Source organism: Nelumbo lutea, chromosome 4 (assembly GCF_056320005.1).
Source record: "Nelumbo lutea isolate HS-2025 chromosome 4, American lotus-T2T, whole genome shotgun sequence".
In the NCBI taxonomy this organism is placed as follows: Eukaryota; Viridiplantae; Streptophyta; class Magnoliopsida; order Proteales; family Nelumbonaceae; genus Nelumbo; species Nelumbo lutea.
The window spans coordinates 37795151-37929635 of NC_142687.1; the positions used below are offsets into that span (position 1 = coordinate 37795151).

The following is a 134485-nucleotide window of genomic DNA, read 5'->3' on the forward strand; positions in this document are numbered from 1 at the left end:
CTTATAGGAGGATGTGGAAATTCTAAAAGTGGTTGAGAAACAACTTCTGCAAATACCCTAAAATCATGGGCAGGTCCTTCCCAACCCACGTAAATGAAAGTAAATTTCATGTAAAACGAGTATATATCTAAAACATTTGTGGTGCAACACAACTTCCTCCCCTATATGGAATTTGCTCGTCCAAATGAACCTACATATTTATATGAGTACCAACAATTGCCCCAACATGGTCCTAAGTGGTGACATACGTGATCAGTATATAACTAATACATGCCATATATAGATATATAGGACACCAATGGAATATCTGAAACCACGGGTGATATTTCTCCAAATGTCTGATATGTGGTTGCACAACTTCAAATGATGGTGGTTGAATCAACTCTCTCCCAAGTCTACAAGTTGCTTTGCAAGTCTTCCTAAAGTGAGTACTAATAGTACTTTTGGAGTGTTGAAACCTACTTGCAATCAATCGATATCTTTCATTGTGGCCAACCGTCATAAGGAAAATAACAAGTGATTCCTCCATTGTGATATTTAGACTGTTGGATAAAAGGCTATGATCTCTCAAGAGATTAGCAAAATTTTTAAATACATGACAAATGTTCTAATCCGTCCAAACACTCAATGACAAATGCATGTCCACTCATTTTTTATGTGCAATGCGGTTGTTTAACAAAGTGTGTACTATAGTATCTTACCACTCCACTAACGAAGGTAAGTTCAAAGAACTCATCATCTTCATCCCATTCATTGAAAGAGATGTCGTCTATTTCATTGATATCTATAGAATTCCTATGAACATATACACATTGCTATATTAATTAAGATATGAAGTATGATGGAACATGATAAAACATAATGGACATAAAAATTGACATAAACTGTGTATAACAAAAATTAACATAACTAAAATGTCAAACATAATAAGAAAAGCTATGCTGATAAGATATCCAATCACTAAAAAAAGTCAAACATAAACAACAAACAAGTAACCCAAAGTTATTCATATCTAAAGATTCTTCAACCACTCAAATTGATATCCAGACGTAAACTTTATAAGCATTTCTCCTTAAATATCTCAATTGCTTTCAAAACTTATTAGACACTAATATCTCCGATCACCAAAAAGTCATTCACAACATCCATGCATTTTGTCGTAGGTACATATTTTTTACATTGTTCCTCCTTTTCTTTGTCCTCTTTATCTCTTTCTCTATTTGAACCTCTCTAGTAGTCTCAATCTAGCCTTATTGAACTCTGTCCATGCATCCATTGCAGGCAACAAATCAGTTCATTGTCTGATCCTCTTCCCTTTCCTAAGAGAGTTGGGGAGTGAACTAGTCCTTGTAAGTTTATCATTTTGTTGGCTAGTATCAATGTCAAGATCAATAGGGGTCTCAGGCGTTGATGCAACTGTTGTATGAACACCAATAGGAGAGAGGTTAACAAATGGATCTTGAGTCCATGGGATATAATCATTCTCTTCATTTGACATTGATTCAACATTGCCCATAGATGCATTTCCGGTAGCACTAGTTCCAGAGAAGACGATCTCCAACTCATCCACATAGGGGCAACCATTTTTTTTTATTTGCTTTGTCCACTTATACTTCTACATGAAGTATAATAGTTTTGTGTTAGCATCCTATTAATTAAAACCCCTCAAATAAACATAAATAAAAGGAATGTATAACATCCATATCCCAATCAAATAGTCCCAAACACTCTCGCTAGCAATTGTTTTTTTATTAGTGGATTAATTGTAACTCCTATATGGTTGCATATTTGCTTGTAATTGCTGAATTGCTTCTTTAAGTGATGGAATTTATTTTTGAACTGCTCATGGGTATATGCCTCGTTGTGCATGTTGAATTTCTCAACAATATATTTTCAACCATCATTGTTAAACATTGAGGTTGGTCTATTGTGAGCCTTCACCTGATCTACCATCAATTCAATGAAGGTCTGTTCTTCGACCTCACTCCATGTGGCAGACTTATTGGTCCTATCCTCATGAAATAATTTAGACTGAGAGGCCATATATGTCTATAGAAGAGGATATATATATATATATATATATATATATATATATATATATATGTGTGTGTGTGTGTGTGTGTGTGTGTGTGTGTTGATTGGTTCATGTAAGGATTTAAATGGGTGAGAGTTCATCATTTGATTTGATCCATGGTAATGGAATCAATTGTATAATCAATAAGAATCTTAATATAAAAAATAAAATAAGTAAAAACAAAACAAGTCAAACCAAATTAACTTGAGTTCAGAAACAAATCAACAAGTCAAGCAGTTTAGCTCATGAATTATTTCATTATTTTATCACTCAAATATTTCATTATTTCATTATTTTATCCATTAAAAAACAAATCAACAAGTCATGTAGTTCAGCCCCTTAAGCTGTTATCAAGCAGCCCCATAGTCTTGAGTTAAGACATTCACTAGTAAACAACACTCATTCCAAAATCCTTCTACCTTCAATAAAATCCATTGCAATTATCTTGTATAGGACCCACAGTTTTATGAAAAACATTCTTTAACCTCTTACAACACCTTTAAGGTTATCTTGAATGAACTAGAAATGAGATTTGTAGGTCTAAGTTTCTTTAACTCAACAACTCCCTTCTTTGGAATTAAGGATATGAAAGTTGAATTATCACTTATCTTCGCCACCTTTGCATTATAGGTTGCAGATCTCTTTAACAACTTTAATATTATCACTCTTCACAATTCACAAATAAAAGAAATATATCATGCTTCACAATATGCCAACAAGCCATGAGTAAGGCTATATTATAACCATCTAATGAACTACTAAGAACTATCTCTAGTGAACATTCTCCATTGAACAATATTGTAAAGTCTTAATAGGATTACACAATACTTTCTTTAATCTCATTTGGGATGTTTACCACCTCCCCCTTGATTTTGGTTTTAGAATAAAGTCCCCTCCTCACCCTTGCAAAAACATAAGAGAAAGCAGTATCTTCATTCTCCAAAATTGATTGCCATTTTCAAACTCCCATAAGGATTGATGTGGAGAAAATGAAAGAAGGTATGTGTTATTAATTTAAGAAAATAATATTTGTTCACATATTTAGAGGTATTCTTTTATAATGCATTATGAGAAATTATTGCCACTTCAAATAGAAAGTTTGTCTTGATATGAATCCTTTATCTCCATCTTGTTTTGTGTCCTACTTTTTCTTCTAGTTTCATTGTTTTGGTTTCCGTTCTACAAAATTGATGGTGTTGGGATTTATATCACTCCTAACGGCTACCTCAAGTATGATCTCAAATATTTGTATTCAATCAAAGTTCTATGACAGTAACTTCTCCCCATGCACCAGGTCTAAGGTTGAAAATATAGAAACTGAAAATAATTCTTCTAAAGACCATAAACTATTGATGAGTTATGTTCTTCATCGTTCATTTAGGAGGATATTGAGTGGTTTGAACCAGAGTACTTATAAAGAGGCATGCCACTAAATTCATCTAAAATATTACTCAAAGCACTTTGATAGTTGATATTTAACATATTAACACTCTTTGGATGCTTTCTTGTCTAATTCTGGATTTCATCTATTCTGCAAGGTCACGAGCCATTTGTTTCATATGACGGTTTGGAGCAGCTGCATCGTTTTACCTTTGTCATGGAAATAACACATGTATCTTACAATTGCTTAACAATGTTACTGGCAATTGTAAATAATTATAACTGGATTAATTATTTGTTTCAACTTACTGCTTAATAATTATAACTCGATCTATTTTCCTAAACAACTATACCTGACAACATGTCCACCACTAACTCACTAAGCCCAAATGACTATACATTCCAACTTGCAAATGATTGTGATGGAGGTTATACTTGCTTTTGATTATTGACTACCTTTAGCTCTGGTGATAAATTGGGGAGCTAAACAACCAATTTCCTAGCAAAGACAAGTTATTTTCCTTTTCTTTTAACTATGTAATAATATCCAAAAAGACATACATGGGAGTGGTATAGAGAGAAGATAATACCTGTAAAACCAAAATATAGAATAAGCAAAAGTAGAGACGATTTAAAGTTGAAAGAAACCAAAGTGTCGAGCTGCTGAAAAGAAACCAAAAGGTGAGGTTGAAAGGATCTCACATAAATCTACCAATGCATATGAAATAAATCAAAACAGAATGAATGATGCCATAGAGCCCCTTCAGTTAGATGAAAATGAGAAGAAATTTGGATCATTTGAAGAGGATGTTGGTCAAGATTAAACAAAGGACAACAAAAGTTTGGTGAAGCACAGTAAATGTTGGATGGCTTCGGTGAAGAGCAAAAAAGGAGGATGTTGGTCAAGATAAAAAAAGATGCAACCCGGAGTCTCACATCACCGACAACCTCTAACCACAGTCCACTGCCACTCACATAGCCACGCAACTTTAATGTTTCCCATCTCAGCTTCAAGAAACCAAACCAAGCAACTCTGCAATCAAATTAACAAAGTTGGAATATAACTGTTGAAGTATAACTAAGTATCTAGAGTAAGCAGATCAAAATTAAGGAAACACAGCAAGTTTCATGTGAAATCACATAAAAAAATAGTCGGCTATCTCTCAAAAACTTTTGAGCATATATATACATCTTTTCAGAATGTAAGAGATTATAGCGAAACGATAAGGTAAACCATGACACATGATAAATTGAACGAAGAAAGAACAAAGGAAAACACGATGAAAATGGGATTTACCTAATAGGAATGATGCCACAAAGGATCTTAGATTTTTTTTTCACACCTAATCTTCTTTCTTAGTCAACTAATGGTGACTATTGTTCGCAACTAGAAGCTTGGCAAATGGAAATGACTATGCCAAGCTTGGATGGCTTTGATAGAGTACAATAGAGTTTCGGTGGAGACTTGGAGCAATGAAGAACTTGGATGGAGGAGAGCTTCAATGGAAACCTTCGTAGAGCAAAACAGCTTGGAGACTTTTAGCGGAGATAACAGTAAAGGATGAAGGGTTATAGAGAGCATGCATGAAACATATTAGCATTTTCAACCCATGGACCGACCCCATCCACAAAAAAAATGCATTGCCAAGAAATTGGAGTGTGGATAGGACTGGTCCATGAGATAGTGTGGACCAGTCTCGTCCACTGCGAACTGAATGCACTGTTCATCCTATGGCATGGATCGAAATGGTCCATCCATGAAATGAACATTGTTCTGAATGCCACCTAAATGATATTTGATTCCTACACATTTTTGGGACAAATGCCACACCACCCAAAATGCAAATTGCTTCATTAAACATTTTGATTATCATTGTCCCAAAAACCTGTGATGTCACACTTAGATCCATCACCTAAGGAGACAACACCCATTTTCTTCTCTTGGAATGTAACAAAACATTCCTTTAAGGAGCAATATGCATAAAACATCTGGAATCTAAAACTCACTCATTTGGAGAAGAAATACACATACCTTTGGAGACTATGAGAATGTCTCCATCATCATTTAATGTAATTGCCATGCTTCTAAATTCATTCCCACCCCTTTTCCATGTAAGACAATTTCTCTTCATATGACCCAATTCCTTGTATCTATAACACTATACTTTTCCCTTTTCTCTAGCTTTGGATCTAAATATGCCATTCTCAGATCCCTTGTCAGACAACCTTCATTTCAAATATGTTCCCTACATAACCAATGTTGAATCCTGCCCATTTTCTTACTTGGTCTTCCTCCTAATTTCATTGAATAAAAGAGATGTGACTTCTTCCAACTTCATTGCATTCCTCCACCTTGAGATCAACTTTCCCTAGTTGATCCAAAACACTATTGAACACATTTAGGTGTTCTAGGAAATTCTCACCTTCTACCATGTTTAGCTTGTAAAATTGCCGCTTTAGATATAACTTAGTGGTTAAGTTTTTCCCCAAATAAAGTTTCTCCAGTTTGTCATACAACTCTATTGTAGAATCTTCCTCCATAACGTTATTAGCCAAGAGCAATCGAATCATACTAACAAACCTGGAATCGATGTCCTCCCAATCAACATCCTTCATGTCTTCTGGTTTTTCGTCTATTCCCTTCATTGCTCTAGCCAAACCTTATTGAACCAAGATGTCTTTTACCCTCTTTAGCATTAAGGTAAAGTTGCCTTTGCCATTAAACCTCTCAATCTGAAACTGAGAACTTGTGCCTTTTATTGCCATTATCTCTTGAGCAATTTCACAAACACTTTGTGAACACCAACCTTGAAGCTTTGATACCACTTTGTTGGGGCCTCTCAACAATCACCCATAGGATAAAACCACAAAGTATTTGAAATACTAATAAAAAAGAATTCAATAGCAACAAAAATAACAAAATCTAATCAAACACAAATATAAATAAGTACCACTAAGAGCACAAAAAATTTATTTACGTGGTCTAGCCTTACTACATACATTTACGAGAGAGACAAATACCTTGTGAGCACCAACCTTGGAGCTCTAATACCACTTTGTTGGGGCCTTGCAACAATCACCCATAGGATCATGAAGTATTTGAAATAACAATCAAGAAGAATCCGATAGCAACAAATAACGAAGTCCAAACAAAGACAAATAAAAATAAGTACCACTAAGAATACAAAGAATTTATTTACGTGGTTTGGCCTTACTATTTATGTCCATGAGAGAGACGAAAACTATTCTTCACTATGAAAAAAAATGAGAAACAATACAAGTATCTTATGGCTTGCAACCCAAACCAACCCTTAACACTTGTACACTTGTTCTCCCTTTTGTCTCTCAACCCAAAGAATAAAAACAAGAGAAAAACTCCACTCTACACCAAGAGCATCCTCTTTTTGTCTACCTCTCTTTTCCTTCTTTAACAAGAAAATGAGGAAAATTTCTCTCTTGAAAAAAAAAACCCTATATACAAAAGAAAGCTTTTATATGTAAAACTCTTTTTAACCTAATGAGGGACCACACCAACCATTAGATTAAAAATAATCTAGCAATTAAAGAATAAGACACAATCCCAACAAGTACATAGTGTGGCTATGTCAACCTTAGAATTGTTATGGCTTCCAAAACTAAGATAACAAGGAAATTTTTTCTTGTAGAGATAGGCAATTTGATCTGCTCTTGTTGGGATGCCATTAACCCGTCTTGCCACAATTATGGTGGCTTTTAATTTTTTTTACCATTGATAGGGTTTGGAGTAGGTTTCAGGGAACCTGAAACTCGATCTAGTTATTGAGGATAGAGTGGGGATGCATGGTATTTGTCTACCCTACCTTGAACCTACCCGTACCCCAACTAAATGTGTGTGTGTGTGTGTGTGTGTGTAGGGGTGGCAATTGTATGGGTTTGGATGGGTTGGGTTTGGGTTGAGCTTCAATCCAACCCATCTAACCCGTTAACCCATTAATAACCCATTTAGAGAAAAATAAATGGGTTGGGTTAAACCCAAACCTGCCTTGACCCAATTCAACCCACCCAACCCATTAATTTTTAATTCATTAAAACATAAAAGGATGCAAAAAATAGAAAATACAAGAAAAATAAAATGAAAATTACAAAAGGACATAAAAAATAAGAAAAAACCAACAAAATTACAAAAAACATAACAAAATATAGAAAAATACAAAAAGATAATAAAAATTGTGGGACAATATAATAGGAATTATGAAAAACACAAAATGAATATAAATAATAAAATTGCAAAAGAAAAATAGAAAAGCAAATCGTATAGCAGACAACGTATAGAATTCAGTTATTAATTCTATATTTGGGGATATTCATCAAACACTTTTTGGTCTCAATTTTTGAGAGAAACAAAAGATAACTTATGTCTATCCACAATCATGAAGTCAGAGAGTCCCCACTAATCATCGACAACGGGCCACTAAATTATCTAAGCTCTGGCTCATTGGGCCTTTACTTCCCCTAGTTCTTACTACAGATGAGGTTTGATTTGTAGTACTGTTATCAAAGTCTCAAAATCATCCAAATTTTAGCTCATCGATCCTATTACTCCAATTCTTGGTTGAAAATAAAGGTACTATAGCTGAATTGTTTATCTATGGTGGCAGAGCATTCATTGGCTCCTTCTCACATGCAAGATGTGGTAAATACATATCTTCTTCGTGTGAAATGACTCAAAATCACTGGTCAATACCTGAAATGGATAATGGAGAAGATCTCAATGGTACACATGATGGATGATATGCTGGTTGGGAAAATGTTGGATTTTAATCTCATTAGAGATTAAATCCAATGGGGTTTGATTGGTCAATTACATGAAAAACACACTTGCACATTTTTTTCTTACTAAAACCACTTTTTAACTTGAACTACATTGAAAAATTACAAGAATTGTTTTGGGTTTTTTAATAGGAGCTGATTTATACTCCTTAGATATAAAGAGTGTAAATCAGCACAATGAGGCGTTGTACGCGTGTGTGCAACACTTTACTCACACCCGCGTGGCTTGCAAAGGGTGGATTTGCCTTTTGGTGCGACGCTGACTGTTGATGTGATCAATGGCCATGATTCAATCAGGTGTGACCAAGAGGCACCATTCAAAGTTAGCAATCATTAATTGTTAACTACCTTTTAACAGTCACAATTTAAATAAGGAGCCTTTTCTGAACCAGCACCTTCCTCTGCTCCATGACTCTTTATAAATTATTTAAGGAGTGTGGATTAAGCATTTGCACACACAATTTTTAAAAATCATAATATCTCTCTTAGTCTGATCTACTACTATCTCATAGAAGGTTTCTTTGGAGACTCTTCAACTTTGCTGGTTCTAAATTCTCGCCAAAGGCTCTATTGTATCCTGGGAACGGATTTGCTTGTAACCCAATAGTAAACTAAGTGAAACTGAGTGGGGGCAAATAACATTCTAAAGACAATGTCTTCAGATCTTCTCCTCAAAGTTTTAGTGATCCCATTTCCCAACAAAAAATGCGAGGGATCTACTGATAAAATTATAGAGTGAGAGAGAAAGGTATAGCATGAGAAGAATTTAGGGTTTGGATTCAAAGAGTCAAAATATCATCAAAAGTAATGGGTTATTCATTGGGTAGCCATGACCCAACCTACCCAAACCATTAAGTCACCCTTTATTGGGTTACCCAACCCGTAAAGACCTAGAATTAAATGGATACAGCTCAATCCATTAATTGATGATAGGGTTGTGTAGGTTAGTGGGTTGGGTTGAAAAATTGCCACCCCAATGTGCGTGTATGTATGTGAATGTATGAATGATCAAGCTAGGGTGGGGCAAATTTGGGGATTCTTGTTTCCCGTGGGGATGGGGATGGGATTGGGATTTCTATCCCCACTGGGTATGGGAAAAGGTACTTGATTCAGGTTTGGGGATGGACATGCAAAACCTGGCCCTGCCCCCACCCTATTGCCATTTCTAATTTATTGGGACTGTTTTTATAACACTTACATTTTTTTTATCAAAAGAAAAAGAGAGTAGAAGAGAAAAGAAAAGAAAACAAGAGTAATTGAGTTAAACACCCCTATAATTCCACATAATTATTAAAACACCCCTTAAAATTTGTGTATTACTAAGGCCCCCTTCATAGTTTGCACTTACTTTACTTATTCCATCTCATTGTTAACGATAGTTTATATTTCTGTCTAAAAAGAGCATTGTCCATATATATATGGTGTTACCTAGCATAGCAATACAAAAATTAGCTATTTGTTATATAGTTTTGGTGTGATGTTGAGCTCAAAAATATTGGACAGAAAAAAGATCTCCTAAATAACTTTGTTTCCTAGGATCATGGCCGAGGATTTTATTTATTTATTTGAATTAAAATGAAAGCATTAAGCCATGGAGTTATAATGGCGTACAAAGGTTGTTCCTAAGGCTCAGTTTGAAAAGAGTGCAAATACAAATATGTACGATATAAATACATACAAAATAATACAAAATACAAGATTTTACACTCTTTATATTTGTATTGGTACTCCTTCCAAACCGAGCCTAAATAACCAGTCTCTTTCTCTCAATTGTGAGTAACATTAAGGTAGAATAGGTGCCACGAAGACAAACAATACATCCACCACATTTAGTAGCTATTCACACCATTCTACTTGGAAAACCAAAGAGTAGAGTAGAGCTAATCATGGAAGGTTCGTTGAGAAAATATCCATCTAAGAAATGGCTTATTGCTAATAATGCTGCAACAAACAGACCTAAACCTTGGTATATCATCCTACAAAGGTCTTTAGTCGTGTCTAGGGGTGGATTTGAGCCAAGCCGAGCTGAATAGTATATTCGAGCCAGCTTGTGAGCCTCATGAGCCGAGCTCTATTAGGCTCAAGCTCGGCTCGAAGTTTGGAGGAAATCGAGTAGAGTCGAGCTTTTCACGAGCCGAGCTCAAGTAACTCGTGAAGAGCTACTCGTTGCCACCCCTAGTCATGTCATCAGTGATCATGTGAGGTTAGGCCAAACCAACCCACCATGTGTCAGTTGTTAGATTATGGTTGCTTGGTTTTTATAATGGGCAAAGTTGATATTTTAGTTCTTCTTCTTTTTTGATTAAATTAGTCAAACAGATTAGGGTTAAAATGGCCATTTAATACTTTGTTTTTGACGGACCAAGCATTTAATAAAACAGAGGCAAATTGCCAAAGGTGCCTTAGTAATGCAGTAAAATACAAGGGGTGTCTTAATAAATGACCCAAAAGAAAAACTTGTTCTCTTTCTAAGAAGGGAAATTTTCTAAAACTCACCATTAGTTTTCAACATTTCTCTTAAATTCACCATAATTTTTCAAAATGTCTAAAACTCACCATATCGGTAAGTTTTTATTTTCCAAAACTCACCTTCCGTTAGTACACCGTTAATGCTTCTTAACAAAGGTGTCCATGTCAGCAAAATAACAACTTTCATGACCAAATTATCCTAAAATGGTGAGTTAGAGGAAAAATGGTCCTGTTCATTTTTAATGTTTTATTATAATTTTCAATGTTTTTTTTTTTAATAATTTTCTGTTTTTTTACATTTTCTATTTTCTACAATCTATAAATTTTTGGTGTTCTTTCTACAATTTTTATTTTCTGATTTTTTTTTTACAATTTCTATAGTTTCTATAATTTGAAAATACTTTTTTTTATTTTGTTTGTAATTTCTATAATTCTATATTTTTTGTAATTTCTATGTTTTTATGTATTTTATATTTGAAAGTATTTTTTTGAATTTTTTCCATTTTTCATGTCTAAATATTAAGATGGTAATATATTAACACCCGTTAGCTTATTTTGTATATATTTATATTTTCTATGAATGTTAAAATGGTAATATATTAACGTCTGTTAGTCTGCTTAACATCAAATTAGTGACATGGTGAGTTTTAGACATTTTGAAGAATTGTGATGAGTTTAAGAGAAATGCTAAAAACTCATAATGAGTTTTAGACAAATTTCCTTTTAAAAATATAGGATTGTGTTTGTTTTCAGTATAAATACAAATCGATGTAAAACTCCACTAACAGTTTGTATTTACATGCGTTTTGTTTTCAATGTAAATACCGACCGGCATAAAATTCCACACCTGGTCCGTATTTTCACGAGTTTGTTTACAATATAAAATTTATAACGTAATCGATTTAAACCATCTAATCGACTGAGTTTTCCATTTATAATGATATACATTTGTATCGGTTATACATCAAAAAACTCTAACGGTCCATTAAGATGTTAAACCCATCAATTGACTTTTCCATTATGATTTTTTCCACTAAAATCAAACGCAACCTAAGGAAATCCTTTGGACAAATCCATATTAGATTTAATATATCGATCGTCCAAAGGATGATTCCCTCATATACTTGTTTGTGAATAAAAAAAAGGATATGATTCCCTTTTTTTCTAAAGGATCTCAAAAGAAAAAGAGTAATGCTAGCTTCAATGAGGTTTCTCTTAGTTATAAATCATCTTTTCTTCAATCACTATGAACCCTACGTAGAACCCCATCTCCAATGGGTCTGACCTTAGAGGATCACCCATTAAAAAGTCGAAACTATTAGATAACTTTCAGTTTCAGCCATCTGAAATAAATACTACGTGTCATTTGATTGTATTTTTCAGAGGTTTCTATGTGAAAATATTATTTTTCAGATTTCTCATTTTCTTTGGTCTTGCCTTTTAAAATTCGTCTGAATCTTATTTTCTGAAAATAATAGATCTTAAAGAATGAATATCAAAGGCTTCAAACTATTATAACAGTCATTACAGTAGTCATTGTTGCACATTATCATGACCCATGCTTGTAATCATTAGGCTGGATTGACAGTTGTAACGGCTTCCCATATATATTCAATCAATACTGAAATAAAGGCATTGGACGATTAAACTCTTCTTCTTCTTCTTCGATGATGTTTGTGATTGCTAAAACCCTCTTTGAGCGGAGCTTCAGCACTACAGTTCGAGGGCAGATACAAATAATCCCAAACCCAAAAACCAAACATTCTACCTGTCTTTCTCTTTCGCTCTCTCTCTCCGCCCTCTTTCTGCCACCTCCGCTGCAACAGCGGCGGCTCTCTCTCTTTCTTCCCTTCTCTTCTCTCTCTCGCTCTCGCTCTCACTCTCACTCTCACTCTCTTCGCCCTGTCTTCCCGCCGCCGCTGTTGCAATTTACAGCGGCGGCTCTCGCTCCCCCCCTGTCTTTCTCTCGCTCTCGCTCGCTTCCTCTTTCTCTCAAACAAACTTATAAAACCGAAACCGAAACCGTCATCAATTACAGAAAGCCAGACGGGAAATGTTCATGTAAGGGTTGTAAATTAAACAGAAGAATCGTACGTACACATGAAACACAAAACAGAGGATGTCGATGAAATGACAGGAGAAACACACCGAAACCGATCAACTGCGGTCTGGGTTTTGTAGAGGAAAGGATTTTGGATATGGGTTTCCATTTGCGCAGGATTTGGTACGGGAGATTGGAATTTCGGAGCCTGTTGGATTTCAAAATTGACTCCATTCTCTTTCTCTCTCTCGGTCTCTCTCTCCGCCCTGTCTTCCTGCCACCTCCGCTGCAACAGCGGCGGCTCTCTCTCTCTCTCCCTATCTTTTCTCGCTCTCGCTCGCTTGCTCTCTCTCTCTCACAAACAAACATATGCAACCGAAATCGAAACCGTCATCAATTACAGAAAGCCAGACATGAAATTTTCATGTACGTGTTGGAAATCAAACAGAAGAATCGTACAGACACGTGAAACACAAAACAGAGGATGTCGATGAAATGACAAGAGAGACACACCGAAACCGACGAACTGCGGTCTGGGTTTTGTAGAGGAAAGGATTTTGGATATAGGTTTACATTTGCGCAGGCTTGGTACGGGAGATTGGAATTTTGGAGCCTGTTGGATTTCAGTCTCTCTCTCTCCCCTGTCTTCCCACCACCGCTATCGCTGCTGTAACAGCGGTGGTTGGATGAATAATAATAATATTTTTATTAATTATTAATTGTTAATTGTTTTTGTTAAACATTAATTTCTTTTATTAAATTTATTTGTGTTATTTATTAATTATTAATTATTTTAATATTTTTATAGTCATTATTTCTTTTTTTATTCGTTTCATTTATTAATTAATAATTAATAATTTATTATTTTTTATTTGTATTGTTTCAATATTATTTGAAGGTTGAAAATTATTTTTTATAAGATAATGCAAATTGAATTCAACATTTCTAAATAGTATGTTTTTGGGGTAAAATAATAAAATCAGTAAATTTCAGATGATAAAAGATTGATTCAACACAAACAAATTTATGAATTCAGATCCTCCAAAAAGAAAAAGTAAAAAAAGCATCTATGCCTCTTTTCAGATTTCAGACATATTTAATATCAACAATAAATCTGAAAATTTAAAAAGATATTAATATTTCAAATTTGCTGGTAGCCAAAGACAGCACCCTCCATTTTTTTCCCACTATTTTCCTACCAATTGAATCATGGTTAGGATGTGTATTGAGAGTTCTGGTCAATTAATGCTCGTATTATGAACAAAAACCAGCACTCTTCCTCCTGTAATTCTTGCAATGATAAGTCAGAATTGGGTTCATGATGGATGAAGCTCTTTTGCTCCAGGTAGTCACTATTGTTCTACTCCCTCTTTCTACTCACCACGAATTGAACACTCTATATTTCTGAGATCACAACTTATCGTGGTTACGGGTTCTAACATTGCTCTATTTAACCTTTCAATAATAGAATCCTCGAGCACAGACCAATGTATGCTCTTAATCAAAATGTTCTTTAACATATGGGTTCTGCCCCCTCCATCCCAGCAATTGCAATGATAGAAGGCTTCTCTTTGATTATAATCAAATAATTATTATACCTGCATTCTCTCTCCTACCAAAAGAATCAGAATAAAAAGATAAGCAGAGTGTAAACTAGAATAGAAAACAAGAGAATTAGTGAGAGGAAGCTGAATATAATTGTAGGTCTGTTGTATTACCGGATTCATTGATCAACAATGATTTATATAGATAACAAATACAGAGTTTGACTTGTACAAAGAGATTGGAGATAAAGCTGTGAGAGTTCTAGATTGACTAGAACATGAACTCTCATTCATAGTTCTGGAAGGACTCTTGTTGTTGTCCTCCTGACAAACTCCATGGTGACTGAGTTGTGTTGGCAGTGGACTCCTGTAATTTATCAAGAATTAATCAGCTAAAGAGCTATTATATGGTTTCATATCAACTAATGAAAAATTCTGCAGTTTCCATACTATTGTACTTTTCTTTCCTTGAGATCAACACCCCATCAAATAATGTGGTTCTTTTCAATTTCAGTTAGCTAGGTTTTCCTTAGTTTCAGTTGCGATGGGTGCACTCTCATGGTAAATTGCTCTATATTTAATGAAAAATGGCAGAGACAGAGATGCCTGACTCCTCTTTGTACTTTGGATTCTTTAAATACTCTCTTTGAGGGCTTCCATATATACATGTACTACTTGTCCACTGTGTCAACGATGTGAAATGGCACATACTGAAAATCCATGATGAGAATTCTCAACAGTGCATTATTTATACAACTAATTAATCTTCAATATTCCACAATGATCCGAAATTCTCTAGTGCAGAGGAGGCCAATTTGTCAAGCATGGCCTGCAGCAGTGAAGACACTGCAATATTGGCTACTTAATCTTCCATTTCTTCATACAAGGATGAAGAAGGATGCAGTCTTCAAACCTGTATTTTTTACTTTCTCTCCTCAAAAGGTGGAAGAAAAAGTAGAATCATTAATTACCAAGTTAACCTCCATTACTTCTACTCTCTACCAAACCCCTTTGCATCTTTTGTCATTTTGAAAAAAAGAACCGCCTAGTAGTGCTTGAAGGTCCCCACCATGGTGAGGTCTTCCATCAACTTGTACTGAAAATGTCTCTTATCTGAACCCATCTCTCACCTAAATTATTGGAGTACTGGAAAGTTCAACTTCAATGAGCCCAATCTAATACTATAGGAGGATTGAGGACAGGCCCTCACTCATGCCTGTCTAACTGTGGTACTATGGGTTTATTTCTAGGTACCTTTTTTACTTGGTAAGTAAGAAGAATAGAACTAAAGCTAGCACTGTAGTAACAAAAAAAAAATTGTTATAGAAAGATTAACGAGAACAATAGAACAAACAGTAGGCATTGGTATTATATATATACATTAAAGTACTCACAAGACATTATTAGTCAGACTCAACTCATCTGCTTTGTACTGGAGTCCTTTTGCTTTCTTTCTTCTTTCCTAGAGCCTTAAATTTATTCAAGGTGGAGGGATGGCCACCTTAAATTTTAATAAAAAATTCAGAAATACAGTTTACATTGGATGTCTCTATATTACTTCTGAGACAAGACCAATAAGGTTCTGTACTTCAACGGAAAGAAACTAGAATGCTACAAATATGAAGTTGCTTGTTGCGACGATATTCTGTTCGTGCTATGCCGACGTAACTTTCTGAATGTAAGATTCTGCTTGGGCTTTTGCAAGGTTGCTTGCCAAATTCAACATTCACTTGAAGCTGCTTGGGTTATAAATGGCTATGTTTCGAATGAATTCTCTGCAATCTGCTATTCGCCTCATAACATTCTTATCATTCTCCGTTCTTTCTCTGTTCATTCTTGTTAGAGACCTCCAAGCTTCTTTTTGTGGAACTCTTAACATTTCTGGTGAGATTGTGTCTTATACATATTGTTTTCTTGTTTCTGGTTTTCTATCATTCCATTCTTTCTTATAGCAGTTAAATAGATTGCCTATTTGGGACTGAGTTATTGTGTGGCTTTTGGTTGTTCTTTATAGACATTGATCAATGATCAGAACCTTCTGTGTTTCACTGTCATTCATTCTATGTTGATGTTGTGCACTTTAAATTAATAGAACTTCATGACTCATACCTATTCTTCAGCCCCTTCACAAGGCATTCTTGTTTAAGTACCCAATAAATGCTCATGAAGCAAGAGTTATTCCCCATATTTGATGATTTTGTCTATTTATTATTAATATTTCCCTGCTGTGTTTTACTTACTTAGACTAATCCATTTAAATAATCGGCAAAGAGAACTATTTCCATGAATAAATGAAGCCAATCTTCCTTTATGTAGAAACAAAGAGATGACTTGGAGATTCTTGATCACCTTTCAGTTTGTATTTGATTTAATTTTCTGGAAGTACCTGAATGGAACATCATTATGTTATCCTCTATTAGAATTTGGACTTCACATATTTTCTCTATCCCATAAGGAAAAATGGACAAGCACACATAATGTCTGCCTGCACTAAACAAGGCCTTTTCTTATAAATTCTCACAAGGGTAAACAGAGGAGGAGGCAATTATTTTGCCTTAAAGATGGTGTTTACTACCTCTGTTATTTGCTTTTATTTTTGCTACTCACAGCATGACTAAACACAGTGTCACTTTCATTATTTTAAGTTGAATGCTTAACTATTGATTAGTTTTTTTCCTTAAATTAAAACCAGGTGGGCAACCAAACATTAACATCTATACATTAATCAATTTAATTGATATTGTCCCCTTTAACTATTATATAATAGAAAAGCTATAAAATAAAGGTAAAGAAAAGTAGATGAGGAAAGAATATATCTTAGTCTAATGCTACTTTTGAGTCAGATAAAGGCAGTTACAACTTTCAACCTCAGCCGACAACATCGTTGAACCAGATCTTAACTTGATCAGAGATTCAGAGCCTTGCTTTTAAACATATATAGATATTTAGAAACCTAACTAATTAAGCATTATGATATTTTCTTATTCCAATCTTGGATTTATTTATAGACCCAGTTTTCATGAGGTTATGTTATTTATTTATTTTTAGTTTTTATTATAAACACCTCTTTCATTAGATTTTGTATATTAAATGGAGGTTAATTTCAAGCAAATTACTGAACAGTTATTGTATTTCTAGGAATTGCAGATAATGGGTAAAACACTTCAGATCTTTGGTTTTCCTTCTAATGTCACTGCAAAAGAGGTTAAGGAGTTCCTTGAGGAATATACAGGTACAGGAAGCATTTATGCATTAAAGATCAGGCAATCCAAGTTTGCAAGTGCAGGAGCATTTGCAATTGTTCAGTTCACAACTATTGAAAATACTAGGGCTCAACACTTACTAGCTAAACAACTACGCTATAAAAATTCCAAACTGAGGGCCCAAACCGTGATAAAGGATATTGTGCCCATCAGAATGGTGACAATATTTAACTTGGAAAATGTTGGCTTGTTCTTCGGCTGCCAAATTTCTGATGAGAAGTTTTCAGTTCTTTGGGAATGCAACAATCTTGACGTGAGCTGTCGATTTGGTCTACAGAAATTATTCTTCTTCCTATCCCATTGCGATGTGAGGTACAAACTAGAGCTATCTTCTCAGAACATTCGGAGAACTCAGCTACGTCATATACATGGTCAATTAAGGATGTTCCTTTTAATTCAGGTAACATTATTAATGTTAAGATACATGCATGCATGCATGCATACCATGTTTAATTCTAGCTTAATATCTTCCTACTCTTATATAAATATAAGGGTCATTAATTTACTAATTAAAACACTCATATAGTTTGCAATCGATTTATTTAATTTAATCAACCTTCTATTAGAATAAATTTAACCAAAGGAAAATAAAAATAAAAATAAAGATATTATTTTTGCTCCTAATAAGACACAAGCAACCCGGCTCTGTTTGGTCAATTTTAATTGTTTTCTATATGAATAAGAAGCATTAGGGGTAATTTAGGAATAAACAATCATGGATCTATGCCCTTTAACATTTTCCATCATTTTTGATGATCATGTTACTATTTTCATATATATGTTCTTCTTAGTGAAAGGTCAACTAAGTAAACTCGTTACAAACTATAGGGGGGGGTTGGGTTTAGTAAAATGAAGACTATAGGATATGTTTAAGTAAATCCATGAAACTATAGGGGTGTTCTAGTAAATGACACTTTTTTAATGTAGAATTTACATCAAACATGACTCTATCTTTTCAATGCACTCAATAAATTGTTATCCTAAATTAGGAGAACCATTTTCATCATGTTTTCTTATTTTAAAGGATAAAATACAAAAATCTCCCCTGAAGTTTTCTGACAATCATAAAACCCCCCTATAGTTTCATTTTAACAAATGCCTCCCTTAAACTTTTGAGAAATTCAACAAAAACCTCCCTTCTGTCATTGTTCCGGACGGAAAACATTAGATTGATGCACCAGTTTTTTCCAAATACCCATTCTAACCTTTTATAAGTTATTTTACATACAAAATTATTGAAATAACCCTATTTTAACTAAACAAAAAATGCATATTTCAGTAATTTTGTATGTAAAATTATTGAGATAATCGTTAACAGAGGTTTCTGTTGACATAAATTGGAGTTACTTCAGTGATTTTGTATATAAAATAATTTATAAAAGGCTAGAATGGGTATTTGGAAAAAACTGGTGCATCAATTTAACGTTTTCCGTGTGAGACAGTGACGGAAGGAAGGTTTTTGTTGAATTTCTCAAAAATTCAGGAGGCATTTGTCAAAATGAAACTGTAGGAGAGGTTTTTTTTGATTGCCAGAAACATCAGGGAGGTTTTTATATTTTACCCTATTGTTATTCTTGCCCACCACATACGTTTTTCTTTTCTTATTATTTTTTTTTTCTGCTTGCCGACCACACAAGTTATATATACTCCTTTATGATTAGATTGTTCAAAAAGGTACAATAAGTTAGTTTATACTCTCGTACTAGTAATAGGACATAAATAGTAATTAGCTTTTTTGTAATTTCAACCAGGTTCAAAGTATCAGTATACATAATGTGCAAAAATTGCATGTTGCACCAGATTTAATCCGATATAAATCCATGACAGATGGACCTGGTCCGGTCCAATCTAATAAATATTCTGGACTATTTTGAAGCGTTTTAATTTAATGTTTGGACCATCTAATATTCTATTAGTGGATGGAATATTGGTCCATCCAATTCAATCTAACATAATAGAAAATCTATTATGGATGGGCTAACTCCAATCCAATAAATACTTTGGACCATTACCTCTGAGCCGATCAAATTCAATATGAGTGCAAATTAATTTTGATTTGGACGGGTCCAACCCAATTCCCAAGTCTCCCAAGCAACCAAGCAGAGACCATAGCAGCGAGCTAGCTGACACTGATATCTATGGTGGTTGTTTAAGAGTCAACCTTTTTCCACTTGAGTAGGATGTGATATATATTGCTAGGTAGTGAATGTAGTTGGGTTATAGGAATTTGTTTCCTTCAATTTTGATTTGAGTTGTTACCAGTTGCCACGTAAAAATATTTCTCTGATATATTCTGCTGGAACCCTGAAACGTACAACAGAAAGTTTGTTCACATAAACCTTGTCTATTGCAATTGTAGGTGATCGGTGCACCTCGAATTTATGAGAAAATTTTACAGTCTTCAGAACCCACCATTCATGAAGAATCTGCGTCAGACTATTATAAATACAATATTCCTGATGATCAGTGGGTAAGAACAACGGATTTTACTCCATCATGTTCCATGGCACAATCTTCCTGCATCTGTTTGAAACTTCCACAGAATTGCGAGCTTCCAAACATTCGTGAACTGTTTTTCAACTATAAAGAAGATGAAGGCCGATTTGATTTAGAAAATGGTTCTTCCTTCTGTCGCAATCTGGATCTAGTCCCCATTGTTCAGCCTCCTGAAGGATTCGAGCTTCCGTTTGATATTCTCTACAAAGTTAGTTCCTTGGTTCAACATGGCTACTTATCAGGGCAAACACTGGATCGCCAGTTTTTCAGCTTGATAGATCCTCGATCAACACCCAGAGCTGATATAGAACAAGCCCTTAATGATTTGTACCGCGGAGACGAATGTTTCTATGAACCTGTGAAGTGGTTGGGAAATCAATACAGGACGTATCAAACATCGAAGAATGTTCCTAAGATGCCTCGGGTTTGGTTGGGCAATCGCGTGATTAATGTTCGCAGAGTTCAAGTTACCCCTTGTAAGGTTTACTTCTATGGTCCAGAACCCATTCTTTCCAATCGTGTTCTACGCCATTATCCTGAAGAGATTGATAACTTTATCCGTGTTTCATTCGTTGACGAAGAATTCGATAAAATCTCTCCAATGGACTTGTCACGTAAATCTTCTGCAAGTGATGATGATAGATACACGGGAATTTACAGAAGGATACTTTCTGTTTTGAAAAATGGTATAGTAATCGGTGAAAAGAAGTTTGAGTTTCTTGCCTTCTCATCAAGTCAGCTGCGAGAAAATTCTGTGTGGATGTTTGCTTCAAGGAATGAGCTTAGTGCAGATAGCATCAGAGAATGGATGGGCAATTTTCGTAATATAAGAAATGTGGCAAAATTTGCAGCAAGGTTGGGTCAGTCTTTCGGTTCATCCATTGGAACATTGACTGTGAATAGCGGTGAAATTGAAGTTATTTCTGATGTGAAAATTGAAGGAGAGGATGGAACCAAATACGTTTTCTCGGACGGAATTGGCAAGATTTCTGTTGAGTTTGCACGCAGAGTGGCAGCTGACTGTAATCTCAAGGATTATATTCCTTCTGCCTTCCAAATTCGGTATGCAGGTTATAAGGGTGTTGTAGCCTTGGACCCAACATCCACAGCGAAGCTATCGCTGAGGCCAAGCATGGCCAAATATGATTCAGAGACCACGAAACTAGACGTCCTGTCATGGAGCAAGTTTCACCCATGTTACCTCAATCGTCAAATAATTTTTCTGTTGTCCACCCTCGGAGTCGAAGATCATATATTTGAGACTAAGCAAAAAGAGGTTCTGGAGCAGCTGGACCTGATTCTAACAGATCCTTTCGTTGCACGAGAGGTGCTAGATATTATGTCTTTTGGAGAGAACACCAGAGTTCTCAAGGAAATGCTCAAATGTGGTTATAAACCTGATGTTGAACCATACCTTTCGAGGATGTTGCGAACTTTTCGTCTATCAAAGCTTTTGGATCTTCGGACTAGGTCAAGAATATTTGTTCCACAAGGGAGAGCAATGCTGGGTTGCCTTGATGAAACTGGAACCTTAGACTATGGGGAGGTATTCATTCAAGTTTCTTCAGTCGGATATAGACAATTTAGTGATAGTTCCATCTTTACATTTGGTGGAGTTGAGTTGAGCCAGCAAGCATGTATCGTAACGGGGACAGTAGTAGTGGCTAAAAACCCTTGCCTTCACCCTGGAGATGTGCGTGTTCTACGTGCTGTTCATGTCCCTGCTTTGCGTCATATGGTGGACTGTCTTGTTTTTCCACAGAAGGGAAAGAGGTCAGTAAAAATAACTCTTTGATTGCTAATGTTGGGCTGTTTTTTCACAAACAAACTCTTTCAATTTTTTTCCCACAGAAGGGAAAGAGGTCAGTAAAAATAACTCTTTGATTACTAATGTTGGGCTGTTTTTTCACAAACAAACTCTTTCAATTGTTTTCCCACAGAAGGGAAAGAGATCAGTAAAAATAACTCTTTGATTGCTAATGTTGGGCTGTTTTTTCACAAACTCTTTCAATTGTTTTGTTGGATGCAAACCTTGCATGTTGCATCTACCAAAACATAGAATGCACAACATAACAAAATTTCTCTCTGCAACTTGAATAGCTCAACAGTTATTTCTAGTACCAGTACTTTCAATACCATAGAATTTGTGATCAAATAAATGAGTCATTCATGCTCAAGTTGTAATATAAGTTGAATTTGTGATTTCTTTTCAAAATATCATATTCTTTTCTTTTCTTTTTTTTCTTTTGCTATTAATTTTAGTTGAATATTGATTCTAGACCACATCCAAATGAATGCTCTGGAAGCGACTTGGATGGTGATATATACTTTGTCAGCTGGGACCCTTTGCTCATCCCACCCCGTCAAGTGCAGCCCATGCATTACACTTCAGAACCAAATACCCAACTGGATCATGAGGTTACAATTGAGGTATTAATCATCCATATCATCATTTGTCTTCAAATTGTTTTCTGCATTAATTTAGGAAATATATATCATAGTTTAACTTTTCAAGATTAATTTATAATCACATACCTGCCATCCGGCTTACTAAATTCAGAAAATATGACTATATATAAATATTATTAATATTTTCCATCACATAATGTTGGAAATTAGGCCAGAACAGTGGTTGGTACTAATTGGTCTCTGTAGATTCTGTGAAAAAAGAAGATTATAGTGTGGTTTGAGAAGAGAATCTTACTTGAATAGAAATTAGTAATACCACATATGTTATGGTTTCAAAGCATAAATATCATGTCTAAATTGATATTTTTCATATTTGAGAACAATTTGAAAACCTGATCCCAAAATGTATATACATAACACATATTTATTTATTTGGCTTAGGAAGTTGAGGAGTACTTCGCAAAATATATGGTTAACGATTGCTTGGGAGTCATAGCAAACAACCACACTGTCTTCGCAGACAAGGAGATACGCAAGGCTGAGAGTGCTGCGTGCTTAGAGCTTGCTAAGCTATTTACTATTGCTGTTGACTTCAACAAGACTGGTATTCCAGCTCACATCCCCTCTTATCTACATGTCAAGGAATACCCAGACTTCATGGAAAGGCACAACAGAGACACCTATGAATCACGGTCTGTGATTGGAAAGCTCTACAGGGAGGTTAAAGATATTGCACCAAAAACATTCTCTCTAGAACCCTTCACTCAAGAGATGGCAAGGAAGTACTACGATTGTGACATGGAAGTTGATGGCTACAAGGATTATCTTGTTGATGCTTATGAGCGCAAAAAAGAGTATGATCACAAGCTGGGAGGCCTAATGGAGAAATATGGGATCAAAACTGAGACAGAACTAGTGAGTGGTAACATAATAAATGAATCCAAGTCTTTCCAAAAGCTCAATGATCCAGAGGAAATTGGATTGGCAGTGAGGTCCCTAAGAAGAGAAGCAAGGGCATGGTTTACTGAGGAGTCCACCAAGTCAGATTCTCAATCTGAAAATCTGGAAGCCAAGGCATCGGCTTGGTATCATGTTACATATCACCCGGATTACTGGGGTTGCTACAATGAAGGTAAGAGTTGGGATCATTTCCTTAGCTTTCCATGGTGTGTCTGTGATTCACTACTCAGGATAAAGAAGAAGAAAATGATCCCTCCAGGCAATCCGCTACAGCGACGCAGGCTTTTTATTTATTTTGTTTTTATTTTTATTTTCATTTTTATTTTTATTTTGGTAATGGGCTACACAAGAAAGAGTAAGAGTAACCCTCCCCCAAAACCCCTAGATCCCCTACCCAGGTGAAGGTAGGATTCAATCCTAGGTGTCTCCTATAACCAGCTAGAGACTTTACCAGCAGACATATCCAGGATATATCTTAATTATAATAAGTTCAACCATGAACATCTATTTCGTTATATATGTAAATGTCATAAAATTATTCATCAGCTGTATAATTATTTATGCTCCAAAATAAATAAATAAATAGATAAATTTAACTCCAGATGTTGATATTTGTAATTATATATTAAAATTGAACAATGTTTTTATGAACCCAACATTAACCGTGATTTTGCATATTGAATTGAGCATGCATGGATTGAACTGCCGGTAGTACTATTGAGAGAGCTGTATAATTTGTGTCTGCTGTTCATTCAAAGAATGATCCAACAACAATTTGTATTCATCTACCCAAAATATTTTAGATAGAACACAGTTGATAAAACATTGACAGATAACAACCCTTTGTTTAACCAATCAGTTGAACAGGGATTTTTTATATGGGCTTCACCATCTTGTTCTTTCACTATCCAATATTTTGTGAATTTCTGATCTCTTTGTATGGTTTATTTACTGCACCTCGGTTCATTATTTGAACCAAACCAATATGGATTTGGGTGTTTGATTTTGGTTCGATCCAATTCGCACTTGTGGTGAATTTGCGTTAGTAGCTTTTTTCTTTTATCTTTTTTTAAGCCGCTGCCTTAATTAGTTGCTTTAGTTCTCCGTGTCCGATCAACATTAGCTACTTAGTCCTAAGGTTTCGCTCTTCATGATTAATTTTCTATAAAGTTGTTTACGATGATTACAAAGTAACTGTTTGCCTCACTGTCAAGGGGAAAAATCTTTTTTTTTTTTTTTTTTTTTGTATGTTGTTTATATATATTCATTACAACAACAAACGCTAATTTTATTTAAATTAATTCTCCAAGCCATCCCTTTCTAAGAAATCTATTTATATCTATCTATATATATATACTAAATTTGAGCTTTCCACCTCAGATGGCTTCTCTTTGCCCCTTTATCCATACAGAGCAATTCTAGAGGGGGTGCAAGATTCCCTCTACAAGCCCATGGAGTTGCCATCTAGCATGGTTATCTCCCCCTTTTTGCTCAAAAATTATCACTCCCAAAACCATTCCTTATTTCTCTCCCCCTAAAAAACCACATTACCCCAATCCTAGCTTCTCATTCATTCACTTTCTCTTTCCTCAAAATGCCATCAGCTTGCCATCTCATCCAGGTTTTCCCTCTCCCAATTGACCACATCTTGTTAAACTATATTTAAATTATTTTAAACTATAATTAACATCCATTATCTTCAATTATATTTTAAATTCAAATGTTATCAATGGTTCAACTATAAGGTTTAATTACCAATGAATCAGAATTTTAAAAATAATTATAAAATGGCAAAAATAATTAGTATTTTGAATAAATTATATTTTTCCTGTTTAAATCTATATTATTTAAAATAAATTCTATTTAAACTATACTGATATTTAAAATACCATTAATTACATTTTAAACTATAATTAACAGTAAATATATTTTCAATTTAAATATCATCAATGCTTCAACTGTGAGGTTTAATTATCAATGAATTGCAATTTAAAAACAAACTATAATTAATTTGGTCCATTTATAAATCCATTTATCACTTTAAATTAGTTAATCTGAAATTCAATTTAGTTTCAATTAATTAAATAATCCACAAATTAATTGAGTTTTAAATGAAAAATATCATTTAATTGTTCAAAATTATTCTTTAATATCAATATTTATCGTCTTAGTAGTATTTTATTTAATTATTTCTCATAATTAAATAACTGACAAAAGAATAAACATCAATTATTGGTGAAATTTCTTAAATTAGTGGACAAGAAAGTGAGTTTCCTAATAAAAGGGAGTGGGTGGGTGGGTGTGTAGATGTGTGTATGTCTCTCTCTCTCTCTCTCTCTCTCTCTCTCTCTCTCTCTCTCTCTCTCTATATATATATATATATATATATAGTAAAAAATATTAAAAATTGTAATTTAAGGTCAAAAATTGTTTTTTTTTATAGATCTCAAAAAGTTACAAAAAATAAAAAAGATCACCTCAATTGGACATTAGAGTGCAAAGTTATGGTCTCCTAAAGTTTGCATAAACGGTTAGTGTGCAAATAGTGACATGGTCACCGAATCGAACGGCTCAACAGTTCAACCATTGAACAAGTCGGATGGTTTTTTACCAAGTCAATGGTTTTTAACCATCCACCGGGTTTATTAAAATCAGACCCAGAATCTTGATCGGTGATGGTACAAGTGGTTCAACCGGTCGAGTCAACGACAATGCTTACTTAGGGGGTGTTTCCTATAGTGGTGTTGTGTTTCTATTGCGCTTTAGTTCATCAATATAAATTTGTATGAGAGATTTTTCTATTTGAAACATTTTGTAAATATTTTATGATGATCAATTTAAATTTCTATTTAAATATTTTTACCTAAAACACCAAATTCATTATTTCTCATCCATGTGTATTTTTTTTAATTGAAAATGTGTGGCAACATTGCCACTACCAAACACCCCCAAGATTTCCAGTCCTGATCTTCTACGCACAAAAAACTTACCTATACTTACCCATGACATCACAATGGGGGCAAGTCTCCACTACAACCAAACCAGTAGGAGACCTTACTAACCAACCAGTTGGCACCTTACATTTGTATATTATCATGTATGGGAAGATGTTAGTAATGCATAGTTGTAGCATTTATGTGGGTAATTGTGAGGTATTTGGATCTCTGACCCACAAAACACTACAGCTGTATATTGGGAACATCTCTCCATAAACATTAACATGCAAATACAGGAGATGTTTTGGATGTATAGATATAATATATTGTGGATAGGATTATTATGGGCAGGAGATCCATCTATTAGGGTGGTTGTGGGTAAGGGATCCCGATTTTTAGATTTCATGTGTTAAAACGAGTTGGGATCTGCTGCAAACCTATTTGTAGAATGGTTTCAGGTCGGAGTGGGACCCATTGAAGGACCCACATATACAGAAATGAATCTTTTTTTCCTACTTTTTCTTTTAAATCAAACACAGCCTAATTGGTTATGGGAAACACCAATCCATAAAATGAGTTAAAATCAACTCCCCAACAACACTGCCTGCCCTCCACAACGTGCTTGTACTCTCCATAATAATATCAGGAATGATAATGTCATTATCAAGAGATATTTTCAATACATGGTGGGTATGTGCTGTGGGACGTTGTGGGGACACTCGTGCGGGGCTGATTCGATCTCCCGTAAAACCACGTTGGGTCCAATTGTATTAACCACTTGTTTTGTATTTAGAATATCATCCCCAGCAGGGAAATTCATTGGCCTCATAACAAGTACCCTATCGGTTACTGTGAATGACTGCCTGACTGGATGTATTTGGAAATTGGAACGGTGGCCCTAATTTAAAAGATAGCCCTAATTTGGAATTGAGACCCGCTGTTATGACCCACTGGTTGTGTGAGGTACGCGTCAAGTAATTAATAACTTCTCCAACCGTTGATTTGTGGGTTTTATTAGGCCATGAGCCACGTCCTCCTCTCTGTGTAACAGTAACAATCGGAGACGAAGAAAAGGGAAGTGGATAAAGTGGCTCCTTAACGACGATACTTCCCTTGTTCAAACAAAGATTTCAATCCAATCGGGTGATATGCTACATTTTATCTTTATATTGGCCTGTGCCCTCTGATATTCTAATAGAATGGATGCAATGTGATGTACTGGATTTATTAAGCAAAAGTTAAATAATAAAATAGTCATTTATTAAAATATTTTTTATATTTTTATAGATTTATTAAAATCTATCTTAGAATTAGTATTTTATTAAAATATCACTTATAATTTATAATAGATTTAATCAATCTTTTATTAGATGATAGTATAAAATTATAGTGTTGATCATAATATTTATTTAAATAAATATAATCAAAAGAAAGTATAAATAAAAATATTAATTTTTTCTTAATAAAAGATAGGTAATTATTCTATTAATTATATTTGGTTAATTTTATTTTTTAAAGAAAACATATCATGGGCAAAATATATCTGGAGAAAAAAACTGTCAAAGCCAGCGGTCTTTCTGACCGCCACTATAAGGACATCTGTCTATCCGCCGGATTATATAATAAATCGAAATCAAACAGGTATTAAACCGGTTTACTCTTGAGAAACGCGGTTACGCGGGGAGGGAAAAATCTTTTGTCCCAATTAATCTCCCGCGCGAAGACGAAGGCTATTAACAAGAACTCGACAGCCAATTTCTCATTTGGAAGAAGACTTGGAGATTATTGCAGATAAAAATCTGCTCTCCTGTGCGAATACAAAGTTCTGTCGACAAGAAATTTCTCTTTTGGAAGAAGACAAACTTGGGGAGTATTGCAGAGGATTGTAGAGAAAACTCTTTTCTCCCGCGCGAAAAGAGTTCTTCACGAGAAGACAAACTTGAAGAAGACAAGGTTTTGTCGACAAACTTGCATAGTTCTTCACGAGAAGGTTCTGTCGACAAGGTTCTTCACGAGAAAGAAAAGGTCCTGTCGACAAGGTTCTTCACGAGAAAGAAAAATGGTTAGGGTTCGTGCAAGGTAGCTAGCACAGCTTTTGTTCTTCTAAGAGAGGACAAGAAAGAAAAATTTCATAGTTAGGGTTCGTGCAAGGTAGCTAGCAGAGATTTTTTTCTTCGAAAAAAGGAAAATCCCTTTGTGTTTGAGGAGGAATTTCAAGCAAGCACTACTGATCTTTGTTCGTTCGAGCAAGAGAGGAGAAGGTAACATTACTTCTGTCGTTCTCTTCATTTTCCCTCCTATTTTTTTTTTTTTTCTCATTCGTTGGTAGTTAGTGAGTCCTTAATGCTATTAGATTTCCCCTTTGATCGTTTCATTACATTAGTACGATTATGTTTGTTCACAAGATATGCTATGCTTTCTTAGTTGATGTCTAGCATAAGAACTAACGTGGTAAGATTGATTTGTTGGACTGATTTAACTAAAATTAAAAAAAATAATAATATCATGAAAATAAATAAAAAAAGAGAAATGAAAAGAAAAGTAGAGAATGATGAAAAATACTTAGCAAAACAGAGATGATCTTTCCATTTGAGAAAATAATAGTACAGTATACAATACAAGTATGTGGGCTATATGACTAGTTAAGCTTTGATACTAGTTAGGTATGGACAATGTGCTTTGATACTAGTTAAGCTTACCTTCTCTGATAAGAATAGTACAATATACAATCCAGAAAGCTAGCTAGCTGGTTAACACTTGGAGTGCGCAGTAGATGAAATTTTAAGTTACAGAAGATGCAAGAGTCACAATAACATGACCAGCTAGTGCTCCTGCAATTAATCGTAGAGCTGAAAAAGCTGCAGCAAGTGTTGCACAACGAAAAAAAAAATAAATGAATCTAGAATAAGAGAAGAAATACTTGAATCAAGAATTAAAGGAGTAATACATCCTATATACACAGTTATAAATGGCAACATGGAACACATATACAGGGGATTTTGCCAGAGCAGTATTCTGCCCATCTTGAGATCATTTTGGCCAAAAGAGCAATACGTGGTTTAGGACCATTACCTAATGTTGGTCCCAGATATCTAGAGTCATGGGAGGGGTAGACTTGATATGGACCTTACCCACAACAATTTTCACACAAAGTGGCTTCTCTGAGAGCCTAAGGCCTAAGCTATGTTCTCGTGCTCGTGAATCAAGGATTCTCCCACTTACCCTTAAAAAAAAAGGTGATACAAGGTTTGATGATTAAAAAATAAAAATGCTGTTCAGCCTTCTAATGGACAATCAAGAAATCATGGTGGATCCTCCAGTAAGGAAATTTGGTTGGGTGGTCATTGTCATCCAAACAGGTCTGGTGATTAAAAAATAAAAATGTCATCCTACCACTATCAAGTGGTTAGGAGAAAAGAGGGAGGTCCCTCAAGATTACCAGGCTGAAGCTAGAGACTTTTTATCTTCTATGAATGCAAACCTGTGTTGGATTCCTAGGGAACTTAATTCTCTTGTTGATGGTCTAGCTAAATCTGGTGCTCATTTGGATTGCTTGTATAGTGAGAGTTCTCTGTCTGTATAGTTCTATGAGGCTTTTATTTTTTTCCTTTCTCAGCTGAACATCATCTTATGTACTTTCTTTTTTCTGAATGAAATATAAGTCATCCTTTCTCTCAAAAAATTGAAATCTAAATGGGTTAATTTTGGACCTATATTCCATACACTAACTGGTGAGTCTGGCATCTATGACATGTATGATTGTGTAGAGAAAAATTGGAAGTACAGATTTTGTCTGTCTTGTTATACGTCTTTAGGCCATAACTTCTGACCAAAATCTGTATTGAAGATTTATCTGTATGGAAGAGCTCTCAAAAACTCTGCAGGTATTTTGATCCGCTGAACTTTTGAAAGATCTATAATCTATTTAGAAAGACTTGCCAAACAGCATCTAAGTTAGTGAACAACGAGAAGCTGTAAGGCTTACCTACTGTAGATAAAATTAATTTGTCACTCCATTCAGCTATAAAAACAAGTTATAAAAGTTCTAATTACAGTATTAGTAGAAACTATACCAGCACCATTTCCTGAACTGCCAGTTATGATTGGTACATAAAATACAATCCTGTCAGTAATTAAATGTGCCAACTGATATACCATGACTCTGGCTTGGAGAGGATCAACTAGTGTATGGAGGTAACACAACTAAAGGGGGTTTGGATGTGTATAAAAGACCAACTATGGACTAATGTGAAGAAGTGATCTTATGCAAATTGAAGGATCAAGAAGAGCGATGGGGAGGCTAAAACGAACACAAATTGAGGTAGTAAAAAATGATTTATGATTCACAAGTTAACTATGGATATGGCAATAAATATCTGACCCTATATACCATATAGTTGGGTTAAGGCTTTGTTGAGTTGAGTATATGGCATTAAATGAAGTGGAAAGGCAAAACAGCATTTGTGCAGCCAACCCCATATACCATATAGTTGTTTGCATTGTGATTTTCCTTTGGTAGTCTCTGTTTTGATGAAATAGAACAATCGTGATGACTCCTTCTGTTATATGAGATGCTAATTGTGTTTAATCTTTTAAGAAAACTCAATCAGTACATCATGGTCTAACCATTTGACCCTTATCATATGTTCCTTGTTTTTGCAACTTGAGACTTGATGTTGATTGTTATTGCTTTGGAATCTTTCTATTATATGGTTGTATCTTGAAAAATGTTATTCCTGAAGTTAACTTTGCTATTGTTTCACTTATTGTCAGGTTTCATGTTCTTCAAGAGTTTGATGAAGGGAAGAGAAGTTGTCGGAGACGTCTGGCAGTCTATAATAGGCGGAGGCGGAAAACCTATCCTGAAGCTGCTGCTAATGGAAGCTCCCTGAGTGATGATCGGGCTAGTAGTTACCTACTAATAAGTCTACTAAGAATCCTTTCAAATATGCATTGTAAGCATCTTCTTTGCAATAGTCATACGTGCTATTCTCTTTGCTTGTGACTTTATTTATTGTGCTTTTATCTCTGCTAATCTCATCAAGTGTTACTGAGAATTGTCTTTCAATATATCTACCAAAATTGTATTTGCTTTTTGGTTTACTGGAGAAGTTTGTAAGGGTAGAGCATTGATACCTGCTTGGAGGAAGCACGGTGGATGAGACTAAGTTAGACTGATCATAATAAATCCCTGAAGAAATAAGTTAATATTTAGGTCCAATGTATAAATGCACTAGGCTTGGACTTCTAACAAGTCCAAAGTGCACATACTTCAGATGATGACAGGGATGTTATGGCTATTTCATTGAGCTGCTGATGGTCCTAATGCTAGTATTGGTGTAGGAGCAAATAATAACTACAAAACAAGTTTCCATCAGTCTCAGATGAATGATGATAGAAACAGGAAAGCAAGAACCTAGAATTTCAGACCATTGACACTTATATTCTTATCTTACATCAATGGACCAGATATTGGCTTAATCCAACCCAATCCAATATAAATTTATTATGGATGGACCAGTCCAATCCAATCTAATAAATATTTTGGACTGGATTGGTCCAATCCAATGTCTTGTTAGTCTGTCCAATCTTTCCAAATCGATTTTGGACTGGATGGGGTCCAATCCAAAACTGGTCCATTGACACCCTTAATGGCAGGGTTTCTTCCTAGCCTTAGGCAGTAATTTCTTTAGATTTCTCTACTGTCTTCCAGATGATATCAGAGGTCATGGATTCGAAGATTGCTTTACTATTGAGATCGCTTCTTTTATGATCTCCTGAGATCTCTTCGTTGCTTCTTCGACAAAGCTTAGAGCATGTCGGAATTGGGGACAGAGATGGGAGGCAACCCTAAAACAAATTTTTTCACAATTTAAAAATCCAACATTTTAATTAATTAGGCAGCCATTTGTCTTGTTGATGAGTAGTATGATTAAATGATTTGTTTAACTAAGATCAGGGAAACCAAAAGCAATCAAGATAAAACATGGCACTCTGGTGCAATCCAACTCAAACAATCTGGATCCAAAATCATCTTAATTTCTCTAGAACTCTGCATTAGTTAATCTTCAAGTAATACAATGGGTGGTGGCCATAGTAGTATCTACTACTTATACTTTTCCTTTTTCTTCTAACAATCAACACTAAATTGTATTACTCTACTCTGAAAGCTTGCTGGTAATGCAGCTTGGGGCTTGTCTTAGCAAGAGCAAACATATAGGAAATTATTCAAATGAAAAATATAGGTTGGTAAAAGGCATAAAGAGAGGTGAGACAAAACCAAATGCCATTTCAGTAAAAAGTTTTGGAAAAAGAAAAAGACAGCAAAAATACCACCGACTTTTGAATGGGATATTGGTTGGACAATCTATTGTCGTGAATAGGTTGCTGGAAGTGGGGACGGAGGCTGCTCTATTTTCATTCCAACTTTTCTTCTCTATATGTTATTATATGCTTCTCAAGTTTTTTATTTTCTTCTATTGTTTTGCTTCTTCTCTTCCAACGCTTCTCATTCTCATGTTTTCTGTCTTTTTGGAGTTGCAGCAATTGTTCTTCATTTGATTATAGCTGCAATATTCATGCACATTGTGCTGTTTATTTTGGTTCTTCATTTGGGGTTTTTTGTCTCACCTTGTAAGTTAGAGGACCTTTTGCATTACTTCTGATAAAAAGCTAGTTTATAAGAAGGGATTGCAGGTAAGGACTAAGGAGTATAGAAGATGGGTTTGTTGGGTCATGATGCATTTTCTTTAAAACATATCTTCTTTTGTTAATATGTTAAACTTTATTATTATTTTTTTTATAAAAAGCCCTTGATTAAATTAAAACTTCTATGTTGTGTTGTTTTTTCTGTTTAGTCTATATATTAAGTAGAAGTTTATGTACTGTCTATCAAGTATCAACTGCTGACTTGGTAGCATACATGAAACTGCAATTTTATTTCTCTTGCATGGGTAAGAGTAGGACAATTCAGGTTTCTGGTTTCCCCTCTAATGTGACTGCAGAGGTAGTCAAGAATTTTCTAGAGAATTACACAGGAGATGGAACCGTTTATGCACTAAAAGTTAGACATCACAAGAATGCGAAAAATACGAGAGGATTTGCTTTTGCTATTGTCCAATTCACATCATCTCAAAGTTCTAATGAGATGACTTCGTTGGTTGGTCGGGGCCTATACTATGAGACTTTCTATCTGAAGGTCAGGGACATGAAACATGATATCGTACAAAAGCCAAGGGTGTTGAGGCAAGTTAAAACAGGAAAGCAGAAATAAAATAGTAGAAATATTGGGAAAAAGATTTGATTAACTGAGGTGTACTAGGGTTGAATCAACCCTATTTATAGTTACAGTGAGACTGTACATGGATAAGAGATAAAGCTTATCTGGGCTAGTTTAGGGTTATCTAGGATAATTCTTATTTGGAGATAGATTCTTATCTGGAGATAGGATTAAGATTATCCCAACTTGCTATCTTGAGATAGGATTAAGAGAACCTAGATGGTTAGGTTTTCTTGATGGGCCTAAAGATTTATGTAGGCGTGCATGGGCCATGCATAGGCCCATGGACGTCTACGTTATTATCCTCCTACAAGCTGAACAGGGTGATGAGAAGCTTGTCCCGAAGAGTAGTGAAACGAGCTATGGAGAGAGGTTTGGTGAAGATGTCTGCTATCTGATCTGTTGTTGGAACATACCGAATTTGAAACAACTTCTGAGTGACAAGGTCACGCAGGAAATGGTAGTCCACCTCCACATGCTTCGTATGGGCATGAAAAATGGGGTTGGCTGCCAGGTGGGTAGCACTCATATTATCACACTAGAGAATAGGGGAAGGAGCTAGAAAGCCAATGTCTTGTAGTTGAGACTGAATCCATAACAACTCTGTGACTGTGTTGGCAAGAGATCTGAACTCGGATTCGGTGCGGGAGTGAGCAATGGTATGTTGCTTTTTTGAGCTCTAGGAAATCAGGTTGGAGCCAAGGTAAACTGCATAACCCCCTGTGGACTGTTGATCATCAGGACAGCTGACCCAATCGGCATCAGTGTAAGTAGTCAATTGTCGGGAAGAGGATCCTTGAAAATGAAGACTATGAGTGAGAGTGCCCTTGAGATAGTGAAGTGTTCGTTTTACTACTGTCCAATGTTCATCAATGGGAGAGTGAAGAAACTGGCAGATTTTGTTGATTGCGAAGGAGATATCCAGATGAGTGATGGTGACATACTATAGAGCCCCAACAATGCTCTGATACTCCGTGGGATTAGATAAGGGCTCGCTGGAATCTTTTGAGAGTCGGCTAGAGGTGGACATGGGCGAGCTTGCAGGTTTGGCCCCTTCAAGGTTGGTTCGATGCAGTAGATCCAGGATGTAACGCTGTTGGGAAAGGAACAAACTACTAGATTTGCGACTTACCTCAACCCCTAGAAAGTAATGCAGTTACCCTAAGTCCTTTAACGGAAAAAATGAGGAGAGTGACTTGAGAAACCCACTAATAGCAGCGGCAAAGGTTCCAGTCAAAATAATGTCATCGACATATACCAGCAAAAGTAGGGTCTTTTGTTGGGAGGAGAAAATAAACAAAGATGGATCAACAAAAGAGTTGCGAAATCCCATTTGTTTGAGAACAGAGCTCAACTGTGAGTACCAGGCACGTGGTGCTTGTTTTAGGCCAAAGAGAGCCTTCTTCAATTTGTAGACATGGTTAGGGTATTTGGGATCAATGAACCCTTTCGGTTGATTCACATAAATGTTTTCATCAAGGATGCCATGAAGGAATGCATTGTCAATATCCAGTTGCTGAACTGGCCAGTTCTGTGCAAGAGCAACAGAGAGGATTGTCCGTACGGTTACCAATTTGACAACTGGACTAAAGGTATCAAAGTTCAGGGACCTGGTTAAAGCCCTGAGCAACCAATCGGGCTTTATAGCGATCAATGGTTCCATCTTCCTTCTTCTTTATTTTGTGTATTCGCTTAGTTCCTACTGTGTTCATGGAGGGATCATAGGGAACCAAGTGCCAAGTGTCATTTTTAATGAGGGCCTGGTATTCTTTTTGCATAGCTAGTTGCTAGTTTGGTTATTTGGTGGCTTGGTTAAAATTTTTAGGTTCTTGATCCTGTAGGAGAGTGAGAAGAGCAGACGGGATTGGATACCTTGTCACAAGTTGGGACTGAGGAAGGGTCCTATCCATGGACCGTGTACATGTAGAATGAGTGTGTACTGGTTGAGAAACTAGGGCTATAGAGTTCAGTAAATCTTGCATGCTGCAATACCTTTGTGGTCGATCAGAAGAGGATTGTTCCAAAGGTCCTGAGTCTAGAGAGATGGTTGCTGAACTAGAGTTGGATGCTAGTGCAGATGGAGGCTGCGACGAAGGAGGTATCGACGGTGTTGTAGGTTGCAGAGGTGCAGGACCTGAAATGATAATTCTTGTGGAAGTAGGAGTTGTGCTTGGCGTTGCTTCAGGAATTCCTGGAAATAATGTTTCATCAAATACCACATGGCGAGCTATAAAAATATGCCTTGAAGGGACATGAAGACACCTGTACCCTTTGTGAGAGGTATTGTAGCCAATAAAAATGCACCGTAGTGATCGAAATCGAAACTTATTTTTGTTGTAGGATCGTAGAAAAGGATAGCACGCACACCCAAAACAACACAATAGAGAGTAATCAGGAGCTGTTTGAAAGAGTTTCTCATGAGGGGACATACCATGCAATACCTCTGTTGGCAGTCAATTTATCAGAAGATCTGCAATTTCTATCGCATCAGCCAGAAGGAGAAGGGGAGCTTGGAGGAGGCCAATAGAGATAAAGTAGATTCAACCACATGTATGTGCTTCCGTTCAATTGATCCGTTCTATTCGTGTGTATGGGGGCATGCCAATCGATGTGTGATGCCTTGTGAATCTAAGTATCGAGAGAAAGAGCGACACTCTCCCTAATCGGACTGAAGGACTTTTATTTTGGCATTGAACAAAGCCTCTACATGTCTCTTTAATAAATAAATCACAAACATCTGATTTTTTAGCCTTAGGATACACCCAAGAAAATTTTGAAAAATTATCCATAAAAATAACATAATAAGAAAATCCATTATTCGATTTAACAGGAGTAGGTCCCCATACATCTGAAAAAATTAAATCTAATGGATGCTTGGACTGAGAACTAGACGACTTCAAGGGCATTCTATGACTCGTGCCCATTTGACAAGACTCACAAACAGACTCATTAACACTAGATCTAAAGAACGGAAGACCAAACTTGGAAATAACTTTCCATACATTTCGCATAGCTGCATGACCAAGGCGATGATGCCAACCGCAAAGTGAGGTACATTCTCCAAGAAGCGCTTCGGGTGTGATTGTGGCTGACGCAGGAAAACTGTATAACCCATTTCTACTGGCCCCTCAAAGGAGGATTCTCCCCATATAATCCTTTACATAGCAACAGTCACAGTGAAACTCAAAACACAAATCATTATCCTTTATAAATGGATTGACAGAAAGTAAATTATTGCAGATAGAAGGGACATGATAGATATCTTTCAAAGAAAAAGCATGCTGATTAAAAATCATAGAAGATCTTGTATGATGAATATTCAAACCTCGAACGTTGCTGACCTTCACTTGATCTGGTCCAAAATACTCAGTGCGATTCTGCAGATTATCTAGATCTAGGGTCATGTGATGAGTAGCCCTAGAGTCCGGGTACCAATTGGGGTTAAAATTATTTTCATATTGATTCTGGGGTGTATTTACCCCTTCATGAAAAGCAGAAGGATCATTGCAAGAATTATCAGAAAAACCAATGGCATATTTTGCTTTTCTACACTGTAGGGCACCGTGTCCAAATTTATTACAGATCTAGCAAGTGACATTATTTTTACCTCCGCATCCTCCAAAAAATTGTTGAGATTGATTTTGAAATGATTGGTGATTATATTGTGACCACCACATCCACGCCCTTTACCTCTATTGTTGTTCAAGTTTGGAGAGAACTATTGCGGGGGCTTCTGAAAATTATTTTTCTTAGGAGGGACGTCGACCAGATTTGCACTTCGAGTGTCAGATGCAAGAGCTAGGTCTTCAAGCCAACTCTCATGGTTCAGAAGTGCTCCCATAATATTAGCAATAATGAGATTTGCTGCATCTGGTCGATTGGTAAGTATTGTAACCACCGACTCATATTCACTCCCTAAGCCAGATAAAATATAAAGTACCGGTTCAGACTTGAGCACTGGTTCAGATACTGTAAAAAGTATCAACAATGGATTTTGCTCGCTATATATAGGTAGAAATAGAAAGAGACCATTTTTTAAGATTTTGCAGTTGTCTTCGCAACTGTAGTACCCTGGATCAGGAGTGTGTAGAATAACTGTAAGCAAGGGAAGTCCATACCTCAGATGATGTTGATAGACCTACCACTTGCGCCATAACTCCTTTTGTGAGAGAGGAAATCAGCCAACTCAACACAAGCTAATCGATGTCTGTCCATTTTTCGAATTTAGGGTTCGCAATCATCCCTGTACCATCTGGATTGGGTATAAATTCAAGCAACGGCTTCTTCTTCCCTTCTACGAGTTCCAATAGATGGTGGTGTCAAAGGACGGGAAGGAACTGAGCACGCCACAGTAGGTAGTTGTCGCTTCCTAATTTGATAGAAAGATAATGGGTGACGTTGTTGGATGCTGTTGGGTTGCTACTATGTGTGCTTGTCTCTGTTGACATGGATTTGATACCAAGTTAAAATAGGAAAACAAAAATAAAATAATAGAAATATTGGGAAAAGGATTTGATTAACTGAGGTGTACTAGGGTTGAATCAACCCTATTTATAGTTACAGTGGTTGAGTTATAGTGAGACTGTACAAGGATAAAAGATAAAGCTTATCTGGGTTAGTTTAGGGTTATCTAGGATAATTCTTATCTAGAGGTAGATTCTTATCTAGAGATAGGATTAAGATTATCCCAGTTTGTTATCTTGAGATAGAATTAGGAGAACTTAGATGGTTAGGTTTTCTTGATGGGCCTGAAGATTTACGTAGGCATGCATTGGCCATGCATGGGCCCATGGATGTCTATATTATTAATGCATAGCTTCGAGCATATAACTTTACATTTTGTCACCAAGTTTCAGCCAAAAAGTTTTATGTTCTCTGGTGTTGTAGTGAACTTCAAGTTTGGTTTGCGGAAGTTATACTTTCTATTGTCTCATTGTCACATGGATTACAAACTGGAAAGGTAATGATGTTGTAGTGAACTTCATGTTGTAGTGAACTTCCAGGTTCAAGAAGGTCACTGTTAAAGTGTTAAAGGATCAAAATATACCTCATGGCTCACATTCAAGAGCTATCTCAATTTTTAACAAATAGCATGTAAGTATATTGATTTGACATCAAATTCCTGCTTAAATAACAAAGACAGAATTAAAAGAATTCATGTTCAACATTATTAAGAAGAGGATTAAAATAAGGGACAAGGGTTGAGCTCCTGTTATTGTCCTAGAGAAAGAAGAAAATAATCACAAGAGAAGGAAAAAAAAAGGGGAGTCCCTGTTTCTTAGCTCAGAAAAAGAAGGGAAAGAAGTCCTCAAGAATGAAGAATGGGTGGAGCCCCTGTTTCTATTCCAGAAAAAGAAAGAAAATAATTAGAAAAATAACAAGTAGACGTACCTCTTTTCTATGGGTGGAGCAATTATCTCACCTGGAAAAAAGAAGCAAAAGGAGAAGAAAAATCTATAATTTCATGCCCAAATTGCTCAAACTCTTAAATGTCTTAAAACTAGTATGTTAATTGAACCTCAATAAAGTAAGAAAGCAACAAAAGCAGATTTATTTATGAAGAAATAAAGAAGAATGGTATGGTCTATCACCTCCTATTTCTTAATATTACAAACTCATAAATAGAAATATTACAAAGACTATATAAAAGTAAGCTTCTGTAGTAGCCTTGACAACTATAATCTCTCTATCACATCTTTAGCCTAGATAGAAACTTTAGAAAGCATTAAAATGTCCTGGTTGGTATATATGGCTAAAATTTCTTTATTAATGTCTCTATGCTCCACCTGACAATCGTCTTATATGGATGACTTGTGAGATGCATCAACATAGAATTACAACACGGCTTAAAATTCTGTTTTGAAAATTGGATTTTGATGCTTTGGACCTGGTTTAGGACTTAAACTTCTAGATTTTGGTGAAATTCCAAGAAATAAACTCTCTTTCTTACTTCTTTTACTTAATATATTCCTATTGTATCTCCCTTATTAATATTTCTTCTCATTTCTCTTATTTGTCTAGATTTTCTACTTCACTTTTTCTCTTTATAAAGCTTGTTGATGTCATCTCTGAAACAGAACAAACTATACAGTTTTGTAAGAACTAAAAATGGTGTTTCATAGTGTATAAATTGCAATCACTTGTAAGTGAAGTATGTGGTGCTGTTTTAGTTGCAAACAAGAACTATAGGTTCATGCAAGATGTCATATTAAGAATTCAGATTCAATGCAAGTAAAAAAAAAAACACAACCTTTTAGCATTGAAAACTTGAGCTCTGTTAGTTATGTTCTTATCCTTTTGAAAGGATATTACTTATTCCATGAATCACATCACTACTTCTAATTTTGTACTTGCCTGTTTAAAACATCCAAATGATTATGATGTCAATACTAGTCAAAGATAGACTGCTGACGCTATTTTGTATTGTTTAGATGCTTGGTGCTCCTAAGATTTACAAGAAACCTCAACACTACACAGAAAATAAATATGAAGATCATCTTTTAAACTATTTTATGGAACAAGATGATCAATGGGAAAGAGCAACTGATTTCACACAGTCATGTTGCATTGGACAATCTTCTGCCCTGTGTTTAGAACTTCCATACAAATGTGCACTTCCAGATATCCATCAAAACTTTGCCTATTATAGAGAAGATGAAGGTAAATTCATATTGAAGAGTGGTTTTATTCTCCTGCAGTTTGGATTTTGTTCTCATTGTTGGTCCTCAACAAGGATCTAAATTGCCATATGAAATCCTATTTAAGGTTTGTTCCTTGGCTCAGTATGGTTGCCTTGCAGGGCCGACACTTGATGCCACATTTTTCAGGTTGGTTGATTCTCAAAGCACACGCATTGACTATATAGAATATGCCTTGGAAAAGCTGTATCACTTAAAAGAGTGCTGCTATGAGCCAGTGAATTGGCTAAATGAGTAGTATAGAACATATGACACACAAGCAATTTCACAAGCCACCTTCCATCTTCTTAGGTGATGGCTTGGTATATGTTTGAAGGATTCAAATATCTCCTTCTAGAGTATACTTTTGTGGTCCTGAGGTTAACATTTTCAATTGTGTCTTATGTGAGTATTCAGAAGATATTGATAACTTTATCCGAATCTCTTTTGTTGATGAGGATTTGGATAAACTCCACTCTGCTGATGTATCAATACGTACATCTACTGCAATTGAAGAGCAGTGGACTGATATCTATAGAAGGATACTTTAGACCTTAAGAAATGGTATAATTGTTGGTGATAAAAAGTTTTTGTTTCTTGCTTTCTCATCAAGTCAGTTACGTGACAATTCAACATGGATGTTTGCATCAAGGAATGGACTTACTGCAACAAGTATAAGAGAGTGGATGGGTGATTTCAGTAAAATAAGAAATGTAGCAAAATATGCAGCAGCCAGATTGGGACAATCTTTCAGCTCTTCTATGGAAACTTTGAACGTTTATAAGAATGAAATTGAAATTATTGATGACATAGAAGTTGAAAGAGAAGGAACAAGATATGTTTTCTCAGATGGAATAGAGAAGATATCCACTGATTTTGCAAAGAAGGTGGCAATGAAGTGTGGCTTAAAAGATGCCACTCCATCTGCCTTCCAAATAAGATATGAAGGCTTCAAAGGTGTTGTGGCTGCGGACCCAATGTCAAAAAAGAAATTGTCCCTAAGAAGGAGCATGTCTAAATATGAACCAGAAAACACAAAACTAGATGTTTTGTCATGGAGCAAGTATCAGCCTTGTTTTCTCAATCGTCAACTAATCACTCTATTGTCTTCCCTTGGGGTCAATGATTATATTTTTGAAAAGAAGCAAAAGGAAGTTGTGGATCAACTAGGTGCTATCTTAACAGATCCATTAAGGGCACAAGAAGCACTTGAGATCATGCCACCCGGAGAAAGCACAAACATCTTCAAGGAAATGCTGATGTGTGGTTACAAGCATTATGCTGAACCATTTCTTTCAATGATGCTCGAAACATTTCGAGTGTCAAAGCTGTTGGAATTGCAGACCAAAACAAGGATATTTGTCCCAAATGGAAGATCAATGATGGGATGCCTAGACGAAACTAGAACCTTGGAATATGGACAAGTTTTTGTGCAAGTTTCTAGTATTGACCATAAACAATGTCATGGCAATGCCCTCCTTTATGTTAAGTAGAAATGAATCAAACAAACACAAATTTATTGTACAGGGGAGGGTAATTGTTGCTAAAAATCCATGCCTGCACCCTGGTGATGTGCGTGTTTTGCAAGATGTAAATGTTATAGCTTTGCACCATATGGTGGATTGTGTTGTCTTTCCACAAAAAGGACCAAGGTAAGGCATTCTGTGATTTCTTCCTGCAGTTAGGTTTGGGGAAAATAAGATTCCTAGTTTGATCTCTCTGGTACTTTTATATATTTATTTAAGAATCTACACATAGTTTTTATTGTAATAAAAATGGCTTAGTTTGCTATTATTAGTTGATTTGTTTAGATATTGGCTTGCATGCACCACTTGCTCTCAACATTTTAAGCTTTTAATGGGCTTTTGTTGATTATTTTCATTTTGTTGTCCCTTCATGCTACTTGTGGTAGAATACTGGAAATCCCTTTTTCTTCTTTCAATGAAATTGTTTCTATTTATGAAATAAATCTTCCTAACATTAGTTGCATTTTGATTTTAGACCCCATCCAAATGAATGTTCAGGAAGTGATTTAGATGGAGATATTTACTTTGTCTGTTGGGACCCTGAACTTATTTCACCTCGTCAAATCCCACCTATGGATTATCAACCAATACCAAGTGAGAATATGGACCATAATGTTACAATTGAGGTAATAATCTTGACCAAGTGTGATACTTCAATGCAATTCTTGAAGGAAAATTCCATAAAACAGTTTTAAGGTCAGCTATGTTGTATTAAGTAGCGTGTTGGGTAGTTAAGGAACATGTCCAAAAAATGAGTGTAGAAAAATGTGAATGCTTAGATGGATGAGTGGTAAGACTAGAAAGGGCATGTTAAAAATGAAGTCATACAAATGAACCAACCTAGGAGTAACTCCAAAAGGTGATAAAATGAGAAAAAGTAGATTGAGATGGTTTGGTCATGTGCATAGAAGATCATCTATAGCACCTACTAGAAAAAGTGATCTATTACAAGTTTTAAGGGCTAGAAGAGCTAGGGTTGGACCAAAAATGACTTGGGTAGAATAAGAAATGATTTAAATGCCTATAACTTAATGGTGGACATCTACAATATAAATTCACAATTTTATTGACATTGGTTTCTTATACATTGTCTGGTTATTATAACAAATCCTCTGCATTAGTTTCTTATACATTGTGGATGATACTCTATTTTCCTGTGATGCTAGTCTGGTTTGAGGTGGTTTCGGATTTTAGGTTAATCTTGCTAAAAGTGAAATGATGGAAGTGAGGGAAGTGGAAAACTTACATGAGCTAGAAAGTTTCCTGGATTGTAAAACTGACACATTTCCCTCCAAGCATTTGGGTCTACTGTTGAGGGCCTAATGCATATAAAAATCATTTTGATCTTGGTGGTGGAGAAGGTTAACAACAAGTTGGCTTCCTAGAAGGCAAGGTATTTATCAAAAGGAGGCAAGTTGACCTCGATAGAAAGTGTTTTGGCTAGTATCCCATGTCTCTCTTCCCCATGCCCGCAATATAGCATTGAAGATTGAGAAAGTTATGAAAGACTTCTTGTGGATTGGTTGGAAGGACACTTAGAAATATCATCTTGTGAAATGGGAGCAGATTTATAAACCCCTTAAAAATGGTGGCTTGGGTACCCGGAAGTTAAAGGTGTTCAACTTGACTCTCTTGGGCAGGTGGTTTTGGAGATTCTTTGATGAACCAAAGGACTTGTGGTGTATTATTATTGCTCAGAAATATAGTCTCCACAATAATGGGTAGGATGCAGATGATTCAGACCGCCCTTATGGTTGTGGTGCTTGGAGAGGGATTTACAAAGTTTACCCTCATTTTCTGAAGGGGATATAAGGCATGGGCGGGTGATTGGTTGAAGTTCTGGAAAGATAATGGGTGTGCAGACTTTCCCCTTATAGAAGTATTCCCAGATCCGTATTCAATGACTTCTGACAAAGAGATTTCAGTGGCTGCATCTTATGCTAGTCATGGTGATTTAGTGCTCTGGATTCGTTCTTTTAGAAGGAATTTGAATGATTCAGATGTGTCTCAATTATTTGATCTGTTGTCCATGCTGCAAAACCTAACAATAAAGCCACGACTTCCAGATCAATGGGTTTGGTTATGGTCTAAATCTGATTCCTACTAAGTCAAATCTTTTATAATGCTCTTAGGTCAAAATCCATAAGATGTTTTCCTAGTAAAACTATTTGGGGTGGGATTGCTCCATCCAAAAACAAAATTTTCTCTTGGTTGGCTGCTGAAGAGAAGTGCCTCACGAAGGGTATGTTGGTCAGGAAAGGCATGAATTTGCCTGATATCTTGTGTGTTATGTTAAACAAAGAGGGAGAGACCACTAATCATTTGTTTATCCATTGCAATTCTCCACTAGAATTTGATCACACTTTCTCAATGCCTTATCTCTCCAAAGATGCATGACTTCAGTCAAATCCCTTTTTAAAAGTTGGAAAGTTGGAAGAATGAGCAAGAAATGGTGGATTCTATGGTCGGCTATTCCCTTAGCTGTGTTTTGGGCTATTTGGGGCAAAAGGAATAGGAGGATTTTTAACAAAAAACAGACTCAATAAGAGGTGTCTGGAACTACTGAAAAGAGGTATTTCTTTTTGTAAGCAATATATTTATTTCTGTGTGGTCCAGGAAGTAGAGGAGTACTTTGCAAGTTATATAGTCAATGAAAGCCTAGGAATCATTGCAAATGCACACACAGTCTTTTCTGATAAGGAGCCAAAGATGGCTGAAAGTAATGCATGTCTTAAGCTTGCAAAGCTTTTCTCAGTAGCTGGACTTCCCAAGGACTGGTGTGCCTGCTTTGATCCCACAAAATCTACATGTGAAGGAATATCCGGGCTTTATGGAAAAACTAGACAAACCTACCTATGTATCACAAAGGGTAATTGGAAAGCTATTCAGAGCAGTTAAAGGCATTGCACCCGACACATCCTCTATAAGATCCTTCACACTGAATATGGCGAAGAAGTCTTATTATGACCATGATATGGAAGTTGATGGTTTTGAAGATTATATAAGTGATGCTTATTATTACAAAAGTGAATATGATTCCAAGTTGGGGAACCTGATGGATTATTATGGGATTAAAACCGAGGCAGAGATACTTGGTGGAAATATAATGAAGATGTCAAAGTCCTTTACTAAAAGGAGAGATGCTGAAGCAATCAGCTTGACAGTTAGGTCTTTAAGAAAGGAGGCAAGGGCCTGGTTTTATGAGAAAATTGAGTCAAGTTTTGAAGTTGATGATGTATATGCAAAGGCATCGGCTTGGTATTATGTGGCATATCACCCAGACTACTGGGAATGCTACAATGAAGGAATGATGCGAGTTCACTTTCTCAGTTTTCCATGGTGTGTTTATGACATGTTGATCCATATTAATCAAGAAAAGGCAAGTACCAGAAGGGTTCCCCAGTTATTAGTGAAAGAACGGTTTAGGAATTGTATCAAGATGAGTTGAAAATGTGGATATATTCCTAGTAGTTTCTCTTAAAACCATTTATATATGTAGATGAGTTTGCTTGAAGAAAACAATTGAATTTAGCTAGCAACTGCTGCCAATTGATATCGGTACTTTGTCTTGAGTTCAAAAATTAATATCTTGTATAAATTGATATTCATTGTCTTATATGTATTTTTTCTAGCTTGCAAATTCCAAAAGAATATTTACAGGAAGATACAGTAATACACACAATGGAGCATTATCTGATTCATGATATGTTAGCAAATTTTTATTGGAATTTAGCAATGGATTCAATAATTGAAAAAGGAAAAAATTTCAATGACTGTAATGTTATGGTTATGTAGCTTTGACAAGGCTGTGACACTTACATATGGCCAGTCTCATGCTATTGGTAAAAGTCTAAAAGAGTCTTATTTGCCCACAATGGCACGCCAGTGGCTAGAAAAGGGTGTAGAACCATCCAGGAAATAAAATCTGTTAATGGGTTTCAACCGTCCACCCATCCACCATCCATCACAATTAATCGTATGAAGAGTTTAATAGTCCAGTTCAAATGTTGACCCATAAAATGATTTTGGCAGTAACTGGTAACAAAGTAAAAGAAAACCTAGAAAATGTAGAGGAAAAAAAGAGGATTCATGTAATGTTGTCAAAAACACCATTCCAATAAAATAGAAAGTTATTGACAAAGTCCACTGTATATCAGTTCAAACAGAAAGGGTATTTAAATTTGAACCCACCCACTGGCTTGATAACTGACTGGTTGGCTTCTACGGTTTCAGAAAATAGGGCAATAACATCTGCTTTGCCTGAATAGGATTGTTGTTGATTTGTTTTTTAGCTTACGGTCATATCTAAAGTTGTTATTCCTTTTCTTTTTTAATGGGCATTTAAAGTTATGAAGTTGTTACTCAACCGAATTGTATTGTCTTCTCCTTAATTTTATTAACATTCACGAGTCATAATATTTTCTTTACAGTCAGTGAGAGCAATGCAACAGAAATAAACGGGTACGATCATCTGGTGAAATTCCGAAAAGTAACATTATATCACTAATAAAACTATCCAAAAGAGAAACCGACAAAGGCTACCTCGACCTGGACGAAGCAAGCCTGATCCGATTCATGATTTATTGATCTCCACTCCACATCCACTCTCTCAATACTGAAACACCCATTTAATATCTCTACAGAAATACTAAAACACCCATTTATTAAATGACAATAGAATTTGCCAATAAATACCCATTTAGAATTTTCACCCAGAGACCTGGACAAGTAGAATCAGTCGTTTACATAGTTAAGATGTTTATGGATGGACCTTATTATCCAAAACTTCGTTTTCATGTCCTTGTGAGTTGTGAGCGAAAGATCAGAAAAGTCTTTCTCACCCATGACAGTAGTCCAGTTGAGAATATCAGGAAATTTCACCCAGATAGAACAAGTAGATTCTATGAAACAGAGAGCCATCCTCTACTCTTGACTCATGAGTAATGAACCTACACGGTGGGGGAAGCCTCTCTAATGATTCTTACTCAAGCTGAGAAAGTTTTAGTGACTGTCCATCGATCATGAGATGGCCAACCGACTAAAATACAGATAAGGTTGTCAAGAATAGAGACCCAGTTTTCACTCTTGACTCATGAGTGATGAACATATACGGTAGGTAGCCTCTCTAATGAATTCTAATCTATTCAAACTGGGAAAGTTTTTAGTGACTGTTCATTGACATGGCCATCTAAAATTTGTAATTGTGCTAGTCCACTTGTTTTCCTGATGTTGTCTAATCTGAGGTGTTTTGAATCGAGGACACAATCAGATAATTCTATCAACGGGACGAGGTCTATGTGGAATGATGAAGCCACACACTGAGATTTACAATCAGGAGAAAGGTTAGAGGCCCGAGGAATTATTCCCCGGGTAGGTACTCTGACACTCAAGTCAGTTGGGTAGGTGGTCGAGCCAAGTAGGTGGAAATAATGCTTGGTCTAAGCCAAAGAGATAGTGTAGAGATATTTAGAGAGTGTTCTTCCAAAAGTCCCTTACCTCGAGTGAGGAATACCTATTTATAGCTAGGTGTTTGTGTCCTAAATGGATAGGGCTTCTGAGGTTGTCGGGATGAAATCATCCATCGAGGTCTTCAAGAGGTTTCCTCTTCCTCGACAAAGCCTGTTGCCTTGTCCATGTAGGACACTCCTTAGTCGTGCTCTTCCGTTACATGTGGTGTCGACGTGGCTAGAGAGAGAACAGTTGTGGAGGCTGCTACGTGGCATCCTTGGCCAGTTCAACCATCATCCAAACACCACTCTTCCAGTTTCAAAGTTGAGGAGTATAGTGTTCGGCCGTGACTAGACGTGGAAGAGTTTTGTAGTTCTCGACTGAGGAACTTTAATTTCTTCGAGTTGACTAGGCTTGAGTTGATCCGGTTTGCTGGGCAAATCGATCGGTTCGACGCTCGTGCCATTTTCAAGGCGGGTCGGCAAACATGTCATTTCGTCTTCCCGAGGTCACACATGTGCAAAGGGTAGAGTCGAATCAGCATTGTTGATTCAAATTGATTTAGGCCGTTGGCCTCTTTAATAAAAGGGGAGGTGGCGAGGCATTTCACTTTGTCATTTTGAATGAGCAATCTTAGGAATTTGGCGTGAAATAGTCCTAGGCTAGTGCTTCGGGTGTTTCACAATGTAATCTCTTCATCTCTTTGGTAAGATGTTTTCATCTTCTTCGTCTTCTTATTCTTCCTCTTTGTCTAGTTCTAGCTCATTAAGTAGCAAGTGCGAGCTGGGGTCTCATCTCGAAGTTGTTGCGCTCGTGGTCCATGAGACCAATGCCCACAGGACCGAGGTCAAAGGGCTTGAAGGTGAGGGTGCTGCAGCAGAGGAGGTCGTGACCCTTCGAGAGGCCGAGGTCAACAAGGCCGAAGTGGAAGTTGTGTCAGAAGAGGGGCCCAACACCCCTACGCGGTTCGATAGCCGCTTCGCGTCTTCACCTTGTAGACTGACTCCTAGGGACTTGGCTTGAATTAGGGCCATTTATTGTATTCCCAAGGAGTATTAGATGAGGTGCCCAGGTATTGGTGAGAGAGTTACTTCGGCTTGGCCGGGTGAGCTTTTCATATACGAGCACAGCCTGAAAGCCATGCTAAGGTTTTCTTTAAGGCAGTGTATTGTAGTGATGTTGAGGTGGCATCGCGTCCAACTGGTTCAATTGATGCCCAACTTCTTGGCTACACTCCAGCTCGGCCATGCGCTCTCTTAGCTCTTGGATCTCGGTGTCTTTGTCGATTGGGACCATGTTTGCGGACTTCTCCCCTTTTGGTAATGCAAGCCGATCTCAGACTGAGCTAGATTTGGGTATCAAGATTGGAAGTTGATGCAAACATTGACCGAGCCATTCTTTTGTCGGCACTCGAGTGGAGTGATGAGATCTATTGTGGGGCTTGTGTGAACGGGGTCAGGCTGGGGAGTCAGATCTTCTAGATGGTTGTGGTCGTTCACGGTTGGTCTGGGCCCTGTGCTTGTTTGCGTGGTGCTTTTTGGGGTCCTCGGTGCGATGATCGACTCAAGTAGGCACTTGCGTGGCAGGGCGAGTAGCTTGGGGAGCTTGAGCTAGTTGCACTAGCGTCTCCATCATGGGAGCTTGAGTTGGTTGCACCAGCATCTCCATCATGGCTTGGATGTGATCGATTTTCTATTGCATGGCTTGGAATTGTGCAGGATCGACCGCAGTCTGATGCTAGGGCTCCCGAGGTGGAGAGTTAAGGAATGAGCGGGATCCTCGAGATGGGGAATGGGCTCCAGAGTGGTCAGATGTGTTCTTAGGCATGGTTGTTTTGTGCGTAGAAGGATGTTTGGGAAATGGTTTTTGTACGCTTCCCACAAGTGACGCCAACCTGATGCTATTCGATCTGAGGTGTTCCTAACCGATGACACAATCAGATAATCCTACCAAATGGACAAGGTCTTGATGGAAGGACAAAGTTGTGCACTGAGATCTGGAACTAGGAGAAAGGTTAGAAGCATGAGGAGTTATTCCCCAGGTAGGTACTCCGATGCTTAAGCCAGTTGGATAGAGAAAGAGGTGGTCGAGCGGAGCAGGTGGAAATAATGCTTGGTCTAAGCCAAAGAGATAGTGTAGAGATATTCATAGTGTTCTTCCAAAAAATCCCTTACTTTGAGCGGGGAATACTTATTTATAGTTGGGTGTTTGTGTCTTAGATGTATAGGGCTTCTAGGGTTGTCAGGATGAGGTTGTTCGCCTAGGTCTTCGGGAGGTTTCCTCTTCCTTGGTAGAGTCTGCTTCCTTATATGTGTAGGACATTCTTTCTTAGTCGTGTTCTTCCGTTACGTATGGTGTCAACATGGCTAGAGAGAGAACGACCATAGAGGTTGCCACGTGGCATCCTCAGCTAGCTCAACCATCATCTAAACACTCCCTATTTGATTAGATTAGATAGCCTTTAGCACGTGCATTTGCACATGTGAGAGGAGAGAGAGGATAAAAAGAAAATATTGATGAATTTTTAATTATTAGGGTAAAACACTTAAACCTCCCTTGAGTTATAGTTTCTCACATGACTTAAAACCTCCTTTAATGTGAAAATGTGGGCCTATTTCTTAAATCAAACCAGTCCTATCGGTTCATGGAAAACTGGTAACTGGAAATGAATTGAAGTCGATCGGTTAATCGACAATTCAGTTCATCAGTTTTTTAGTTTTTTATTTTTACAATACATATTAAAAAAATCTTTAGACATATAATAAAAAAACAAAAATGTATATAAAATATTATATTTTAAATAATAAATAATATATTATATATTATAAATATATATATATATTTATATATAATGCATATTTATTAATTTGTAGTATATAAAAATATATATAATATACAGATTTTGAGAGGACTAGACTGCAATTTGCTGTTAACTGGCCTGGGTGAAGAGTTTTGGCAGGGGTTCTTACTTCTTAGGGGCGTTCTTTTTTTAGATTTTGAGAGGGGGGAAACCAAGAATCCCATATTCTTTTCTCAAATTTATGTGGTGATCAAGGAAAGTTAATTTTCCTGGGTATCACCCATTTCCTAGGTGGGTAAATAACTTTTCCACCTAGGGGGAAAGTTGTCAACACTTGAATGAGACAAAAATGTCCTTTTAATAATGGATTTTTATGACTAAAATAATTATTGCTTTATTTACATAAGAAATAAAAGAACATGGGTAAATGCATTTACCCGGATACGTGTTTCTCAGGAAAAACTTACCCAAGTAACAGCACTTACCTGGATAAGTAACTTACCGAAAAGCAAACATAGCCTTAATACCCTCAAACCTTTGCCAAACTGACTTCACTGGGACGAGAGCGTGCGGGGAAGAAGATGAAGATGAAATGGGCTTTACCACTGAACAAACTGAGCCCAGCCCATCAACTTGTCTGACGGTCGGGCTAATAGCAGTAGTCGGGTTAACCCGCAGGGGTCTGTGCCCAATCCCCAACTTGCGAAAACATTGGCCCGGACCCACCCTCCTGAGTCCTGAGAAGAGCGGGAAATGAAGAATGCTCTGGATTCTGCGACGGCTGACCTTCCACTGGTACCAACTCCAACGTGGATCCTGTCGATGCCTGCATCACACTATCTCTTTCATTCTGCCAGGAAAGGATTCTGCCGATGAGAAGCGCAACCCGTTAAAATTTTGATCTTGGGTGTGAAGAGCTCCGCAAGCTTCTTCTCATTCAGAGTGAAAAATGAGAAGCCATTTACTCCCCTTCATGCCTTCGCACAGCCGGAGTGAGCCGATTCCTCCATCGGATGGACATCCGCCGTTCCACCTCTTCATTTAAGGGGTGGCATCCATCTGAAAAACATAGGATTAAACACCTATGGAGGAAATTTTCACGGTCCCGAACTCCTTCATCAGCAACCACAACCTTGATCGAACCTCCAACCACACGAACTAATGCTGAGCCTTCCTCTAAAATCCCAAAATCCGCCAAAGTTAAATTGGCTATTGTTTGAACTTTGACACGCACTTGAGGATATTATCTTAGGTAATATCAATGTGGAGGCTGACAAAGTAGTGTGCATGTTAGAGATGATCAAAGGGCAAATAAAGTGGGAGCCAATGCCATACCCCATTGGTATTGATTGCTAGTTGTGGGGATCAGATGCAAAGACATTTGCAAAGGGCAAATAAGGGCCCTTGGCTCTTCAGGATGAGATGAAGCTTATCTAAGAAATGGTCCATTGAATCTCACAAAATAGATGTTGTGGGTATGTAGGGAAGTATCTCAGGCATATCCATATGTTATCTCTATAAGTTGCAAATGGAACTTTTTAGCATAGATTGTTTTTGGTTTAATAAGAGGACAATTAAAATCCAACCCTCACATTATGACATTTGCAAATAGATCTGGATGGAGTGCAAATACAGGAAGCTTTTGTCCACCATACAGGGAAGGCCTTAATGTGATGTTTGGCATCCATGATGAACTCTCCTTGCCAATTATCCAGAAATAGACGATTTCTGGAATCAGCGATTTTTGAAAATTCATCAAAATTTGTTATTATTTGGTATCATTTATGCCATGTAAGCCGATTTTTGAGAAATTGACTTTGAGTCTGTTTGATACTGATTTTCAAGAGTTGATTATTTTTATATTACAGTTATTATTCAATGCCATGTTAGATGCCAAGCCATCCTCAAAAAATTAGAATCAGTTAAAAAGTCAGGAAATCACCATAAAAGGTGATCCCTGAAAAGCCATCCTCAAGAAATCGGCCAACCAAATAAAAACAAAAGACAATCAGTGAAAAGCATGCTTGGCCACAGCATGGGCTGCTTTGTTACCCGACCTATGGACACCATTGAGGGATTCTGTTCTGGCCATTATTAATCGCAATCTATGATTTGATTTTTGATGCTCCAAGGAGGGAAGCTCCGACACACAATTTGTGATAATATTGGAATCCACTTCACGAATTATAAAACTTTCGAGTTACTAAAAAACATTCCAGTTCTTTGATTCGTGATTACTGATTGCTTTAGGTGCTTTTAGAATCTGCAATATGGTTTCAAAATCAGCAAAACAAAACAATTTTCTATTTTCTCACACACCATCAGGGCAATTGCGTCCTCAAGAGCAATTAAATAATCTATGGTGTAGACGTTTGAAACCCCAGGGAACCTCTGGAGAGCAAACCCTAGGGAACCACGTGGCACTCATGCAATCTGCATGCAGCAACTCATCCAACACCTCCTAGCCCAAAAGAGAACCATGCAATAAATACTAAATAGGTGGCATCTATCTAGTTCAACCTTACTGAAATCAAAACCAACATGCCCATATCTATGTACGCGCCAAGATCGGATCCGGACCAGCTACATCACAAAATCTTGCAGTTTCGGGTACGTGGATCTAGAATTGGGCCTGAAAAAAAGGGGCAGGCCCAGGAAAACCCTTTTGGGCCTGGAGTCAAAGTCCCTCCTACAAGTCTGTGAGAACCAGCTAGAAATAGTAGTGGCAAATGGTTCTAAAACCGTGATTCCTCTTACGGGCCAGACTTTCTATCTGATGGATGTAAAAATTGCATGGATGAAGATGAATTGTCCAAATTTTCAGGCAGATTGGGAGAAAATGACACAACTAGCTAAAACATTACTTGCAAACAATTTTGCATCCACCTCCAACAGAGATACCTTCATCAGGGTGGGTTCGAAAGCAACTCTCTCTTTGGAGTTCCCCTGTCTCCTCCCATCAGATTCCCCTTTGGAATTCCCTCTTCCCTCATCTGAGGTAACTCTCTCTTTCTACATTCACTGTTATAAATTTCTCTATGTTCACTTAGTGTGCCTATTCAACTTTTTACTATTTCCTAGTCAGTCAAGAGTCATGAAAATCCTAAGTTGGAACGCTAGAGGCTGCAACAACTCCCATACCATCCAATGCTTAAATAAGCAAATTAGAATTTCAAACCCGGACATAATTTTTTTGTCTGAGACAAAACTAGATGAAGAAAAATCAAAACTCTTGGGAAGAAAACTAGGGTACTCTCGGCTTTGTTATAGCCCAGCCCAGGGACAATCAGGGGTCTATTTTGTGGTTGGAACTTGGAAGAAATATTTGCCCATTTCCATAAAAGAGATCTCCAATAGATGTATCATTCATTATCTCTATTATAAGTGACTTGAATGAGGTTTTACACTCTAGGGAATACAGTGGAGCTAGAGTTTCAATCAACGGAATGCCAACTTCACTGGCCAACACTAATTGACTTGCACTTCCTATTAGAAATTGAGATGATTGGAACCAAATTCACTTGGTCCAACAAAAAGTGGGGACAAAGGAAAGTCAAAGAAAAACAGCATCGGGGTCTGGCAACTATCCATTGGCACTCCATATTTCCTAATGCTAGGACCACATCCATAAAAAATGTCATGTCAGATCATTCACTTCTAATCCTCGATACTGATCCACAACAGATTCCTGGCCCAGAACAATTTCATATTTTGCCTATGTGGGCTGAGGAAGATGAATGCAAAGAAATCATAGAAAACCAATGGTTCTCTCCTCCTCAACAGGTATCTCTACCAAACAAGTTGCGTAGATGTAAAGAGGCTCTGAAAGAGTGGAATAGAAAGAGTTTTGGTAAAATTGAAGAAAAACTCAAAGAGATAGAAAAGAACATATTTGATTTAGAGGAGAGTGGAAATCATGAAGATCAGTAGAGGAAAACAGTATTAATAAAGGAGTATGAAAGATGGCTGTTGGGAGAAGAGAAGTTATGGAAATTAAAATCTCAGGAATTGTGGCTGAAGGAAGGTGATAAAAACATAAGATATTTTCACCAAATCACAAATTTTAACAGGAGGAGAAATGCTCTAGAATTTGTCAAAAAGACAAATGACCTTAGAGGAAGTAGCTGAAGCTTTTAAGGCCCAAGCAAAGGAGGTGAGCAACAATAATCATGATGAAATTCCAGAGCTACATGAATTAATACAGGAGAAAATTTCAGAGGAGGATGCTCAAGAATTACTAAGGCCTCCCACGAATGAGGAAATTGAGCAAATTGTCAAATCATTAAAATCTCATTCTGCCCTGGGCCCAGATGGCTTCTCGCCATACTTCTACAAAAAATTATGGGATACAATAAAAATGGATTTTTGTAGTTTGGTAAGAGAATTCTCTGAATCTGGGAAATTCCCAAAAGAAATAAATTCCACAAATTTAGTGTACATCCCAAAAGTAAAAATTCTGGAAGCAATAAGTCAATTCAGACCCATAAGCGTATGTAATGTCATCTACAGAATAATAGCAAAACGTTTGGTTCTCAGAATGCAAAATCACCTGGATAGACTAATTGCTCCGAATCAGTCTGCTTTCATCAAAGGGAGACGGTGTGTAGATAATGTGATTCTAGCCAAAAAAATCATGCATAAAATGAGAAAGCAAAAGAAAGGAATAAGCTGGGTCCTACTGAAGATTGACATGTCAAATGCTTATGATAGAATGAGGAGAGATTTCATTACTAAAGTTCTACAGAGTATGGGGTTCCCAGATAAATGGTGTAAAATGTTTGAATGGTGTATGGAAACCCCAAGATTCTCTATCAAAATAAAGGGAACAAACAAAGAATTCTTTTCACTCAAAAATGGGCTAAGGGAAGGTGATCCACTATCACCTTACTTATTCATTATAGGAATGCGAATACTCTCCGGCATGCTTCTCAAAAAGGAGACGCAAAAGAAGATCAGGAATCACTTTGAGTAGGAATGGCCCAAGTATCTCTCACTTACTGTTCGTAGATGACTGTCTCATTATTTGTAAAGTTGAGGTTAAGCAGGTACAACAAATCTTGGAAGTATTGAAAGAATTTGAAAGGATTTCGGGTCAAAAAATCAATAAAATAAAATCTGTAGGGTATTTCAGTCCGGGGGTACCTCGGAAAAAAGTAAAATTTCTCCTAGCGCTACTTCACATGAAAAAATTAAATAAAACAGAGAAATATTTGGGGACCCAACCTGCTCTTGGGGACAAAAGCGAAATCAATCAATTGGAATTGCTAGAAAGAATTAAACTAGGTTAGGACTGTGGAAGGCAAAGTTGTTTTCGCAAGCTGGAAGAACTGTCATGATTAAAGCAATTCTTCAGTAGTCAGTGCCAAACTATATCATGGGAACCTCAATTTTCTCAAGTGCCATTCTAAAAAAGTAAAAGCAAGTCCAGAGAAATTTTGGTAGGTCATAGAGCAATGCACACCATAGCATGGGAAACTCTCTGTCAATCCAAAAAAATGGGTGGGCTAGGATTCAAAAGAACGAAGGAGTTTAACCAAGCTTTATTTTGTAAAAAAATTTGGAGATTATGGTCCAGTGAAAAAGGACTATGGAGGGATGCAATAAAGGCAAAATATATTAAAAATCAATCCATTTACTCCCTAAAAAGAAAAAAGTGGACTCGGGGTGGTGGAAAAATGTTCTACAACTATGGGATATCATTAAACCAAATATGGTATGACAGGTCAAAGGGCAGAAGTTTTTATTTCAGATCCATGGGTTCCTTCTCTTACTAATGGTATCCCAGACATAAAACCCGAAATAGCCACTCTTGTAAGGTGTCTAAAGGTGAGTGAGCTCATCACCATATCGGGAGAGTGGGATAGTAGGAAAATTTAATCAATTTTTAAGGAGGAATGTTACAGTCAAATCCATCACACCCTAATCTCTCATCATTTACCTTTTGATAGAATCATCTGGAAGAGATCAAAATTGGGAGAATATGAGATTAAGGCTGGCTACAATTTCTTCATGTCAAAACAGGCCTCACCTTCTGGTCAGCACTGGAATTGAAATCTCATATGGAAAAGCAAACTTCCTATGAGATTCCAGCTATTCATCTGGAAGGCATGGTGGAATGGTATTTCCACAAAAGACAAATGGCATTTTATTGCTAAAGATGAGAGAAAATGCTCTCTATGCAAGATTAATACAGAAACTTGGCAACATGTGTTCTTTGAGTGTCCTTATGCTCGGGCAGTATGGCTATCAGCCAATCTAGGAATAAACCCAGAATTCATAAAATACAAGGAGCTCTATATATTTATACAGGAATGGATTGATTCTAAACTAAGCTGCCTACGTAAGGAAGAAAGACAATAGTCTTTTGCAAAGTTTCTCATACTATTCAGATTAATATGGGATATGCGAAATGCAGCGGAGCACAAAAAGAATATCATTAACCCAGCACATTTAATCCATCACACGTGCTGGTATCTAGTCCCAAATGAAGCAATACAGTCCTCCCACCCGTCATTCATGCATTCCCATATAATCTTATCTAAACATTTCAATTTGTTCATCGACGGGTCTTTTAATCCTTCATCTGGTATGGCAAGAACAGGAGTTTGGATTATCATAACAAATGATAATGAGGTCTTCTCAGGCAGTAGAAGGATCACAGCTGCTAAACCCCCTTCAAGCCGAATGGTGGGCTCTCTTACATGGCATTCAATATGCCATAAAGTTGAAGTTGAAGAGATTGAATATCTGTTATAACTGTAATAGCCCATGTATGAATAGGGCTGCGCATGAACTTGCATGTAAATATAACATCGTAGTCGAACGTATGAACAGTCAGGGTAGCATATGTAATGTTTTTCTATAAGTAATAGAAGCTTTCTGAGGTTTACGAAAAAAAAAAAAAAAAAAAAAGAAAAGAAAATAAAAGATTGATTATTTGGTTCAAAAAATAATGCATTATTTTTTCTATTTAGAAAATTGTTGCATTTTTTTTAACCATACCACCCTTATTTAAAACCATAAATTGAACCACCTAAAACATCCCATCCCTTTATTAGTTTTCCGACAGAATGACAAAAAGATTGTAATACTAATACTCCTTGATTTGTTAAGTTGCCAAAAAAATGCCAATTTTCAAATTTCAAATGACCAAAATGCCCATAATATACTTTTGAAATAGGGCATTGATGATGATGACGATGATGACATTTTTAATTCTTTAAATAAAATAGACTCATGAGTATTTTCCTGTGATTGCATGTATTTGTAGGGATGTCAATTTTTTTCATTTCTCCAATCCTTATGGGGGGACCCACCCCATTCAGGGAAGGGATGGGGATGATTTTCCCCCACAGGGAAGGGGACGGGGAAATTTTCATCCCTGTTGATAGGGATGGGGAGAGCACTCCCTACCCCACAGGGACCCCGATCTCCACTAATATATATATATATATATATATATATATATATATATATATATATATATATATGTAAGCATATGTCTATATATGCATGTATGTATATATGCATACTAATATTTTTAAAAATATGATTGAATATGTTTGAATCTTTTTTAATAGAATTGTAAATTTTAACTATTTTATTTTTTTATTTTTAAAATAAAATAAAAATAAAATAGTTGACATTATAAAAAATCATGAAAGTATAGATTTTTGTGGGAACGGGGATGGGAATAACCTTGTCAAGAATGAAAATGGAGATGGGGATTTTCGCAAAAAAGGGGATGGAAAGTGGAGTGGCTCCATAGCTTTTTTTTTTTTTTTTTTGAGGGAGGTCTTCTAACCCAATAATATTACATATATAATTCTTTTTGTATTATATATTCTTATACATCTCTAATAATTACAACACACAAAATTAGGAACTCTTCAAATTTCACGCTCCTACATACATATGGTACCGTCTATGTCCAAACCCAAGAGGCCAAACACAACACTCCCTATTCTATTTTACAAACATTTAATTGATGTGAATTTTATCCCTTACATCCTTCAAACTTTTCAATGTCAGCATCTCAAGAGGCTCTGAACAAGGCAGGCTTCTGTTTGCTGATAATCGGCGAGAGACCTGAAGCATGGTGGGTCGATAACTAGGATCGACATGAGTACATGCTAAAGCATGGGTCACCACCAAAACTATCTCTTGTTTAATGGTTCCGGCTGGAGGTGGTGGTGTCCTCTGGTCTAACGCACTTCCAAGATGCAGATCATATTCTTCATTCTGTAAGCACAGAAGCTCTTCACCTGGGTGTTTTCCCATGATTACTTCTAATGCTACAACTCCAAAACTGTAGACGTCGCACTTGTCTGTCACCTTCATAGTTGTGGCAAGCTCTGCAGTATAGCATAATGGAATCACAAGTGAAAAAAAAATTAAGTTGAACGAAAGCTAACACGTAGGGTCTGAATTAGTAAACAAACTAACCAGGAGCTATGTAGCCATATGAACCAGCTACTGAAGTCCAATTAGATTCACCAGCTCTTATCAACCTTGCAGTCCCAAAATCAGAGATCTTAGGCTCAAACTCTGAGTCCAGTAAAATGTTATTCCCTGTAATACCACGGTGCACGATGGGAGGCGAGCAGTCATGGTGCAAGTAGGACAAAGCATGCGCCACCCCTTTGATCACCTTCAACCTTTTCTCCCAGTCAAACAATGTCGCTGCTTCTTTGTTATTCAGCAAATTTCCCAAGCTACCTTTCTCCACGTACTCATACACCAGAAACATGGTTCCGTTGTAAGAGCAGAATCCATGCATCTTTACTATATTTCGGTGTCGAATTTCAGTCAGAGCATGTATTTCAGATTCAAAGTTCTTCTTCCATTCATTACGAGCAACCTCATTTTCATGGGATGACGATGATGGTGATGAATGAAGACGCTTTACAGCTAAGAAGTCACCAGTTGGAAGCACTGCTTTGTAAATGCACCCTTGACCCCCTTTCCCTATGCAGTATTTCTCACTGAAGCTTTCTGTAACAGTGACAATGTCCTTGAACACTAATTCTCCATTGTAGTTCCATACACAGAATGAATTTTTGCTTCCTGAATCATGGTTTTCCTCCACAATTATGCCTCTGGTCTTACAATGGAAGATGAAGAATCCAAGCAAAGCTAAAAGAAATAATGCAGTAGTTGTGACAGAAACAGTTACAAAAATAACCAGTTTCTTTTGTCTACTCTTTTTGTTATTGCTTGTAAAAGAACTGTTATGACTAGTACAAGGGGGCAAACCTTGCACCTTTTCGCCGCACAAACCTGGGTTACCCGCTAATTCCTTGGGAGAAGCTCTTTGAAAGGCGATACTATCTGGAAGCGGACCTCTAAGATTGTTATTCGATATGTCAACAGACTGAAGGCTCCTCAGACCTTGTAGGGCAGGAGGTATCAAACCAGAAAGCCTGTTGTTAGAAAGATTCAAGTTTTCTAATTCACTCAGGCTTCCAATCTGTGGTGGTATTCCTCCGGTGAGTGAATTTTGACTGAGGTCTAGAGAATACTGTAAGGCCACCAGATTCCCAATCTTCCATGGGATTGCCCCATTTAATTTGTTGTGGTTGAGTTTCAAGGATGTTAGTTGCTGGCAGTCCCCCACCTCCTCAGGAATAGACCCACTTATATTGTTCTGTGACAAGTCAAACTTTTGTAGACGTGACAACCTTCCAATCTCCGATGATACCTGCCCTGAAAGCTGATTGTTGCTCAAGTTTAGTTCATATATTAATGAAGATGAATGAAAAAGTTGCATTGGAACCTCTCCGGCCAATTGATTTGAAGAGAGATCAAGAATTTGCAGGTTTTTCAACTTTCCAATTTCCGCAGGAATTTGACCTGATATCATGTTATTGGACACACGAAAGGATGAGAGATTCAAACAGTCCCCCCAGCTGTTTGATAATATGCCAGATAGTCGGTTATCGCTCAAATCCATGTATGTCAAATTTGGGTATACCCCAAAAGCATCAGTAATGTCTCCGTCAAGAAGGTTACGCTCAAGACGGACTCTAGTTAAGCCTGTGCAGTTTTTAAGGCTTGGAGGGATGGATCCATCGAACATATTTTGATCGGCTGTCAGGTAGACAAGCTTTCCACCACTACAAATTTGAGGAGGGAGCTTGCCTGTGAAGTTGTTAACGGAGAAACTTACACTTCCCAGAGAACTGGGGCCGAAATCTTTTGGTATATTACCAGAGAAATTGTTATAGTGAACATAGAGGGAATTTAGGTTTTCCAAGTGGGTTATAGATGAAGGCAAGGTTCCATGAAGTTTATTCAAACTCAGGTCCAGAAATTGTAGTCTTTTCAGTTTACCCATTTCATGGGGAAGGGTTCCACTAAGCTGATTATTCATCAAACTTAGGTTGACAAGCCTAGACAAGTTCCCTATGCTGGGGGGAATAAAACCAGTTAAAAGGTTATTAGATAAATCAAGTTCAGACAAATTCAAAAGATTTCCAATCTCCCAAGGCATAGAACCTGATAATTGGTTCTGGAATAGGATCAAGAAATTGAGCTTATGAAGTGAGCCGATCTCAGGAGGAATTGTTCCACTTAGGTTGTTTTTATGAAGTTGCAAAGAGATTAGTTCTGTCCAATTGGATAAGAAAAATGGATGGATCTCACCAGATATTTGATTGCTGGACAATCCAAGCCCAGAGATTCGTGTTAGAGAAGCCATTGAAGGAGGCAAGGGGCCTACAAGGTTGTTCTGTGAGAGTTCTAAGAAAGATAGGTTGGTGCAAAAGCCAAGTTCATAGGGGATACTGGAATTCAGACCTGCTTTCAGGAGATTTAGTCTTTCAAGCATTCTAAGACTTCCTATGGAAGAAGGTATTGGCCCATGAAATAGATTTTCATGTAACTCAAGGATTCTGAGGTTGGATTGGAGTCCAATTTCGGATGGTATTGTACCATTCAGCCTGTTTTCTCCCAGCTTCAGCTCTTGAAGTTCAGCAAGGTTCTTGATTTCCATTGGAATCGGTCCTTCAAAATGATTTTGAGTGAGGTTCAAGAACTTAAGATCCTTAAGACTAGTAACAAGTTGCACAGGGATCATACTCGTGAAATTATTATATGATAGGTCAAGAAAGATGAGCTTTGAACATTGGAAGATGAATGGTGGAACTTCTAGTGTCAGAAGGTTGTAATGGAGGTTGAGATCAGTTAGTGAAGCCATGCTCTTAAACCGAATTGGATCAGGATTCTCTAGGTAGTTTCCCCCTAGATGGAGATGCGATACCTGTCTTAAATTACTAAGCTGATATGGAATTGGACCAACGAATGAATTGTTGAAGAGGCAAAGCACTCTTAGATTTAACAGATTTCCAATCTCCGAAGGAATAGCACCTGTGAAATTGTTGCTACCTAGATCAAGAAAAGCAAGTTTTGAAAGTAACCCAATCTGAGTTGGGACAGCCCCAGAAAATGTGTTAAGGTTAAGGTTGAGAGAAGTGAGTTTGGGGAAGGAAGAGAAATTGAACTGGTAAAGTGTGCCAATGAGTCCTGACTTGACAAGATTTATTCCGACAATTCTCCCGATTTTATTGCATCGAATTCCAGTCCAGTTGCAAGGAGTAGTGGTACTGCTGCTGCTGATTAGGGACCATGAAGTGAGACCGTGGAAGCTTAAACTATTTTTCCATTTCAGCAAGGCCTCTGCTTCTTCCTGTGCTGGGGTCTGCAGAAAAGAAAAGAAACAGAAGAAGAAAGTAATAAAATACTTCTCTCATGATTGCACCTTAAATGGTTTAAATCGTTAGCTTAATTTGCCTAGGTTATAATGTTGATGTTCCATTTGTCTCGTTTAAAGAGTTCAAACGTATATTCAATACATATATCAGGATAAGGTTGTTTACTCTCTCTTAAAGGTTTTGTAGTTAACTTGGTTCCCCAACTGGAATTTCTAATTCAGCATCAGATGAGACTAGTTATAGGCTGCATTTGGCATTCCTTGTTTTAAGGATTCATCTCCTTTTTGTTGTTAAAAACTTACTATTCTATTTGGGGTTATAATTTTGAGAAAACTTATGGTTGTTTGGAAAAAACAGTCTGGGCCGTTTGGGGGCTTCCTATAAGAAGAGAAGATACCAGCGTAGGGGGTATTTGGTAGTGGAGTTGTGCTGCCCTTAGTTTTGGTTGATCAATAAAATTTGTGAGAAATGTGTTGTCATTATCATATGTGAAGTGTCATTTCAACATTACAACTAGAAAATTGAAGGCCTCAGTCCACCTCTTGGGTGTGTTCTTTTTTTGGATTTTGAGAGGGGGGAAGTTGGTCAATGGGGTTTTGGTTCCCATTGACCAAGAATCACATGTTCATTTTTGAGATTTATGTGGGGATTAGGGAAAGTTTATCACTTACCCTATCAAGTGATACCCATTTCTTAGGTAGGGGGGTAAATAACTTTCCCACGTAGGGAAAAAGTTGCTAACACTTGAATTTGACAAAAATGCCTATTTTAATAATAGATTTTTATGGTTAAAATAATCATTACCTTATTTACTTGGGAAATAAAAGAACATGGGTAAATGTACTTACCCTGGTGAGTGTTTTCTAAGAAAAACTTACTCAGTTAATTACATTTACCTAGGTAAGTAATTTACCGAAAAACGAACAGGGCCTTTGTGTTATTGGCACTGATCCGAACTGTTAGGAATGTATTAAGAATTCTGAGTTGAATTGAACTCAATTTACCCCAAAAATGAATGCATGAGAAATGTCTAATTTATCAATTCAAAATGTTTTCAAAAAATTTCATGTAGAAAAAATTTTCTTTCAAAAAATTATAGGGGTTTTTATAATTCAGCCCACCTCAGAAATCTGACCCCCACCGTATAGGTCAAATGCATCCTGACCATGGATTGATGCCAAATCCATGGACAGGATCCGGTTTATAAGAGTGCTACTAATAGACTAGGAGGGATTGTAATTTCAGATTTTTCAGGTGGATTGCAATCCACTTATCTCAATTTTTTTTTATATTGATTAATCCAAAACATAATGCCCCTGTATAAAATATCTCCTTACTTCTTTGTTTGTTTAAAAGAATATAGATTGTAATTACTCTATTTTCTAACCCAACAGCGTTGCTAGCTAACATGCGATGCACATGAAGCCTCCTTACCACAGGCTGATTTTACCAAACAATAACCAAATTGATTGATGGATGGATTGGTTTGGTTTAGGTAGACAGGATGAACTTGGAATTACTGACCACAACATTGCTGGCCATACATCAGAATCAGAAATATAAGTGATATATAAAGTACAAAATATATCACAATGTGCGGCTGGGTGAAAGTAACCAGCAGATCGGAACTCATAGGGGCTATTCTACATAAAAGTCACATTTGTGAATTTGTCATAATTAGACCTGTTCATGGGCCAGGCCGTATTGGGTTTGGGCTGGACTTTCATTTTTCATTAATAGATTTTTTTTAAGGCCTGACTCTAAGACTGGCCTGACCATTGGGCCTACAACTTGGACCAGAGACTGGCTCTCATAAAAAACCCGAAGCCTAGGCCTGGCCCGAGTCCAAAGTCTAAATAAAAAAATCCATCCAAGCTCAAAATCTAAAAAATGTATATACTAAATTATTAATATATATTATAATAAATATTATATATTTTATATTATATAAATTAATCGGACTGGGCTTTTTTTGATAAATCCAGAATCCGACTTGAAACACAATCAGGCTTGATGTTTTGGGCCCAAAATCAGGTCCGCGGGCTTAACTATATGTCCAAACCCGACGGGATGCAGACTGGGCCGTGACTGCCTGAGCCATGAGCAGGTCTAGTCAGGATAGATTAGATAGGGGCTTCTATGAATAATCTACATTTACTTGGGTCCAATAGGTCATTAATTGGATATAAAATTGACATCAACAATTCAACATCATCTCTTCCTCTCACAAACAACCCAAAGAGGGTACAAGTTATTAGGAATATTGGAAGGGCAAAATAAATATTTAACCGAAACCCTAGGTAAAAATTGAGTTGCCACTAGTTACTTTATCAATAGTTAGATTGAAATAATGTTCTGTTAAGGTGAAATAATTTTTTTGTTATTAAAAAAGAAAAAGATCTTGAGCTACTAACGGTTTCAATATGTATTGCCTGCTCCACACTGACCAATGCAGCTGGTAAATTTGGGTGTGGGGCTGGTGCTACCGGAGATGGCGGTGGGTCCTCCATCACTCTAGCCTGGGCGAAGCCTCTTGGTGGAACTCTATTTATCAAACTAGTCCTGCCAACAAAAGAAATTAGTATGAGAAGATGGAGCTAAGTATGTTAGGAACCAATAATGCCGTTTTATGAGAAAATGGTGTCGCGTTAATGTCACATAGGAGATGTGGTGCTGGAGAATATGATACCTGTTTGGTTGGATGTTTGTTTGAAAAACATTTTTTCAGACCACACCTTGGGGAATTGGAAAACCTATGGTCTGATATTTTCCCATTTTTATAGGTACGCTTGCTAGAAAAGAATTGCTAATGAAGTATTGAAAAATGCATAAGTGGCAGTAATGTTAGCAAACAAAAAAATATCATTTTCTGAAACTATACAACTATACTACTTTCTGTTTTGGCTACTATATATATGATACTATACTACTATACATTATACTATTTTTCTTTTTGAATTTAGCTCCCCTCTATTTGTGAGGATTGAAATTATTATTTTTTATCTCGTTTAATTCCCTCTTAATAGGTCTTATATTTAATAAGTTAATTTCTATTCTCTCTCATTAAATCCTATATTTAAGGTAGTTTTTTCACTAATAAATTCTACTAATTGGATTTATATGTATTGCTTTTAATAATATAAAACCCATGTTTTGTTAAAACTGGCTTAAGAAACAAAATCATTCTTCTATTTAAGTGGAGGTAAGTAATTCAATTATTCAAGTCAAATGGGTCAATCCATGATGTCATAGTTAAATAATAAAAATTTAAAAATAGAAATAAATAAAAAGAATAAAGAATTATAGAAATTTGGACATTCCTATGATATTTTATATCAGTTATGTTAAAGAAAATATAACTGTGATAAGAAATAATTGTTCCTATTGATGATATAAATGAAATACAAAATTCAAACCTTGTCAATAAATGAACTTTTTTTTCATTTTGGTGGTGAGCCAACAATTAAACTTTTGGGTACATAGAGTTTGCAAGAAAAAACAAAAACATTTGGGTTCGTCTTTAATATGCATATTCATCATATAAAACAAAAATAAGTTTAATAAATAAGAATTATTTTTATATATAGAAATATAAAATGTTATAAAAAAATTGGACACATTATCACTAGCACCATCATCATCCCAAATTAAGCTGACTAAACACAGGAAACGCAAATAAGAAGAGTTGACAAGTAGTTTTAAAGAGGAAGTGCAAATAAGAGGCAAAGCACTCTTAGCTTTTGCTTTTGAATCAGCGTTTTATATGAATCCAAAAATTTCATAATTAATGGACAAGTAGTTTTGAGGGGAAAATAAGAAGAATTGAAAGGAACAATAAGGTTCAATTTAAAAGGAGTATAAATACAAATATGTAAGGTGCAAATAATATAAAATATATGAGTTTTATACACTACATATTTGTATTTGTATTTCTTCCAAACTGAACAGGGCAACTGACTTGAATTCCAAAGAGTTAGAGGCACGTTTTGTCATTAAATAAGAAAAACTACATACCCTTGAAGCAATAGCGAGAAAAGAAGGACAACAAAACACAAGTGCAAAAGAACCAGCAAACCCATCTTGTAATTATGTGGAACCCTGTTTCAATCCCGCAATTTATAAGCACACAGTTGTTTTATTTGGTCTATTTATAAAGAACAAATAGATCATACTAATGATAAATTGGTCTAGGTCTTGGCAGTTGACCCATATATGGTTGGGATCTTTGATATAGCGTGAATGACGATGATGATGATGATGATGGTGAGTTTAGGCCACAGCAATTGACGTGTCTAGCCGTGAACCTTAGAAAGTGAGTAAAAAATGAATTTGTCAAGATTTTATTTGTCTTTTCTTTGATGTTTCTTTCTATCACTTTGGAAAAATAAAGAACAAAGTTGATGGCGTAGAAAGGACTGCTGCTGCTGTTGGTGGTGGAGCATGAGTGTGATTGTGAGAGCTTAAAACTAATTTTGCATGGTTTTGAAGATTGGATTGGACCAAAAAAACTGGGAATTGGTCAGATAACTGATTTCGTTTTATCCTAAAATTATTTGTTAGCTAAAAACTGTTGATTTGGATAGAAACCCATTGATGCAGGCGATCAAACCATCGACTCGAACAATGACTTTTGACTATTTTTATTTTTTATTTTTTATTTTAAGTCAGATCGAGCCATCCATTTGAACTGGACAGTCCAACTGTTTGATCTGGGAACTGGTCCCCAGAACTGTTCCCTATCCCATCTGGTTTTAAAAACCTTGCATTTTCTCCACTTCAACAGAGCCTCTACTAGCTTCTTCCTGTTTACAGGTCTGCAGAAAAAGATATGACATGAGAAAGTAGTAAAACGCTTCTCTCATGGTTGCACCATGAAGGCATGAACAGTGGTGGATAGCAAAGTAGAAAGTGACGATGTGGAAATAGTAAAGGAAGTGATTAAAATTGGACTTGTTAGTTTTGCTCGACTTGGTTTCTAGTTCCGGTCATTTTGTTTGTTTTTTTCTTTGTTTTCAATTCATGACTGCAGCCCTTTCTTGTCGTTGCCTTGTGACTTTTCTTTCAACATCCAGACCCAAACGATTGTGCTCAAAATCAAATTAAATGAATTTTCTACATGGAAACTAGTGCTTCCAAATTGTTTTTTCTTCGGACTGTTCTTATTTTCCTTTGAATGAGGACAATACTATTTTTACTCATCCAACCATGGGAATCTAAATCATTGTTCTGCCGACGTATATCATATATATGGATGACCCATGAATTTTTCAAATGACATACTGATAGTGACTTGTGGTTAAGAAAGAATTCGGATTAGAAATACATAATTTTTGGGGTTCTGTGGTTCTCGTGTAAAGGATTCAAACAGATTTTTCAATGTATATATCAGGATAAGTTGCTTATTAGCTTCTAAACTCTTACTATAGTTTGGTCTCGCAACTGAAATTTCTACTTCAGCAACTTAACAAATTAATGGAGACTTGCTGGCCTAGTTTTGATATTTTCTTTGGCGTTATAGTTTGGGAAGAACTTTTGATTGTTGGGTAAAAGATGAATTTTAAAACTGTCCTTGACCGAGATGGTGTAACTGTTTGGCCTAAAAACTTTTTACATCACTTGTTTCATTTCAACCCTGTATTTTTTATGCCCCATTTGCTTTTTCAGAAATTATTTATCTAGGTAAATACATTTATTCATGTTTTTTTATCAGGTAAATAAGACAATAATGACCAATTTTGTCCCATCTAAGTGTTTGCAATTCACCCCTGCCCCCATCTCCACCCCCTCCCCCAGGTGGGAAAGTTAATCACTTAGGATATGGGTATCACTTACCTGGAAAAAATAAAATTTCCATAAACCCCAAATAAATCTGAAAAAAATATGGATATTTTGGTTAATGGGAACCAAAATTTCATTAACCAATATTTCCCCTTTCAAAATCCAAAAAATGAAGGGATCCTAAATGGAAACCAGTAAAATGGTTTGAGAGTCACTGACATGGGTGGTGAACCATTTGACTCAGGCAATAATTCACAGTTTAAATCCATAATATGCAACTGAAATGATTTTTTGAAAGCTAGGATAACAAAAATGAAAAAAGAGGGAAGGGTTGATTGGTTGGGGGGAGAGAGAGAGAGAGAGAGAGAGGAGCAGGAGGAAGAGGCAATCGTTACACTCTCCCTCTTCCTTCTTCTTCCTCCTCTTTTTTTTTTCTTTTTTTCTTCTTCCTTTTTTTTTTTTTTCTAAACCACCCTTCTCGTCACTATTTCCTCTTTAATATTATGTGACTTATATATCTTCTTAATCTAATCTAAAATTTAAATCTAACCATTGTGATGCAATATGGATATCTATATATTAAAATGGAATGTGCTAAGCTAGCACTTTCCTTTTCTGGTTTATTCTTGGAGGCACTTATCTTTTAATTTGAAAATTGAACAAAATAGCTCAAATGACCAATCACCTTTGAGATAACTTTAAACACTATTCATTAATTCACCATTAAATCTTTCTCTCTTCTTTCCCATTAACTCTTTTGGTAATCTCTCCTCATTAATTATGCCATTAACTCTCTCATTCAATAACTAATGCTACTAATTCTCTCTTATCTCCATTACTCCATTAAATTGCACAAAATTCATTAATTTTATTTATATCTATATCCATTTTAATTTAACTATAATTATATATATATATATATTTGATATTTTTGCATTAGATTATAATTATTAGTAAAGATTAACTATGCTGAAATGGAGATATTCAATGATATATTATTACACTAAATAATCTTCTTCCATTTAATTAAGCATAAAAAATAACATAGTAAGTTACTTAAATAAAATAAAAATAATTATTAGTTATTGTTATTGATAAAAATATTTTTATTAACATAATAAAAAGAATTTAATTAGTAAAAGGAATAAAATAAATTAAAAACTAATTCAATTTAAAATTAAGTTTTATAATTAACAATTATTAGTTTATAACTAAATTTACTAATTAAAACCAACTTAAGTTCCACTGAAAAACTTGTACTAGATGTCACTTGACCCAATTTGGAATGTGGCAAGGCTTGTCACAATTAGTTTTAATAAAACTTGTGCATCTCATGGCTCCCAGCTAGTACAAATAAATAGATTTTTGGCTCTATCAATCCTTGAACTTTGCGAAAAGGCTACTTTCATCCTTTTACAATTTGATGGGCCAATTTAACCTCAGACTAAGTTAAAAAGTCCAATCTAAAAAATGCAGTGTTAGTGACATTGTTCACTATCCATTTAATAATGAATAAAATAATAGAAAATGTTAATGTGATAATGTTAAACTCAAAAAAACTGAAAATTTGCAAGTGGGTCCAGTTGAAATTTTCTATTTAAAAAAATAATAGATGAGAATAAAATAAAAATATTTAGTACATAAATTAATAAATATTGAAAAGAATATATAAATGGGTCTCACTTGAAATTATATGTAAATAACACATTATCCACTTATAATCCGTTTGGTTCGCCCGACGTGGATGTTCGAGAGATATGATGTGATGAGATGGGATTAGTATTCTCAAAATAAGGGACACGGGGTTTCACCAAATAGGTGTGACCCGAGTGAGAAACGAAAGTTGCACGACGAGTATGAGAAAATTTTGTTGAGGGTGGACTATTCTCATCTCCCACCTTTGCAATGATCTGAACTCCAACCACCTTATCTTTCATCTCCGATGAGGTTTATGGCCTCTAGTAAGTACTCACATCCCCTTTTATGCTAGTTGGTGTTTTATTCCACCAAAAAAATACCCTTCTCTTCCTCCATCAACTTCGATCTCAGATCTTAGACGACAAGGAACCTTATCTTCATCTTCTCTGGTGAAGGAAACCTTGTCTTCATCTTCTCAGATGGCAAAGAGATAGGATTCCATTTCACACATCATTCACATATTTTTTTTGCATTACATTTTTCCTTCCATGTGTTTCAGGTGCATAGTGGTTAAGGAGCACGGGTTCATCTTTGGAGACTGGAGTTCTCAACTTCTCATCCTCATCTTCTACGAATGTCAGTTTTCATCCTCATCTTCTTCTCATATCTTCTCCATTTGCTAACCTTTATTCATCATATAGATCTACTAAACTAAAAGTTTTTTGTTGTAGATCGAACATGAATTTAATTTTTTTCATGATTTATATGTCCTAACAACATAAACTTCTCTTGCAGACCTTCTCTTGGATCTACCATCTCTCATCAACCAAACGCTAGAAGCAGATTCTATAGGATATTGGGTCTTAGCAAACAAACATAGTGACCAAAAATGAGAAAATAAAAATTTCCTTTCTCATCCCATTATTTATAGGCAACTAAACAGACCATTAGTTCTTGTTTGTTTTTTCATTAAAATAATATAGACTTGGAAGCAGATTCTTTAGGATAGTGGGTCTTAGCAAACAAGCACAGTGACCAAAAATGAGAAAACAAAATTTTCCTTTCTCATTCCATTATTTATAGGTAACTAAATTGACCATTAGTTCTTGTTTGTTTTTTCATTAAAAGAATATAGACAGATTATTTAATGTTAAAGTTTGAAGTTTGAACTATGTGAGTTTGGCATGGCAGTTGATTAGATACTAGCAAAGTATTTTGTGACTAATCCATATACTACTATTTTCATTTTTACAATAAGAATTTTGAAAACTTCAACTTGGGATCAATATATCATTGATTATAAATTAAAGCCAACATCAACAACCCTGTAATTTTGTGGTCAAAGAGCGTTTTAAGTTATGAGGCAGATTGAAGGGGGTGAAAGAAGCATTTCACTGTGGTGCTAATCAGTTTGAACTCGGCCAAGGGAAGAAGCATTAGGTCATCTTCGGCCGAAGGAAGTAGCATTAGGTTATCCTTAGTTTTGTAGGTCAAGATCAATGCTCTCAATGTGGGTTTCAAGAACCTTGACCTAAGTGGGAAGATTTGAATTTCAAAATTGCATCATTTCATCTTTAGAGGAAGCACCAAGAGAGATGGATGGCCTATGCTTATTGCCATGCTTCAAGTTCAATTGGATTTTGTGTGATGAGGAATGTTAAAGAAGAAAACCTATTCAGGTGCTTCATCTAACCTCTTAGGTTGAATGGTTACATGACAAGTCCAATCTGTCTCAAGCTAAAATATAACCATGGTTTTCAAAACTGGATCGGGCCAGGCGGTCAAACTGGAAAAACTAGGAACTGGTCAGGTGACCGGTTCCGTTTTACCCCAGAACCGTTATTTCTCTCAAAACCATTGATTTGGTTAGCCAACCACTAACCCGGGCAGTCGAACCATTCAACGGTTTGGTTGGTTTTTAGTTATTTTAAATTTCTTTATTTTTTTTTTGTCAAAATGAGCCATTTGTTCGGTTCAAATGATTAGGCCATTCGATCGAGAACTAGACCCCTAACCAGTTCGTTATTCGGGTTGGTTTTAAAAACATTGAATCTAATAATGTTTTTGTCAAACTAACCATTTGTTTGTTTAAAATAGTGCAAAGAATGGATCATGGCTTTCAAAATCGGACCAGACCAGATGATCAGATCGAAAAACTGGGAACTGGTCAGGTGACCGATTCCATTTTTTCCAAAACCTAAATTTCCCCAAAACCATTGATTTTGGTCAGCAAACCACTGACCCAGGTGGTTAATGGTTCAAACGGTTTTAATCGTATTTTATTTTGTAATCTTTTTTCAATTTTTTTATTTATTGTCAGAATGGGCCAATCGTTTGGGTTGAACGGTCCGACCATTCAACCCGAGAACCAGACCCCTAACTGGTTCATTCTCCTGGTCGGTTTTGAAAACCTTGGAATGGATTTCCCCACAAGTCATGCTTGTATGAAGCAAACCTTACAGCTCCTTGAACACCCCTCTTAGAAATCTGATGGTAGTTCACAACTGCCAAAATTTCTCACTTTCTATAATCTCACAAGTAGATTTATCTCATTATCTATCACATTACTCACACCTAAACACTTAACAACTTTGAGCCATTGCTTTGAGGATCTCACCTATTAACCTCAAGGGGTTGCTTAACAAAGGTAGTGAAATATCTGATAGGAGATGAAGAGAGATAAAGAGGAGGATATTTGAATTCTGGGCCAAGATTAATTCCTTTAATCTCCAAGCTTTTATGGCTTGTGTGGTTTGAAGGAAAATGTATGAAAAGGAAGGGAAAGGTAGGAAAATCTATACAAGATTTATAAAGGTTTCCCTACATTTCCTTTCCTTTCCCTACTATTTCCTTCAAACCAAACACAACCTTAAATTATTTTGATTGAACATGAATAAGAAAACAAAGTTAATTTATTAGCATTGTGTACAAGAGTTTCTTCTTTACCCATTAATCAATGGATTTAGGTTTCAACACACAATCCATCTGACTTGCCAACTCATTAATGACCCATTTATATAAAATTAAATGGATTAAATGGGACCCAAGTCCGTCTTAACCCAATCCAATACATGCAAACCATTAGTCTTTTACACATTTAATGAGACAAAAAATAATAACATAAAGTCATAAATTACAAAAAATATTAAAAAATGTAGAAAAGAAAAATACAAAACTAAAGAAAAATAATAATAATAATAGCATAACAAATATAACAAAAATTATTGGAAAACCCAAAAAATGAAGAAAAATAACAAAAGTTACAGAAAATATAGAAAACCATAAAAGTCTAGGAATTACAAAGAAAATAATAAAAGTTATTAATAAAGAAAAGTGCAGAAAATATCATAAATTATCAAAAAATGTAAACATGATAAAAAATTTTATGCCCATAACAATCTCACATGCATAACTATTGATCTTTTCCCCATACTACATTGCATATGAATTAGCACATGCTGGAAGGAAATTCACAGCATGAGGGTTACCCAATTGGGATTTACCTCTGAATCCACCCTTAACATCTCTGCAAACTCAGTGCTCACAAAATTGCACACAGATATCATAGCTAGTAGCCCAAGAAGCAATCCTTCTTTTCAGCATTCTTTCAAACAACACATCCTCAATTTGCAATGCTCCATGCATTTTTATTTAACTTGCAATCAAAGCATTCCATGATGAAACATTTTTCACAAGCATATTGTCAAATAGTTTATGAACATTGCCTTGTTTACCACATTTTACGTGTACATCAATCAATGAAGTCCCAATATACAAATGATGTTCCAATCCAATTCTTGAAATCTTTCATAAATACATTTTCCAATCAGAAGTCATGATAATTCTACAAAGCACTTGAAATTTATCATAAGAGTTCTTCCTTGGTACCTAATTGAGTATAGGCACGAATGGTTGAATTACAGAGGAGTGATGTTGGAAAAAAAGCTTGACTAAGGATTGTTTTTGTAAAGGTCGTATCATTGTACCTATCATTCATTTGAATTTTTGTACTAAGGAATGCATTCCATTGGAATCCACTAAAGGTCATTTCCTAGTTTCAGAAAGTCGGTATCAGTTAAGAATTGGAAAGTAGTGCATATGATACCTGAGATTAGGGGTGTAAATGGTATTCAAAAATCTGATTTTGAATTCGATATTCAACATAATCGAATTGAATTCGGATAATTCGAATATCTAATCAATCGAATTTGGATATGACCTGATTCGATTAGATAAATATCCAAATTTGATTGATTATTTAATTCTTATATATAATATATAATTTATATATAATAATTAAGTTATATGAATAATTTATATATTTATATACTTTATATCAATAAAATATTTATTTTATATATTTATTAATTATTTAAAATAATTAATTAGTCAAATTTGAGTCGAATCGAATATTCAAATATTTAATCACATTCGAATTGGGATATTAGATTTTCTAATTGGATTCGAATTGCGATATTGTTTGATCCGATTCGAATTCAATTCATTTACACCCCTACCTAACAGAGGGGGTAAATTAATTGTTCGTGTTGGATAACCATGACCCAACCCACCTAACCAATCAAATGTCCTCTTATTGGGTTACCCAACCCACTATGACCCAAGACAAAAATGGATACAACCCTACCCATTAATTAATGGGTAGGTTGGGTGGCTTAACGGGTTGGGTTGAAAAATTGCCAGCCCTACTTAGATGTATTTTGGCAATGCAAAGGAAATGGCCTAGGCACTAGAGGCATAATGTATTAGAGATGAGTTATTGTTCTTACAATTACATGGAGACAAAACTTGAGGTCAATAGAACGCAATTCCTTTCAAAATCCCAGGTCAGCCAACATTCTTGCAATATTCCTAGGGTCTAATAGAAGTATGTCTTGGGCTTACAACAGATCTATTGGTGATATAGCCCCCCCCCCCCCAAAGCAAAGATTAATTCTTGCCCCCAACCCCTCAATGGGCAAAAGTGATTGCCAAAATATCAAGTCTTGCTTCTTTGGCTCTTTGAAAAATGAAAGAGACTTGACTAATGCCATAATATGGAGCCAAGGGGCATTAAGAAGACTAGGATTGCATTTATCTTAACAAAATAAGGGAACACCAGGCATCAAATTCCACTAAAATTGGAACTTACTGTGGTCCATTCCAACACCTAACAAATTCCAACAATTTAGGTAGAAACTACTCTCAAATATAGTTAGAGCAAAAACAACAAGTTGGCACTACAATCAAAGAGGAGATATACTCAGTTCTTTCTATGATTCTGCACCAAAACTCAAGCCCACCTTTTCTTTGATTGTGACTTTTCAAAAATAGTCCTGGCTCCAAGCACAAATTAGAGTCCATCCAAAACTAAGCTTGCAAGATAATCTTGCACAATGATATCACCTGAGTAAACACTCAAGGAAAATATTCTTAGCGAGTCAGCAATTCTGAGAAGTCTATGGGATGAATGCAATGATTTTTTATTTAGAGGAAAATATCCAAACCCTCCAACATCTCCATAAGAGTAGACTAATACTTTCCTCCCCACCCCAATCAATGCTCCCTTACACAAATGAAAATGACACAGAAAAGAAGACAATGGTTTCACAACCATGCCCAAATTTCGTGATAGTTGATGGAGCAAGGGACGCTTGCATACACATAGCAACTATAGGTGTTTATTTATCATCTCATACTCTCAACATTTTCATTGCAAAAGGACAAAGGTGCATGGCCATTTTTGCGAGCAAAGTAGAGCTCCAAGCAATCATTAGAGGTTTTAGATTATTGGTTTCAAAAGGACCTTCCTCAGTTGTCTTTTTTTTTATGTAAAGACTACCATGGAGTGCATTTGAGGAACCAATAGAAATAGAAATTGGAAGATCAACACCTTATGAAGCATATCAAACACCTCCTATCCTCTTTTGATAGTATTTCATTAGTCTATGTTACAATGTACATGCAACTCATGTGATGGCTAGAACAACTAAGAGGGGGCTATCTTTTGTTTCTTATTATAACCTCGTATGAGCTCTGGGAAGCTCATAATTGACTCAAAGAGATGGAGTTGCCACCCATATTTTTAGAGAAACGGGCCCTCATTTTTAGATTTGAAAAACATGATTTAAGTCTTTGATAGTGACTCTGTCCCCTATTGAAAAGGCACATAACTAAGAGATTTCTAGTCCCAAGGATTGAGAGAAGAGATGTATTAGGCGCCCTTCTCTTCAAGCTGTTGTAGCAGCCCAATATGATAGTTGTTCAGGCTCAAATTCTGGCAAAATACCAATTAACAAGATTGCACAAAGTTCTTGAAATCTAGTAAAAATGTCCAACTTTGCCCATAATTGATTTGAGGTGATGTTATCAAATTTTAGATACTAGTTTCCCTAAGACCCTCACCTTTCTACCTCTTTTTCTCAATATGGAGGAAGCTAAGAATGCAAGTTTCTTAGGATTCTAAGGCTTTAGGAAATTTGAAACTAAACTAAAAGTAGAGAGATGGTGATTTTTTTGTCTCTAAACACAATGGTAAGGTCTGATTGATGATATTTGTTGAAATAGGTTCTAGGCTTGATGGTGGGTTAAACAAGTGAATTTTGAACTACAATTTGGTATGTAGGCATGGATTAGGGTGAGGAGTCAAATGGATGGTTTTGATTTGAGAAAGATATGGTTGAACTTGGTAATCATTTAGGGCCATCAAAATGGGATCTTGATGTCTTTCTAGTTGGTTATCATAGATTCGTGTTAGGATTCGCTAATTAATTGTTTCCTAATGATATAAAGGTGGTGGATATGTTGGATTTGATTTTGAGGAGTTGGAGTTTGAATAACGCATAGATTGGGGTCGTTAGAAAGGGAGTTAGCATAATGAACAATGGATCTTTGGAGTTTAGTCATGAAAATAAGATTTAATGAAATTGAATCTTTGTTTGATAAAGGGTCAAACATGGAAATTTTGAGATGAAATTTGTTGGATTGGCACTTTTGAACATCCTAAACCTAATGGAAGTGATGGATCTTTGATCAGAGGTGCAGATTGACTGATTTAGTTTAGATCACTGTCTTAGCTTGTGGTTTTTCAATGAATGAGAGGGTCCAATATGGAATCTTAATTTTTCAATAGTCAAATTGAGATGTTTGGTCATGAAATGTGATTTGGTAGGGATTTTTGGGTCTCTGAACACAATGGTAAGGCTTGATTGTCGTATGAAGTTGGGATGACAGATGGCAAGATCTAATTAATATGATTTACTAAAATAAGATTTAGGCTTGGTGGTGGGTCAAACAAGTGAATTTTGAGCTACAATTTGGTAGGTAGGCATGGATTAGGGTGAGGAGTCAAGTGGATGATTCTAATATAAGAAAGGTATGGTCTAACTTGGTAATCATTTAGAGCCATCAGAATGGGATCTTGATGTCTTTTTGGTTGGTTGTCATAAATTTGTGTTAGGATTCGCTAATTGATTGATTTCTAATGATCTAAAGGTAATGGATGTGTTGGATTTGATTTTGAGGAGTTGGAGTTTAAATAACACATAGATCAGGGCCGTTAGAAAGGGAGTTGGCGTGATGAACGATGGATCTTTGGAGTTTAGTCATGAAAATTGATGTATAACTAAGTTGTGGTTTTCCAAGTTTGGGGATGGTGCCTGATCAGACGTTAACATTGATTTCATGGTTTCTATTTATCCTGGGGATTGTGTCAAAGGAAAGTCTCAAATTGATTTGATTGCATTTCCATGTTTTTGGGGTCTAAGAAGAGGGTACAAAGAGGTAGGGTGAGGGGACCGAGCAAAAATTGAGTACTGACACTCTTCGAAATATATCTCCCTAGTTACCTTTTGTATCAGGGGGTACATGACATATTCATGATGTTTTTAATGATTCCTTACTTTTCCAAGAAAAAGAAGAGTTTATATGAATTCAAACAAGCACTAAGGTAGTGATATAAGAAGTTTGAATCCTTTATGGTAAATCATTAGTACAACAAGACTACTTCAAACCATTGTATATTTGTAAAATATTTTCTAAATAGTGTTGTCATCATTCTCTTGTTCTATGTAGATTACATGTTGATAATTGGATATGATATGTTATAAAAAGTTGAAAAAAGGAGACGGGCAATTCCTTTGTCATGAAGAAATAAGGACTAGCTAAGCAAATCTTTTGGCATGATAATTTTCTACGATAGGAAGAATGAGAAGATTTGGTTATTCCAGGACAAGCATATTGAGGTGTTGGAGAAATTCAACATGAGAACAAACGAATCAATTCTCCACTTATAAGTCACTTCAAGTTAACTTCATAACGATTTCCTACAAGTAAGAGAGAGAGAAAAAAAAATGAAGAATGTGCATTTTGCATTAATCATGGATAGTTTGATGCATGCTATAATATGCACTACGCATGATATTTCTTATGTTGTTGGTGTTGTAAGTCATTATCTTTCAAATCTTGAAAAGAAACATTGAGTTGTGGTGAAGTAGATTCTTAAGTACCCCAGAAGTACTTCCAATGTATGTTTATGTTTTATAAATGGTAAACTTGTGTTAAAGGGCTACACACTTATAACCATAGTTGGTGATATTGACTCAAGGAATTGTACTATAGGTTACTTGGTTATTTTTTAGGAGTAATCTCATGGTAGTCTAAACTTTAAAAACATGTTACCTTGTCCACCACTAGGGTTGAATTTATTTCCATTACTAAAGCTAAAAAGGAATTATTGTAGATGAAGATATTTATACTGGAGTTTTGATTGAAGCAAGAAAAGTATGTTCTTTACTCAGAAAGTCAAGTACCATCCATCTAAATAAGAAATAAAATATTCATTAAAAGATCCAATTATATTGATTAAATTTGTAATTCTTTAGAGATAAAGTTATTACTCCTTGAGAAAATCCATACCAATGAGAAATTTGTTCTGTATAGAAACAAAGCAAGTTTGGTAGAGCGCTCTTCATGTGTCGAGAGGGGGAGATTGTTGGCTTCTTTCCTGATCATGAGGTAGGGAAATGCACTTAAGAAATCAAAGCGAAGGAAGACAAAAGGATAAGAAAAGAAAAGGGAGAGTATAGTTAAGAAAACACTACTCTCATTCTCTCATTTTTTAAAGACTTTTGGGGATTTTGAAGCTAAGTTTTCTTAAAGGGTTTCAAGCAAGAAGTTGTTGTGAAGACCAATAAGGTTTGGTTATTGCAATAATCTCTAAGCCGGTCTTTCCAAGGGTTGTTATTCATCATTTAGATGAAAAGATTTGTTCTTTATTGTTAATTGTAAATCACCATTTAGATGAGGTTTTGAGATTAAGCTAAGAGGGTTTTCTCTTGAAATTTGTATCTACTGTTAGAGAAGAATACATTTGTAATCTCATTATAGTGTTATAGTAAAGATTTTTCTAGCTAGGTTAGTGCCTTGTGGTTCTCTTCACATTGAAGAGGCTTTCCACATTAACAATCAATGTCATGTGTTTATTCTTTGTTGCTATGATGTTTCTTGACTATGTAATGCTTATTGTTGTTGTTATATTCTATGTCCCATTGCAGTTCAATTCATTTTGAAACAAACCAAATCACAGTCATGTTGTGCAATGGGAAATATTATACTCTCTTTTCCCATAATAACAATGTATTCCAAAAAAGTTCACGGGTGATACTCAAAACCATTTTTGCTTGCTTTTAAGTATTTTATTAACCATCTTTTGTATTTTTGAGACCTATGACTAATACATGCGCACGCATGCCGGTCATTAGAAGGAAGAATCGCTATAAAAAGATTCCTCGTGTATCATCTGTAGCAAACCTATGAATGGGGAGCATATATATAATTAAGGTGAATTACTTTTGTCTCTTATTTTGTTTGGCCATTAGGATGGGTGGTTTATATGTAGGTTCTATTGATTGTTATTACAATATAAAATCATATAAGAGATTTCGTGGTGGCAACTAACATTAACAAAAGCAATTCTACAGTAGAATTTTAGTTATATATAGTAGGGTGAAATGCATGTGACTTGGTTTACATTACGAGCAACTTAATATTGCGTATGTATTTTACAAAATTACAAGTCTCATAAGCCACAGTTAAGCCTTATCCCAACTATATTATGGAATATGGAGCCAGTTTACATGAATCCAGTTTCACCATTCGATGGCATATCAATTTCATAAGCCACTAGCGGCGGGCTCAATATGTATTGGCCGCTCATCACCGGCCATTGCAACTGGGTAATGTGGTCCCGGTGCTACAGGAGGTGGCGGTGTTCCAGAGATGTATCTGGCCTGAACAACGATTCCCGGAGGAACTTCGCTTATAAAACTTGCCCTGTCCACAAACAACAAAAGAATGGAGTTTGAGAAGTTAGAGCTTACGAAATCATTTAGACCGTGTTTTGTCTGGAAGAAAGTAAGGCAGAAATAAACAATTATTGAATGACAATAAAATTTGTCTCAGCCAAAACAGGCTAAACGAGTGAGAGTTTTAGTAATCGTGACGATAAATACAAAAGGCCTTCCACATAGCAATAATCGTAATCGTGCTCAGGTTACTAAGCATGTACAGGATCAGGATGTGCATGCAACCATGCAAAAATTGAAAAGATGTAGCAATAAAGGAAAACAAAACTGACTTAAATATCTAGTTCAAAACAAAAGAGAGGCACGTTTTGTCGTTAAATAAGAAAGAAAGAAAAAAAGGAAAAAACTACGTACCCTTGAAACAGTAGCGAGAAAAGAAAGACAACGGAACACAGGCGCAAAAGAACCAGCAAACCCATCTCTTGTAATTAATTTATGTGGAACCCTGTTTCAATCCTGCAATTAATTTATAAGCACACAGTTGTTTTTTCTCCTACGTCTATTTATAAAGAGCAATAGACCGATCATACTAAGTCTCTAACTGTAAATTAGTGTAGACCACGGCAATTGACGTGTCCAGCTTTGGACCTCAGAGAACACGGATGAATTTGTCAACATTCTATTTGTCTTTTCTCCTGTTTTCCTTCGTTTCTTCGGAAAATTAAAGAGCAAGGTGGATATGGCGTATAAAGTACTTCGATTACTTGGGAGTTGGGAATGCCGTGTCATAAACTGCGTTTTTATTTGTTTTCCATTTGAAAGCTAACAATATTCTTAATATATGAATGAATATATTTCTTTATTAATAATCACTGGGAGGCTCATAATACTTGATCGTGTTTTTATTTGTTTATCCAATTTGAAGAAGAATTTACATACAATATTGCATTGAATCCGGTGTCTTTTGGCTACTTGTTTCCATGTCAAATTCTTCTCTCTTGAGATCCTTAAATTTCCTGTTGTGTACATATACATCAAGTAGCAATGTAGGTTTTTTTTTTTTTTTTATATTTGAATCTATTTAATTTATTTTTACCTTTTCATTTTAATTAGAATTATGAGCTCTTGTCATTTGGGGGTACTTTCTCTTATTTAAATTAGCTAAATAAAGCCTTTTCTTATGAGTTTCATCCACCTATAAATGATATTTATGTGCTGATCTCATTTATCACCTGTGGTTGCAATCTCTCTATTTTCCATATTTAGAACTACTAGTGAAGAGACAAATTTAAGAGTTAGCATCGGAGTGAATCAGAAAGCTCAGTGGGTTACTGCTAAAGTGTCTCAAATTTTTGAGTTTTAATGTGTTTTCTTTTGAATGATTTTCCGCTTCTAATTTTAAAATCAGAAAGCTCAGTGGGATCGTCTTCAGATGTTTTTCACATTTCATTTGTGTTTCAGGCTTTCAGTTATTATATTTTAGAAAGGGTTCTCCATTTATTACATGTTTTGCAGGAACTACTTATTTGAAGACCATGGTTTTTAGCGTATTTGTTTTCTTTGGAAAAATCTTATTTCAATCGTCTTTACAATATTTATCCAAATGTTTTTATTTTGAAAATTTAAAACGAATGAAGGATAAAATAGTTTTTTATCTTTTTATTAACGTCTAGCGATACTTTAAGGCAATTTTGTAAAATTTAACAATATTTAAGAGATTTGCCCTTCTTTCCATTACCACATACAATCCACCAAGATAAACAAACCATTTTTAAGAAGATGATTCTTACGATTGCCACGTGTACAACCCGCCAAAATAAGCAACATCTTACCTTATTTATCTTATTTATATATATATTAAAGCGAACGTTAAATGGAATCTTCTTGTAACTGCACTGTAGCTACAAGAAGATTTTATTTCAATGGTACGAGGCAAACGTGCCATCGATTCTCTCCCTCCCCCTTGAAAAAGAAAATGAAACAAACGTGCCATTCAAAAACTTCATTTATTTCAAACGTCATAATATAGTCACAAACGGCAATTTGAATTTTATGGGCATCATGCCTTGGTTGATTCATGAACAATAGGTATGCTAAACCCGACTGATTGTTTGGTAAATATAGAGCTTACTAAAAAAAATAGGAATTTTCGTTAAGGTCACGTTTGGTGTATTTTTTTGCGCAGGTTGTCCGCTTTTTAAAACCCCAATAGCTCGTATTTTGGTTTTTTCTCGTTTAGTTGGAAAAAGATTTAGTTGCCGAAAGCCACAGCCTTGAAAAGATGCAAAAAACCCATTTCAGACTATTTTCGGGAAATTCTAAATAGAGTTTTTCACCTTTTTTTTTCAACTCATCTCCGCACGGAAAGACACGCGGACAAATGCGCCTTAATTAAATAGTCTTCAAATTGTTAAGATTTCGATGCAAATGCTCACATCGTCTTTTGATTGTTAGAGCTTGCAGAAGCCCCTAAGTTGTTTGATAGGGAAATATTTGTGTTTACTTTCTTAGTTTAATTATATTTATTTTCCTATGCATTTCTTCACTTAAAAAATGGTTTCTTTATTTGCTTTCCTTTGATTAACAACATATAATGTTCAAATTCAACGTTTGTAATTGATTGGAACCCAAGAATACATAAAAGCAATATTTGAGTGGCAATTGGAACAATGGATCAGTAATATTTTTGCTATTTTTGCTTTGTTGGTTCCTTTTTAGCAACTTTAATATCACAATTTCATGATAACTCAACTCAGGGTCGCAGTCAGAATCGGAATCGAAATCCTCCAAAATCAGAATTGGAATGGTCAATTCCCATAATCTGTTTGGTTCAGACAGGAATGGGAATGAGAATTAAAATCAGCAAGAATGAGATTTAATTCCCAAGAGAGGGGCAGGGAATGGCCATTCCCTCAAATGGGAGAATGCCATTCCGATTCCAACCAACCAAACAGTTGGAATCATAATAACCCATTCTGATTCCGATTCCGATTCCAGACCCCTATTTCCGCAAACCAAACGGGGCCTCAATTACTTTTGCAAGGTGGATGAACTTCATTGGTTTCAAGCTTATTGGTCTCTAATTTGATAGTGATAATATTAGATGCCGAAATTATTTTTCTTTGCTGTACATATTTATATCAATTTTTTCTTCATTCATGTGGATGTTGTCCTTTTTAATATTCTGAAGTAACCTAGGTAGGTATGGGTTTTTTAGTCTTTGAATTTAGGAAAAATCCCCTCCAATACTTGGTCAGCCAAGAATTAAAGCTTCAACTCTATCGTGAATATGAATACCATAAGGGCTCTAATTTTTTATGGAACTTGTGACTTTATGTTCAGCTCAAGTTGTTATGATGATGGCATCCTTGGTATTTTGTTACAATTTTTAATGCATTTAGTTGAGACTAAAAGCAACCCCTCTTCTAGGTTTCACCTTTAATAATATTCTCTTAAGTCCTAACCTGTTATAAAAAAATAATTAACTCTGAAATCAATTTTTATTGGAAAAAATTTGTTGCATCGGATGTGATTTTGCTTATGAAAGTATAATAATCTTGATATCTCATAACCTCATTGAAAAGTTCATTAGTGAGTCGACAATTGTTTGGGACAACACCCAAATGTATTGTGATTTTCTAGACTTTTTGGAAGTTTATTGTCTACAAGACCAAATAGGAAGGTAGAATAAATATAAACATCGATCTAAATGACAACGGTTAAGTGAATATTCCCGATACCACTTTTTCCCACCCGCTTTGGATTAATTTGCTTTTACATACTTAGGTCTCTTAATCTTTGTGCATGTGCTTATTCAAAATCTTGTCATATTTCTGAAAATTAGGCATAAGTGGTTATTAAATCATTTACTCATTTTACTTTGTAGATTAATTTATAATTATCATACAACTATATTTTATATCATTATCTTCACCATCTAAACCTTATCCCAACTATACAAATACATAGAACCGGATACAAACCTAGCTTGTGGAAAATGGAATATGCTAATGAAATCAAGTCATGAATATTCATTTCTACAAGATGTTGTTTCATAAAACATACAACCTTTGAAGAAGCTTACAGAGCCATTAGAACTTGGTATAATCAATATATTTTGCTTGGGGTGAGTGAGTTATATTGCTACCATGTGCCTTAGTAGTTTCCAAACTGTAATTCTATTGTTTCATTTAGTCATGTTTTACATTTCTAGGATCCAAGTCAGATATGTTGATGCCCTTGATGGTGAATGGTGAATGGTGAATTGAAGCTACTTGTCAATTTACTTGCATGATGAATAATGATTGCATTTCATATAGGACCGATCATACTAGAAGAATTGTGCATGAACGTTACATTTGTAAGAAAAGAAGAGAATTAATTTTTTAATTATATATATATATATATTATTTATTTTCTCATTTTTTGCTCACCCAATTATTCTGTATTGCTCGCCCATGCTGAGCATGGGCGCCCCTCACTAGTTTTCAGAATTTTGGCTAAGACTTGATGATAATTCTTACTATTGCCACATGTACAAGACGTGTTCATTTGTGACTGAAAGTGTATAACCGGTTGTATATTTGTTGTTGGGGATGTATAGCCGATTGTACGCGTCTAATTTCTTAGAAGATCCCCACCAAGGCAACAATTGAGGTTTATAACCTCGAGTGATATTTCCAGTTTTGTGATGTAAAGCTGCCCGGTCCAAGTTCAGAGCCCAATGACAGCCTAGCTGTGTCATCTATTCAATGCAATATTATTTTAAAAGCTGATCTGGAAGCAGAATTGTTATAGCCACCGGTTTTGAGGTTAATGGCCCAACCATCTGGTTCGAACAGATGATCTATTGTAATTTAAAAAAAAATATATATATATATATATATTAAAATAAAAAAAGACTAAAAACTGTTGTTTGGATCGGATGGATTGACAGTTTGACCGCTTATAGATCAATGGATTATTGACTAATCAAAAGTTTGTGACAAAAGATCGGGTCAGGGGTAAAATGAAAAACCAGTTGCCTCAATGATTCGGAGCCAAATAGTCCGACTCTATCAAAAACGATTGGAAAAACATGATTCTAGAAATAATGTATTTTAGTATGTGGTTGAGCTGTCCCAGTTCCAACTTGAATCCATTGGAAAAACGATTGGAAAAACATGTTTCCACCCTGTACGTGGATTTAATCCAAGAAAATTCAGCAAATGAGCTGTCCCAGATCTGTTTATATGAAGCTGAAGGAGTGATTGTTTCCACTATTCATCTCAAAAATTGTTACATACCTTTGGATTTATTGGGCCTGTCATACCAGCCAGCTCTCTTCAAAGCCCAGTCCAGAAGTATCCAACCATTAATTGCAGCCCAGTATAACCGTTTCTGTGCTGACAATTCATTACCGTAGAATTGACAATGATATCAAACAAAACCTAAAAGAGTCAGGGGGTATAGAATTTAAAGTTTAGGGTTTAAGGTTTAAGAGTTTTAGATTGTAGAGTTTAAGGATTACAGGTTAAGCATTAATAAAATTATTTTTTAATCAAGAGGTCATTGGATGCATTCCTCTGAGATCAAATTGAATCAGATATATGCATACCCGAATTTGATTTGTTTATATTTGCATTGGAATTGGACCATATCCATCGGATATCTAGCAGATTCAAATCAAAATTGGATTATAATCAGATATTAAATAGCATAAATAAATTAAACTAAAAATGACCAAAATATTATATATTATTAATAAAATGTATTAAAAGGACTTTAATATTATATTTTATAAACAAAATGAATTGAAAATTACTTGTATAAAATTTGAACCTATCACAATTTAGTGAAAATACAATATTAAAACTACTATAATCATAGATATAATATACTTATGAAGTGCATATGAACATTTATATTTAAATCGAATTGAATCGAATTATATCAGATGTTTTTGGTAAACATGAGAATTATATCAGGTCGGATAGGGATAAATTCATATTCGATCCAATTATAAAGGGATCTCGCCTGTGAACGAATTCGAATTCGGATTCGGATACTCGGATACCATTTGCAGCCCCACCTCCGATCATTAGTACCAACTACCACGAAATAAAGCAGAAGCCCACATAAAGCAACCATATAAATCATGTCTTATTGTGAGTGGCGAGGCAAGACAAGAGCTCATGATTCCCACGTGGTGGGCCTTAAAACTGCCCAATTATTTAAAGACAAGTCCATTTATGACTTCGATAGTCCAAAAGATTGAAATTTTATAAATTCAGCGGTCCAAAAGTTGAGGTTTATTTTATAACCTGAGCACATGAATGGCCTTAAGAATGCCCAATTGTTTAGTAATATTTTCATTTTGTTAACTGGTTGCCTTGGTAATAACGACAAGGCTAAGTGGTTAATTATTTAAAAAATTGAATTCAAAGAATGAATAGTCCAGATCTATCTATATGAAGCTGCAGAGGTGATTGTTTCGGACCATTCATCTCAAAAGCACAATCAGACTTTCTTAATTTTTGTTATTCTAACTTGCAAGAAGAGAAAACTATGGCAACAGTAGCAGATGTGGTGGTATCTCCTCTGGTTCAAGCATTGCTTCATAAATTGGACTCCAGCGCCATTAATGATTTTGCAAAGCAATGGAGCACTGAGAAAGAGTTGAAGCAATGTTCTGTAGTTCTCCAACTGATTTACACAATGGCTAGTTCCATTGAGGATATGCAAATTAGAGATCCATGCTTGCCCATTTACCTTGCAGATTTAAGAGAAACTATCTTCCAAGCCACTGCCACATTGGACGAGTTCATCTACGAGATGCATCATCAAAGAATCCGTGGAAAGGTAGGCCAATTCATCCATTACTCTTTCAATGAAAACCAAAAATTACGTAAAGATGAGATTCGAGGAGTCATAGCTGATTTAGAAAATGAGCTGGTTATGATCAAAGAAAAGATTGAATCCAAGTATCTCAACTTGATCAGCTCAGATAAATGGAGTCCTGATGAAACAAAAAGGAGACTTCAAATTGTTTCATCACTAGACAAACGTGCTAAGAGTGGCTCCACAGTTGATGATTCTCAAATTTTTGGTAGGAAGGAAGTAGCGAATAATTTAATAAGCATGTTATTATCTGAAAAATATGATAAGAAGAAAGTCACTGTTATTTCCATAGTTGGTATTGGGGGGATGGGCAAGACAACACTCGCTCAACTCATTTACAATGACCAAAAAGTAGTTGAACATTTCCAAGTGAGAGCATGGGTTTGTGTATCTGAAGAGTCTGATGTTATAAACATAACTAGAGCAGTTCTGGAGTCCATAACCAGTGAAAAAGTAGATATGGAACAACTACAACCACTTCAAGATAGACTCAAAAGTAGCCTAGAGGGGAAAAGGCTTTTACTTGTGCTTGATGATATATGGAGTGATGACCACAAAACTTGGGATGACATAAGGATTTCATTAAATGTTGCAGCTTTAAATGGAAGTAGAATTATAGTGACCACTCGGTTTAGAAGAGTTTCCTCCATTATGAGTGCCATAGAAACTATTGATTTAGAAGGTTTGCCATATGAAAACTGCTGGGAGTTGTTTAAAAGGAAGGCATTTATTAATGATGATTGTGAAGCATATCCAAACTTGAAAAGAATTGGAGAGAAGATTGTTAAAAAATGCAAAGGGTTGCCTCTAGCAATAAAAACACTTGGAGGGCTTCTATGGGGTGAATCAGATGTGAACAAGTGGAATTCTATCTTAGAAAGTGAAATGTGGGAGATTGCAGGAGAAGACTCAATATTGCCAGCTCTACGTTTGAATTATTATCACCTCCCAGCACATTTAAAACTATGCTTTGCATATTGCTCTTTGTTTCCTAAAGACTCAAAATTTGATAAGGAAACTCTAGTCCGACTTTGGATGGCAGAGGGTTTTGTTGCGTCCAAACAAACTGAGATTATGGAAGACCTTGGTGGTAGATACTTCGATGAATTGTTGAATAGGTCCTTTTTCCAAAGGTATTATGAAAACACTTTTGTGATGCATGATCTGATACATGATTTGGCAGAGTTTGTTTCAAAAGACCTGTGTCAAAGAGTGGAGAATGGCAAGTCAAAAATCATCTCTAAAAAGGTTTGTTATATATCAACTGTTGATGTCCAATTTAATTCCATTGAAAAGGAAGTAGATAAATGCAAGGGATTGTCAACTCTGTTGTTGATAAAGAATGGGGCAAATGAGAATATTTGGTATATCCCTAGTGACTTATTTGAACACAGATGCTTGCGTGTGTTGGACTTGGGTGGAAATTACAGTTTTGATAGTTTGCCAGATTCAATTGGCAAATTGAAACATCTACGCTTGCTTAACCTCAACTGGACTGGCATTAAAGTGTTACCTGAGTCATTGTGCAACCTCTACAATTTGCAAACTTTGATGCTTAAAGGTTGTGATGAGCTTCATGATTTTCCCAAAGACATGGGAAGCCTAATCAACCTCCAGCACATAGTGATGGATGACAAGTACATATGGAAGAAATTCACTAAGAGAGGCATTGGAAGGTTACGATTTTTGAAGACATTGCATTACTTTGATGTGAGAATGATTAATGACAACAGTAGCACAATAACAGAGTTAAAGGAGTTGTATCATCTCCAAGGAAAGGTCCATATTAGAGGGTTAGAGAATGTAGCTTACTTTGATGAGGCAAAGGAGGCTAACCTAATAAGCAAGCGTGGAATTGATCAATTATGGTTGGAATGGGGCAGCAATGATGATGGCAATGGAACAAGTGCAATATTGGAGGCTCTACAACCTTACACAGGGTTGCGGCATCTCACAATAGATGGTTATGGTGGCTTAAGCTTTCCAAATTGGATGAGGGCGGAATCCATCATATGGTATGATATGCTGACCATTTTGAAACTCTACCAATGCAACAAATGGAAATTCCTCCCTCCTTTTGGAAATCTAGCCTCACTCAAGGAATTGTACATATGCAATATGCATGGAGTGCAATATTTACGTGAGGAATTTTATGGGTACAATGGCCAAGATGACAACAATGGTTTTCGGAAGTTGGAGATTTTAGGACTCCAGAATATGCATGGTCTGAAGGAATGGTGGGGAGCAGAGGAAGGGGAATTTCCTAGGCTCAGACAGCTTTCCATTCAGAACTGCCCCGGCTTGACAAAACTACCTCCTCTCCTTCCTACAGTGAAGCAAGTTGAAATGATGTTGTGTCATATGTTGACTTCTCTTCCAAGTCTTCCAACTGCTTCTAGATTAACACTTGCAGATTGTGACGAGAGGATATTGAGTTGGATGCATCAATGCTCTTCCTTGTCCAAATTGAAAATTGGTAAATTTAAAAACTTGGCATCACTACCCTCAATGATGCTACAACCATTAGCACAAACACTTCAAACATTGTCTATCTATGATTGTCCAAAGCTTGAGTCATTGCCGGAGTTACAGGATCTTGCCCCTCTTCAGAAATTGTTAATCAATGGATGTCAAGATCTGGTATCCTTGCCCAAGGGACTGAACAAGCTCACCTCTTTTCAAGAACTGGACATCGAGTGGACTGATAAGATGATACTGCAAGTTACTGCAGAGGAGGGTGGAGGATTATCAGATCTTGCTTCTCTTCCCAAATTGGTGATCAGAACATCTCCTAATCTCACTCCCTTGTCCAAGGGACTGCACAAACTCACCTCTCTCCAAGAATTGACCATCCACTGGAGCTCTGCATATACAAAGCTTGTTTTCGAGGATGTGCTGCCCACCAGCCTCCAGTCTTTGATTATTAAGAATTGCCCCAAAGAAATAATGAATCAGTTAGATGAGAAAGGGGAAGACTATCGAAAGATTGCTCATATTCCCACTGTAAAATTTGAAGAACAAGAAGATCCTATATTTTTGAAGTCTGAGAAAGCATCAATGTTCGACTACTATTCGCATCCAGATTGGCTAGGTGATTACATATTTTCTTAGTTCGGATCTTCTACACTAGGCCCTCCCAGAGCTATCCTAATCACATTACAACAGGCGTGGTTGCTGTTGTCTCCACATCCCCACGTTTCGTGGAATTATTGGGGACATGGTTTAGTTTCTATGAACAGCTAGGCAACTGGTAAAATTCTTTCTTGCCTTCTATTTAAAGGGGGAAAGCTCCTTTTGGCCATTTTGGGTGTCAAAAGGAATCTTAATTATATTCATTCCTTTTGTAATTATATGCTTGATTTCTTATTAGCATCTGACTAACATGTAAACTGTCTTCATGTTACAGGAAACAAGATCTGATTGGGAGCAAGTATATCAGGGGATGTAGCATTTGCAGTGTTTTTTGTTGGCTCCATACATGTGTTGCCATGGACAGTAACAGTCGGCATCTTTAGTGTACTTAACTGGGAATACTAGGAAATGACCAATTAGATATTCTTGATATAGTGACATACTCTCTCTGTTTTGCATCAATGGGGGGAAGGGAATCTCATAGACAATTTTTAAGACCATACAGTCCAAAAGTGATTCCAAGGAAAGCGTTTGCCGTAACAGCTTTTATGTTCATATCTGTGGGATCTAATTGATTAAAAACACAAAGTTCATTTGAGAATTGTTCTCTTGTTATTGGACAAAGACCTAAGAATTTTGAAGTTTATGTGAACTTCTTATGTACAATGAGTTTGTCTAATTCCATTCCATGGGTTAATTTATTTTAAAAGCTGAGTGGGCATGCAGAGAAGGAACTCTGAGTTTTGTCTGATCATCATTTTCATATGCTATAGTTATGCCATTAATTCACTCTACATTTTCTTTTACAGATGGGCCTGTTCCCGTGGCATGTTCTATATTGGTTTGCCTCTTCAGACTTCATCAACACTATAGCACCCATGAAATTGGGTTTAATTATTTTTTATCCTACTGTCATTATTTGGTTCTTATTTATCAATGGACTGGAGAACATCTTTCCCCAGAATACAAGTACAGATTTACAAGAAAGCAAGGTTCAAGAAATCATTATGTATTGGCCCGTATCGGCGGATACACCCCTACAGGGGTTGTATCGGGTCAGGGCCTGGTTCAAAGGGTATCCGGGACTTAAACCGACCCCTCTGAACCAAAATCGAAAAAAATAAGTAAAAGTTAAGAAAAAGGACTGATACTGGTCGATACACCCTACCGGCATTTGAACCTTGCAAGAAAGATTGATATTTAGAGCTGGAGGTCACTAGGCAGCATCCTTCTTTCCATTGCTGGGTAACTTTGTCATGAATCCCCATCAATTTACTCTACAAGAAGATTTTGTCTTCCAACTAAAACAAAACAGGTTGATTGATTGCTTTAGGTTACCATTACTTTTTGCTAAATCAAAAGCAACGCTTGCATTTCTGCATCAATTTTCAAATAAATCAATCCAAGGGAATGGAGTGTGAATGAATGTTGAACAGATATTGGTGGATTTTGAGGCCTCTTTTTATTTTTATTGCACTTATGGATTAATTTGGTTTGGCAATTATGTGATATTATCTCTCTAGCTTAACTAGAATTACTATTTGAGATCAGGGGCTAGGCGGAAGGTAAAGCATAAGTGAGCAAATTGTGGATGGACCTTGGTAGAAGTGAGCAGCTACTGAAGACTGGTGCAATTGCTCTGGATCTTGATGAAGTGAGCACCACTATTTTCTTCTGACTTTTCCTTCCCTGATGGATATTTTTGGTGGGACTACGGTGTACACCTGTAATAATTTTTCCCATTTCTTCTTTAGATACACATGGACCATAAATACCTTACTCCAATTCCATTTTTTCTCCACTTATGAGAAGGTGGTTTGTTTTTAACTTTGTTAATATTTCTTTATGGACAGAATTGGCATGCTGACTCAAATCCGTAAGGAATATTGCCTTGATAAAGTTTTGTAATCTGATGTTTGTTTTTTAGACTTTGTTTGATTGCAGTGCAATTTTGTTTGCATTAGTTCAAATGCATGGGAGTGCAACTGAAAATAATGCAAATTCTGGTTTAATTTTGTTTTGGATTTTACTTTATTTTGCTTCAGGTCTTATTTTACTTCATTTCTACTGCAACCAATAAAAATAAGGTAAGTTTTGAAATAAAAATAAATCATAATTTGCATCAAAATCATTTGCATTATCAGTGTTTTGCATCAGTACAAATAAATTTACATTGCAACCAAACACAGCCTTAATTGTATAAACTGAACCGAACTCCTAAATGCTTACCAGGTGATGACTCAAAGGCGTTGATGCTTGTGCATATAAGCTCATGTGAAGAAACTGTTGCAGAGACAATATATTATCTGAATTCGGCAAATAATGTGAGAGAGATAGAGTCCAATAGAGTCTAGTTTTACTATTTGCAACTGATTATAGTGACTATTATATATGCTAACACAGTCTTTTTCTTAATTAGGTCATTCTTTACTCTTTTCAAGACTTGATGAAGCAGAGGACAAAGTGGACTCTAAACTTGGTGAATGTTGAAGAAGTGAGTCAAAAAGTAGGAAACCAATTCCAGAGACCCGAACTTCTCCCACATCAAAACAATAAGCTTTTATTCAACCGTTCATGGGCTTCTTGAAGAAGATTAGAAAGTGATACTCCTAATCCCAATCAAGAATACTTGGTCAAACGAAGTTGTTTCTGAGATGAATTATGAATAGAGCTGACTTCAATTTCTAGCAGGTTTATAATGAAACAACTGAAGGTGGAAACTTTGTAACTTCTATGCTTTGGGCTCTCTTCATGCATTTCTTCTGGTTGTTCCCATCACTGGCTAGAAGATGCATTTGTGGAGTGGAATGGTTGAACCGACACTTTGTTGGTGGATCTGAAACTATTCATGGATAGCAGTCCAAAGATCTGTTAAGGCACTCTTGGTGGTAAGCATAAACAGGAGTGATTTCTGCTCCTTCTTCACCCTTGGGTGTAGGCCATAAGCTGAATCATGTAAATCTATGTCTTCTCTCTATTCACTTCTCTTTATCTCTATTTTTGTTTCGTTTTTGGGTGTCATTCAAATCTACATTTCTGGGTTTTACGCAACAGAAAACATACTTGTAGTGATTGTGTCTTTGTTGCCAAATGGGCATGTAACAAGCAAGGACTCTGTCCTGACATAGTACTTTGGGCATGGCAGATTTTAACTCAAAAATCCTGTTTTGCATTGCATGACAATTGATAAATAGGCATGTATCTTTGTCCTAAAATGTGTTCCTATAAATGAAAAGAGAAGAGATTAGAATAATAAAAATAGATAAAAGTGAGGGATGCAATACAAATGGAATCAAAATCTTATGAATAAACTCTGCTTGAGAGAAAATAGACACAAGACAGACAGGCTTGGGTCCTCACAGAGATATTGCCAAATGAGCATTTACTTTAATGATTGAGATGGCAGTCCCAAAATGGATCCTCATGGTCAATTACTCTTACTCTTCCATATGGCAAGTTTCGATCAATAACCCTTTATCATATGGAAAAACATAAGTGATTCGACCCTGGTCAAACCTATGACCTGTGAACTTCTCCCTTCTCCAATTCTATGCCCTGTCCGGTTCTCTGAACATTGTTCCCATGTATGCATCTATTGTCCTCTCAACTCCTTTCACAAGGAGACTTCGTAATAATGTATTATATCACAATTTCTCATCGCACTTCCTTGATGCACTTTACATCACAGTAGAGTTCTTGATGCAATCCACATCGTCATAGTGGAGTTCCTGCAATGTGTTGTGGTGCCTTGGTCTCACTCTCACATTGCAGGTAGACTATGTCGAGTTTGGCTTCCATTAGGGCAATGCCCGTTCCAACAGCCTTTACAACTTTGCGTTGGGAATATCTCCGTATTGATGTGTTCATGGGGAGATGTTCCCCATGCAAGGTTACAAGAGGCTGTTAGGACAGTGTGAGCACGGACTTACCTAATCTAATCCTCGCACAAGCTCTGCCAGATTCGAGACTTACATTTCCTGCTCTCTCTATTGCCGCCCTAATCCTCTTAAAAGCCTCTCTCCACCATCTACCTTTCAATTAGATCTTTGCATTGCCTTTCCCCACCTACTTACACCTAGTAGGAGATTTTTGGGTGAATCCCACTTGTAAATGATTTGACTGGTTTTACATGCCAAATCATCAATTAATATTATTTTATTCATCTTCTAATGATGGCGTCAATGACATCATTAACATCATTGTTTGTGAAAATTCTTGATTAATACCCTGTAATTTGGGCCTAGTACCATGGTCCCTGGACTGTGACAATTTAGTACCCAAACTTTTAAAATATGTCAATCCAACCTATCATTAATCAACCGATAAGTGGCATGTGAAAAGACACAAATGCCCTTCATGTGTCACCTAATTTTCTTTATCAACCATCCAAATGCCCTTCTCAAAACTAAAACACGATCATCATCTTCTTCCTCAACAGTTTTATCTCTGGTGTTGCTTTCCCCAACAAGCAACCCATGAGGGTGCATTCTCAAGCATTCAAGATCTAATTTGGGTCACGGAGCACTATTTCAGTCTCAAGGTTGAAGACGATGAACAATGTTTTTCAAGGGTAGTTTTGATATTTTAAAAATTTTAAATCGCACATGTCATCATGTGATACAGATAACCAAGGTTCAAAGTATTGGCCCACATTGGTCGATATGTATCGTGCCGGTGGCTTCCCGATACATCCCTATAGGTGTTGTATTGAGTCAGACCATGGTTTAGAGGGTAGCTGGTACTTAAACTGACCCCTCTGAATTGGTTTTGAAAAAAAAAAGTAAAATATAAAAAAAGCACAGATACCAATGTATCTACCTATATCGATATTTTGAACCTTGATAATTAATTGACTACTAATGATAAGTATTAAATTGACACCTTTTAAAATTTCAAGTACTAAATTATTTTATTATCTTATTTTAAAGTTTAGAGACCAAAATGATACTAGGCCGAAAGTACAAATTACTAATTGAGAATTTTCCCTCATTACTTTTGCCCATAAGTGACATTTTCACCAAAATTTAATGATAAAAATAACGCTTTTTTTAATCTTTACGATCAAAAGTGACTTTTACAAATCTAAGGGTTGTTAGAGCTGAAGAGGAAGCATCAAGTAGTTCCCACTCTTTTGACCTAGAAAAATTCGTACCTCGTGCCCCATTAATTGTTCAAAAATGGTGTGTGCACTTAGACATATTTAGGGCTGTTCTTGGGTTGGGTTGGGTCGATTTACTGGCGTATTTTCAACCGACCTAACCTGGTTGGTTTACCTAGAAATGAAATCGAAACCGACCCAATATTAAGTAAAACCAATCTGGTTGGTTTGAATCGATTTAGATCGATTTTGGTCGATTTTGTGAATGATTCTCTCGATGTAAATGATAAAAGATTCAAGTATAAGAAAGCAAAGACTAAATGCCTGAAAATTAAAAATGATTTGATAGATTAAAACTGATATTTTATATATAAAAAATTTTATATATAATATATATTTTTTAAAATAAAACTGAAAAATATATATATATATATATATATATATATATATATGGCAAAGGGAGATCGACGGTTGAGTTCGGCTTCGGTCTTGGCGCACTGCGCCCAGGCAACGTTCCCGCATTGGAAAAACACGTGTCTCTGAATCGGATGAAGGGTTAAAGTAAAACGCCTCTCCTTTTTTGTGATGAACTTTACGCTCTTTCTCTCTATTTATCCGACGGCGACTGCACAATTATTACCGTGGGCAATAAATAATCATCATGGCGGAGGGATTTCAACAATTTACATGAAATTTTAATATCATCAACCTTAGTTTATGATGGAGCGCGATCCGGCCGGTCTTAGCTGTCCATGGCCTTGCTTCTGAACGGGGTAGCAGGGAACCTGAAACGGAGGAGATGGGGAAACTCCGGGGGGAACCCGGTGTAGAGGCTCCGAAGCTCAAGTTAGAATCCTTCAAAAGCAAGGTAATACCAGATAGCGCAAAGTTTGCATACCTTGTTTGTTGGGGGCAGGGGCTCTTATAATCACTTCGTGCACTCACCCCAAGGCCCTTGTCAGGTCGGGTATGATTACCCTTGTGCTTGTCAATTCGGCCGTCGTCCTTTCTGCTGGGACAGAACCGTCACTGCCTAACCATCTTTCTAACTGGAGATGGCGGTGTCAGTGGCGGTGGCAGGTGGTCGTTTAGAGTGCGGCCGCCAAACGTCAGATCCCAAGTCAGTCAGGCGCGGTGCCCTCGAGCACGGACTTCCTTAGTGTCAGGCATGGTACGACTTGTTTGGTTTGGTGCCCAGAAGGTGATGCGGAGTGCTGAGTGAGGCAAAGTCTTGAGCTCGGAGGTATCTATAGGGCAGGTCAGTTCGGCGAGGTATATCCCGAACTGTTACAAGGTGGGTCAGTTCGGCGAAGTGTATCCCGAGCTGTTACAAAGTGGGTTAGTTCGGCGAAGTGTATCCCGAGCTGTTACAAAGTTGGCCAATTCAGTGAGGTGTATCCCGAGTTGTTACAAGGTTGGCCAGTTCGGCGAGGTGTATCCCAAGCTGTTACAAGGTTGACCAGTTCGGCAAGGTGTATCCCGAGCTGTTACAAAGTTGGCCAGTTCAGATTACTCTGGTTTTGGGCAAAGGGTGAGTTCGGGCCCCCCGTAGGGAGTTCGGTCCGCTGGTGTTCCCTTGTTCCCGCCTAGGCTTGGCCCCTTTTCCCAAGCTGTTGTTTCTGCCACATGTTACGTAACAGTGAGGTCGGGCCAAATCTTCCTTCATCAATTGCCCCCCACTCCTCGCGCCAAGGGTCTTGCCATGGTGCGGGGAGTTTCACGAGGTAGCAGGTGGATTTGTCCCGTCCTTCGAATCTTGATTGCGCGAGTTGCTTTTTCCAGGGTTCTTTCGGTTTCCGAGGAGGATGGAAACGTGCCTACTCAAGAGTGTTGATGGTTGCGACAGCGCGCATTTTAAATTTCAAAAATTCGCGCCGCTGGGACGTGACAGCGGGTAAAAAAAAGGCGTGCCACTGCTGTACGTGCACGGGCGACTGTCAGGGAGACGTGCGGCGCATTAGTTTCGGAAGGACGCGTGTCGAAGCGACGTTGGTTTCAAAAAGACGTGCGCTGACGTTTCGCTTTTTTCGGAAAGATGTGCGCCAATCACGTCTCGACCTTATGGGACGTGCGGTCAATGAAAACGTGGTCCGTCGGATTGTCTTCGATCTGCACGGTCGATTCTTGGTTACTGTAGCTATAAATAGTGGGGGACCCCAGTCGGTTTGTCACTTCTGTGGTTTGTCTACTAAGCTCGCGTCCAACCTTTCAGCTCGCGTCCAAGTTTTTTCTAGCTCGCGTCAAGGCTGGTTATATAGCCTTCACAGTTCTTTGGCTTGTTCCAGTCTCCGGAGCCTTCAAACTTTCTTCCAGTGAGTACTTTCCTGAATCCATCTTTTCCCCAATGTCTAGCTTTGATAGCTCAGACGATTCTTCAAGTAGGGCCGACGTAGGTTCCACCAACCGAGTCGTGTCCCCCGACTGCCTTAGTGATCCTGAGGTGGAACTTGAGGACTATGAACCAGTAGGCCGAGCCGCTTCGGGTAGTTTGGCGTCTACCTCCCGCCGAGGTCGGATGCTAGACAGGTTTGGTCCTTCGACCATGATGCCTGAGGGGCTTCAATCCATACTTATGTCTTACAACCTTCCTGGGGGGTATACATATTTTATTCCGTCGGGTAGCTTTCCTTGGGAACACAGTCCTGACGAGATCATGATTTTTCGAGAGCAGCTCACTGCGGGGTTGCGACTTCCTTTCCATCCCCTTCTCGTCGAAGTCATAAACCAATTCGGTGTCACCATTGGCCAACTTCATCTGAACTCTATTCGAAACCTGATGGGGATAGTTTCCCTTTTTTGCGAGCAGAACTTCCCCTTGGACTTAGAGATATTCTCCTCTACCTTGATGCTCAAGAGACAGGCGGGTTCTCTTCTTGGGGGAAGACGGGCATATTACCTTTCTCCTCGCCAGGGTTTTAAGCTTCTGCACAATCTTCCTAATAAGGTCCCGGCGTGGAAGCGGGACTACTTCGGCGTGCGAAGTGTACAAGGATGGCCCTTTCAGACCGGGTGGGGTGAGACTGCTCCTGATTTAGGCGTGACTCTCGATAAAGAGACGGTGAAGGGCCTCCGGCAATGGGCACGACAAGGTTTAAAGTGCCACCACTACTTAACGGAGGCCAAACTTATTGCGGTCGGCCTGAGTTCGGGTAGGTTTCTAGCTATGCGGTTTCTTGCTTGCTCTGTTCTTTTCATTTTTTTGATGTCAAACTCGTTTCTACAGGTGTGATGGACGTGGAGAGAACTCGTGGGGGGAGTCTGTTCCAAGGTATGAAGAGGAGGAAGCGGGTCGCCAAGCGAACTCGTACCAAGCTGCCCCTGGATGAGGAGCCCCAAGTTCCAGACCACACGCTGGAGGATCTGCCCAGGGAGCCCGAAGTGACTCCACCGATGCATGAAACTGCTAGGGCGCCTTACGCTGAGACCACTCATACGGGCGCTCCCAAATACTCAAGTGCTCTTGCTCACTCCGGGTCTGCTCATATGCGGGCTGGGCCCTCGGTCTCGGGAGCTCAAGGGGAGTTCAGGAGCGTGTTGACGCCGAACTACGCTCTTCAGAAGAGTAGGGACGCTACTTTCCCTGAGGAGATCGCGGCGTAGACTGATCTTCCCTTGAATCAGGTCGCTTGTCGCGCCGTAACACATGCCATGGTGGTAAGTTAGATTTCGTCTTCCTTTTTCATTCTGTTGCTTCTGTTGTTATTGCTCACTTGTTTCTTTTGGTAAGTGAATTCTTCAATTCATGCCTTGGTGGCCCAAGTGGAGAGGAGCTCGCGACAGGAGTGAGCTGCTGAGGCTGCCACTCATGCTGCTGAAGAAGCTTTCCGTGCTGTAGAGGCAAATACCCGGGCTGCTGAGACAGCTACTTACACTACTGAAGAGGCTGCTCGCGTCGCGAGGGCCAGGCAGGCAAGGTCTCAGCGTGATGCTGAGGCCATGGGGGTACTTGTCAAGCATATGGCGGACTTGAAGTTGGATTTGCAGCATCAAGTCAAATATCTTCAGGAGGACATCACGGAGAGAACACAGATTTTTTCCCAAGGCATTGAAGACGCCAAGAAGAAGGCAGTTGAGGACTACATTGCCTCTCCGCGTTTTGATGATCTGATGGTGGATTCTTACAAGAGGGGGTTCAAGTTGAGCAGGTGGATGATCCGGAATACGTACCCTGACCTCGATGTAAGTGCCAAATCCACTTTGCGTATAACTCAAGAGATGGCCAATGCTGCCGATGGCGAGCCAGACTCTGGAAGAGAGGTAGGGCCTTCAGGTGTTGTTGAAGTGCCTTCTGATGGCGAAGAGGTGGCTCCGGGCATGTAATTTTTTTTTTTGTAAGCCCTTTCTGATGACCAATGTACTCCTGTTTCTTGCAATGGAATAGATAGTCTTTTTGCCCGTGTTCTTTTTCCCCGAACTGATTCTTTGTTTGGGTTATTATACTTCCGCGATCTGTTCTACCGCGAACTAGTTTTTTTTGCCGAGCTGATAATATGCTCGACTTCTTTGCTTGTTTAGGTCAAGGTTTCTCTTAGCTTGCATCGTGGCACATAGGACCTAATTTCGTCCACTTCGCTTGGTGGTTTATAGGTAGTATCGCCTTAAGTTCATGATGTTCCACACTCGAGGTACTTGTTTGCCTTCCAAGGTTTCGAGTTCGTATGCCCCCCCGAGCGCTCTTTTTACTTTATAGGGCCCTTCCCAGTTAGGTCCAAGCTTGCCCACGCCGGGTTCGGGCACCATAATCTTACGAAGGACCAGGTTGCCGACTCGGAAGCTTCGTTGCTTTACTCTACTATTGTAGTAGCGAGCTACCTGTTGCTGGTATGCCGTTGTTCGGATGTACGCGAGGTCCCTTACCTCGTCCAATAGGTCAAGGTTGGTACGTAACTCGTCTCCTTTCGTCCGATCGTCGTATGTTTCTAATCGCAATGTTGGTACTTCGATTTCTGTCGGGATCACTGCTTAAGTGCCGTAGGTGAGGTTGAAGGGGGTTTCTCCCGTGGTGGTTTTTTCGGTAGTTTGGTGAGCCCATAAGACACTTGGTAGCTCTTCGGCCCACAATCCCTTAGCTCGATCCAGACGTGCTTTCAGTCTGCGCAGGATGGCTCTGTTCATTACTTTCGTCTGACCGTTCGCCTGCGGGTGCACGACTGACGTGAAGTTTTGCCGAATCCCCATGCTCTGGCACCATTCTTGGAACTTGATATCCTCGAACTGCTTGCCGTTGTCGAAGATTAGTACCCAAGGTAACCCGAAGCGACATACTATGTTCTTCCAAAAGAAGTTCTGTATGTTTCAAGCCGTAACAGTTGCCAGAGGTTCGGCTTCTATCCACTTCGTAAAGTAATCTACTGCAACAACTAAGAATTTTCTTCCACCTGTTGCTGGTGGGAATGGCCCTAGGAGGTCGATGCCCCATTGTGCAAAGGGCCACAGGCTGGCGAGGTATTTGAGGTTGGAGGCAGGTTGATGGTGGATATTGGCGTGCTTCTGACACTTGTCGCATTTTCTAACGAGCTCGACAGCTTCTGCCTTCATCGTTGGCCAGTAGTATCCTTGTCGAAGTGCTTTTTGGGCGAGTGCTCTGCCCCCCAAGTGTCCGCCGCACAGGCCTTCATGAGTGTCGCGGAGTACGAACTCGGCTTCGACAGGTCGCAGGCAACACAAGTAAGGGAGCGTGTAGGACCGTCGGTACAACCGTTCATCTATTATGACGTATTTGGCTACCTGGCGCTGCACCCTCTTGGCCGCATTGCGCTCTGCGGGGAGGGTTCCGTCTATCAAGAAGCTCGCGAGTGGGTCAATCTAGCTCGGCTCTGCCTCCAAGACGGGAGCGACCTCCTCTATTCCCCCGAGAATACTAGGCCGAGGTAAGTCCTCTATGTAAACAGTTCTCATGTTGTTGTGACTTGTACTGGCTAACCGAGACAGGGTGTCGGCCTCTGTGTTCTCTGGCCTCGGGATTTGCCTGATGAAGTGTGACTGGAAGTTGAGCAGGGCTTCTTTTACTTTGGCCAAATATGCGATCATGGAGAGCTCGCGTACTTCATACTCGCCTGTAACTTGGTTGACCACGAGCTGAGAATCGCAACAGATGACCAAGTGTTTTGCCTTTACCTTTCGTGCTAGGTCCAGCCCGGTGATCAGTGCTTCGTACTCTGCCTCGTTGTTGGATGCCGCGAACTCAAAGCGTAGTGCGTATTCTAATTTTGTGCCGCCCAGGTCGCACAAGACTATTCCAGCTCCGCTGCCTTGCCGGTTCGAGGAACCATCCACGTGAAGGATCCAGGGCTCCTCATCCCAGTTCGTGCTTCGCCTGACCAGGAGAGATGCCACACTGGCTGCTACTTCACGGGGTTCAGACTCTATGGGCTCGGGAGCTCTGGGTTCGCCCGAACTGGGGACCTCGGGCTTGACCTGTGGGACTTCGTGGCTGAAAGTGCACTCGGCGATAAAATCTGCCAAAGCTTGGGCCTTAATAGCGGTTCTTGGTTTGTACTGGAGGTCGTACTCGCTGAGTTCGATGGCCCATTTCGTCAGTCGACCGGAAACCTCGGGTTTGAGTAAAACTTGTCTCAGAGGTTTGTCAGTCAGGACGATGACGGTGTGAGCCTGGAAGTATGGGCGGAGTTTTCGAGCTGCTGTCACTAGGGCGTATGCTAGTTTTTCTATCTGCGGGTACCTTGCCTCTGCTCCCTGCAAAATTTTACTAACATAATAGATGGGTCGCTGGACCCGGTCTGTTTCTTTTATTAGTACCGAACTGACCACCTCGTTGCTTGCCGAGAGGTATAGTTCTAAGACCTCGCCCACCTCGGGCCGGGCTAAGGTTGGCACACTAGCGAGGTAACCTTTTAGCTCGTCGAACGCGAGCTGGCAGTCCTGGGTCCACTCGAACCCTTTGCCTTTGATTGCCTTGAAGAAGGGTAGGCAGTAGTCTGCTGATTTGGACATGAAGCGGCTTAGAGCGGCTATGCGGCCGTTTAGCCTCTGAACCTCTTTTACTTTCCGAGGTGGTCTCATATCTAGAATGGCTTTTATTTTGTTCGGGTTGGCCTCAATACCGCACCGATTGACAATGTACCCTAGGAACTTTCCCGAGGTGACGCCGAAGACACATTTGTTGGGGTTCAATTTCATGCTAAACTGACGCAGGATTCGGAAGACAAAATCTAAGTCTTGTATTAATTCTTGTGAAAACTGAGTCTTGACGGCCATGTCATCTACATAGCACTCTATCTTCGTGCCAATCAGGGGCCGAAATAGCCTATTTACAAGTCTTTAGAAAGTCGCCCCGGCATTTTTTAGTCCGAAGGGCATGACCTTGTAGCAATACAGGCCAAACTCGGTTATGAAGCTGGTTTTTTCCTCATCGGATGGGTCCATCCTGACTTGGTTGTAGCCCGAGTAGGCGTCCAGGAAGCTTAGCAACTCATTTCCCGAGGTCGCGTCCACTAGGCGGTCAATTCTGGGGAGGGGGAAGCAATCTTTCGGGCAAGCTCGGTTCAGGTCGATGTAGTCGACGCACATGCGCCACTTGCCGTTTGCCTTTTTTACCAACACCGGGTTGGCCACCCAGCTCGGGTAATGGACTTCCCTTATGAAGTTTGCTGCGAGGAGTTTCTCGACCTCCTCGTCGACCGCCCTCCAGCATTCCGGAGCTAAGTTGCGTTTCTTCTGTCTAACGGGTCTTACTACAGGGTCAGTATTAAGTTTGTGAGTTATCAGTATGGGGCTAATGCCGGGCATGTCGGCCACGGACCAGGCAAAAATATCTAAATTTTGAAGTAAAAAACTCACCAGTTCGGTTCGTAGGGGATCCTCGATGGAAGCTCCGATCTGAAGTGTGCGAGCTGGGTCCATAGCCGAAGTCGGGATTGCGACCGTTTCCTCTATGGGCGAAGCTCGTTCCTCACCTTGCTCCGCAGGCCGCTCCAGTTCGAGGTCGTCGGCCGCCTTGGTTTTTCCCTTCAGGGCGGCAACATAACACTTGCGGGACTCGAGCTGGTCGCCCCACGCTACCCCTACACCGAAGTCCGTAGAGAACTTCATGGCCAAATAGTAGGTGGAGACCGCCGCCCGTAGGATATGCGTGATCGGCCGCCCTATTATGGCATTGTATGGGGAGGGGGTCGCGACTACCAGGAAATCATGGTTGAGTCTGACTGCACAAGGCCATGTGCCGACTTCCACAGGGACGGTTATTTTTCCGAGGGGCCTGACTTCCTCTCCGCTGAAACCCACCAGGGGAGTGTTCGCGGGCTTCAACTCGCTCCTCTGTAACTGCAGCTGGTCAAATGCTGATTTGAAGAGGATGTCCGCTGAGCTGCCCGAATCTACGAGTATGCGTCTGACCTCGAAGTCGCTGATCCTTAGTTTAATGACAAGCGCGTCATCATGGGGGTAGTGGACCCCTCGCGCGTCATCCTCCGTGAAGAAGATTGGTTCTTCGATCTTTGGTCTCTTTGGGGGGTTCCGTTCTTCGAGGGCCGCTTCGCGAACTGAAGTCCGGGCTGCTGCCGAGGTACACCCCACTACCACCGAACCTCCCATGATTACATGGATGGTTCCCCGAACTGGCCTCTCTTCCGGAGGCTACCGCTGCAACGGTTCGGCAGGTCTATTGCTAGACTCGGGGGCATCCTTTTCGTGCTCCTCTTGCCAACCTGCCTTATTGTTATTATTGTTGTGCTGTACAAAGTTTCTCAAGTATCCGCGACGGATGAGCCCCTCTATCTCGTCCCGGAGGTTATTACACTGCTCGGTACTATGACCAGGGTCTCTATGGAAACTACAATACAAATTCTTATTTCTCTCGTTCGGATTTCCCTTTAGGCGAGGTGGCCACTTCACGTACGGGGCGTCTTTGATTGTCATTAAGATCTCTGTCAGCCTCGTGTTTAACGGCGTGTAGTTCGTCCGGAACAACTGGTTCAGCTTCAGCTCCCGGGTCGGGTTTTTTCTGTCCACCGGTTTGGAGAGCTCGCCTTCTCTCTTTCTTTTCTCGTTCCCGCCTTCGGTTCGTTGGTTGATTTCTTCCTCTGTCCTCATGAACTTATCCGCGAGCTTAAGAAATTCGGCCACGGTTGCGAGCTGGTTAGCCACCATGTGCCATTTGAATTCTTTGTGCGTCACCCCTCTTTTGGCCGCCGCGAGCTGCACTACAGGGTCCAACCGCGGTATCTGCAAGCATGCTTCGTTGAATCGCTTGATGTAGTCCTGGATGGATTCTCCTTCTCTTTGGACTACTCCGAAGATGCTTTCCTCTGTTCTAGGGCATCGTTGGCTGGTGACGAAGTGTGCGGTGAAGACTTGCATGAACTGGGCCCAGCACTTTATCGACCCAGGGGCCAGGTTCCTGTACCAAGTGCGAGCTACCCCCCTGAGGGTGGTGGTAAAGGCCACGCACATGCACGATTCGCTGGCCCTGGCGAGGTGCATTTGGGACTGAAAGGCGTCAACGTGGTCGTTGGGGTCGAAGGACCCGTCGTACTTGTCCAGAGGTGGGAGCTTGAAGTCTCTGGGTAAGGGGCCACCAAGAGTTCTGATGTGAGGGGGGAAGGAACCGAGAGAATCGGGGCAGTCCCTACCTCTTCCGAGCTCGTGTCTTTGCCTCTGAGTTCCGACAAGACACGGGTGGCGGTTCGGCGACTTCGCCGGCACCTTCGTTGCTGAGCGGGCCTTGTACTGGCGCTGCTGGCCTCCGTGTTACCGAGCTTGATGGGCCCGGAATGCTGGTAGTCTGCCGCCAGGGCGCCGAATCAGTTTTCGGTGAGCGGGAACTCGGGTTTGGAGCGCCGGGGAGGGTTTACGGGCGCCACTGCTTGTGGCGCGTTCAAGCTGGGGATCCCATCCACCGAAAGGGGGATGGTGAACTGTCCAACGCACACCACGGGGACTTGAAGTTGTTCCCCGGTGGCGTTTGTCTCCGTGCCACGTCCGGTGTTGCTGGAGGAGGCCATGAGTGTTGGGTTTTTTGAAGAAAAAGGGGTTATGGAAGTTTGGATGGAGGCTTTTTGAAGCGTTCCCACAGACGGCGCCAATTGATGGAGCGCGATCCGACCGGTCTTAGCTGTCCACGGCCTTGCTTCTGAACGGGGTAGCAGGGAACCTGAAACGGAGGAGATGGGGAAGCTCCGGGGGGAACCCGGTGTAGAGGCTCCGAAGCTCAAGTTAGAATCCTTCAAAAGCAAGGTAATACCAAATAGCGCAAAGTTTGCATACCTTGTTTGTTGGGGGGCAGGGGGCTCTTATTATCACTTCGTGCACTCACCCCGAGGCCCTTGTCAGGTCGGGTATGATTACCCTTGTGCTTGTCAATTCGGCCGTCGTCCTTTCTGTTGGGACAGAACCGTCACTGCCTAACCGTCTTTCTAATTGGAGATGGCGGTGTCAGTGGCGGTGGCAGGTGGCCGTTTAGAGTACGGCCGCCAAACGTCAGATCCCAAGTCAGTCAGGCGCGGCGCCCTCGGGCACGGACTTCCTTAGTGTCGACGAAGTGTATCCTGAGCTGTTACAAAGTTGGCCAGTTCGGCGAGGTGTATCCCGAGCTGTTACAAGGTTGGCCAGTTCGGCGAGGTGTATCCTGAGCTGTTACAAAGTTGGTCAGTTCGGATTACTCTGGTTTTGGGCAAAGGGTGAGTTCGGGCCCCCGTAGGGAGTTCGGTCCGCTAGTGTCCCCTTGTTCCCACCTACGCTTGGCCCCTTTTGCCGAGCTATTGTTTTTGCCACATGTTACATAACAGTGAGATCGGACCAAATCTTACTTCATTATTTTAGAAGGATTCAAATCATCTTACACGATGCAGAAAAAGATTTTGTGATTTTAGAACTTGAATTCTTTTTTGCTAATCGTGCTAATTTACAAAGCTCGTTTTTCGACGGAGTTTCAGTTCATCTAGGCTCAACAGAAGTATTATTTGGATAATATTAAAGTTTGAGAACTTCAGTAGAACTGCCGACTGCCGTATTATTTGGATAATCGTGCTACTTCCTTCTGTTGTCCACATCGCCTTGGCTCTCGACATTGAGTACCTTCGCGGCTCCATCACCGCCGTTCACTCTATCCTACAGCATTCCCTCTGTCCCGAGAACATTTTCTTCCATTTCTCGTGTCGGAGTCGGAGACCAATCTCGAAACCCTAGTTCGTTCTACGTTCCCGCAGTTGAAATTCAAAGTTTATTTCTTCAATCCGGAGATTGTTAGGAACCTGATCTCCACTTCGTTGAGGCAAGCTCTGGAGCAGCCGTTGAATTACGCCAGGAATTATCTCGCGAACATTCTCGAGCCCTGCGTTCGCCGGGTTATATATTTGGATTCTGATCTCGTGGTAGTAGACGATGTTTCGAAATTATGGACGACCAGCCTCGGGTTTAGAACAGTAGGGGCACCGGAGTACTGCCACACCAACTTCACCAAGTACTTCTGGGAGAGTTTTTGGTCGTACAGGCGGTTTTCCAGCACGTTCATGGGCAGAAAACTCTGTTACTTCAACATGGGAGTCATGGTGATGGATCTAGCGAAGTGGAGGAGGTTTGGGTACACAAAGAGGATGGAGATCCAGAAGAATGGCCGAATTTACAACCTAGGACCACTGCCGCCGTTCCTGCTCGTATTCGCTGGACAGGGGATAACGTGAAAGGCAGTTGCCGTGATCTTCACCCGGTTTGCTCCGAGAGATTGCTTAACCCCTCTTACGATTTGGAGACACGTGGCGTGTCTTCCGAATAGTTTGGGTGGATGTCAGCTCGAAATTGATACTAAATTTACGGGTGGGAATTAAGGTATAAAATGGGGTTTTTAACATTTTAAATATTTATAACTCTGCGGTAGAAATAAAAAATCTGCCTTAAATTTTTTATCGTCTGAACAATGAAAGCTGTACATAAATTTATTCATTAATTGTTGAAAAATAAATAATGCATGCACGTACGGAGCTAGTAGCTAGTAGCTAGACAAATTCATATTAGGTTAGGTGTTGCTTTTGGGTTGGGGTCTACAACCTAAATGCATGGTTCTGATCTATCTAGACTGTGTGGTGTCATGTGTTAATCTTGCATGCCAACATCTTACAGTCTGGGATTGGACAACAGCACATAGTTAACTGTCCACTTATTTAAGAGAGCTCAAGTGTTATTATTTTAATCACACACATATCTTATCTTACAATTAATACAAGGTCTACAAGGTATGGCAACAATAGCGGCGTTGCACGTATAGTGGAGCTGTGCAATATGTTAGCTTCTCTTCCAATTAACAGTTTATGTGATATTATTTTACACCAGGAAGGAGAAGAAATTGGAGGCAAGTGATGACCTCATCTCAACTTCTTTCTTTTCTCTATTTTTATATATACTTTTTATTGGCTTCATCAATTCAATTGATCCCCATGCATGCATACATACCCATTTCGTTCGTGTAGCAATTTACTACATAGTATATATTCTCAATACATGGGATAGTGTGTTGTGAGTAGACCGTAAATATAACCAGAGTTATTGTGTTCAGGAGATTCAGATTCCTTTCTATTACCAGCAATTTATTTGATAAGATTATAATTTGGTAATAACTTTCTACGTCCAGTTGGGATCTTTTGCCCATCTTTATCGCAATCACACATAAAAAATATCTTATCCTTTGTATAGTATTATACAATGGAATATGTTCTAAATTCACCCGGGGTGATGTATTATGGGTAGGCATGGGCAGGAGATCCACCTCCTACATCAAGGTCTTCTGTGTGTTTCTTTTGGTAAGCGCCTAATTAGCCTTTCCAGAAAAAAAAAAAAATGAAGTTATAGGTTTAAAGTGTCAATGGTAGCATCAAGCCAAGGGAGCCCTCTTTCTTAGATCACATACAGATGATAAAAACATGCACAAGCACACACCAAAACATCAGAAATGTTTAAAGACATTCTGTGTGCAAGTATAAGTAGTGTATATATGCTTGCCCCAAAGCCTCTACAAGGGAGCCCTCTAGAAAATCAACACCCATTTAGAAGACCAATGTTGTGAACTTGAAGGTTATTTGTTGGATTAACTATGTGCTTTATCCTGTATCAGGCCGTATGGGTTGATACGTCTCATATCGGTGGGCCCCTATAGGGGTGTTTCGGGTTATGACCTGAACCAATTTGAAAAGAAAACTAAAAGAATAAAATTAAAAGCAAGCCAAGATACACCCCAGCCAGCTTCGTATTGGCCTGTATGAAAGTTTTAAACCTTGACTACAAAATTATTCAAAGGATTAAAATGAGTCTGTGGAAAGAATCTCACCGATGCCGGTGTCCTCAACTTTACAGAAGCTAGTAGCTGATGGTACATAAAAGAGAGGCAGGGTATACCTACATAGTGGATGAATGTGAATGAAATGTCAAACAGATCATATTGGTGCGTTTTGAGGCCTCTTTATTTTTGTTGCGTCTATGGATTCATTTGGTTTGGCAATTATATTATATCATCTCTCTAGCTTAACTAGAATTACCATTGGAGATCAGGGGCAAGGCAGATGGTAAATCATAAGTGAGAAAATTGTAGATGGACCTTGGTATAAATGAGCAGCTACCGAAGACTAGTGCAAATGCGAAGGCTCCTTAGGAAGTGAGCAGCTCTGTTTTCTTCTGACTTTTCCTCTCCTTTCCAGGTGGATATTTTTAGTAGGATCACACTTGTGACAATTCTTTCCATTTCTTCTTCCGATACACATGGACCATATATACCTTAATCCAACTCCATTTGCTCTTCACTTATCAGAAGGTGATTTTTCTTTTTTTTTGAAGAAAAAAAATTTGTTAATCTTTCTTTATGGACAGAATTATCAAGCTGATTCAAATCCTTAAGGAATACTGCCTTCATGCCTGGATAAAGTTTTTCAATCTGATGTTTGTTTCTTAACTGTATAAACTGAACCGAGCTCCTAAATGCTAACCTAACTTTGTTGATTTAGGTGATGACTCAAAGGCGTTGATGCTTGTGCATACAATAAGCTCATGTGAAGAAACTGTTGCAGAGACAATATATCATTTGAATTTGGCCAATAATGTGAGAGCCATAGAGTCCAATGGAGTCTAGTTTTACTATTTGCAACTGATTAATCAGGTCTTTCTTTACTTTCTCAAGACATGATGAAGTAGAGGACAAAGTGGATTGCTGAACTTGGTGAATGATGAAGAAGAGAGTCAAAAAAAGAAAGGAACCAATTACAGAGAGCCGAACTTCTCTTACATTAAAACAACAAGTTTTTCTCAACCACTCAATGGGCTTCTTGAAGAAGATTAGAAAGAGGTACTCCTATCTCAACTAAAAATATCCGGTCAAACAAGTTGTTCCTGAGATGAATTATGAATAGAGCTGGCTTCATTTTCTAGCAGGTTTATATTGAAACGACTGAAGGTGGAAACTTTGCAAGTTCTATGCTTTAGGTCTCTTCATGGATTGGACAGTCCAGACATTGAATTGGCCCGGTCCAAAATGGTCCAAAATATTCATTGGATTGGATTAGACCTGGTCCATTTATAATGGACTCACATTGGACTGGATCGGATTGGACCAAATTTTAGCTCAAAAATCCTGCTTTGCATTGCATGATAATTGACAAATAGGCATATATCTTTGTCCTAATTAAAACTTGTTCCCATAAAATGGAAAGAACTAAAAAATAGACAAAAATGAGGGATGGAACAAAAATGGAATCAAAATCTTATGAATAAACTCTGGTTTAGAGAAAAAAAGAAAATTATAATGACACAAGACAGGCTTGGGTCCTCACAGAGATATTTCCAAATGAGCATTCACTCTAATGATTGAGATGGCAGTCCCAGAATGGATCCTCATAGTCAATTACTCTTATCCTGCTTCCATTTGGCAAGTTTCAGTCAATAACCCTTTACTGCAAAAATATAACTAATAGTATAGATGATTACTTGAGAACTCTAGTCATTTTCATGACCCTTGCATATTTGTATGTGCACTCTTCCAAAATGAAGCCTCTGTCATGTTGTTATGTATTCCAGTGATCCATAACCTAATTTCTCAGATTTTTGTACGGAACTACCCCTGTCTTCAAGTCTGGTTTAAAGCCAGCTTATCAACTCTGTTTATCCCTTTGGTACCTAGAGTCTAAGGAGGTAGTTTATCATCACTTAACCACTCAGATTTGCTGACCTGGTATCTGCACCAATTGTTAAATACACACTTCAAGAACAACGACCATTTGACTAGTTATTCAGATTCAAGTCTATACTGAGCCTGTAGAGAACATCTAGGACTGTTTTAGAAATCCATGGTTTGAAATTAACAGTAATCTCCTCCCACTCCCCAAAAAGGGAAAAGAAAAATTCAGCCTCCTCTTTTGGCTTCATCATAAAAATAAGACATATCAAAATTCTCATTCATTGATTTTTGTTGAATTGAGTTCAATCTATTCATTTTATATCTATCCATCTTTTGAATGGCATCAGTGCAGCATATCTATTGCACATATATAAGACTAAACATTACATCATATGACAATCAACTTACCAAACTAAACCCACAGAAATGATGGTTCTCTTGTTCTTATTCCCAACATTTTCTTCCTCCACCCTCCCCCCTCTTCTAGGGTCGTACTGGGAACTTCACTTTGATTGGGGGAGGTGGGGATGGCGGATTATCTTGATAGCGCCCGCCATACCCTCTATCTCTAGAAGGGGATTCTGCATTTACGTTATCAACAAGGGGTGATGTGCCTTTTATTAGGCTTCCTGGATTGACTTCAGTTGGGACTCCCTTCACTGGGGGATAGGGTGGGAGTATTGGATAGTCCCCATTCAACCCATCTTTTTCCCTCTCTACAAAAGAAATCATATCTTCATTTGGACCACCCTTAGGTTGGGGAGGACTTGGAGATACTGGGTCTTCTGCATTTGCCCTGTCAACAAAGAAATCAGTTTACTGAGTTAGAAGAAACTAATTAGTTAGTGAAGCCTTCTATCAAGCTCTAGCTGTATTTGCTTTAGATGTGGCTTAAGTTTAGCTCCCATAACCCTATTTTATGTAGTAATAAACTAATCATTCTATGTAGAGAGAGCTCTTTTGTTTGAAAGGCAAAATTTGGATTCTGGCTAAATAGCTATTTCAAGCCATACATGGACTATAGTTTGGATGAAAGCTTGACGCCATGATACTTACAATAATTGCAAGAGCGATAGAAGAAGCATAAGATGGAACAGGCACAAAAGAACTAATGAGAAACCCATCTTGTTTTGTGTTCTTAGTTACCCAAAGACTAAACCAACCCACAAATTTATATGTGCAACTATTCCTTTCACCTTTAAGACTGGATCAAAGCAAATTTATCAACATATCTTAATTTATCCCTCCTTTCAGGTTCTTGTTCTTTTCCTGATTAATTACTTAAGGGGCCGTTGCCAATCTTGGACCTTAATCACAGTTTGACATGATCCAAAGAGAGAGTTCACACAAATGAAGCAAGGCGGAATCATTTATCTTGGACTGAGCTCACAGTTTTGTCAGAAAACAGCTAGACCAAATGCATCAGAAACTATTGCCGAACTTACTTTGTTGATATAAAGGGGTTTGGCAGGTATAGGCCCATGTTTTTGGTATAGGTTTCATATAATCCCAAGCCAAAGATTGTTAGTAAAGCGAGATCATTGACAGTGAAAGGATGGAATGTAGTTTAATATATACAACCATTAAAATCAAAAGTATTTATAAGTGACACCCACAGAGTTTGATTAAATATCAAAATCAATTTTCACATTGCCGTGTTAAAATTAGGTGAAGCAGCAATGGGGTTGCGCATTCATCAGAAACATGCTCATTACTTGGGCTTAAGATTTGAGGATGAACTAACCTTTTTACATACTCTTTAGTGGACAAAACAGTTTCCTCTGTATAATGTACAAGATAATATAGTAGCTGACTGATAGTGTAGGTCTCTTTAATGCAGAGTGGGTCAAGCACTACTCACTTGGTCCTTACAATACGAATTCTACTTCTAAACCCTCTAAGTCTAAGCATTATTTCTCAAAACCCTCAAATTCAATGTATAAAATCCTCTTCCCTATCTCCTGAATGCTCGGCTATTCTGCATCTGCTAAGATATATAGGTAAGGTCCCTTTACTTTTTCCCTCCATCCATTCCCTTTCATCGTTGCTTACCTCGTGGATGAAAATAGGAAACTCTCTCTGCTGCTCTAATCTACCTTAAAGCTCATGCTAGTGTATCATTCGTTCGGATCACTCTCTACCATTCTCCCCACTACAAACATCAAAAGGAGGTCTTCAGTACTATAAATTAAAGGGGAGAGATATACTAATCGAATCATCTACAACGGTGAGTCCACCATGCTATTGGGTAATAACACCCTACCTCTTCCATCAATCCATGTGGGTGTTGTTTGGTGAGTTTGATAAATCTGAAATCTGAAGTCTGAAAAGTTAAAAAATATATTAAAACTGTTTGAAATATGAAAAGAAGGCATTTCTACTTTTTAGAGGGTCTGAATACTTTGACTTGTTTGTGTTGGACTAAACTCTTAATATTTGAAATATCCTGTTTTTACTATTTTACCCCTAGAATATACTATTTGATATATTTAAACTTAATTTGTACTATTTCATATAAAATAATTTATCAAATTCAAAATAATATTAAAATCGTACAAAAAAGTTAATAAAATATATAATAATTACGAAAAATAATTAATAATTAATAAATAACGTAATTAAATTAATAAAAAATAATTACTCACTATTAAAAAATAATAAAATAATTAAAATTTCATAGTGCAATTAATAGTTATAATAATATTGAACTAACCCAAATAAAAAATAATTAAATACATAATAATTACGAAAAATAATTAATAAATATTAAATAATGTGATTAAAATAATAAAAATAATTACTCACGATTAAAAAATAATAAAATGATTAAAATTTAATAGTGCAATTAATAGTTATAACAATATTGAACCAACGCAAATAAAAAATAATTAAATACAGAATAACTACGAAAATAATTAATAATTAATAAATAACGTAATTAAATTAATAAAAAATAATTACTCACAATTAAAAAATAATAAAATGATTAAAATTTAATTGTCTACCTATCAGAGCCAAACAATGAGTTTAGCAGAAAGAGTAACTATCATGGGCCCAAAGGTTGCATGAACACCTCCAGGAATGCCATGGAGATGAAGAAGGCAGAAGCTGGAGATAAGGTCCAAAATTTTACAAAATGGGCTCTAAAATGTACATACTCTTACTCCTGTTGTCAGGGAAACAGGGATAGAGTAAAATCGAAGTTCAGCTGTTGAGATCCAACTCCAGTTGCCAGCATTCAAAACATTTCTAGATCTTGTTGGTAACCAACCAGCTTAGAGGAAAGGATTTCACAGAAGCTTTTGATGTGGAATGCTTTCCCCTCAATCTCTTCTCTTAGCTCATCTGACCCTGGTTGGGCATCTGGTATTTCTACTACTACAATTTAGGGGTTGCTGGGAATGGTGGTAGAAGGTGGTGTGGACAATGTCAACTAGTGTTTTCTTGAAGCATCACGTTTTGGGAGCACCAAGATTGTCCGTATCTTATTGTAGATAGCTCAAAGGAACAGCTTGGATGTGGATGACCCATAGATTAGGAATAGCACCTACTCTATGCAACTCATTGACAGACGTAGTGAACCTGAACTTGATGACTAGTGATCCACTTGGATTTCTATGAAAGTGCACATAGACACACTGCTAATCATCTCAAAATATCCTATAAAATAACAATTTTGTGTAATATGGAATGACTACTAAAGCAACAACATACATTTGGTTAATGATATCACTACCCAAATGTCCCATGGACTGATTCAGCCATATCCCATACATTTTTCTGTTATTACTGGTAAAAACTATACAGTGACATCTCGTTAGTTAATAGGTTCATTCAATTCTACTGGCAAAACTTACGTTTACCCCAAAATCTACCAAAAACCGTATCATTAATAAATAACACACCTTATCTCTGATTCTGATATGCCAACAACTAGTTCCGCAAACAAACACCATTCATTTACTCATCCCCAGAGAGCTTGGGACACTCAACAAGACTCAGTAAAAAGCAATACTGCTTCAATGAATGGGCCAAAAGTAAAATGTTATAAGTAGAACCGAGGTGGTTTAGCACAGTTAGCAAGTTCTTTGAAAAAGTCCTATTCCCTCCCTATACAATGAGTAAAGTAACCCGATAATACAAACTGCGTGACCACAGAGCACTGGAATAGGGAGTTTTTCCCCTAAAAAAATATGCAATTCTGGGATTAAACTAGCTTCAGCGAGTTGATTTTGAAGATGCCCAATTGTCTTCTGCCAATTGTCTTCGATAAATTGAAGAAAACTACAAAATTAAAAGAAAAGAAAAACTCCAAAGAAAACGATTCTGGGTTAGTTCTTCTCCCCAACATACATTTGGTTAATGATAAATCTTACAAAGAGTCTGGGTAAAGCAAATCAAACGAAAACCATTCCTGTTTATCCATATACCACAAAGAAAATGAATCTGAATGGTTGAATAGCATAAAACTTTCCTGTTTATCCAACAAGCATGGCAATAAAAAGGAAAAGAAACTGAAGATTGTGAGGGTTTTTGAGGGAGCTTCTTCAGATTCGGTTCAAAGACAAAATTCGAAGAGAAAGTTCTTCAGTTCGAAGCAAAAAGAGAGCAGATTTGGTTTGAAGTGAAGGTTCAAAGAGAAATGGCGGTGGAGCTTGCTAAAGAGAGGATGGTGGTGAGCTTCTTCTCAGTTCGAAAATAGGGTCAATGACCTAATTTTTTGTGTTTTATTCGAAAGACAAATTGTTGTCATTTTTAATTTTTACGAGGATAATATCATCATTTACCGAGGTCTGAATGCCCTCTGAGCGTATTAAGCACCCGCCCTACCACTTTTATTTTAAGATCTGAAAATGCATTTTAGACCTAATATTAAGAGGCACATCCAAACGGTTATGGCCTCTGAAAAGCAATTATTTCAGACTTCAGACGTCTGAATAGTGCAATCAAATCGATTTTAATTTAGATTATCCATTCAGACTTCAGACGTTTAAATAGTGCAAGTCTCTACCGGGTGAACACCAATGAATTGATCATCCATTCTGTTCAAATCGGTTTTAATTCAGATTTATTCCAATCCAAACTTAATCCATTCACATCTGTATTCTTATCTTCTATCAATATAATGGACCAGATATTGGTTCAATCTGACCCAATCCAATATAAATCCATTACAAATGGACTAGATCAAATCCAATCCGGTCAATAAATACTTTGGACCATTATGTCTAGACTAGTCTAATATAATATGTCTTATTGGCCCATCCAATCCATCCAAATTGATTTTGATTTCGATGGGGTCCAACCAAAAATGTTACTTAAGAACAATGAGTGAGAGCACCTAATAGTTGTGTGTGACATTTGTCCCAGCTATTGTGCCTTTCATCAAAATGTTTTTATTCCGTTAGGAATTACCTATTAAGTATTTTATTATTTTTGTCAAAATAACTAAAAATAAAAAAAAAAACAATAAAAAAGAAAATCCTAAACGTGTTGGGAGTTGAAACTCATTGGACTATCTCCAACCATCTTCCGTTTAGGCTTCTCTCCCCGATTCCTACCTTCAATTGTGAGGTCAACAATTCAATCCCCGAGTACCTGACTCTCAACCATATCCCACTTAGACCTGAAACCCACCTGGAAGTGAATGGTGTGAGAAGTAGCATCTACTCTTAAGGCGTCTCTTCTAGGGTTGATCATGGGCTGGGCCAGGCTTTGCACTTATGATAAAGGCTATAGCTTAGGCCTAGGCCTGGCCCAGCTCGGCCCGGGGTTCCGGTCCTAAAACATAAGCCCTAACCCAGGTCTATACGGGCCTGGGCCTGATTCCGAGCCAATGTCAATCATATATAAAACATTACATATCTATATATTAAATGACATAGCATGCATATAAACTTATTTCATACATTATATAATATAAAATATTACATATAATATAAATTATATGTCATGTTATAATATTTATATATAAAATATATAATATAATGTAAAATAACATGTATACATATATATATATATATATATATATATATATATATATATATATATATATATATACATTATACACAAAATGTGTAAGTTTAAATATGTGCAGGCCGGGCCGGGCCGGGCTGAAATGATCACCCCTAGTCTCTTCCCTTCTTTGACGAGACCGAGGGGATATAAAATCTGAAGAAGTCACATTTGTCAGCATAGACAAAATAATGATGACTGGGAGTGTGAAGTTTGATATTCATGACAAAGATAAACTGGTGCTCCCTAGCGTACTGGAAATGTCTAATTGTAAAGATTCTGTCGATGGATTGAAAAGCAAAAGCCATGGAAAGCGGTGGAGCATGAGTTGTGAATCCAAGATGGTTGTAGCTCCCACCTTTCTTTCCATTAATAGAAAAAAGGCCTCAGTGGTAGCATACCTGTTGAACAAGCAACACAGTTGAATGCAAATTCTGCAATGAAATGCATCTTAGGAATAAAATGTAATGAATAGGATTACAAGGCGAACTAGGAAGTCTAATAAGACTACAAGAGGTATGAGTTGTGAATCCAAGATGGTTGTAGCTCCCACCTTTCTTTCCATTAATAGAAAAAAGGCCTCAGTGGTAGCATACCTGTTGAACAAGCAACACAGTTGAGTGCAAATTCTGCAATGAAATGCATCTTAGGAATAAAATGTAATGAATAGGATTACAAGGCGAACTAGGAAGTCTAATAAGACTACAAGAGCCTTCTTTTAGAATCCAACATGAAATTAATAAATTATAACAGGAGAAACAAGAATCCACCACTAGACCAAGATCGCTCATATGGATTAAAACCCCCCAAGTGTGGCCCCAGATTTCCTGAAATGGATCATCTTCGTCAGTCTAAGCATCAGTTTCAAACAAGGAGCACCTGCACAAGCAGAACAAATTAGCTAACGAAGTACATACCAAAAAAGCAAGCTCAGATGGATTATCTTTCTCGCACTCAGTTGTTTCATTCTCTAGGATTGAATCCAACATCCCTTTTATTTTATGCTTCTTTCAAAAATTGAGCTCCAAAGTCTTTGTCAAGATGATAGGAGTCCCAGAGAAACAATCTGCAACATAAATGTCAATGGTTGGTGAAAGTAACTCAGGACCCACATACTGTTTTCTCTTCAAGAATCCTGTTCCTACAACCATCTTGGATTCACAACTCATGCTCCATTGCTTTCCATGGCTTTTGCTTTTCAATTCATCGACAAAACCATTACAATTAGACATCTCCAATACGCTAGAGAGCACCATCTGTGCTCACAAATGTGACTTCTTCAGATTTCTTATCCACTCAGTCTCGTCGAAGAAGGGAAGAGACACTTTCAGAGTAGATGCTACTTCTCACACCATTCACTTCTAGGTGGGTTTCAGGGCTGAGTGGGATATGGTTGAGAGTCAAGTACTCGAGGGTTGAATTGTCGACCTCACAATTGAAGGTAGGAATCGGAGAGAGAAACCTAAACGGCAGAAGGTTGGAAAGAGTCAAATGAGTTCCAACTCCCAACACGTTTAGGTTTTTCTTTTTTATTTTTAGTAGATCATGGATTTTAAAACCGACTTGGTGACCGAACCGATCAGATCAAAACCGTTCAAACGGCTAATCGGCCGGTTCAGCGGTTTGCTGACCAAAATCAATGGTTTTGGGGGGAAAACGAAACTAGTTAGGTGATTGATTCCTGGTTTTTCTGGTCTGACCGTCCTATCCGGTCCGGTTTTGAAAACCATGATCTAAACTCAATTAGAAGAGGTATCCTTTGATGATCTCCAAGCACTGTTGATCAATCAAGAAATTCGTATAAAGTCAATCACAACTGAAGACTATTTCTTCTTTCCATCATCTAATTATGCCGAAAAATCCAATACTAAGCCTTGTACAATAGAGAAAGACACTAAGGACTTACCACCAAAATCAAAGTATGCCAATAATCTGTGTCAAATCTGTGGTGGTTGAAATCATTCAGCCTTCTTGTGCAAAAACTGATACAACAAAGATTCCAAACCTCAAAAATCGTGAAAAATAGAGACCTCAGCACTATGGCATATACTGCTCAATCATCTACTTCTCCCACTGTTGAAGATGACTAGTGGTACCTTGACTCAGGGGCAACAAACCACATTACTTCTAAAGTGGAAAAGTTGCATGTTCACTCTATGTACACTGGACCAGACAATCACTATAGGTAATGGTGTAAAGGTTTGAACAAATCCCATATTGGTGCTTTCATCATGGAGATCACTCTTTTTACTTCAAATATGTTCTTCAGGTTCCTCGTATATAGAAAAATATTCTCTCTGTTGCTTAGTTCTTATCGGATAATGATATCTATTTTGAGTTTCACTCCGATGTTTGTCATGTTAAGGATCGGGACACAAGGACCACTTTGTTGCAAGGACCTGCACATTAAGAATGGAGTTTATCATTTGTATCTCTCCTTTCGTTCTCCAGCAAAAGCTTTTATTGGACTTCATACATCACTAGATATTTGGCATTCTTGACTTGGACACCTTTCCTTTAGCATTCTTCTCTAAGTGGTTAATAAATTTAGTTACTAGTTTCATTTAGGCTCGGTTTGGAAAGAGTACAAATGCAAATATGTGCAGTACAGTTAAAAACTAAAGATCTCCAATAATAATTGGGCGCAATGAATTGGCCATTGGCCTTGAACTGTATTTATAATAGTAAGAGATTTACATGGATGGAAAGTCCTACAGCGCTAACAACCAATAGTGTTTATCTCTTAGGATAATGACTATCCTAAGAGAACATCTCATTAGGATAACAATTATCCTAAATCTCTAAGGATAATTGTTATCCTAAGGATGGACTCTTATCCTAACTAATATACATGAGAAGATATACTCTAATATGCCTCTCAAGCTCCATGCTCATCAAGAACATGGAGTTTGTCTCTCAAGAAGCATAACACTCAAGGTTCAAAGTATCAATACGATATGCCCGATATAGGGCGTATCGTATCGTATCTTTTAGATTAAGATACAAGATACGGTACGAATTTGCAGGTCTCGTATCTTTTCGCTGTATCGGTAGCCATATCGATATGAAACAGCTACGTATCGCCCGTATCGATGCCGTATCGATCGATACGCTACCGATACAGGGTTCTATCGACCGATACAGTCCCAAAACGATACAGGCGGAAGACTTGTTTTTCAAACTGGGGAAATAAGGCTTCTTTCTCCCAAAAAAAGCCTTATCTCCCTCCCAAACCTCTCACATACCTGTCTACACTACTGGATTTGAAAAAATAAAAAAAACATAAAAAACACATCAAACTTGAAGATTTGGGAAGATTTTTGAAGTTTTGGAAAATATTGCAAAAGCAAGTGAGTTTTTCAATTTTTTTTCATCTAATCTCTTTGATTTGTTGTTTGAATGCTTGGAAATGCTATAAACCTACCTGATCTACATTTCTCATGTCAAAAATCACATTTTTTATTATGTGTAGATCTATGGATTTTTATGAAGAAATATGGAAAAATAAAAATAAAGAAAAAAATCAAAAAAATTGTTTGTTTTTTATTTGAATGTAAGCACTTAATATGTTAGAAACCTATGGGTGATTTGCCATACCCATATAAGATTTGAATTTTTCTATGTAATATTTGTTTTTTTTGTTTTTAGAAATAAAAAATAAATATTAATTAATTATTTTTATTATGATTTGTCCATAATGACTGAATGTATTGTAGATCTATGGCTGACCTATCATATCCACATCATTTGGCATTTTGGCATTTATTCTTTAAATATATGATTTTTTTTCAATTTTCAGAATTAAAAATAAATATTAATTAATTATTTTTAAAATGATTTGTCCATAATGACTGAATGTATTATAGATCTATGGCTGATCTATCATATCCATAGATCATTTGGCAATTTGACATTTATTCTTTAAATATATGATTTTTAATTTTTTTATAATTTTCAAAATTAAAAATAAATATTAATTAATTATTTTTTAATATTATTTGTCCATAAACACTGAATATATTCTTAATATATGGCGAATCTATCATATACATATCATATACATAGATTACTTGACATTTATCACTCAAATATGATTTTTTTTTTAAATTTTTTATAATTTTCAGAATTAAAAATAAATAATATTTAATTATATTTTGTTATGATATAGCCCTAAGGACTGAATAAATTCTTAATATATGGTATATCTATCATATCCATTGATTATTTGACATTTATCATTCAAATAATATTTTTTTTAATTTTTAGAATTAAAAATAAATATTAATTAATTATTTTTTATTATGTTTTGTCCATAAACACTAAATATATTCTTAATATATGGATGATCTATCACATCCATAGATTATTTTTTACATTTATCATTCAAATATGAATTTTTTGAATTTTCTTTTGTAATTTTTAGAATTAAAAGTAAATAATATTTAATTAAATTTTGTTATGATATAGCCCTAAGGACTGAATCTATTCTTAATATATGGATGATCTATCAGTTTTACAATTAAAACTGAATATTAATTATTTATCTTTTATTATAATTTTTTCATAAACACTGAATATATTCTTAATATATGGATAATTTATCATTTCCATAGATCATTTGGTTTTTTTTATTTAAATTTGAATAATAATTGAGAAATGTAGATCATGGATAAGTATGGAATTTATTAATTTATATTGAATAAATATCATTATGATTATAAAGTGTTTTCTAATTTATTTTTATGGTTTACATGAATTATGAAATGCTCTCTACCAAGTATTTGATATGGCACCTAAAAGGGAAGAACCAAATATTGTGTGCTGAGTATTTTTACACTTCTATTACTAAATATTTTGTGTTGAATTATGTTGTATGTGTTGAATTGAATTATTAAATATTGATGTGATTATAATTTTAATAAACATTGTTTAGATGCTCACATATGTTGAGTAGTTGAGTATGTTGCGGTTCCTTATCAATTTTATTAAAATATATTAATTTAATGTGTATATCTTATTAAAGCCTTATATTTAGTGTTATTGGTGTATTTTTATGTTATATTAAAGTTTTTATAGTGTTTCTATGCGTATCTATGTGTGTCTTAATTTTTCTTTGATACACATGTGTATCCAAAGTGTATCTTGATACATATCTTAAAATTGCATTCCTAATACACAAAGCGTATCCGATACTTTGAACCTTGATAACACTTAGTCGTCGTGCAAGAACAAGGTCCCGAAGAAAATGAAAGTCAACATCTACATGCTGGATCCGAGCACAGAAGGCAGGGTTGGCAACAAGATAGGTGGCACCAATGTTGTCACACCAAATAGTAGGTGCCTCGAATAGTGTAACTCCAAGATCTCAAAGAAGAGATGTAATCCAAAGGACTTCAGTTGCTAATGTGGCACAAGCATGGAATTCAGACTCAATGCTAGAACGTGCAACTGTAGCTTGTTTGTAGGAGCTCCAAGCAACTAAATTGGGACCTAGATAGATAGCAAAGCCTCTGGTAGATCGGTGATCATCTAGACAGCCTACCCAGTCAGCATCTAAATAAGCATGAAGGGAAAGAGAAGAAGATGATGTCTGTGAGAGGTTTAGGCCATGCATAATAGTATGTTTAAGGTAACGCAAGATACGTTTCACGGCTGCCTAGTGTTCGTCAGTTGGAGATTGAAGAAACTTAGAGGCTTTGCTCACTACAAATGAGATGTCCAGTCGAGTGATCGCCACATACTAAAGAGTGCCAACAATACTTTTGTATTCTGTAGGGTCATCAAGAGAACAACCCCCATATCGTGAGAGCTTGGGATGAACCACCATGGGAGAAGAAATGGGCTTAGCGGCCTCCATTTAAGCTCGGTGCAGTAGATCTATGATATACTATCACTAACTAAGAAGAACCCCATGAGGATGCCGAATAAGCTAAATACTGAGGAAGAATGCAATAGGACCCAAATCTTTGAGAGAGAAATGGTGAGAGAGCTCCTGAATGCAACTATGGATAGCATTTTGGGAGTTCCCAATAAGTAAAACATCATCCACATATATAAGCAGATAAAGTGTAACAGTCTTGGAGCAGTACACAAATAAAGAAGTATCAGTTGTAGAAGCCCTAAAACCCATTTGGGTTAATTGATGAGTGAGACAAGTATACCAAGCCCGTGGTGCTTGATGAAGCCCACATAAAGCTTTGTTCAACTTGCAAATATGGGTCGGTTTAGTAGGATCTTCGAAACCCTTAGATTGTTTGACATATATATCCTCACAAAGTTCCCCATTCAGAAAGGCATTATCAAAATCAATCCGATGAATACAACCACTGATTTAAGAGTGCAAGAGAGAGTAGGGAACAAGGCTCCAAATACCATTAGAAACAGGAGCATTAAATTCCTTAGTCATAGCATCACGCCAATGGGCAGATTTTCCATAGAACTAGTAACCAGTATGCTAGCAAGAATGCTAGGGAGCAACTAGAACCATTGCATCAAGAATGTCCTACACAGGACAGGTTCCACGAGGTCCAACTTCAAGGGAAGACATACCTGTGGAGGAAGTTGTTGAATGGTGAAGGCGGTTAGATGGTGGCAAACAAACAATAGAGTCATTCTGCAACAATGAAGTGGGAACCGGGGAATCTGAAGTGGAAGAGATAGGTACAGTGGGCAACTGCAAATAAACACCAGTTAGATGGATAGAATCGGAAGGAGCAGCCATAGAGTACCTCGGGAAATGATGCTCATCAAAGACAACATGTCTGGAAATATATTCTTTCCCAGTTCCAGGATGTAGACAGCGATAGCCTTTGTGTTTGTTGCTGTAGGCAAGGAAGATGCATTACTGAGAAGGATAATCAAACTTGTGCCGATTGTAAGGTTGAAGCAGAGGATAGCAAGCACACCCAAAAATTTTGAGAAACCTATAATTTGGAGAAGAGCCAAATAGTACTTCATATGAAGATTTGTGCCAGAGAGTGATAGTCGGAAGCTGATTAATTAAATAAATAGCTGTAAGGGCAGCATCTGCCCAGAAGGAAAAGGGGAGTGACAGGGAAGCCAGTAGAGACAAGGTTGATTCAATGACATGGTGATGTTTTCGTTCAGCACAACCATTCTGTTCATGTGTGTGTGGACAGGCAAGTCAATGAGTAATGCCGATGGAGTCCAAGTAATAGGGTAACTTCCAATATTCTCCACCCCAATCATGCAGGGCCTTGATTTTGATATTAAACAAATTTTCAACATGACGCTTAAAGGATAAAAATACATCAAAGACATCCAACTTCCATTGTAACAGAAACAACCAAGAAAATTTACTATAAGCATCAATGAAAATTACATAATAACGAAACCCTTCATTAGATAAAATTGGGGCTGGTCCCCATACATCTGAAAACACCAAATCTAATGGGCTAGAAACAACTGAGGAAGACAAGGGAAGAGATAATCTATGACTCTTAGTGACTTGACACGAATCACAAAGTAAATTAGGGCTGAAACTTAATTGACCTTCATATGGTAGTCCGAACTGAGTGATGACTTGCCTCACAATTCGCATGGTTGGATGCCCTAGGCGCTTGTGCCAATCATTAACAGAAGCGTGCTCTCCAATTAATGCAGAAGACTAATTTGTGTTAGTCACCTCGCCTGGAAATTGATATAAATCGTCTCTACTAGTTCCTCGTAGCAGGATGTTTCCCGTATAATCCTTCACAAGAAAATAATCGCCATGAAATTCAAAAGATAATTTGTTGCCACGAGCAAATTTGCGAATAGATAACAGATTTTTGGATAGTTCCGGTATATGGAAAATATTATTTAAAGCAAATTGGTGAGTAGTAGTATGAAGAGTTGAAGAACTGATATTTTTAATTTCCAAACCTGAATCGTTCCCAACTTTGACTTGATCGGATCCTCCATATTAAGACTAAACTTGCATATTGTCGATGTTAGGTGTTATGTGATGCGTGGCACCACTATCTAGATACCAAGTTGGATCGAATGCAGAGTGAGTGGGAGCAGTGTTATTGTTGTAGGCAGCTGGTTCTGGTTCCTCATTCTTGTAATTCAGATCATAATGCCGGTGACATTTGACAACTCCATGTCCCAGTTTGTTGCACAACTGACACACAATTTGACTACCACGTCCTCTACCACCATTATTTATGCGGTTTTCTAAAGAACCATGCCCCTTGCCTCTCCTGCGGGTGTTCCAGATGCAGTATATTGATTGTTATTTTGATTCATGTTTTTAAAATTAGCAACATTAGTTGCATGGGGTGTGGTATCAACTATAGTAGCATTCTGTTCTAACCAGCCCTCATGGCCAAGAAGAATGCCTAAAGCATCATCAATATCGAGGTCCTCTTTATCAGAACTATTAGTAATGATAGTAATAATAGATTCATATTCTGATCCTAATCCAACCAGTATATAGAGAATCAAATCGCTCATCTTAACAGGTCCTATGACAACTATGAGGCTATTAGCTATAGATTCAGTTTTCCGAACATATTCAGAAATAGACATACCTCCTTTCTTAAGACTCTAAAGTTGTCTTCTGTACTGCATTAGCCTAGAGTGTGAGTAATTGGCAAAGGACTTGGCAAGTACGTTCCAAACATCATATGATGACTGATGTCTTACAACTTGAGCGAACACGTTCTCCATGAGTGACGCAATAATCCAGGATAAGACTAGTTGATCTTTCTCAAACCACTCTAAATGTGCTGGATTGAGAATCATCCAATCACCATTGATCGGATTTGGTATATATTGAGGTGATGTAGTGATTGACCTGTCTACGTACCACATTAGTCTATTTGTATAGAGGATCGGCAGCAGCTGCACCTTCCAAAGCAGGTAATTGTTGTTGGTGAGCTTGATGGGAAGATAGTGAACCCCACTATGGGGAACTAAATTCAAACCTGCTATGTTGCTGGAAGCGGACGCACCTGTTGAGTGTTGTGACTCATAACTGAAACCGTCGGAAGCCATGGGGTCGGTAAGAGCTCTGATACCAAGTTAAAAACAAAGATCTCCAATAATAATTGGGCACAATGAATTGGCCATTGGCCTTGAACTGTATTAATAATAATAAGAGATTTACATGGATAGAAACTCTATCCTAGATAGAGTCCTACAGAGATAACAACCAACAGTGTTTATGTCTTAGGATAATGACTATCCTAAGAGAACATCTCATTAGGATAACAATTATCCTAAATTTCAAAGGATACTCTTATCCTAACTGATATACATGAAAAGATATACTCTAATAAGTACAAATATATATAAAACGATACAAAATATAAGGTTTTGCACTCTACATATTTGTATTTGTACTCCCTCCAAACTGAGCCTTACTAGTTCGTTGGTTAATTTGTGCGGCTTGTCATTGTAGTAAAAGCCATGGCCATATTATCTTCCATTATATTCATCTCAGCCTATTACATCGATATTTCCCCTGTTTGATACATTATCAATGTTCTTAAACTTTAAATGTCATGTTGGCAAGTTATTTGAGCTAATTACGTCTAATTAAAATTTGACGGTGGTGATCTGGTGAATTTACAAAATTCGCTGATGTTCTTGCTATATAAGGCATGGTTTTCAAAAACGGACCAGATCAGATGATCGAACCAGAAAAAATGGGAATCGGTCACTTTTCAATTTAATAATATTTTAACTACTTTTCCAAGTCAACATTTGCCTGGTTGTACATTATTGTCACTAGACTTGATATATGCAACTTTCTCCTTGTCTTCATATACAATCACCTATTCGTTATCTTCATAGTCATCATTAATTAATTATCTAAAGCATTTTTCCAAATTATTTTTGACCCCGTTAAAGAGATCATTGTCATCAGAAATGGATGTCCAAAGTAAGTGGAGCCATATACAACTTTAGACCGATAACTTCTCCCAAGGATCGATCAGATGGTAAAATCAATAATTGTAATTCTCACTGACTTAATTGACTGTTCAAACTCCTATCTATCTATCTATATATATATATATATATTGATGGATGATTATATATATGACATAATTAATTAAGGCTTCTTCTTTTTATCATATTGAGCACAAAAATATACGAAAATCTAAAATTGATTTGAGAATGACAATTTAGCTAATACCTAAATATCTTCTATATATATGGCAATCAAGTTCCGTAGAAGGTGGGGCACTCGGCAAAGTTTGTACGTAATTGTAGTTAAGGATGTCCATGGACCGGTCCATCCAGTCCAAAATCAATTTGGACGGATTGGATGAACCAAAAAGAGATAGTAGATTGGATTAACCCAGTCCAAAATATTTATTAGATTGGACTAGACTTGGTTCCTCCATAATAAATTTATATTGTTGGATTAAGCCAATATCCAGTCTATTGGTATAAGATAAGCATATAGGTGTCAATGGATCGAGTTTGGGTTGAAATAAATCTAAATTAATTGAACAAATTGAACGGTCTGAATATTGAATTAGATTGGTCCAAAATAGTCCAAGTTATTCATTGGATCGGATTAGACCTGATCCATTTGTAATGAACTCACATTAGACTGGATTGTATTGGATTGGACCAAATCATTCCAATCAACACCCCTAATTGTAGCAACCACTGGCCTAAGATTTTCGCCCTCTCAACCCCCACTTGCTCCCGCACTTTCAAATTAGCATATATCCTGAGAGAGAGAGAGAGAGAGAGAGAGAGAGAGAGAGTCCATTATTGTTGTCATTAGAACCAAGTAAGCTGTTTAAACAAACATCATAATCGGTTAGACTATATATGTCGATTGATGAATAATATTTACAGCTTCCTCTTTCATCAAGATGAGCACACAATTGTCTTCTTCAAAGACAATTCAGGCAGTTCGGAAATCCCAATTTTGGTATGACAATATGTTGAGTTGCTTTCATGCACCGGTATCTTCTCATGTCAGAAACAAATTTCCGGTTCTCAGTTTGATAGAACAACAATTTGGTAAAGTCGGGTTCCACAATGTTTTGTTTGGATTTCTATTATGCCGAAAAAAAGGGTTTTTACTGTTCAGTCCACTCCCACAAATCATAGCTCCACTGTACAGTAAGGGCAGATGTCAGCTCGGAATTGATGCCAATACACAGGTTGATATTAGACTATTGGTGTTTAAGTGGAAGTGTTTGAAATTTTGAATTGTTATAGGTTTACAGTGGAATTCAAAATTCTGAGCTAGAGTGCAGTGTAATTATTCCATCCTCACAACGTTGAAAGAAGAGAACAAAGTAGGACATATATAATAAATAGTTTGTTATTATACAATTATCTTTTCTTTTCTTTTCAATATTTGTTTACATACAATTGAAGGAAAAAATAGGAAAAGGAAGGGAATTAGGTTATGTTTGGTTTGAAGGAAAGGTAGGGAAAGGAAGGAAAATATAGGAAAACCTTTATAAAACTTGTATAGGTTTCGCTGCTTTTCCCTTCCTTTCCCTACTTTTTCTTTCAAACCAAACACAGTTTTAAGCTTTACAAATCTTGTATAGGTTTTCCCTATCTTAATATGTTTTTTTCACGAAATATATATATAAGGATATTGTAATTCACAAAAGCAAATGGGTGACATCTTGTTGCCTCTTCTATATATCCAACTTTCCCAGGCCTCAGGGTATATGAGTTTCCGGTGGATTGGCAATTGGTTCAGAGGGATATGAAGGATATGTCCATTTTGCCAATTCTGAGAGCATCCTGTCGAAACAGAAATATATGTTAGACTGTTAGCATCTCGGCGATATGGTAAATTCAGTCCTTGCAGTAGGCTTCATAGAAGACAATATAGGTTGAATCACAACATGAACCTTACATACCTTTGATGCAATAAAGACAATAGGAGGATAAGAAAACATAAGCGCCAGAAAATCAACAGCCCCATCTTTGTTTTCTCTTCTTTTCTGGTGCTTGGAGCCCCATCCTAACCCTGCTATTTATATGCATACATTTCACCCATTTCTACCCTTAATTTGTATCAAATATATCAGACCAAGTCAATTTCAAATGTTTCCAAGTCTAGGCCATTGTGTTGTTAATAATAAATCTCTTGCAATTCTAATTTAAATTCTTAATAATAAAATCCTTATTATTTAATAATTTTAAAACGAAGTCGAAAGAATGAGTTCATGTGTACTGAACGTATAAACGAGTTCATACAGAGCAACACATGAATGGGTTTCACTGAGGGGTTTTACACTCGCATAGAAAGAAGCAGCACATATGTACTCGCTTTTTTATTCTTTTTTCGTTGTTTTTTTTTTTTTTTTTAAGAAAGCTTTGATTATTACTGAGGTTTAATTGATTTCTCCTCAGAAATCATGCCGAGAAAAAGGAACACAACGATTTATGGCTACATTATGTTGTTATATAAATATTTGTGTATATGGATCTGTGTAGATGCTCCATTAATGTTTGCATTAGAAATTTAGAAGAAGTGATTATTCTTTTAATTTATTTCTTATGTCAACTTGGAAGAGGGAGTTGGGAGGGTGGATATCCGACCTTCCAGGAATGTATTAATCCAGAATTTGTGTTTTTGGTCATCCATTTTTAATGAAAAAGTTAAAAGTTTGAAAAGTAAAGATAACAGAATAATGGTGACTAATTAATACGAGAGACTTGTCACGGTCAGTCATGGAATATATGCACCGGATTTGTGCTTATGGATGATTTTCTAGCTATAATAATAAGTTTGCAATCTGATCCTACCAAATTATTATTAAATCAAATCGTGGGAGAGGAAATTACAATGTGTAAAGTGAGATGTTGTTTGGACAAATTCCTACTTTTGTACTTTAAAAATGTCAAAGTATAAAAGCATGATAATCCAACTCCAGCACCTATAAGTATGAGTAGAGGTAAAGTCTAGAATTTTATCAAAGGATGGTGACATGCAAGGTTCAAAGTATTGATACGATATGCATTTTGGTATCGGTATTTAGAAACGGCTGAAACACCTTTTATTTTTCAAAATTTAGCTTTTTGGGAAGCTTAAAATGTATTTTTTATTATTAAAAAAAAATTGGGGATTTGAAACCCTGAAACAGGTGTTTCGAACCAATATCTTTTGATACGCCCGATATACTTTAAACCATGGTCACACGTGATCCACTAACTGCAAAACTGTACTTGATGTTTTTAGTGTTTTTCATACTTTTCAAAAACATGAAATATATAAAACAAATAATATATCATGTTTTAAAAAATACTAAAATACTTTATAAAAATTTATTCAAACAGGGCCTAAGAAATCAACAAGAGTCTAAAAATTAGGATGATTCCTTGCAAGAAAACACTGTGCACACATTATGAAAGAAAAATATTTTCAATATGTTGTGTGTAAACAGAATTTTTGGACACTCTCTCAAGTCATTAGGGATTACACATGTATGAAGCTTACCAATTGACATATTTCAAAACAACTAATTAATTTAGACGTGTGTAGCGGTTCTATTTACTTTAATCCTCCATCTCTAATGACACTGATGTGTAACTGGACAAACAATGACTTGGGAAACTAGTTAAAAGATATACTCTACTCTAAAAATAAAGATAACATGTTGACAGTGAATATGAGGCTATGGGAATTTGGTGTACCTTGAAGGCAAGGCAAGGAGGACTTTCCTCAGTCAAGCCACGTGGCACTAGGACTTTGTTCATGGTTGAATATTTGGCTAAAATAAGTTTGGAATGTCACCTTTTTAAGTGCATCCCGATCCAACCAAATTGTTATTCAATTAAACCCAGCTATAAGGAAAATTTGGTTTTTATCAGGGCTGTCTATTACCCGATTCACATCCAATTCAATTAAAAAGTGATCAAAATTTGAATTAATTTTTAAAACCTTTTTAACTTCTCCTTTAGATCAAAATTTCTAACATTTTGGTATTCAAATTGGATTCGGATTGATGTAGCTGAAGATTATCCAAATCTGACAGTGTGTACGATAGATTTATTGCGGCTCTTGCTCACAGGAAAATTAACTTGGAAACGTTTTTGGAAGATTAAGCATATCCCACCACGTATTCATATGTTGTTGTGGAGGATCTTAACCAACTCTTTCCCGACCTTGTATAGTCTCTCCAAACGTTCTTTAACCATCCAAGGGTGGTGCTCTATTTGCATAGTCTCTCCCAGTGTCTGGATCGCAGCCATCGCCGTCCCTCGGACGTGGCGTTCACGAACATGGAGTTCAAGCTGCCTCTGCAGAGGTAGAGGTCCAGGGAGCACAACATGGCGGTTCACGGGTGGGAGGATTTGATATACGAGAAGATAAATTGGGTAAGCCTGAATGCGGGTGTGTTCCTCATCCAAAACTGTCGGTGGTCAATGGACTTTATGGATGTGTCGCGGTAGGGGTGTCAATGGATCGGTTTTGATTTGAATCCAATTCGATCTAAATCTTATTAAATTGGATTTGGACGGTCCATTGTAATTATTGGATTGGGTCAATTCAAAATAAATTGGTCCATATTTTTATTGGTTTGAATTAGACCTAAATCAAATTTCCAATAATCCGATCATGATGCCAAACCCTTGTCCAATTTGAAATCAATCAAAACTGAAAACAGCATAAAATCACTTTTATGAAAGTAATTTTACGAAAACATTTTTATAAAAATAATTTTATGAAAAGTATTTTTACAAAAGCACTTTTTATCCTCTCCCCCACTTTTTACCTATATCTATCTAAAGAAAGTTTGAATTAAAATATTATGAATTATAACGCAAAACATAATTATAGTAGATATAATAATAATATTCATATTATTAATAATTTTATATTTTTACAAAATTTATCATGAAATTATGTATTAATAATATAAATTATAAATTTACAGATTTTTCAATTCAAATGTAATTGAAATCATAAAAAATTTAACATTAAAAAACTAAAATATTATTTCAATATTTCAATATTTAAATATCTTAAATAACAAAATACTATAAATAGCTAACCAATTATATAACAAAATATTTAATACTACATAACAACTTTACAATAAATAAAATTCAAACAACTAAAATTTTAAATTATTTAATGCATTATTTAGATATTTAAATAACACAAGATTTTAAATAACAAAATTTTTAACATAAATAAATTTTAAATTGTTAGAATAATGAAATTCTGTAATAAATTTAAAAGATTCTTAAAATTATAGAAATAATTATAATAGATCTCATTAGTATGAAAATTAATAATAATTTAATATTTTACAAAATTAATCACCAAATTATGTAATAATAGTATAAATTATCATCTTAAGGATTATTAAGTTCAATAAATAATTAATATTTTGAAAATTTTAAATAATGATATTATTTAAATAAATAATAATATTATAAATAACTAACTTCACTTATATCAATTAATAAATTTCGAAAAAATTAATAATTATTATTATTAATTTTATAATCTTAATTCATATTCATTATATATTATATATACTAAAATTAATATTTATTATATTTTTTGCAATTATTTATTATATTTTTATACATATTTTGAATAATTATGTATAAATATATTTTTCTTTTGTTATTTAATAGAAACTTTTCAATAATTATTGAAGATTAAACTACTATTATTTAAATTTAATTTATTATACATATTGTATTTTTTATAAGTTTATTTTTAGTAATTATGTATTTTTGTTATAAGTTATCAATTAATATTTATTAGAGATTAAACTGTTATTTGAGATTACACTATTTATTGAGTAGTTTAATATATTTTTAGTATTTATTTTATATTTTTTGTTATTATATTTATTGCATTTTTATGAGTTACTATTATATTTTCATTATATATTTATTTCCAATAATTATTTTCATTATAAATTTACAATTATCATTGGATATTAATATTTCTTATATATTAGAGATTAAGCTATTAATTTAGCTGAAGTCCGGAGTGTTTATGGGTCTGTTTGCTTTGGTTGTTTGCTATTTAGCCAACCAAAACGACCTGGTCAAGTTGGGGAGTAGGTAGCCGAAAACCAACTAAGCATTAGTGAAAACCAGCCAGCTTAGGTTGTATCTGTTTGGGTCAATTTGTAGTTTAATCGATAAAATCATATTTAAAATATATATATATATATATAGGGTCAGCCTAGTTGGGTTTTGGTTAGTTTGCAAATGGCCAAATTGAAACTGACCCAAACTCTGCCCACGTAGTATTATGCAAGGGGAGATGTTCCCAATTCACGGGGTAGTGTGTTGTGGGAAAACGTGGGAAAAGTTTTCGTGGGCAGGAGATTCGGAGTCCAAAATAATATCTAGGACTCCAAGTTGATATTCAAGGTGAACCAAAACATTAGTTAATATAAGGAAAATTGTCTAAAACTCACCATGAGTTTTCAGTATTTCTCTTATATTCACCACAACTTTTCAAAATGTCTAAAGCTGACCATGTCAATAAGTTTTTATTTTCCAAAACTCACCTTCCGTTAGTGCATGTAAATGTTTCTTAACAAAGGTATCCATGTCAACATAAATAACAAATTTCATGACCAAATAACCCTTGAATGGTGAGTTAGAGGAAAAATAGTCTTTTTCAGTTTTCAATTTTTTTTTTTTTGTATTTTAGTGTTTTGTTATAATTTCTAACGTTTTTTATAATTTCTGTTTTTTAACATTTTTCTATTTTCTATGATCTATAAATTTTCCTAGTGATCTAGTAGACTAATCGAATAGCTTTGAGCCTTTGACATTTCGTCATTCTACTTTGCTTTTCAGTGTTCATTCACATAGAACCAGGGCAAGGGTAAACATTGCAAACCAGCCACTACAAGAAAAATGACTTTTCACTACCGCTAAAAGTATATATATATATATATATATATATATTTTTTTCAAATAACCAATTTTTTTTCTAATTTTATCAAACTACCTGCTTTCTCTAAATTCATTTATACCGAAATAAAATACAAAAAATAATAAAAAACATCAATTACAAGATAATTTGATCAAGATCAGAATTCATCCCAAAAATTTTTCATTAATAAATATGAAAAATAATTTATTGATTAATGTTTGCATTGGGGAGATTTTCTCCTTGGTCATGTACAAAAGTAAATTTATATATGCATTGGAGTGGCAAAGTAGATGCTTAATTTGCAAATTGATCGAGTTGAAGAGATTGATTCAATGCCAATGTGCTTTTCCTGCAGGCTGCTTTGAAAACCAGAGATTTTAAGCTTGAATACTAGTCCTTTCGCCATTCAATGGCTTTGAAATATATTTTACCTTCCCACTTCTTTGTAACCACTAACCAGCAATGTGATTTAATTTAGACTTGGGATCTGGCGATGTTATAGTAGAGAATGTCAACCTAATAGGCCCCCAATTATCCTTACATATGCTAGGAGAGGGGAAGGGCAGCGTAAGCCAGGTCAGTAGTCGGTTGAGGGAAATGTTTAGATATTGGTGTGCTTATTGTAGCTATGCCAGTTGGGGCTTATTGTAGCTATGCCAGTTGGGCATTCCTAGAAGGATTTAGTTATGATGACAGGAGGGAATAAGAAGGGAGTCTGGGGATAGGGAGGGATCATTCTGGTGTGAGGAATATTTTGAGTGTTTGGGAGAGTCGGCAGTCTCTTGAAGAACCGACCAACTGTTATTACCTTCCATTGAATAAATACAAGTTTCTTTTCATTTGTGTTGTGTATTTTTGCTATGTGTCTGAGAATTGTGTGTGAAATCTCCGGGACATATCAGTGGTATCAAAGCCCATCTTTCCTCGGCCATGGTGACAGTTAAGGAGGTGGCGTCACAGGTGGAGGGATTCGAAGAACGCGCGTCACAGGTGGAGGGATTCGAAGAACGCTTGTCTTCTCTGCATTCTGATTTTTGTTTGGAGGTGGATGGCTTACGTAATGATTTTTAGCGTCTCAATCCAGCTAAGGTAGCAGTTGGTCTTTTGAAGATCTCGTCTCTGGAGAGCTCTGTACAATCTCTGGAAGAAGACGTTCAAGATCTGGTGAAACGTTTTGATCTGTTGCTTCATTAATGTGATCTTCCTCAGGGATCTTCGGCTCCTTTATCTACTACTGACATTTCTCCTCCACTTCTCTCATCGAGTCATGCTGCTGACAAAGGGAAGAGTACGGAATTTCTGACGTCTTCTTCGATGCCGGTGTCGAAACATGCTTCTGATTCACCTCCTCAGAAGTTGGAGTTGCCTATTTTTGATAGGGAGAATCCAGATGACTGGCTTTTTCGTGCTGAGTGCTATTTTGAGATTAATGGATTGCTGTCGATGGAGCATTTGCGAGCTTCCGTTGTATGTTTAGAGGGCGATGTATTGGCTTGGTATTACTGGGAAGATAGTCGGTGACCTTTTCGTGGCTGGGAAGAATTCAAAGAGCTCCTCCTTTAACGTTTTCGATCAACTCAGGAAGGTAATTTACAGGAGCAGCTCTTCTCGTTACATCAATCTTCTACTGTTAAAGAATACCACCGCCAATTCGAGGTTCTCTCTGCTCCCTTACATGGCCTGCCGGAATCAGTCCTTGAAGCGGCGTTTGTTAATGGGTTGCGTCTAGATATCCAGACCAAGCTCCGACAGATGGAACCCGTTGGGTTGATCAGGAAAATGGTAGCGGCCTAGAAGATTGAGGATAAGAATCAAGCCCTTTCAGTGTATCAATCGGGTTTATTTCCTCGTTGGC

At 37.1% G+C, this 134485-nt stretch overlaps 3 protein-coding genes, 1 long non-coding RNA gene and 2 pseudogenes across 15 annotated transcripts; 4 read left to right on the forward strand and 2 right to left on the reverse strand.

Annotated features, from left to right (window-relative positions):
• The first annotated feature begins 15837 nt into the window (after positions 1 to 15837).
• LOC148855263 (putative RNA-dependent RNA polymerase 1) lies at positions 15838 to 24044 on the forward strand. 4 transcript variants are annotated; one of them, XM_088982923.1, is made up of 6 exons: positions 15839 to 16201; positions 17456 to 17549; positions 17858 to 17980; positions 19940 to 21849; positions 22356 to 22506; positions 22927 to 24044. In XM_088982923.1, exons 2-6 carry the CDS (start codon positions 17505 to 17507, stop codon positions 23845 to 23847), a joined length of 3150 nt encoding a protein of 1049 aa, XP_088839049.1. In that variant the 5' UTR covers positions 15839 to 16201; positions 17456 to 17504; the 3' UTR covers positions 23848 to 24044. The 4 variants fall into 4 exon arrangements, with proteins under 4 accessions (XP_088839047.1, XP_088839048.1, XP_088839049.1 ...); XM_088982924.1 differs by having other exon boundaries at positions 17465 to 17549; XM_088982921.1 differs by having other exon boundaries at positions 15838 to 16201; positions 17456 to 17980.
• Positions 24045 to 33330: 9286 nt separating this feature from the next.
• On the forward strand, positions 33331 to 45326 carry LOC148855264 (putative RNA-dependent RNA polymerase 1; annotated as a pseudogene).
• Positions 45327 to 58091: 12765 nt separating this feature from the next.
• On the reverse strand, positions 58092 to 64332 carry LOC148855265 (uncharacterized). Its single transcript, XM_088984900.1, has 3 exons — positions 64255 to 64332; positions 58557 to 61809; positions 58092 to 58465 (listed from the first exon to the last, which is right to left on the reverse strand). Exons 1-3 carry the CDS (start codon positions 64330 to 64332, stop codon positions 58092 to 58094), a joined length of 3705 nt encoding a protein of 1234 aa, XP_088841026.1.
• Positions 64333 to 79194: 14862 nt separating this feature from the next.
• On the reverse strand, positions 79195 to 80080 carry LOC148855266 (uncharacterized). Its single transcript, XR_016113218.1, has 2 exons — positions 79954 to 80080; positions 79195 to 79567 (listed from the first exon to the last, which is right to left on the reverse strand). It is a non-coding gene; the product is annotated as an uncharacterized LOC148855266 (long non-coding RNA).
• A 5912-nt stretch (positions 80081 to 85992) lies between these two features.
• LOC148855267 (putative disease resistance RPP13-like protein 1) lies at positions 85993 to 92763 on the forward strand. 8 transcript variants are annotated; one of them, XM_088982418.1, is made up of 6 exons: positions 85993 to 89668; positions 89825 to 91204; positions 91404 to 91426; positions 91596 to 91637; positions 91783 to 91874; positions 91970 to 92763. In XM_088982418.1, exon 1 carries the CDS (start codon positions 86086 to 86088, stop codon positions 89527 to 89529), a length of 3444 nt encoding a protein of 1147 aa, XP_088838544.1. In that variant the 5' UTR covers positions 85993 to 86085; the 3' UTR covers positions 89530 to 89668; positions 89825 to 91204; positions 91404 to 91426; positions 91596 to 91637; positions 91783 to 91874; positions 91970 to 92763. The 8 variants fall into 8 exon arrangements, with proteins under 8 accessions (XP_088838544.1, XP_088838543.1, XP_088838542.1 ...); XM_088982417.1 differs by having other exon boundaries at positions 89825 to 91637; positions 91970 to 92150; positions 92242 to 92763; XM_088982416.1 differs by having other exon boundaries at positions 89825 to 91426.
• Positions 92764 to 105508: 12745 nt separating this feature from the next.
• On the forward strand, positions 105509 to 111371 carry LOC148855268 (putative galacturonosyltransferase-like 7 pseudogene; annotated as a pseudogene). The gene is made up of 4 exons (XR_016112984.1): positions 105509 to 106432; positions 106828 to 108404; positions 108595 to 108932; positions 111015 to 111371. The product of XR_016112984.1 is annotated as a putative galacturonosyltransferase-like 7 pseudogene (transcript).
• The last annotated feature ends 23114 nt before the right edge of the window (positions 111372 to 134485 follow it).

Coding starts and splice junctions, on each gene's coding strand:
- LOC148855265 (XM_088984900.1), bottom strand. CDS start 64,332: ATGGAGGACCCACCGCCATCTCCGGTAGCACCAGCCCCACACCCAAAT. Junction 61,810..64,254: donor CATTGGTCAGTGTGGAGCAG/GCAATACATATT, acceptor TCTTTTCTGCAG/ACCCCAGCACAGGAAGAAGC. Junction 58,466..58,556: donor ATATGGCTACATAGCTCCTG/GTTAGTTTGTTT, acceptor GCTATACTGCAG/AGCTTGCCACAACTATGAAG.
- LOC148855267 (XM_088982413.1), top strand. CDS start 86,086: ATGGCAACAGTAGCAGATGTGGTGGTATCTCCTCTGGTTCAAGCATTG.
- LOC148855263 (XM_088982921.1), top strand. CDS start 17,468: ATGGGTAAAACACTTCAGATCTTTGGTTTTCCTTCTAATGTCACTGCA. Junction 17,981..19,939: donor GGATGTTCCTTTTAATTCAG/GTAACATTATTA, acceptor TTGCAATTGTAG/GTGATCGGTGCACCTCGAAT. Junction 21,850..22,355: donor TTTCCACAGAAGGGAAAGAG/GTCAGTAAAAAT, acceptor TATTGATTCTAG/ACCACATCCAAATGAATGCT.